Source organism: Macrosteles quadrilineatus, unplaced genomic scaffold, assembly GCF_028750875.1.
Source record: "Macrosteles quadrilineatus isolate MER2022 unplaced genomic scaffold, UCM_ALF_1.0 Scaffold_3__2_contigs__length_128488019, whole genome shotgun sequence".
In the NCBI taxonomy this organism is placed as follows: domain Eukaryota; kingdom Metazoa; phylum Arthropoda; class Insecta; order Hemiptera; family Cicadellidae; genus Macrosteles; species Macrosteles quadrilineatus.
The window spans coordinates 62,736,226-62,869,774 of NW_026542596.1; the positions used below are offsets into that span (position 1 = coordinate 62,736,226).

At 34.6% G+C, this 133,549-nt stretch overlaps 3 protein-coding genes across 6 annotated transcripts; all 3 read right to left on the reverse strand.

Moving 5' to 3' along the window:
* Nucleotides 1-27,583: 27,583 nt before the first annotated feature.
* On the reverse strand, nt 27,584-48,790 carry LOC128991136 (uncharacterized). Its single transcript, XM_054413897.1, has 5 exons — nt 48,692-48,790; nt 37,935-38,106; nt 35,447-35,589; nt 30,816-30,954; nt 27,584-27,851 (listed from the first exon to the last, which is right to left on the reverse strand). Exons 1-5 carry the CDS (start codon nt 48,726-48,728, stop codon nt 27,626-27,628), a joined length of 717 nt encoding a protein of 238 aa, XP_054269872.1. The 5' UTR covers nt 48,729-48,790; the 3' UTR covers nt 27,584-27,625.
* An 18,088-nt stretch (nt 48,791-66,878) lies between these two features.
* Nucleotides 66,879-77,692, reverse strand: LOC128990793 (uncharacterized). Of its 3 annotated transcripts, none has more exons than XR_008490565.1 (8): nt 77,504-77,692; nt 73,048-74,324; nt 72,705-72,900; nt 71,549-71,979; nt 69,783-70,012; nt 69,313-69,493; nt 68,789-68,888; nt 66,879-67,518 (listed from the first exon to the last, which is right to left on the reverse strand). XR_008490565.1 is itself a non-coding variant. In XM_054413372.1 (8 exons), the coding sequence occupies exons 4-8, from the start codon at nt 71,715-71,717 to the stop codon at nt 67,494-67,496; spliced, it is 705 nt and encodes a 234-aa protein (XP_054269347.1). In that variant the 5' UTR covers nt 71,718-71,979; nt 72,705-72,900; nt 73,048-75,233; nt 77,504-77,692; the 3' UTR covers nt 66,880-67,493. The 3 variants fall into 3 exon arrangements, 2 of the variants coding, with proteins under 2 accessions (XP_054269347.1, XP_054269348.1); XM_054413372.1 differs by having other exon boundaries at nt 66,880-67,518; nt 73,048-75,233; XM_054413373.1 differs by lacking the exon at nt 73,048-74,324 and having other exon boundaries at nt 66,880-67,518.
* A 7,678-nt stretch (nt 77,693-85,370) lies between these two features.
* LOC128991176 (uncharacterized) lies at nt 85,371-102,736 on the reverse strand. Of its 2 annotated transcripts, none has more exons than XM_054413956.1 (3): nt 102,656-102,736; nt 86,261-86,339; nt 85,371-85,669 (listed from the first exon to the last, which is right to left on the reverse strand). In XM_054413956.1, the coding sequence occupies exons 1-3, from the start codon at nt 102,698-102,700 to the stop codon at nt 85,446-85,448; spliced, it is 348 nt and encodes a 115-aa protein (XP_054269931.1). In that variant the 5' UTR covers nt 102,701-102,736; the 3' UTR covers nt 85,371-85,445. The 2 variants fall into 2 exon arrangements, with proteins under 2 accessions (XP_054269931.1, XP_054269932.1); XM_054413957.1 differs by lacking the exon at nt 102,656-102,736 and adding an exon at nt 93,166-93,270.
* Nucleotides 102,737-133,549: the final 30,813 nt, after the last annotated feature.

The following is a 133,549-nucleotide window of genomic DNA, read 5'->3' on the forward strand; positions in this document are numbered from 1 at the left end:
CCTCACGGGTGTTCAAAGTTGCCATGATATTATGATGTTCTGTGCCCATGCAAGAAGAGCGTTATAAATAAGAGTTATAAAGAATATAGCGTTATAAAGAAGAGCCCATACAAGAGCGTTATAGAAGAATAGTATGAGTATAATATTTAAAAGGAATTGAAGGATTTTGCTAGCTGTTTCAACTAAACAAGTTGGTTCTATGATGTTTATTAGTATTAATAAGTTACAATGTTTAACAACAGGGTGCACCAGAATTACTTACTTTGCATTTATGTCAACGGCTAGCAGCAAAAAAATCTGTGATACACAATAGCCCAGTCAATGAACGCACGAAAACGCCCGATGTCGCAACTTTTGGACGACAAGCTGAATTTTTCACAGGTATTAGTACACATTCAGAGGTACTTCCTCCAAAAAGTCCCCTAAAATCCGGCCGGTGCTTTTTTTTCTACAGCCCTTTAAACTCAAAAATGCAAGCTTTTACCGCAGCGCCTATATCTCCGTTATTTTTTATCGGATTGTTTCAAACTTTATACCATTTAGAAGGTAGATAAGTGATCTAAACAAAGTGTTCAGTTCGTATTTTTACTTATCCTAATAGTTTTCTTGTAATTGTAATGTAAAAAATGATTTGTTAAAATTTGAATGTTTTATTTTTCGTTTTTAAGTTGTACATTTGAAATAGCCAAATAATCAAAAAATGATTTCTTGAAAAGTTGTAGGACATGTTTTTCCGCACACATTGATATGTATAAGGATTAGTCCATGCTTGGGTTACACTGTTCAAATATGTGCGAACACTGCAATATCTTGCACTGCAAAGTCTTGTCATAACGTCGGAGTGATCGAAAGCATTGATAATGACGAAGAGTTATTGGAAGATGTGTAAAAATACAGTAGTATAGAAGACTAAGAACACCAAAGTTGAATATTAAATACAAATAAAATTATCGGTCAGTTCATAGCTACTGGTTTGCCAGTCCGGAACACGGCGGGTCCATAGGTGGTGGATAATGGAACAACCCTTATACATGGGTTCGGAGCTGTGCTCCCCCGAACCAAAACTGGCTTAATTTAGGCACAACAAACTCAAATTATTCATGCAAATCTATTTATTTGATAATATTATGCCAATACATAGATTTATTTATTATTTACAATTTATGTTTTCATTTTTGGAGAGCGTAGGAAGTCGCTCTGCATGTTGCGTTTGACACGTCTCTATGAGCAAATTAGAATATATACGTTGTTTACTGCAAAACCTTAGACATGTACATATTAAAATTTCCAGAAACACATCCTCTATATTAATTTTAAATTAAAGTAAGGCCGTAACAACCAATAATAAAAAAATATATATATGTATGTATATACAAAAGTTAACCAAAAGCATATTTTTTTAAATTATATTAAAAACTAAAAGGTTAACCAGAAATGAATACTAGACAAACCTTGTAGGCTTTCTAATACCGGAAATAATAAAATTAATAGCGAAAATTTACTATAAGTATTAACGGAGATATTGGCGTTGGAGCGAAGGATTGCATTTGCAATCCGAGCGCCGCGCGTCCACCATAGCTGTTTTAAAGTTACACCCGCGGCTTCATTTATGACTAATCCATGTACTTATACATATCAATGTGTGCAGAAAAACATGACCTACAACTTTTCAGGGAAACGTTTTTTTATTATTTGGCTATTTCAAATGTACAACGTAAAAACGAAAAATAAAACATTTAAATTTCAACAAATCATATTTTACATTGCAATTACAAGAAAACTATTAGAATAATCAAGAATACCTTCTAAATGGTATAAAGTTTTAAACAATCCGATAAAAAACAACGGAGATATAGGCGCTGCGGTAAAAGCTTGCATTTTTGACTTTAAAGGGCTGTAGAAAAAAAAGCACCGGCCGGATTTTAGGGGGGAAGTACTTTTTGGAGGAAGTACCTCTGAATGTGTACTAACACCTGTGAAAAATTCAGCTTGTCGTCCAAAAGTTGCAACATCCAACCTTTATTGACTGGGCTACAATGAGAATTGTCAAAGTAGGATTGTTTACTGTTATGTTTATTTTTTTTTTTTATTTAATAAGTATTTGTGATATTGTGCAAATGTTTGATAATTGACTTTTGTCTATTGTTTAGGTGCAGTGGTAGACCATTATGGCTGTGGTAGATGTGTTATACTAAAACATACCGTAAATTTAAAGAGCTAAACTTTCTCAAACCGTGTCCTTCCCTATTGCAAACTCAAAGCACGACTATAACTGTAATAAGTGCTTTATACTTATACGCCAACCCCGTAACGACAGGTACTCTGCTAGTTTGAAACAAATATATAAGTCTATTTAAATTTGTAATACTTGAAAATGCTTTCATACTGGTACTCATAAATGCTCACCCACATTTGTGCAATAGAGATGCTCTTGGTTCATATTCATCAGTCATTTACGTTCTAGATTCAGAATTGCAATTCTATATGTGTTTCAATCAGATATGTAGTTTCTCATATTACACGCTACATAAATGACCTGAGGTTCTTACTTGTAATTATAAATGGAATAATTACTGAGTAACTTACATTATAATTTCTAGTATTTAATAATACAATTCAAATAAGAATTACTACAAAAATAGACAATGTGCAATGGTTAGATTACAAAAGCACATTGATCATGAGACAAGCTTCTAGTCCTTATAATATTGGAAAATAGGTGACATCTAATAATTTAAAGTTATGTAGATAGAAATCGAGTATGTATTATAAATGAAAGTAAAATATCTCCAGTAATAAATTAGTATTTGAAAACTATGTAAGACCCTTATGTTTTTTGAACAATTCACTGCCAAAAATATTTAGTTTATAAAATCAAAACAGAAGAGTAAGAAAATACGATCGTATAGAAGTGCCAAAGAAAGTTTTGCCAAAAGAAATTGTCCCTTCTTTGAACACACTCCATTAGAAGATTGGAATACGGTATTTTTGTTATGAATGTTTTTTTTTTTTACTCACGAGAGGGTATATTTATTGTTGTATAGAAATCGTTGGTTTCATTTAGGAATGAATATTTCAGAATATTCACACTAAAACTGCGTAAATCATATTTAATTATCGATGTTTAATTATCGAACCAATGTAGTCGACTAACAAAAGATATACGATTACTCAAAATATGGATTGTTTCATATTAGTCATTAGAGTATTACACTCTATAATTATGATATTTATGTGTATTTTAACCATTAGGGCATGAGGGGTCTTGTACTCTATATTATAATGATTATTAGATTTCCTGAGTATTTGAAGCATGAACTAAAATTTCTTAAATTATTCGGTTTATTGATGCACTATTTAAAATTATGTTGTAAACTTGTTGACCTCGTTAACTCGTAGGTTTTGGAATTTTCGTATTTTTCAATGGTTCCAGCGACCTCATACGTATGCATTGTATCGCAAACTATTTTACTAAAATTATATAATACGCATATAAAAATATGAATCATCAATTTTAATAGGCCTAACAGGTTGTATGTATGTGTGTGTGTGTATTATGTAAGCATGCCAGCTTCCTAACACTGGTAAAAACAAGTCATCACATTTTTCGTATTGAAACTGAAGTTGAAAAAGTTTGGTTAAATCATATTGCTCAAGCAATATTCAGCCATTCCACATTAAATGTAAAACTGTTACACAATAAATAAATTATTTAAACAAGTAATTTTATAGGAAGTGAATTGGTAAAGCTGCCATTTTGTTTCTAAACTTGTTTGCAAGCTGACAGTTTCACATAATATTTTCTAAAACTAAAATAAATTGTATCATGTTTATAACTGTCGGTACATGGCTGATAGGCTAGTAATAAAAGTCAATCATTTAAACATTTTCATGGGGCACCCTGTACGTGGTGTAGGCCTACATTGTTGTTGTATAGAATAACTTTATAAATTGCCGTGAGTAGAGGGTTTGATATATTTTTAAGCCCATAAGTTATAGTCTTATAAAAATATGTTAGTTAAGCACTGCTGTACCAATCTTGGTCATCTTGTTAGAAATATAGAATAATGTAATTTTAAATACATTTTTATAACATTTACGAGATACGAAACCTTTCAATGATGGATAATTATTTAAACAACTTTGGCATTCAATATGTTTATGTATTAGTTTATGTAAATGCATTTGCTCCAACAACAATAAGGTAATTTACTAAAGAAAGAAACAGTATTACGAATAATTATAAATAAAATCTGTTTATACCACCATTCAATCTAACACTGTCTACTAAATCTTACAGGACACCTATTAGAGTAACGTATTTTCTGGCGACATGGGAACATGTCAAACAAAGTCTATCGAACGGACTTAATTGCTGTTCTCTTCATAGAGGCTGTCTTATTAAATAGAAAGACTTAATAAATCCAACCAATGTAGGTCACCTACAAGATAGACGAACTTCATTAATAGTTATTTGTGTAACTAGTGAGCAAAGGCATTTTGCACTCGTGTTACACATTATATTTGTCCTACAGTCACTATAAAGCATATAAATAATTAGTCTTTCAAACACTATACAACACGTTTTTAGGTTCAGCTGGCAACACAAATAGGTGCCCTAGAGAAAGTAGTACCCGGTCCGTATCACTCCGCTATTTTTCTTCGGCAAGAAATGTGCTCCGCGTTTTGAGAATATAGTTCCGTATGTTTTTGTAATTTAAAGTGGTTTCCGTTCCTAAAAAAAAATGCTTTAATGGTATTTTCTTGTTTATTAAGATCGTAGGAATGTTTTAAAAACGTTTAAAAGAAAAGTCCAGAAAGTTCAGAAATACCGAAACTATAAACACGAAATGACAGGTTAAATCGTAGTTATAATAGTCAATCAGCTACTCATAGTATTATTATCTTTAAGTGTTGCCAACCTATTTCCAAGCTTACACGGATTACGTGCATAATAGAACCACGCTGTTTTGTGTTGTTTCGTTAGAATCCTGATGTGCGCCAAAGTATAAACCGTACGACAAAGTATAATCCGTACGGCAAAGTATAAATATGCAGCAATTAGCAGCTTTCTGTACTATAAACAGTACAAGGAAGCCAACTTTGTCGGGTGACTTGTTTTATGCAGAAAATGTTTCAGTACCCAGTATACTCGCATAAGTCCAGCAATAACAATATATTATATAATATTGCTCGGTTTTATTTAATTGGGTTTAATCGTTAAAACAATTTCGTAAACAAACATATTTTATAATTTACGACACCACTTTTATTAAAACCCATAGACATTTGGTCGCTGAAATAATAACAACTCTGTAATGTAAAAGTATGCAAGTAAACAAAAATAAGATACACTTTTATGCTCTAGATTAAGTTTAAGTGCTACTTGCACAGAATCTTTCTCCCCTTTAGTCATTGAAACCCATGGTTCGACTTTTACGCTCACCAATGACAGCAGACGAAAATATGATATAAACAAAATCATATCAGTGTAGTTTCCAAATGGCTTGTGACAAAGATTTTCCACTTTTTCTCTACTACTTCTAAAGAAATTGAGATTTTTTCATTGGGATTTTAGTTTCATGCCAATTAATATCCCTAGATGTAATTAGTTTACTTGGATTGTCACAGTACTTCGAGGATTAAGTTTTGGTGGTACACATTAAGTAAAATAATCATTATTTAATCGACAATATTTTCCCCTATATCGAATAATCTTCAGTGTAATCTTTGCTCAATAGTTACAACTGATGTTTTTTTCTACTGTATTTTGTTATTTTGTTAGTGTACTGTGGATGGCTTGTATAAACACATGTGACAATTATTTTGTTTACTCTTGCCTTGCTATTTTTTTCAACCAACATAGTTACTTGGCAACCATAAGACCTATGTTATATTTTTTAATTTTCAAATGAGTTGTTACTCACTGACTGACTGACTGACTGATTCATCACTAATTCACTAACTCCAGAGTAGCTGGCTGAAATGTGGTATACTCACTATTCAGGTAAAAAAAGAAAAGTTAAACAGTTTTCATAATGATTTTAATAAAGGGATGAATGCTAAAAGCCCTGAAAGTTCCAATGTTATTCTTATGGAAATGTTTTGGTAATTTATCTTATATTAGGCAAGCATGTTTCTTGAAAACCTGTTATCTCAGCTCGTGTGCATCGCAGGGAAAATCTTCTTATACTGGTAGAAAGATGTTTTTCATCACTTATACATAAACAACAATAGTAACTATTTTGTATAACAGCTGATATCAGTGAAAGTAGTTGTTTCCTAAGCTCCAATTTAGGGCGAGGGAAAAACGATCAGCTGATTTCCCCTCGCTCTAAACTTACTTTCCCTCGCTCTCGATTAGTTCTCCATTTACTCACTACGCGAGCTAGTATTTTGTTACGGTCAAATTTAATGATTTGACTCAGCTGTTAAAAGTTGTTTTATTCTTTTATTTTTATGTTAAAAAATTGTTTGGAGAAGGCCTAGGTTTTCTTTAGACTATTTTCCTTTTTTATGTTTAAAAGATTTATCGAAAATATACGTTGGTTTCCTTTTAGAACATTTTATTTTATTTTGATGTTCAAACAAATTAATTGAGAAATAAAATAGTTGTAATTCTACTGAGGTCTGTTATTCTGTGTTTGTGTATTTTTGCTTCGTGATGAAAAGTATCGTTCATAACTCATACCGAAAGTTAATTTCCGGCACTTGCTCCATTATTCCCCATTGTATATCGGTCAGAGAGCTGTTGACCCCTGGTTTGAGCGACTTTTTTGTAGGGGGATGGTTGTGTTGCGGTAGCGATGAGGTCTCGTTAAGGGTCCCGATTCCGAACATAGATTTATTGTTATTGATGAATTAACTTTAAACAAATTGCCCGAGTGAAGAGCGGGCCAACAGCTAGTTATGTATATAAATACAGGACAGACACGTCACAGGAAAACAATTAGTGACGTGCGCAGCTTAAAAACTGGCGCAACTATATCCTAAATACTTATTAAAACCACATTTTGCCGAAAAGGTTACTAACAGAGTTGTGAGATAAAGTGTATTTGGAAGTATATCAGCTCAAGTTGATCGATATGACATTGACATGCTTATAACGGAAAACTGTTCTACAACGCTTCATCAAACAGTGTCTTTTGAAATTAGGATTGGGTAAAACCTGTAAAACCCACGTATTGACCTTCCATAGACATAATATTTAGCTCTGTTTATATTATCTTCATCTTTAGTAGCTCTATCTATATTATTTAAATAATTTTTTTTATTTTTGTAATCAACCGACCGTTGAAATTTTTTTCACCCTGTAGGCCTATATTGTAAAATAATAAAACAATTGTTTATGTTAATAGAACTTTAAATTTTAACAACTGATCTAATTAAAATAAGTATAACAACATTTACGCTATTTAAAGTTAATAATTCTTTGTAAAACACCTCAGAAGCTTTTTTTTATTCTTGTACTTTATTACCTATTTTTGTGATTTATGTAATTTTCCTCAATTAGAAATTCCGTGAAATATTTTACTTGGACTTCTTTATTGAGCTTTGCTTTAAAAGTGATCACGTCCGTTTTCGTGATTTCAAACAGCTGATTGACACACCAAAGGAAATGGCGTGTTTATAGTTTTTTGAAAAGGTCGTGTTTTGTATCAGTTTCTTAGTTAAGTACAACAAAGCGTCTCTTTAAAATTAAAAAATATCAACAAGAATCGACGCTAAAATGGCAAACGTCTGTTGGTTTTGGCTTGTCTAAGATTCAATGTTTGTAATAACAAGTACGGGTTCCGTCTCAAACGCTTGCGTAAAACCGTGGTTTCTAGGTATGTGAAATTCCCTACCAGCTCCCCCGCGCAAATGTAGCTTTAATCATTGACTTTATATCTCTGCTTTAATTCTCTCCACAGCATCTGGCGGAGTCTGAGGACGGCCCGAACTCTTCCCGGCACACAAACATAAAGTTGCCTTAAATTGCCTCATCCTGCTATGCAGTTCTGACGAGGAGCCTCCTTCATAAATTTGGCCAGTAAGTTACGCTGAACACTAACAAAAGGCATTAGTACAAGTAAGTTATTATAAAACATAAAATGCTTTTTTTGTTTTTTTTTTGTAGCCATTTGTTGGCAGGCTTCGTGGAACTCAACTAACCAACTGAGACTAAACATCAAAACACAACCTTGTAAAATCAAACGTATAAACACTCTTTTCCATTGGTGTAACGATAATCTTTTTGAAATAACGGAAACAGACAACCAATCGTTTAGTCTTACACAATTCTTTTTAATAACCCTGGATGACGTATTGTAGGATAATTCCTAGATACATTGTCAGACTATTAAATAAACAAGAAATACATTGGGATTTTGATGACTTGTGGGGCAAAGGCCGAAGACTTTTATTACAGGAATCGGTGAAAGGGGGCGTCTACACAAAAAATACTTAATGTACACATCGTTTGTACAAATCCGTCCATCTTTATCGGAGGAGTAGTGTTTCGTAGAAATTGCCTTCACGTATTATACATAAGGATGTTCATTTTGACTACATACTTAGTGTTAGATGACTTTAATCATAACCATTAGTTGATAAAGAAATTTACATGACTTGATAATCATATCAAACTGTATAGGTCACACATGCATACCTGTTGGTGTTATTTCATTGTACACAAGCTTGTTACAAAAAGTGTGCCAGAAAACACAAATAACTGGTGGTTGTGGCAGAACAAAGGTCAACTGAATTTACTCGTTTGGACAGACAATCATATTATGAAACTAGTACTGTTGATGTATTTTATTGGTGATAATATAGTGCAATTCAATATCAGTAGCTATAATATAACAGTAGTAATGATAAACTAATAAACCTTTCTGAGGTAGATTTTCAAAGCTCATCGCAAGTCTGCCTTGGGCAGCTGCTAGTAGCAGATGTTTAACTTTTGACAGCTTCAACCTGAAGAGTTAAGAATTTACTCACTTCTGGTTGAAATTGAAAAACCTCTTTATTATATATTATTATTTATTTAGATATTATTCTAATCTAGGAAAAAATATATCTTAAAATAAACAATGAAAACTGTTTTCTTATACTCTGGTGTAAATTTAAAATCAGCTTATTTTGGTTACACTATGGGTTACCCATAGTCATTATTTTCTTACCATGCTTATTTATACACGTTGTTCCAGTACATCAATTAATTGTTGTTATATTCAGAAAATTATATATTTTTACCAGATGGAGTGTACAAGCTTTGTTACACTAATAGGCGTATCCTATACACGTAAGTTACTACAGTCATCTTAATTAACCAGACCACTGAAGAGGTATTATATTGTGGTTCTAAAAGACGTTTAAATGTATTAATATTAGTTCCTGGCTCTTAAACTACTTTATAAAGTAGAAATAGTGGCTTTGACTCACTTGGATAAGCATTATCTAAATATATAAAAGGCAAAGCCCTCACTGACTGGCTGACTCACTCACTCACTCACTCACTCACTCATCACTAATTCTCTTACTTCCCATTTACCTAGGAGGATGAAATTTGGTACACTGATTCTTTAGGCATTAATTAGGAAAACTGAGTTGTTTTCATCCTGATAGGACGGAAAGTAAATAAAAGAAACGTCTTAAAACACTTAAAACATATATTTACGCTTATACTGTTACTCACAAGACGGTAAATATACAAAAAAGGTGGTAAGTGGTGATCGATTTCGATTGGACACTCCAATCATCATCAGACCCAATAGGCGAATGACAAGAATCTTGAATGGCGTCCCTACTTATACCCTATTGGCTATCGGAAGCACCGGCCAATACATTTTTATAAGTACAACTGGAATCAAAATGTATTTGTTCATTAATCAACTTATTTCTATCTTTACATTTTTCCTTATAAATATACAATTCTTCCCAAGCATTCATTACATATCCTTTCTTACAATTCTTTAAAATATCTAGACTATCCTCCATTTTTCCTAGTGAGTGCCCATTTTGTAACAGGTGTTGTGCGACATTTGATCTTTCCGGTTTGTTGTTCCTCCATGCAGATATGTGGTTTTTGAAGCGGTTAACGAAGTTCACAGTCTGTCCAATGTAGAAGCTGTCACAATCGTTACAATTGATTTTATATATGCCTGAAGTGTCGAATTTGTTACAATCTTCTATTTTTGGATGCAGTATTTTACTCATGGTGTTCTGAGTCCTGTAGGCTATTGAAACTCCGTATTTCTTGAATCTGTTAGCAGTCCTTTGTGTTGTAGTCCCCGTGTAGCTAAATGTGATATATCTAGTGTTTTCCTCTTTTATCTCTTCTAATGTTGTTCTGCTGTGAAGTGTATTCTGTCTATCGATTTTCCTCCTCGTCTTCCTTGCGATGTCCTCTATCGTCTTGGTCCGAAATCCATTCACTTGAGCGATCTTCTTAATGGTGTCCAGTTCTTTTTTCCTATTGGCTTGGCTAAGTGGGATCTTATAGGCTCGGTACAGCATAGATCTAAAGGCTGCGGTATTGTGGATTGTCGGATGGATTGACTTGTTGTTGATTGTAGTGTCCGTTTGCGTAGGTTTCCTGTAGATGTCAAACTCTATCTTGCTGTCTTTTCTCTCTAATGTGAGGTCCAGGAAGTTGATCTTTTTGTTTTCTTCAAACTCGTTGGTAAAGGTGAGGTTCGGGTGGTGGCTGTTTAGTGTCTGCATCATCGTTTCGTGCTCCTGCTCCTGGGCTTGTCTGAAGATAACAAGAATGTCGTCTACATATCTAACATACAGTTTTACATCATGATTTTTTCTTAAATTCGTTAACATTTCTTTTTCCTGATGCTGTAAAAATATTTCTGACAAAATTGCTGAAAGTGGACTTCCCATAGCTAAACCATCTGTTTGTTCGTAAAATCTATTGTTAAATCTAAAATAATTTTGCTTCAAAACAGTCACAAGTAATTTTACAATCTGATTGACATATTCATCGTCTAAACTATTCTGTAAAAGCCTACATTTAACAAGATCTACAGTTTCGGATACAGGTATGTTTGTGTACAGATTTGCGATATCAAATGAGACTAGCCTACTATTCGAATCTATATCTATGTTCTTGACACGTTCAACAAATTCATAACTATTCTTTACATTGTATACATATTCTAATTCTAAATCATTGCTGAGCTTACTTGCTAACAATTTTGAAACATTGTAGGTAGGAGCATATTTAAAGTTAACTAATGGTCTGATGGGTACATTCTTCTTGTGTATTTTTGGGATCCCTTTCATCACGGGCGCTTTAGAATTTAGGATGTTCATCTTCTGTCGATATTCTTCGGGAATCACTCTGGTGCATCTCTTCACGACGTCGGACAGCTCTCTTTGGTGTTTATACGATATTCTCTGGTGAAGAGATGCACCAGAGTGATTCCCGTAGAATATCGACAGAAGATGAACATCCTAAATTCTAAAGCGCCCGTGATGAAAGGGATCCCAAAAATACACAAGAAGAATGTACCCATCAGACCATTAGTTAACTTTAAATGTGCTCCTACCTACAATGTTTCAAAATTGTTAGCAAGTAAGCTCAGCAATGATTTAGAATAAGAATATGTATACAATGTAAAGAATAGTTATGAATTTGTTGAACGTGTCAAGAACATAGATATAGATTCGAATAGTAGGCTAGTCTCATTTGATATCGCAAATCTGTACACAAACATACCTGTATCCGAAACTGTAGATCTTGTTAAATGTAGGCTTTTACAGAATAGTTTAGACGATGAATATGCCAATCAGATTGTAAAATTACTTGTGACTGTTTTGAAGCAAAATTATTTTAGATTTAACAATAGATTTTACGAACAAACAGATGGTTTAGCTATGGGAAGTCCACTTTCAGCAATTTTGTCAGAAATATTTTTACAGCATCAGGAAAAAGAAATGTTAACGAATTTAAGAAAAAATCATGATGTAAAACTGTATGTTAGATATGTAGACGACATTCTTGTTATCTTCAGACAAGCCCAGGAGCAGGAGCACGAAACGATGATGCAGACACTAAACAGCCACCACCCGAACCTCACCTTTACCAACGAGTTTGAAGAAAACAAAAAGATCAACTTCCTGGACCTCACATTAGAGAGAAAAGACAGCAAGATAGAGTTTGACATCTACAGGAAACCTACGCAAACGGACACTACAATCAACAACAAGTCAATCCATCCGACAATCCACAATACCGCAGCCTTTAGATCTATGCTGTACCGAGCCTATAAGATCCCACTTAGCCAAGCCAATAGGAAAATACCCCCGCCGCAGCAAACCTGCAGACTAAGCGAATTTCCATTTGACTGATTGGATTTACACTGAACTGTCTACTTAAAAATATAGCATTTATTCCCGATTTAAATAGAATTAGTTTAACAAGTACTTAGGTTTGCTGCATCAGGGAGGGTAAAACTGTTTTTTTTTTGTAAAATGTTAATAGTTAGTAAGAAATAAAAACATTTTCCAAATTTGATCAAAATATGTTCATAAACAAGCAAACTACAATAGTTTACTCATTCTCCATAAGAATAACATGGGAATTTTAAATTTACAATTTTTTGGAATTTTCTCCGTAACCATTAGGCGCATAATAACGCTTCAATATACTAAATTATTTGTTTTTTTAAGCTCTAAAAAATGGTTTGGAAATAAATTGCTAAATTTTGTGTTTTTTGGGTCAAAAATGGGAAAAACCTATTTTTACCCCATAAAACCCCCCGTAAACACCCGTTCCCATGGTCCGATCATGCTGGATCGCGAACTCGTTCGAATAAACGTACGTTTACACGTTTGTACCAAATTTCATCAAAATCGGATCATTTTTGCTCGAGTTATCGTGCTGACGGACACATATATATATATATATATATATATATATAAATATATATATATATATATATATGAATTTGAACGGATGGTGTTTTTGGCCTCTAGGGACCTCAAAACGAAAAAAAAAATCGGTCCCGCGTCCAGGTCTTACCATGAGTACTACGGTAATAGCTTATTCCCTATATGGGAAATTCGCTAAAAGAACTGGACACCATTAAGAAGATCGCTCAAGTGAATGGATTTCGGACCAAGACGATAGAGGACATCGCAAGGAAGACGAGGAGGAAAATCGATAGACAGAATACACTTCACAGCAGAACAACTTTAGAAGAGATAAAAGAGGAAAACACTAGATATATCACATTTAGCTACACGGGGACTACAACACAAAGGACTGCTAACAGATTCAAGAAATACGGAGTTTCAATAGCCTACAGGACTCAGAACACCATGAGTAAAATACTGCATCCAAAAATAGAAGATTGTAACAAATTCGACACTTCAGGCATATATAAAATCAATTGTAACGATTGTGACAGCTTCTACATTGGACAGACTGAACTTCGTTAACCGCTTCAAAAACCACATATCTGCATGGAGGAACAACAAACCGGAAAGATCAAATGTCGCACAACACCTGTTACAAAATGGGCACTCACTAGGAAAAATGGAGGATAGTCTAGATATTTTAAAGAATTGTAAGAAAGGATATGTAATGAATGCTTGGGAAGAATTGTATATTTATAAGGAAAAATGTAAAGATAGAAATAAGTTGATTAATGAACAAATACATTTTGATTCCAGTTGTACTTATAAAAATGTATTGGCCGGTGCTTCCGATAGCCAATAGGGTATAAGTAGGGACGCCATTCAAGATTCTTGTCATTCGCCTATTGGGTCTGATGATGATTGGAGTGTCCAATCGAAATCGATCACCACTTACCACCTTTTTTGTATATTTACCGTCTTGTGAGTAACAGTATAAGCGTAAATATATGTTTTAAGTGTTTTAAGACGTTTCTTTTATTTACTTTCCGTAAATTTAATAACACGTACAATGCTGATCAAGAAGTTATTTCCTGATAGGACTCTCGGGCTCCGCCCCAGTGGCTCTGGAGTTTCCCATGTTAACCTTATGAGTACTCATATTTAAATGGAGTTAATGAATCTTAACAGCTGTGTCAATTAAACAAGTTGGTTCTGTTCTATGATGTTCAATAGCACTAGTAGTACGCTTATTCTGCACGTAACAGGATGAGTGAACATGAGCGCAATAATGAAAGAGTTTACCCACACCTAGCACACTTACCGGTGTCACTGGTGTACACAATAATGTTATTTGTATGGGCAAATCGACCCATGAGTCGGGGCAAATAATGGTGAGTCGGTGACTCAAGTCGGTAGCGTCACGCGAACTTCGGGCCCAAGGCAGCGATGTCGTGAGTTCGGATCCTGGTCACTGCCACTAAATTTTATCAGTACAGTTCACCTTTGTACTGTACCGGCTCACCAATTGCTTTGCTGTAAACGATCCACGCATGGGCGAAGTTAAAAGAGGCTGGACCAACCTCTTAAAAAAACCAAATCTCAGTCAACAACAATCTTAACTCTTCGTCCATTAATTAACCAAAGTCATTGGTAATATACGTAACGTATTTCCTGTTTCCCTCTCTTCTCATAGCATTTTATTATTGCAGATACGTTAATCTAACTGTCACAAAGAGTTCCCATACTCTGGACTGTTCACCTTGACTACTTCCTTTACCACTTCTACGTCGTGGACCTGTTTCCCTCTCTTCTCACAGCATTTTATTATTGCAGATACATTAATCTAACTGTCACAAAGGGTTCCCACACTCCGGACTCCTCGCCTCGACTACTCCCTTCACCACTTCCTACGTCGTGGACCTGTTTCCCTCCCTTCCTATAGCATTTTAGTATTGCAGGTATATTAATCTAACTGTCACAAAGGGTTTCTACTCTCCGGACTGCTCGCCTTGACTACTTCCATCACCGCTTCCTTCGTCGTGGACCTGTTTCCCTCCCTTCCCATAGCATTTTCGAATTGCAGTTACACTAATCTAACTGTCACAAAGGGTTTCTACACTCCAGAATGCTCACCTCGACTACTTCCATTACCACTTCCAACGTCGTGGACCTGTTTCCCTCCCTTCCTATAGCATTTTAGTATTGCAGGTATATTAATCTAACTGTCACAAAGGGTTCCTACACTCCGGACTGCTCGCCTTCACTACTTCCATCACCGCTTCCTACGTCGTGGACCTGTTTCCCTCCCTTCCTATAGCATTTTAGTATTGCAGGTATATTAATCTAACTGTCACAAAGGGTTTCTACACTCCGGACTGCTCGCCTTGACTACTTCCATCACCGCTTCCTACGTCGTGGACCTGTTTCCTTCCCTTCCTATAGCATTTTAGTATTGCAGGTATATTAATCTAACTGTCACAAAGGGTTTCTACACTCCGGACTGCTCGCCTTGACTACTTCCTTTACCGCTTCCTACGTCGTGGACCTGTTTCCCTCCCTTCCTATAGCATTTCATTATGGCAGATACATTAATCTAACTGCCACAAAGGGTTCCCACACTCCGGAATGCTCGCCTTGACTACTTCCTTCACTACTTCCTAAGTGTCGTGAACCTGTTTCCCTCCCTTCCCATAGCATTTTTAGAATTGCAGATACATTATTCTAATTGTCACAAAGGCTTCCGACACTCCGGACTGCTCACATTGACTACTTCCTTCACCACTTCCTACGTCGTGGACCTGTTTCCCTCCCTTCCTATAGCATTTTAGTATTGCAGGTATATTAATCTAACTGTCACAAAGGGTTTCTACTCTCCGGACTGCTCGCCTTGACTACTTCCATCACCGCTTCCTTCGTCGTGGACCTGTTTCCCTCCCTTCCCATAGCATTTTCGAATTGCAGTTACACTAATCTAACTGTCACAAAGGGTTTCTACACTCCAGAATGCTCACCTCGACTACTTCCATTACCACTTCCAACGTCGTGGACCTGTTTCCCTCCCTTCCTATAGCATTTTAGTATTGCAGGTATATTAATCTAACTGTCACAAAGGGTTCCTACACTCCGGACTGCTCGCCTTCACTACTTCCATCACCGCTTCCGACGTCGTGGACCTGTTTCCTTCCCTTCCTATTGGAATTTAGAATTGCAGTTATATTAATCTAACTGCCACAAAGGGTTTCTACACTCCGGACTGCTCGCCTTGACTACTTCCTTTACCGCTTCTTACGTCGTGGACCTGTTTTCCTCCCTTCCTATAGAATTTTATTATGGTAGATACATTAATCTAACTGCCACAAAGGGTTCCCACACTCCGGAATGCTCGCCTTGACTACTTCCTTCACCACTTCCTAAGTGTCGTGAACCTGTTTCCCTCCCTTCCCATAGCATTTTTAGAATTGCAGATACATTATTCTAATTGTCACAAAGGCTTCCCACACTCCGGACTGCTCACTTTGACTACTTCCTTCACCACTTCCTACATCGTGGACCTGTTTCTCTCCCTTCCCATAGCATTTTTAGAATTGCAGATACATTATTCTAACTGTCATAAAGTCCCCACACACTCCGCAGCGCTCGCCTTGACTACTTCCTTCACTATTTCCTTCACTACTTCCTACATCGTAGACCTGTTTCCCTATCTTTCCATAGCATTTAAGTATTACAGATACGTTAATTTAACAGTCATAAAGGGTTTCCGTACTCCTTTCTTTTCACTGCTCACCTTTCCGCTTTCTTTACTACTCTCTACGTCGGGGACCTGTCCCCCCCCCTTCGCATAGCATTTTAGTATAAAAATATACCAACATTTTTGAATATTTAATATTCAATGCCAACATAAATTGAATAATGTAAAAAGCTGCTTTGTTCTAAATACATACATACATATATACTTTTAATTAAAAGGCGAAATTTTAATACTGAACATAAACGGTATATAACTGCCGACTAATATTGTTAAGTTCAATTTATTATTATGAAAGTTGTGAGATTTAATTAGCTTAAATAATATTATTCTGAAAGCTGTGAAATTATAATGATATATATTCATAGACGCCAAACTGTTTACTCCATGAATGAAAGAGCTTAGAGTAAAAGTCGTTCTCTCTGTCTTAAGTAGACAACTAAATTGTTGGTCGAAAAACGTAAACAAATAAAAAGAAGAAGAAGGTAGCTCCTAATGTTATTCTTATGGGACAAATTTAAAAATGTTTTTTAAGTATTTTATAATTACTACTGAGCGGAATCGTCTAGAATTTTAATGGTGTCTTTACACTGGTGTCATAACTATTTGTGCAAAATTTGAACGCTATAAGTGCAACGGTTCTTGAGTTTTAGGTGCGAACACACACACACACATACTCCAGCGGACAACTTTTCTCCGACTCCGCTATACACGATACATAGATTCGTTCACTTCGTTCACTCATCTATTAAAGTTACAAGCATTACCAACAGGGTGCAGCACTATTATTTCTTTTACATTTAACAGCTAATTTGCAACCAAAAGAAGAGTGAGCGTAGCGAACGAACTTCAACCTGGAGGCGAGTTAGCGTAGCGAACGAGCTAACCTGAAGGCAAGTGAGCGCAGCGAGGACGTGATTGAGCCATGCGAACGAGCTCACTTATGAAGTTAAATGGGGCAAAGCCCGCGGGTACAGCTAGTCTATATATACAACTCACTGACTGACTCACTCACTTATCACTAATTCTCTTATTTCCCATTTACCTAGGAGGCTGAAATTTGGTACACTGATTCTTTAGGCATTAAATAGGAAAACTAAGCTGTTTTTATTCTGATCGGACTTTCAAGCTCCGCCCCAGTGGTTCTGGAGTTTCCCATGTTAACCTTATGAGTACTTATATTTAAATGGAATTAATGAATCTTAACAGCTGTTTCAATTAAACAAGTTGGTTCTGTTCTATGATGTTCAATAGCATTAAAGTTACAAGGATTACCAACAGGTTGTAGCACTATTATTTCTTTTACATTTATGACAACAGCTAATTTGCAACCAAAAGGTGAGTGAGCGTAGCGAACGAACTTCAACCAGGACGTGATTGAGCTATGCGAACGAGCTCACTTATGAAGTTAAACGGGGCAAAGCCCGCGGGTACAGCTAGTCATACAATTTGTTTCTATTTTAGGGTTAGTTTATCATTATTTGTGTCTCACTGTTTGGTAATATAGGTAGTTGACGAGTTATTGTTTATGATTAGATAGTTTTATTTGGTTAAACGAGGTTTTAAATTACTGAAATAACAAGAAACAAATTGTAAACAAAACACGACATCTACAGAAAACCGGACAGAACTAACAATAAAATATGGCTTCAGCTGTTCCATAGGATGGTAAATCTACTAAATGACTATGTGTTATCCATGGCATTACCCATATTATCAGAACAGATGTAAACTTAAAACTTATGGAAAATTATACCATAGACTAACCAACACAAGTAGACTTCTCTTCCCATTGTAAATTATGAAGCTTGTTTTTCGTGTCTAGTTCATGTTCGGTGACACTGATCGGTACTTTCCTGTTAAAGGGAACATTCATTATTATCGATGATTTTTCTCGATGTATCGATATTAACAAATTGAAACATATCAGCTGACAACTACAAAAAATATTGTTCAGTATCAACAAACATTAATGAAATGAAACTGTTCTAAAAAAATAACCTAACATAACTAACCAAACTTGCTGTAACATTTAAACATTCCGTGTTTAACTTGCATTTTCTGTTATCAAACGGAATTTTTAAATGGTACAGCAAGTTTGGTTGGTTATGTTAGGTTAGCTTAGAACAGTTTCATTTCTTAATCCATATATTAGACTATTTTAGCATAAACAAGATCAGTTGTCAATTTGTAATGGATCGGAAAACAAAAATAGGTATCGATATATCGAAAAAATCTTCGATAATAATGAATGTTCCCTTTAACAAGAAAGTACCCACTGATCGCTAGTGTAAACACAATTTTGTTTATATTATTATAGGGTTATTCAATGATTTGTGCTTTACTGCTTGGCTATGGTAACTAGGGAACGAGTTATTGTTTATGATTATATAGTTTTATTTGGTAAAACGATATTTTAAAATACTGAAATAACAAGAAACATATTGTTAACAAAACACGAACTCTACATTGCAACGTAGAGAACTAACAATAAAATTGGCTCCAGATGTTCCATAAGGATGAGAAATCTACTAAGTAAGTAGGCCTATGTTTTATCATAGATAAAACATGTTACCTATATAATATGATTATACCAAGTGTAAAACCAAACATTTTCTACTTCTTGTACATTAAACTGTGATTATGACATTATTACCATTTTGTAAACGTGAGTAAACATTTAGATAAGTAATTATATCCAATGGTTTTAAATTATTACCAACGAGTATAATGAGGTAACAGCAATACTCTATCAGGTGACGTAAACTCACTATGACTTGATAAACTCGCTCATGAATTGATTTTGAAGCACTATTTAAAACAGCAAACAAAACACTTGATGATTTTTCCCCTTTACAGCAAACAATAGATTATAAATAATAATTTTCATGGACTCTACTCTCTTGTTAGATGTAAAAAGGTATTTGCATAATGTAATGTGATATACTATTTCTATGACCTTGATGTCTAGAGAAAGGTGTAAGCCTAAAAATGTGTCGTTAAATGGAATATGTTTCCATTTGCATATTGTTGACGTTGGTATTAAAATATTCCACTTCACAAAAATATGCAGATTTCAAAGGTTTTGACATCATTACTTAGGGGCATGTACACGTTATAACTGATAAATATTTCCTATATGTAATAGTGCAAAATCTTAGTAGTGTTAAAACTGCATTTTTATTTTTTTTTTATTAAATGGGTCCATTAATTTAAGACCATATATCGACTTTTATCACTCAATTCAGGTGTACTTACCACCTGTTCGATTCTTAAAGTTCTAAAAGGAAAAGTTTCTAATCCAGAGCCTAAGAACAAAGTTGAACAATCACGCAAGGTTTAAGTTTTTAGCCCTTGTATAGGTTTGACATTCCGGATATAGATATTTTGAAGAAAGTGATTTCGAGATATGTTATAACGCGCAAGCTGTACTTTGGAGCAGCTCCAACAGACAATTTAAATTTCACATTAAAAAAATTAATATAAAAAAATAAAGCCATGATTTCTATTAGATGTTTTGTCTAAAACCTACTTTTGCTCTTATATTTATTGTCGTTATAGTGTGGGTAGGATACTGTACACAACTCATTACAAATTTAATGAAATTTATAATATTATCAATGTTTTAATGAACAGATGTCTTGAGCAAATAAATCTCTAGAAAACAGTATATTTCATCACTAGGGCCTAAAGTGACTCTTGACCAGAGGTCAAGATTTACGATCGGGGCGAAGCCAAAGTCGGAAAAAGAGTGAGAGTTAAAAAGTCACTTTTTGCCCGTGTGGTGAACTATATTTTTCGTCGTATTGCATCATTAATTAACAAAAACTAAGCTAGAAGAAATCATTTTTATGTAAAGATAATCTAAAAACGACTTCCAGCTTGTTTTCAATTCTGCCAATGCAAATTAGCAGCTGTTTAGTAAGTGATCAATCAATTCGTCTATTACTATTGTGTTTTTATACCATCGAAATGTCGAGCAATCGACAACAATAGGCTAAAAACTTCGGTATCTAATAGTCAATGCTAAAACCTTACCTAACAAATCAATTGATAAATAATTTCGATCGATACGATTGCCACAATTCATATTTACAACTGTTTAAAACAGCTGATTTTCACTCCCCGGAGATTAAAAATGATTTTTACTCCCTAGAGAGTAAAAATGTGACTTTAGACCCTCAACGCATGCATTAAAAACGGCTGTTTTTGCTGCAGTATGACGAAAAGATCTTTTTCTCATACTTTTTAAAACGTTTTTATTAGCTCGCTTTCTTGTCCGGTACAAATTTTGAAATCAATTTTATACTAACTTCCCGATGAGCTAGAGACTTGAAAAATGGGGCTAGGCCCCATGGGCTCGTTTTTATTAACTCGCTTTCTTGCAAACTTTGATACTTCCCGATTAGCTAGAGACTTGAAACTTGAAACATAGCTCACAAATGGATGATTTTTCCTTGGGATACGCCCCATTGGCTTGTTTTTATTAGCTCGCTTTCCTAAAAATTTTGATATCAATTTTAAACGAAGTTCCCGATGAGCTAGAGACTTGAAATTTGAAACATAGCTCACAAATGGATGACAATGCAATATTATATAATTTAATTTTCATATTTCTCTAGGGCTACGCCCCACGGGCTTACAAATTTTTCATGTTTACATTTTGAAAGAATGTAAATATATCAATTAGTTTACGTCAGCTGTAAATACTTAAATTTGACAGTTCGAAGAGCAGAGGTTAAGAGGAACAGGTTATGCTCCCAAGAGATTCTTTATACAAACAAACATTTCAAAATAAAGATAAATAATCTGATTGCAGATATAAAGGTGTTTGTTAATAATGTCAATTGTTATTTATTTATTATTCTATAAAGTAAACAATAAATTAAATAGATTTATTTATTTATTGTTAGTAGGTAGGCCATACATTCAACCTAATACATAATTATATGAAAAGAAACTCAAATAAAACTTAGATTTCCCACATGTCTCTGTCTTAATCTGATATAGATGCTTTAAATAGATTTTAAATCCACACAGATTAAGAACCAAAAAGTAGAAAATAATTTATAAATATGTGGAGAGTATAAATACTTCTTAGATTTAAAACGAAAAACGTGGGGTGCATGCAATAGATAATTTACAATTACCTTCGCCTATTGAACTAATGTATTATTATCAATTGCATGCACCCCACGTTTTTCGTTTTAAATCTAAGAAGTATTTATACTCTCCACATATTTATAAATTATTTTCTACTTTTTAGTGCGTTTAAAACGTTTTGTTTAAAAACAATGTTTTTTATTTATAAATTATTTGAACTTACACTTGACAGTTTTAAGGTGTTTACCTTACCTTGTGTATGAAATAAAAACAAGAGGGTAAAAAACCAGAAGTACCGATGCAACAAATCTGTTTCTTCAGTAAACAACAATGTGCTTTTTTTGAATACACTCCATTAGAATATTGGAATATTTAAATCTTGCTCATGTCTTCAAACAACGAAACAACAATGTTTATTTTTTATTAGAAAATGAATTCTTCTATATACCCTGAATTTTAAATAATAAAATATTTTTTTACGAAATGACCGATGGCAAAACTACGTACATCAAAACCCAATGACGAAATACGAAATAATTTACAATAATTGAGATGACAAGTTTTTATTTTGTGAGAACAAGGACTTACGTATAATCTTAACACGTCTAACATCTTAAAGATAAGATATGATTTATTATTTTCAATTTCACTAGCAGCCAGCTCACTTCGTGACTACAAAATCCGTGATATTTTTGAATAAATGTATCATAATAATCTCTATGTATAAATGCGTGCCCTATTATTTTCATTGCGTGCGCGATCTCTTCGTGGCATCTTAGAAAAGTGACACATACTAGTGAAACATACTATGAAAACACAAAATCTAACGTAAATCATTTTCTTCTTTAAATTTTATACAACTAACATCACAATATTTTACTTGAATTCACTAAAACATCACAAACTGTAACGATAACTCAATTTTCGTTTGGATGTAAACAAAATTGTATCATGGCCATCTGTGTAAACATATGTTACCTTGAAAAAGTTCAGATGATTGACAACAGAATTCAGCACAAACTATGAGGTTTTTAAACCCTATAAGACGAAGGGCTTTCACAGTATATCATCGAAACCCACAAAAGGAACATCTAGAGGATAACAGCTTTAAATTGGTACCCATTATGCCTACAAAAGTAAATATTTAGGGGCCAATATACTGCACACAAAAATACAACAAATTCTTTTAATAATATAGATTGTAAATTTTTTTTATTTCATTAGTTAGTTTGTCGTAACAGTTTTATACTGTACAATGATGCCAAAATTATTTAATAAACTATATCGTAAAACTACTACCATTGAAGAAGAAAATGAAGGAGAATTTCAGTTTGTCATATAAATCCCCAGATTTAAATACAATTTGTAAAATTCCTCTCAAAACAGATCCGTCCTTTTTTAAATAAATTATACAAAATTACTTATTTCATGATGAAAGCTGCTATGTTAAGCCTCTACTTTAGTAAAGCCTCTAGACTTCTGAAGAGGCAACAATTATTGGAGCCCATATTACTTGCAACAGAAAATGCTAAAACAAAACGAAGTGTATTTGTTTATCAAATGTAAACACGTGTATAAAGATTCATTGATATACATGACTTAATCATACCTTAAGACATCAGGTTTATATGGGACTTAAACGGGTATGATCTTAATTTGGATGTTTGATAAATACTACCCCATTTAGTTCAATTACTGTATATCCCAAATTCTACACTCTTGTTCTAGCCTAAAAAAAAACATTAAATTGACACTATTCATAATAATATGTTGTATTCTTATGGTTTGCTACATAAGAACTCTGTCGAGTAATCTATCCATGTATCTATAAAAGTGAGGTGATTTCTGTCTGTCTGTCTTGTTGCACGACTAAAATACGAAAACTGATATAGCCTAATTTAAGCGCATAGATAGTCCACATATCTAGGAATGTCTTAGGCCTATTCATTTCCCTGAGTTTAAGGCTACATCCCATGGATGTCCTAAGTTTTGAGGTGAGGTTTTCAAAAATATTGTTTGGTATGCATGGCAGGATGGGAATAATTTAAATAAATTATATCAAATGAAGTGATATAATTTATTTTCTAGAACGGTTGGCGGGTGTGTAACTATTTTATACAACGGATGGAAAGAAAAAAATATTCTTTTCAAGTCCTCTTCCCGTGCAAAGCTCTTGTATAGCAGCTAGTAAACTTTAAAATAAAATTACACGAGCCAGGAAATGGTTTAGGTGTTTTACTGTAGCCTAGATTACTAAACTATTTACTGTTCAGGAACAAAATAGTAACAACATTTACCAATCTGCTTGCTATAACAATTATTTCTAAGACAATACCAGATTTGTTTACTGTGTTGCTTTTGTTTAAAACTTATTGTTGAATAACTATTGTATGCTTGAGCCATGAAAAGATACATTGACTCTTTCAATTGCAGTTTTACTTAGGCCAAAGTTTGATGAATTACTTTTATGGTTGAAAGAGGGTCAAGTATTTTGCGTTTATATTGTTTTTGGTATCGTTGAAGACTTGTTAGAGATGAAGAAGCATGGAGAATTAGGCACAACGAAGAAATAAGATACATGCACCATTCCCTAGACATAGTAGAAGAAGCAAAGAGCAGAAGACTAAAATGGGCTGGCTATGTATTTAAGAGGGAAGATCGCAGACTAATTAAATAGTTTGGAGACAAAATCCAGCAGGAAATAGAAGACTCCGAGGAAGACCCAAGAGTCGATGAAAAGACCGGGTTGGGAAATATTTGCGAAAATTGAGAGCAACGGAAGAATATTTAGAGAACAGGGAGAGATGGAGGCAACTTGCCGAATACCACCTAGGGTATCCATGGCCGTAGGAGTAAGAGTAAGTAAGTAACGTTGAAGAAGCAATTATATGCAGCTATTTTTATATTTTACAAAACTTAAATCATCACAAAATATTTCCAAAACCAAATTTATAAACTGTACAACATTTAAAAGATTTCGGGGCATAAATGGGCCAAGAAAAAATCAAACTTCTAAACCTCTTCGCTTAACAGCCTGTATCTTCCAATGTATAGCTTTGTAAAACAATAACAAAAATAAAAACTGTATCCTTTTAAATATTTAATAAAGTTTTTTAATAAATCCTTCATTAATCAGAATTTATATTTATTAAAAATCCAGATTTTATCAAATAAAGGTTGTGTTTAGTATTGAATATATACATTTTTTTACTCAGAATTGATATATTACAGCAGTCCTGATGGACGAGGCACTGCATTTTATAACCATTATTCACTGTCCTCAGCTAAAGGGCACAAAGTAGAGTGAATTTCCGACTCTTTTGAATAACCCTTTTATGCAGAGTGATGGGTTCAGGAAAGTATATCACAAGACTTCCAACTAAAATAGATTACATTTCCAACAAAAATCAAATAAAAAAAATATATGGTGTTGTGGGGAAGATTCATATTTACATACAATTTTACAAAAATCTTTTAACGTAAACAGCTTAAACCTTTCAAGTGTCTGATTTGTTACAATAACGTTTCAAATAATAATTTATTCATAAGGTATTTTGTTTTTATAGTCTGTTCAATGTTTTGTATCTCGCAAGGATTTCGAAAAGTGTTTTGATTGACCTGTGGAAGGTGTTCGTTTGACTCTTAAACCTCATATAAAACGTCATAAAAACTAATAATTTCAAATGAAAATATTACCGAAATTCAAATGGTTTCAAAACATTTGAAGGGTCCTAAAACAAGAAAGCTAAAACATGACATTCTTTGGCATTACTTTATTATACCCGAGAGGAATATAAATATCCCTATAGCCAAATGGAGCATGTAGGCTACATAACGTAAATATTGTTTACTGAAAGACATCCTATGGGTGTTCGTCAATAAGAAGATGTAGATAATTCCTAAAAATAATTATTGTCAATAAATGTAAGTTGGTGCCCTATTATAAGACACTACTTAAGTATTTATTAATTATAAATACTGTTTTAATTATGGTTCTTAAAAAAATTGTGTTTATATTGCATTTACACGATAGATGATTATCCACCATTGTGGTAAGCTTTTAGTGTTCATTTAGAATTCGCAACCGATGTTAAGTGGCTAATCGTTTTACTCTCCTCTGTACTAACCTCTTCAACCATTAAAAACTTGTTTCACCAAGAGAGTCAAATTGCCGGTCGTGCATTAATTGCGCCAAAGAGTTCCTTGATTGCGCCAAGCCTTGCCAGGTAGGGATGAGTTGCCGGCAGAAGGAATGTCCTTGTTTACATGTCATCCTAACCTATCCTAACCTATCCTAACCTAACCTAACCCAACCTAACCAAACATAACCTAACCTAACCTACTCAATTATACAGTCAAAGAGGGCCGTCACTTGGTGCAGTTAATGAACGTATCGGGTGGCTCCCTGGAGTAGTTGGCGCAATTCAGGAATACCCGACTACCTGACTCAGGTCAGTTGGTGCAATAATTGACCGACCAAATTGACTTTTTATTATACAAAGATTGCTATGCAAAAGAACACAAGAGATATATCCGTAAAAAAATAATAATTGAAAATTTAAATGCAAATAATTTAAGTTATTGGGGAAAATGTCATGAGTAGAAAGTTGAGCTTTTTCATATTAGTCTATAGTTAAAATTAAGACTATTTTTAAACTAAGAAAAAATTTCAAAACTATTTTTTTATTTAACAATAAGGTATAAAATTAATATAAAAATGTTTTAGTTTTATATTATTTGTTAACTATAATTGATGTTTAGTGTAGGACAAATATTTGTAGAGTTTTCCATAAGATAAATTTACCAGTAAATTACAATTGAGTTATCAAATAAAGAGAAACGACGCTACCTGAATATTCCATTACAGGACAGACGATAACTATTTCGAACCATCTTCCTCTCCTGAAAGCTTTTAGTGGCAATTTAGAGTTTAGAGTTTGTTCCCAATGCTAAACGACTAATTGTTTTGCGTTCTTTCTTTAACCACCCGGGCAATTCTGTTTATCACAAAATCACTTATGAAGGGGGACCCAAACAATCAATCTGAATTTAAAGCCAGCATAAAATGTGAAAATAAATTACTAGATTAATCACAGATTTTATATTGTAAAGTAGTTTCAATACCATCTATTTCGTTAACAATGATATTAAAATGTTTCATACTACTAAAAATAAAGTTTAGTTAAAGTATTGTTTGTAAACTCATCTTAGTTTGTTCTTGGGTTTAAAATAATTTGATTTTTTCTAGAATTCATTATAATTCGATACAGATATTGCACACTGAATAAAACTTACATATTTTGCTTATAGCACATTATATTTACCAACGAATTTTACAAGCTCGCATCAAGGAAATGTTAAATACAATTATTTACTGTTCAAAATAATATTAACTGAGACTTTCCTGGCTACAAATAAAATTTGTGGTCATTGTTCTATTACAATATTCAAACGTTTCTGATTCACTCTATTTCTTTAGATTATTTTTTGAGTAATTTGATAGTGAAAAAATCATGCATGGAAAACTATTTATATAAACCATTTTGTGAACACAAACGAGCAATTACCAACCAGCTGATTGTCTCTTTGTGTCATTCCTCGCATTTAATATTGGGTTGACTCTAGACCCTTTCATCTTGGCTTTGATCTATTTCCCACAACCGTACCCTAAAATTATATTTGGGTCTAAAACCTGTGACATTGTATTGCAATGAAAGTGGGATTTTTTCTCGCTTGGAAACCAACCAGTGACTTTCAGATTTGAAGTCAAGCACCATAACAATTTGGCTACAATACAATAAAAGTGTTGGGTTAGCAAGAATAATCTAGGACAAAGAAAAGGTCATTAAAAGACAGTTTAAACTAATATATTTACCTTATCATAAGTTTTTACACAATTTACAATAGTATGTACATTTTCAATTACATCAGTGCAAGAATAAGTGTCCATATCAAAGCCCAAGTGCTGTTGAAGTAATTCAACTTTGTACAAGAGCTGCAAATAGTAACGTCAACGTTGCTACAATGTTTTGAGTACACACGCATGTTGGACAATGTGTCCGCGATCTTGTATATAAACAGAGCTTCTTCCTTTCTACACTTGAGGCGTGCCGCCACGTACACACAGTTGAGGAACCCGTGTCTAGCACTGGAACATACAACACAGAAAGTCAGTCAATAGGTTACCTTCCAGCGACTAGAAGATCCCAAGAGTAAGAACAGATCCCCCAGTTTTGAAAACAAAAGAAAGACGACTCCAAATTTTGTTGGCGGTGAATACTTTTAGTCCTTCCAAATTATTGCTGGCAGCAGCTTTCGACAGCTCATACATTTTTAATGGAAAAACTATACTCTTCTAAAGTTCTACGGGTTCATATGCATTTCCTTTTTCATACTTGAGGCAAAGGACATATTATACACAACAATATTACGAATGTGGTCCTCCCATGGTCTCACATAAACGAGAGTACCCGTGCATTGACGAGAAGAAATCAACCACTAAAGCACTAAGTAAATTGTTTGGTAAACAGAAAAACACTCGGACCACCGTTCTGAAGGAAATTCAAGGAGCCTTTGAAAATGTAGAGTTTCAATTCATTGAGACAGTGGTAGGATAGGAGCACACCTGGGAACGATCTGAAAGATAATCGTGCTTCTTAACAGCAGCAGCAGGTAAACAACTGTAGCTGTATGGGCTATTAATTAACAGCTGTGTCTAAGGAATGTCGGCCTTAGTCACTAACAAGACTACAAGATAGCGCCGCTCATCCTACACTCATCTCCATTCATACTTGGCTTAAAATACCTACTATGTATGGTCGCCATTTCATTGAACAGTATTAACAGTATTAACAGAACAGCGACTCAGTTTTAGTTCTTGTACAAAGGAGATGAGCATCCACGCAAGGAGCTGGGATTTGTGTTCCCACCCTTCCTGTTAGTCCAAGTGGTTGCCGATCTATTCTGCCGGTTTTCCTTGTGGACAGAGGAACACAAGCCACCAAGCTTTAGATTATAAACGATTTCTGATCGTTTGATGCATTTTGCTGGAATGACAATTTGGATAACATCTATAAAGATTGAAACTGATGCCCTTGGTACATGAAATAGAGTTTGGCAAAATATACAGCAACAGTCATCAGACTAATTTACATTGAACAAGTCGGTGACTCAAACATTTTTGTGGTAAGTTATCAAGCAAATGCAAAAGCTTGCATTCACCGGTTTCTTTGGGCTAATATCTTGTCTTTCGTTAGCAATGTATGGTGCTCAGTTAGGAAAAAAGATCGAATCAAGCTGAAAATCAGAAGGTAAATATCTCAGGAAAACAGCTGGTCACAAGTCTACCCTGAGAAAGCTCGTAAATAACAAGGAAAAGCAACTGATTTTCCATCATATGAAAGAAACGTCCGGCTTCAACAAGCATCACTGGATTAAAATTGGAGTGAGGAATTATTGACAGGAGATGAGTAAGGAAATTATGACTGAGCTCACACTTCAAAACATATGGTTTGCTGAAATACAGTGTGGTAGAAAAGTCCCAGAACGGTTTAATATTTTAAAAAATAATGCAGATAGAGCTAAAATACTTGGTACAAAGTTACAGGGCATAAAACTCTATTTTAACACATATTCAGTGATTCAATAACTCTTCAGGGGGACGTCCCTCAAGGAGTCAGAAGAAAATCTTAAATGGAAGCATAGGTCAGTATGCACATCAAATTAAAGGTCTTTTTTAGTAGAATACAATGCCGCAAACCGCACTTCAAAAGGTTGATCCTGCGCAAAATTACAGTTGTTCATATTGACCTATGTTTCCATTTAAGATTTTCTTCCGACTCCTTGTGGGCCGTCCCCCTGAAAAATTATTGGATCACTGAATATGTGTTAAAATAGAGTTTTCATCACTCCGTAACGAAAGTAACTATTTTCGATAACAGCTGACATCAATGAAAGTAGTCGTTTCCCAAGCTCTAATTTAGGGCGAGGGAAAATCGATCAGCTGATTTTCCCTCGCTCTAAATTTACTTTCCCTCGCTCTCAATTAGTTTACCATTTATTCACTACGCGCGCTAGTGTTTTGTTATGGTTTAATTTAATGATTTGAATCAGCTGTATGTATTGTTCAAAGTTGTTTTATTCTTTTATTTTGATATTTAAACAAAATGTATTGAGAAATATACGTAGGTTTCCTTTTAGAAAATTTTATTTTATTTTATTTTAATGTTCAATCAAATTAATTGAGAAATAAAATATTTGTAATATCAGAGGTCTGCTATTCTGTGTTTGTGTATTTTTGCGTCGTGATGAAAAGTATCGTTCATAACTCGTACAGAAAGTTATTATCCGGCACTTGCTCCATTATTCCCGTCCTCGGCTTCGCCTCGTACGTGAAAATAGTTCTCACATACTCGGCTTCGCCTCGCACGTGAAATCGATGTTCCCTGTGTTCGGCTTCGCCTCACACAAAAACTTGAGCGCGCGACGAAAAATGCCACTTTCGGTCCTAGTAATGAAATATACTATTTATGCCCTGTAACTTTGTACCAAGTATTTTATCTCTATCTGCATTATTTTTTTTAAATATTTAACCGTTCCGGGACTTTTCTACCACACTGTATTTAAGGTTGGCATTTCATTCAGGCTGCGTGCCCACGAACAAGAATTAGGGCTTTGTGTATGTGCGAGTCATTCTATCACATTATTTGTTATAGCTGATCAAAATAAATTTAGGATACTCACTCTACAGTTGATGATAGGTCAACATACTACACCATAAAAATTTGTACAAGGAAATTTTTAAACACACCTTAAAGCCATTATTTACAGCTAAAATTTTATTTAAGAAATATCTTTTGCAATGAAAGATACACCTCTACATTTTTTTATGCACATTAAAAAAAACCATGAAATGGTCTCGATTCAATACGGTTCAAATGTACTAAGATAACAATTCAAGTAAGAGCAGGCTAAAAGATCAAAATTAGTAAACCATTACTTTTCACGTCATTTAGTACATGGTAGTTCTGTTACTGATATAACCATGACAAACACAGCTATTATTTTATCAGTTATTGTATTACAAATGTGACCAATCGCTGGCACTACTAACCAACACAACTCAACCAGGCGCGCCTCCATCGTAGTGTTCTTCCTCGCCACCTCCTCTCTGACAAGACTGACGAATCTGTTGGCGCAGTTGTCCCAGTCCTTGCTTATGCCCTTGTAGCACGACGTGTACTGCAGATACTCTGCAACAAACGGTATTACTGGATAAAACCATTCTAACTAACACAACTCCACCAGATGCACCTCCATCGCAGTGTTCTTCCTTGCCACCTCCTCTCTGACAAGACTGACGAATCTGTTGGCGCAGTTGTCCCAGTCCTTGCTTATGCCCTTGTAGCACGACGTGTACTGCAGATACTCTGCAACAAACGGTATTACTGGATAAAACCATTCTAACTAACGCAACTCCACCAGGGCCCTGTTTCATAAAAATACTAGTCTAGTATTTACTAGTCCATGGACTAGTAATACTAGTGTATTTTACAAGTCTACGTTTCAAAAACCTACTAGTGTAAAATACTAGTTACTAGTGTAGGGACTAGTATTACTAGTGGTTTTTACTAGTGTAGACAGCAATGTGTTTCATAAAGATTTACTCTTGTAAATTACACTGGTAAATACTTGCCATTTTCTAACAACCTCTCTACACCCGTATTATTTGAAGTAGACTAGTATTTTTGGAAAGAGTGTTATTTCATTACACACATCATTAAAAAAAATTAATTATTGAATTCTTTTTTCAAGTGCGTATTGTCTCGAGTTTGCAATTTAAGATTAAAATACATCTGTGAGTGCTAAAATGATAATTATTAGATGCAAATTACAATCAATAAATGTGGCGAAGTACAAAATGAGTGAAATTGAATTTTATAATGTATGTAAAATCGCCCTATTAGAATAATTATAATTATAAGTTATCAATTTCTGTGAAATTTTAGTCTAAATTTACTTGAGTTAAATTTCATGGTTATATCAACTATTTAGTTATCACAGATAAAAGATTTTTAATCTTTGAGATAAACCAAATTAAAAAACCGCATACCATAGTGCATACAAAGATGTAAAAAAATGTATCCAACATTGCAACATTAATCAGATTATTTTACACCCAAGGCTCTCGGTTTTATTTAAAGACATTTTAATAGGAAATAATAGTAAGACAATTTTAAAGAGGAGTTGCATTGTATTTTTTGAGGTGCTTATTATTTGCTTCCCTAAATAGCTAAAACCCTGTGATGTACTAACAATTTTGTAGGCCTATATTTGATTTTTGGGCGTTGGACTGAACTGCTCATCATAAAAACATTACTTTTAATCCATTTTGGTATTCTGAATTTGTTATTCAAAGTAATAAAAAAATTAGATGTTGATTAGAGTTGTTTTTTAATGTAAAAACATGTAAAAGTTTAATTAATGGAACGAAAAGTATAGTGAGTGGTGCGGATTTGAACCCAGGGACTCACCACATGAGAAGCGAAAACTCCACCTCTGAGCTACGCCCTGCAATAGCGCCTATGCCATGTTATACTATACTTGAAAACCTACTTCTCCATTGCTTGTAACGGCGTTGCAATTATTCGTTGCATCAATAAACGATTAGGCTTATTATTCATGGTTTGTAGACTCAAAATTAGTATATCACCAAATGTTTTTTAACCCAAATATCCTTATGCATTCGAATATTTGAAAACATAGGTAAGGGTACTTGAAACCGTTCCAATAAACAAAATGTCCTTAGACGATTTAATTACATTCAAAATTTGAGCCTTCTTTTCTTTACTTATAGCAAGCTTAATTTTATATATCAGAATAAAACAAAAACTAACAAATCACAGCGAATGCGGCAGCAACAGATCAACTTCCACCCAACTGTTGAGCGCCGCAACTAGGCCTACAACCGGCTACTACAATCACCGTGTTGATTGCAGCGACGCGACGCCACGCCGCGCCGGCGCGTCGGCGGGCTCATTGATGAACATAAATAATAGCGGTTTGATAAATAATGTGTGATTGTTTTACTTATGTGTCTTTATAGTTATTAATTAAAAGAACACACTTCGTTTCTACAACTATTTACTTTTTGTATCAAATGAAAACAAAATTCAAACCCTTTATAAAGGGTTTGTAAACCCGTGATTGAGGTTAGAAATTTGTTTTGAAAGTTTACCTTGTAAAGTTGGTCACGTGACTAGTAGTTTTGGTCACGTGACTAGTAAAATACACTAGTATTTACTAGCGGTATAAAAACGTTTATGAAACACAAATTAGTAGGACAGGTAAATACGGGACTAGTATTTACTAGACTAGTAATTACTAGACTAGTATCTTTATGAAACAGGGCCCAGGCGTGCCTCCATCGTAGTGTTCTTCCTCGCCACCTCCTCTCTGACAAGACTGACGAATCTGTTGGCGCAGTTGTCCCAGTCCTTGCTTATGCCCTTGTAGCACGACGTGTACTGCAGATACTCTACAACAAACGGCATTGCTGGCTAAAACCATAGACTAACCAACACAAGAGGATGTTTCATCTATACTAAATAAAACCAATGCAAAATATGTTCATTGTTTTTCCTGTAGTTGGTTTTAAATCAACCGTATTAATAATGTACTAGGTGAACCTGTGCGAATTCGCACGAATAATAAATTAGGATATTATAGCAACGTCGATAGAAGTTACGTCGTTGTATCGACGTTGGTCTTGAGCTCGATCGTTGGCTAAATGCATTCTAAGTTCTTTTGCTGTTCATTAGGAGTAGTTTGCAGGACGGAATTAATCATGCTGAAAACTTGCGCGTATGGATTAAAATCAACCAAATGTTGAGTCAAAATGGGCATGAGTTTAGTGTTGCAAGAACCATTAGCTTTGTTTAGCACTCTTCCTTGAACAGCGGTTTTGACGTCCGTAGATATAAATTTGGGCATATGTTGGATGCTCCCCTTCTGACAGTTGAAAGGTGCCAATTGAGTGATAAATTGTGCACCTTATACATGAAAGGCCTTCCACTGTTATGTTCTTCAATTTTAGCTCGAGTGCGGACCATTGCGAGCGCAGAGTTGTACGATCTAACTATGTGTATTCTAATGTTCTCTTTGTAGTTTCTGCTCAAATGATTAGCTCCATTAAGTAGGCTCTGGATATAATAGATTTCTTGGTTAGTGGTAGATTCACTTTTCCTTTATGGCAGCAGAATAAAATCCTTCACCTCGTCCTCTTTGTTCTTCTTTAAAATGTAGCACACCACATTTCTGACATTTTAATGCCATCTCGTCAAGTGAATGCTGCTGAAATCTTGAATTTGTCAGTGTAATTTTGTAAGTACACGTTGTCACTAACTGTTCCAGCTCCTTACGTTTTGCATAGCTTGCCCTATGTTGACTCACCGTGTCCGGCCGACAATATTTCTTTGTCCTCGGGTCCTTGACTTGTTTCAACGAAAATATAATGTAAAACTTTTCTCCCGTCGTGTCGTATAGGTAACATTTCTTTTCCGGGTTTCTAATTATTTTTAAAAACACGAAAACTGTTTACATTTCAAAACCAAACAAAACAGCTGGAATTTAATTTTTGTTTAAACTAATGTATTGACATCTGTTTCAGAATATAATAACATTCAAATCAATCACAATGATATCCTTATGGAAGGAACTTTGAGGGCAGCCCACGCCATTAAAAAGACATATTTCGAAAATCTAAAGCCAGTTTGCACATCTACACACCTAGACGAACATTTTGGTATATAATATGTGGGGTTAAATCTTAAAACAAAAAAGCCTTATTGTTCACAAAGTTTCATGTCGCGTATTAAATATATAGATAGATTTTTGAAAGCTTTAAAATTACATAGTTACCAAATAGCAATCGTTCTTGCACAACATGTCCATAATGACTTATAATATTCACCCTCATATTAACCCTCATAACAGTTTCTTTTAATAGATAAACTAACAGAATTAATTTGCTATTTTCTAACAATAGTGGTCTTTGTACATTTTCAACTACCATATAACAGCATTGACTATGGATACCTATCACTAGACTATTCCTATCTTAATTCTGTAGCCGAGCCAGTTTAAAAGTAAATATCTAAGTGATTAAATTAAGCTACGGATAGTATGTGCTTTTGTTAATTAATTATTTGATTAAATATGCCAGACTTTTAACCATGCCAAAAAAAAACTTTCTTTATAACTTAAACATCTTTCATTGTGCATCAACGAACATAGTAACGAAAACGCCCTATTGAAAAGGGTCATTCAACTATCTTCTTTTTTAATAAAAGGATTAGTTATTTCATACACACGTTTAACTAACCGTCGTGCATTTGTTGCGCCAAAGAGTTCCTTAATTGCGCCAAGTCCTTAAAGGAAAAAATGTTCCTTGGTTGCGCCAAGCCCAAAACAGGTAAGCGTGAGTTGTCAGCAGAAGGAATGTCCTTGTTTACGTGTCATCCTAACCTATCCTTACCTAACCTAACTTAACCTAACCTAACCTAACCTACTCAATTATACAGTGAAAGAGGGCCGCCACTTGGCGGAGCTAGTATCAGAAGGCTCCCTGGAGTAGTTGGAGCAATTCAGGAATACCCGTCTACCTTACTCAGGTCAGTTGGCGCAATTAATGCCCACCCTAACTAACTACCTTTTATAGTGTAACCAAAATAAATTCCATGTTACCTGCTTGGAAGACAGGGTCATCGCAGAGGAATTTGAAAGTGTGTTTTGCTCCAACAACGTGAGCCTCTAGAGTCTGTCTGTCTTGGCTTGACAAACACCTTCTGGCGAAGTTGTCCATACACCCCATCCCGATCTTGAAAGCGCTGTAACAAACTCAATTGTCTAATTACTGATTTGGTTAACCGACATACAATTTGCTTTTGTTTTTTTATCTGCCCCATCCAGACTTAAATTTAGTATTTAATAGCTATATTTTCATTCACATACTTTTAATGCTTTTTTCAATACTTTTCATCTAAACGGTAACCATACAAAGTAGGTATTTTAAGCTAAGTATGGATGGAGATGAGTGTAGGTAGAGTGGCGCGATCTTGTAGTCTTGTTAGTGACTAAGTATTAAAATTCTTTGTAGTAGCCAAGGTACAGTAACTTGTAGTAACTAATGCCGACATATTTAGGACCTATAATAGGAAGTCTATACTGATTAAAGCGTTTATATAAAACTAAACTGTCATATTGGTGTTTTGGTGTGTAATAAGCCAACAAAAATATAGTTTTTATTGCGTCAATTTATTACTCATAGATCCAGTAGAACATTTTATACAGTTACAGTGTTATCAGCGTGGTTATCAGTGTTACAAACTTTTTTTAATGCAAATAAAAATTAAAGAAAGTGCGATGATGCATAAAAGAGGTTCCAAGAATAAAAATTAGCTTCCCAAAGAATTATTTTAAGTTTTTAAAAAATAACCTTTTTTTTAAACACAATACAGCAATTTCCCGTACATGGATGTGCGTAGATGATGTCATTTTCATGTTCTACTTTAAATTTTGAATAAGAATAATAAAAATGATGGAGGATCGATAGTAAAAGATTCATTGTAAGTGGTTCCAAAGATTAAAACTAAGGTTTATGATAAACATTAACAAACATTGGTCTATGTAACACCCTGTAGACAACATGGTAACAAAATATGTTGAAAACTGCGTGATTTTATAAGCTTTCCAACCATATGCTTGGTAAAAAGCATGGTAACAAGTTATTTAATCTCGTGTGTATTATATTTAGAACATAACATCTTGGATAATTTTTTTAACTAAAGTTAACCAAACCAGTCTTAACCAAATCTAACTACATAACTAATAACATAAAAATCAAACAACCGAACGCAATATACGAGTAAGTGTAATGTGAACAGTGAACACGACTGGTGTGAACTTTCATCTGGAATGCTTTGCTTTTGAACTTGAATGGAGAGTATTTAATCAAATATGGAGCAGAATTGTATTTCAATATATTAGGTTTTGTTAAACCAATATGATTGTGCTAGATGTCTAGAAAAGAGTTGAATTGTTAAATTTGTATGTGTTAGTAAATGTTAATTTGATGTATTGCTAAAAACGAAATAGTTTGTTAGCCTTTTTAGCAAATTTCCCATATAGGGAATAAGTTATTACCGTACGGATATGTCACATGGTAAGACCTAGACCCAGGACCGATTTACTTTTTTCATTTTTAGGTCCCCAGAGGCCTAAAACACCCTCCTTTCAAATTCATATATATATGAAGATTAAACATTAATAAACTTAGTAACCAAGTAAAAATTATTGATTAAAATATAGTTTCTATTGCGTCAATTAATAAATAATTTTTACTTGGGTACTAAGTTTAATAATGTTTAATTTTCATTTATATATAGTAGCCCTATTATTGTAATTTTCATATACTTATATGTATGAACTTACGTTAATTCGAACGAATTCGCGAACCAGCATGATTGGACGATGGGAACGGGGGTTTATGGAGGTTTTTAGGGGTAAAAATTGGGTTTTCCCATTTTTGACACTTAAACACAAAATTTCACAATTTCTTTCCAAATAATTTTGTAGAGCTTTGAATAAATTTGTTGATTGAAGTGTTGTTTCATGCCTAACGGTTATGGAGATAATTTAAAAACATTGTAAACTAAAAAACTCATGTTATTCTTATGGAGAATAAAAAAAAAACTGTCGTAGTTTGCTTGTTTATGGATATATTTTAATCAAATTTAGCAATTTTGTTTGTTTCGTTCTAAGCTATCAACATTTCATTAAAAAACACATCAATACTTAAGCAAACCTAAGTAGTCATTAAAATGTTATTTAAATAGGAAATAAATCTGACAATTTTTAGGGAATACTTAGAAATCAAGCCCGGTAAATGGAAATTCGCTTAGTCTGCAGGTTTGCTGGGGTGGGGATATTTTAAACATGGCGTATAATTACCGTGGCATTTTTAATTTTGGCAAGAAATTGCTAAGATGAATACATTTTACAGTATGTTCATCATATTTTGTTATGTGTGTAAAGTGCAGGGTAAATACGTTACCACTAACCAGTAGAATCTAACAAGTAGATGTATAAGCTTTTTTAAAGATCTTTTTAAGCCAGAGGTTATACTCCTTGTATAATGTATAAAGCTATATTTAACTACAGGCTTATGACGCACCTGCAGGAAGTATCAAGATCTTTCTTGGAGCTGGGGATTCCCTTCATCTCAGACTTTTCCAGAATCGGAGGCAGTTTCTTCAGACAGTTGTCTAGATAAGAGCGGTCCTTGCACTCGATAGTGTCTGTGGTGATGTTGGAGCCTGCATCTCCCTTCAGACTTGTGAATAACACTGAAATGTAACGTACATGGTTGGCATATTAAACATTTACATTGGTAACCTGACCTTGTAGAGCTATACATTACTTCATCTGTGATCCCCCTGAATAAAAGGAAGATGCTTCATCACGAAAAGGATTTGCCCATGACCTGTATTTTGAAGATGTGTTTTTTACAACACTAGAGTTCTCAATCAGCTGTGTTTATGTTCCCAAAATAGGTTACAGTTACGATTTAAGTACACTAGAGGTCGTCCAGTGGTCGAAAACTCGACAAAAAATAATTATGTAATGTACAGACTTCTCTATTTTCACCCTTTGCTGGAAAGAAAACATATGATTGGAATTTCTTTAATTTGTTTTCATTTTCTGTTTATATTTCGTTGCTATTTCGTCACCAGCATGGCAACCCAAACCAACATGAAAACATGGTCCATGTTAGTGTTATTTTGTATTAACTTTAAATTAATTTTTGTGCTTATTTTAATTTACAAAGGTATTCTGCACATCTACAGACAAATATCTTAATGTGCGTAGATTTTCCCTGCGATGCACACAAGCTGAGAAAAAAGGTTTGAAAGAAACATGATTGCATATTAATATATAGATTCTTTGTTTATGTGATGTGTCACTGTTTGGGTAAATAACCATTTAACGTTCATTTTTCTCTAGTTTGGATAGTTCAACAGGTACAAGCCCAAAGAAAATAGCCTAACCTTATAATTCATACATACTTGGATTTAAAAAAACCTATACCTAAATAAAATACAGATTTAGTGTTTACAGGCGCATTGTTTAGGTTTCGGTCAATGTAAGTTAGCGTTTAATGGTATAATGTATATCTTTAAAATGTATTTTATGCCAAATCTAGAGACAAATTTCTTTCATGTGTTTGCAGTATTTTCTATGCCCCGAGGGAATGAAAAGGTGAATTCTATCAGAATGGTAAGTGTTTGGAAACGTCGTTGGTTGACAGGTAGGTAAATGGCAATTACTTCAATAGGAAAAGGAAAAAGTGTGCCCCTCTACAGGTTTGAAAATTTTAATATATTTTTATAAAAGTTAAGATGTACTGTTTAGCTCCAATTTAACAACTTTCTTTCAAAACATGACGCAAAAAAGAATTTATTATGCACAAAAGTATACTTTTCTTATACAGTAAAGAATTTTTACAAGTAAATATACTTTGGATGATTTAACAGTAAAAATAATTGGTTGCTAAAGTATTTTACAGGGACTTATTTTTTTGTCAATATATCAAAAGGCCCAAGTTAAAGGTGATTAAAGCCCCCTTCAATAAGACATTATATTCACTGTAATGGCACTACTAGGTGGCGTTCGCAGAAGCATCCACAAAATTGAGCGGAGTCATCAAGAGTTCATAGTATATTGTTTTTGTCATACTCCAGTAAAAACAGTCGTTTTTAATGCATGCGGGTATAAAGTAGCATTTATACTCTTTATTGAGTAAAAATAGTTTTTAGCCTCTATCGAGTAAAAATCAGCTGCAGTCAACTCAGTTGTAAATTTCTATTGTAAAAGATTGCATGTATCGCAAATATGTATCGATTCATGCTTCGTAATCATTTTAACCTACAGTCTACAGTCTCTTCCCATAGCATTTTAGCATTGCAGATACATTAATCCATTCCTACACTCAACACTGCTCACCTTTACTACTTCCTTCACCATTTCCTACGTCAGAGACCTGTTTCCTTCCCTTCTCATAGCACTTAAGTATTAGATACATTTATCTAACTGCCCAAACGGTTCCCCCACTCTGCACTGCCAACCTTTACTACTTTCTTAACCACTTCCTACGTCGTGGGGCATATTTCCTTCCCTTCTTGTAGTACTTTAGGATTGAAGATACATTAATCTAACTGCCTCATACGGTTCTCACGCAATGCTCATACTTTACTACTTCCTAAGCCACTTCTTACATCGTGGACCTGTTTTCATCACTTTCCATAGCATTTTAGTATTTTTGATACGTTTATCTAATTGCCACAAACATTCCCCACACTCAGCACTGCTAGCCTTTACTACTTCTTTCACCATTTTCTATGTCGTGGGCATGCTTCCATCCCTTCTCACAGAATTTCAGCATTGCAGATACATTAATCTAACTGCTACAAACGGTTTCCAGTTCCCATACTCCACACTGCTCACCTTACTACTTCCTTCACCTCTTCTTATGTCGCAGACCTGTTTCCCTCCCTTACCATAGAATTTTAGGTTTGCAGATCCCTTATTCTAATCGTCATACACAGTTTCCACACTCCGGACTGCTTACATTTACTACTTCCTTCACCACTTCCTACGTCACGGACCTGTTTCCCTCCCTTCCCATAACATTTTAGGATTACAGATTCCTTAATCTAATCGTCATAAAAAGTTCCTACACTCCGGACCGCTCGCCTTTACTACTTCCTTTACCACTTCCTACGTCAAGGACCTGTTTACCTCCCTTCCCTTAGCATTATTGGATTGCAAATACCTTATCTAATCGTCATAAACAGTTCCCACAATCCGGACAGCTCGCCTTGACCACTTCCTTCACCACTCCCTACGTCGCGGACCTGTTTTCATCCCTTCCCATAGCATTTTATGATTGCAGATACCTTAATCTTAACGTCCCAAACAGTTCCCACAGTCCGGACTGCTCACCTTTACTACTTCCTTGACCACTTCCTACGTCGCAAACCTGTTTTCCTTCCTTCCCATAGCATTTTAGGATTGCTAATACCTTAATCTAATCGTTACAAACAGTTCCCACAGTCCGGACTGCTTGCCTTTACTACTTCCTTCACCACTTCCTACGTCACGGACCTGTTTTCCTCCCTTCCCATAGCATCATAGGATTGCAAATGCCTTAATCTAATGGTCATAAACAGATCCCATACCCCGAACAGCTGGCATTTACTACTTCCACCACTTCCTACGTCGCGGACCTGTTTTCCTCCCTTCCCATAGCATTTTAGGATTGCAGATACCTTAATCTCATCGTCACAAACAGTTCCCACAGTCCGGACTGCTTGCCTTTACTACTTCCTTCACTACTTCCTACGTCACGGACCTGTTTTCCTCCCTTCCCATAGAATTTTAGGAATGCAGATACCTAAATCTAATCGTCATAAACAGTTTCCACACTCCAGACTGCTCACCTTTACTACTTCCCTTACCACTTCCTACGTCACGGACCTCAAACTAGTATCATCATTTGATCATATTTACTATCCATACATTGTCTGTTCTAATATCTGTGGAATAATACTATCAGCTATTACTTTATTTACTGCATTCAAAAGCCAACAGCTGATCATATGTCTTTGTTTATGTGTCAAATACTGCTTCCATAAGGATTACATTGAAACTTTGAGACCCAGTGGGGCGGATTTCTGAGAGACTTTTTTAACACCATATAGATGTTGGCACTCACCGACATGGTCTTTATCACCATGCAAATTGTTAGGAGGAGTTTGCTTATTACGAAATACATAAGAGTCGACGTATAAGAGCTTCGCTCGCTCGGCTCAATAAAAGAAGAAACAATATTTGTATCCTATGTGGGAACTTAGATAGCCACAAAGATACTCGATATTAATTAGAATCCATACTGCTCAAAATCAATTCTGAAATAAAGAAACATTGTATAAGTGGAAGTTTTTCTGATTATATATTGTAATTACCGTATTGTAATAAACTAGTGTACATGTTGCTCGAAATCGAGCAATTTCAAATAAGTACATGAGTTGAGGAGTTACAAATAAATAAATGACTTGTTTAAAAACTAATAACAGTCATAATTTCCAATGATTTTAAGAGAGTCAACTATAAGATTATTAACTGATAAAAATACTCACAATTTACATAACAGTCCTATTCCAGTTCAAAGGGTTAATGTTTAACTATCAAACTGTCCATGGACGGGAAAAGGTAAGCTTACAATTTAAGTCAAAGTAAAAAGGCTGTCAGCTTTTATAATGTACCGTAGACCTACCTAAGTTATTTAGCCAATTTGTAGGTGAGGGTGTAGGCTACTTTAAACTCTACAGAACAGAGTTAGGCAAAAACTGCCAGAACTCTGAAACGAAATTATTTATCATAGATATACTCATATGCCAAATCCTTAAAATAAAAATTCAATGACTAATAACTTATATCATTAAACACAAACCAACATCCAAAACTATACACATTTTTAATACAACATATATAATTTACACATTGACTGTTTACAATTAACAACATGTGTTCTTCTTCAGGCATTTGACAGTTCTGGTTGTTCACATTTAAATGTCAAAGCAAATGTAATATTTAATTTCTGACAAAAGCTGGAGTTTCAAAACAATGTTTGTTTCCCATGTTAATCTTATGGAGAAATACAAAACTTTAAAGGGCCCCAGGGACTCACTCTCTAATTATTTACCTAAAAAGAAAGTTTCCTGCACAACTTCACGTTACGCTCTTTCCAATGACACAAAAAACATGTCAATCGGTTCAGTAGTTTCGGAGGAGTAATTGTCACAAAAATCCTGCTTGCGTATTAAATAAGTACTAGTGAACCTGTGCGGCTCAATGCCCCGCAAAAGAACATAGGAATTTAGAAAACAAATTCATCGTGTAATATATTGGCTCGACGTCGAAAATTAAATACAGTAATAATAAAGCCTTAGAAGGGAAGCAGTCCAGCCATTTTCTGACTTGATGTGTATTATATTTACTAAATTAAATAAATAATAGTAAATAATAGTAATAAATAATAGTAAATTAATCAGTGTTCAAGTTCAAGTATGTTATAGGCAGCGAGCAAGGTTATAGGGTAAACTTAGTTATTTTTTGAAGATTTTTAAAAGACATTACAAAAACATTTTATTGTATCCAACCAATAGGCCTATGTAGCATATTTTGAGGGTCATAAAAATGCTACTTGAAGAAAACACGCTTTTAAAAATAAACACTAAAAAAATATTTTTATCCCAAAAGCACTTCCATGATGAATACTACGATTTTAGTCTTAAAGTTACCTTCAGGAAGATTACCCTGTGGTCAGAGTTAATGTACCGAATATGCGTATCCTATTAAAAGATGTAGCTTTACTTAAAACAACATATAAGTTAATATAGTTGCTCATGACTGAAATTGGTCTGGGTAGAACCATGCTGCTCTTTAATTACAGCGCTTGTGCTGCAAATGCCAAAGATAGCAGAAATTAGCATCTTTCTATATTAAAAGGTACGTTTGTTTCAGACGGGCACATTTTTATCCTCGAAATCAAAATATGTCCCCACTCACTTGTTCCAGTTAAGACTTCACATTCTATTAAGTGGTTAACCGTTCTGGTCACATGAAGCCTTGTGCCATTTATGAGGCCCCTTTTTGATGTATTAATATTCCTCATCAATAAAACCACTGCCCCCTTTTATTATTCTAATCCGTGTCTTGGCAATCCACTGACCTCTATATTAAAAAAACTCAGTTGGATTTTCTAGAGGGGTGTCTCCGCCTTCGTCTGTTTTCGAGGACCCACTCTTCTTCCCCTTGGCATACTGACAATTAATTACCTAACTTGTCAAGTCCATGTAGTAATTCATTAATACTGTTTGTTTATAAAGAAAATTATATAAAAGTTACTTGGCTAGGTGCTTTCATAACTCTTTTATAAAAAAAATCAAATTATCAGTAAAAAAAACCTATTTTTGTGTAATATCAATATTTATATGAAGTAGATGATTTGTTTGATTTGTCGATCAGCTGTTTAGTTTCAAATGAATTAATAATGTCAAAGATTTGTGATTTTTAATACATAAATTATTATAGTGAAGTTTTCTAAATCATGGTATCTCAACTAAATTTTACTATTCCCAGCATTAAAATAAAGTAGTAAGATCCATTATGGGTAAACGTTAAGGTACACAATCCTTGATTGAAATGTAGTATACATTAAGAGTCATAATACCCAGCAATTATTATGTAGTAGACTTTGACTATTTTCAAGTAACAAACATATGTTTCTGTAAATAAAAATTATCTCCCATGTTATCCTTATGGAGAAATACAAAACTTTAAAGGGCCCTAGGGCCTCACTCTCTAATTATTTCCCTAAAAAGAAAGTTTCCTGCACAACTTCACGTTACGCTCTTTCCAATGACACCAAAAACATATCAATCAGTTCAGTAGTTTCGGAGGAGTAATTGTCACAAAAACCCTGCTTGCGTATTAAATAAGTATAGATTAATATATAGATAGATATATATACATTTTTCTACCGTTATTCATAAAATTCAAATAAATTACTATTTCAGTTCATTTAAAGACAAAATTGAACAAGATATGAGCCATACAATAAAAATCTTAGTAGGAAAAACAAAACTACACATTTTACTACTAGACAGTAACAAAATTTGCAAAGGCTACATTGTTTGAAAGAGTACGATAGGTCCCAATGTGAGAAACTGTGTTAAATAAATACATGATGTAATTTTTTAATTATTTTAAACCAGATAATCTTTGGTCTTTTTATAACTTCCTAATAGAGTAGAATAATTAGATTTCCGTTAAGCATTAAATATTTGAACTCTATATTCTGTTCCTTCCTCCGAGAATGTGTATTTTATGTTTTTAATTTATATTATGGGCCATTGTCCGTTTCATCAGAAGAATAACGACTGTAATAACTATTAACGAATTCAAATTAATCCACTCGTTTTCGGACACAGTTACGGTAACAAGGTTCGTTAAAAGCTTTTTGTAGAGTTGTTTGACGAACCGTGTATTGTTTTGGATGTCCTCCAAAACTCACATCAATGTGATTGGGTCTATTATACGGCGGCTGATTTTGATAGTTACAAATTAAAAAAACTTGAAAGACAAAAAGTTAAAGAAATCCAATTTATGCAAAAAGTAACACATTGTCAAAATACACATTGACAATTGTTGATCAAGAAGTTAAAAAGTAACAATAAAATATTAGTAGTGTAGATATATTGCAATATTCTTATAAACATTTTACCATTGACATCGTTTTACTGTTTAGAAATAAAAATTAAATTTTGTGTAAAACTTATAATGTTAGGCTCTAGTTGACAAATTACATTGTTTGAAAGTTAAACATGCGATTTCGGACGTTCGAGGCTATTAAAATTAACCAATATTTCGTTTGGTATTATAATATAATATCATGAAGGGCTTATGAGGCTATCTTACATTATTAATAGAATTTTCTTCTTTAAATTGGAAAAAAATTCCATAGGAGAATTTCAAACTTTAGTAATGTAAAATTGTATTCTACTAAACAAAAAGAAGAACTATTGTAACATACTGTATATTACAAAGAAAATATTTCTTATTAGAAAAACTCCTGTTTTGTCTTTAAGTCTCATAATAAAACAGGTTAAGGCGTAACTTGTCAATACATTTCTTTGTTTTAATTGATCATTTCTCAATGTCTTTGCCAATACTATTTTTGTAGTACTATTAAGTAGTTGTGATTTCCATTAAGTTCTAATTTTAAATACTTTTGTTTGCAACACTCAGGAGCTTGTTTGGCATTTTTTTCTGAGGAACAGTTGTTTAAACAGGACCAGACACGAAACTTACTAGGTGGCGTTCGCAGAGGCATCCACAAAATTGAGCGGAGTCATCAAGAGTTCATAGTATATTGTTTTTGTCAAACTGATTTAAAAACAGTCGTTTTTAATGCATGCGTTGCGGGTCTAAAGGAGCATTTTTACTCTTTAGGGAGTAAAAATCGTTTTTAGCCTATATGGAGTAAAAATCAGCTATTGTCAACTCAGTTATGTATCTAAAATGTATCGATTCGTGCTTCGTAATCATTGTAACCTGCAGTCTACAGTCTCTTTCCATAGCATTTTAGCATTGCAGATACTGTACATTAATCCATTTCCACACTCAACACTGCTCACCTTTACTACTTCCTTCACCATCCCCTACATCATAGACCTGTTTCCTTCCCTTCTCATAGCATTTAAGTATTATATACATTTATCTAACTGCCAAAACGGTTCCCCCACTCTGCACTGCCAGCCTTTAATTTTTAAGACATTATGAAATAAAACAGATTTTGATTTGATTTTATTTTATTTTGATTTAATATACTACTTCCTTCACCACCTCCTACGTCGTGGGGCCTGTTTCCTTCCCTTCTCATAACATTTTAGGATTGAAGATACATTAATCCAACTGCCACAGACGGTTCTCACACTATGCTCCTACTTTACTACTTCCTAAGCCACTTCCTCCATCGTGGACCTGTTTTCATCACTTTCCATACCATTATGGTATTTTAGATACGTTAATCTAATTGCCACAAACATTCCCCACACTCCGCACTGCTAGCATTTACTACATCATTCGCCATTTTCTATGTCGTGGGGATGCTTCCATCCCTTCTCGTGGCATTTCAGCATTGCAGATACATTAATTTAATTGCTACAAACGGTTTCCAGTTCCCACACTCCACACTGCTCACCTTACTACTTCCTTCCTTCACCTCTTTTTACGTCGCAGACCTGTTTCCCTCTCTTCCATAAAATTTTAAGATTTCAGATACCTTAATCTAATCGTTATAAACAGTTCCCACACTCCGGACTGCTCACGTTAACAACTTCCTTCACCGCTTTCTACGACACGGACCTGTTTCCCTCCCGTCTCATAGCATTTTAGGATTGCATATACCTTAAAATAATCGTCATAAAACGTTCTCACACTCCGGACTGCTCGCATTTACCACTTCCTTCACCATTGCCTACGTCACGAACCTGTTCACCTCCCTTCCCTTAGCATTATTGGATTGCAAATACCTTAATCTATTGGTCATAAACAGATCCCACACTCCATAGAGCTCGCCTTTACTACTTCCTTCGCCACTTCCTACGTCACGGACCTGTTTTGCTCCCTTTCCATAGCATTTTAGGATTGCAGATGCCTAAACGTAATCATCATGAACAGTTCCCACACTCCGGACAGCTCGTCTTGACTACTTCCTTCACCACTTCCTACATCGCGGACCTGTTTTCCTCCCTTCCCATAGCATCATAGGATTGCAAATGCCTTAATCTAATGGTCATAAACAGATCCCATACCCCGAACAGCTGGCATTTACTACTTCCACCACTTCCTACGTCGCGGACCTGTTTTCCTCCCTTCCCATAGCATTTTAGGATTGCAGATACCTTAATCTCATCGTCATAAACAGTTCCCACACTCCGGACAGTTTGCCTTTTCCACTTTCTTCGCCTCTTCCTACGTGACGGACCTGTTTTCCTCCCTTCCCATAGAATTTTAGGAATTCAGATACCTAAATCAAATCGTCATAAACAGTTTCCACACTCCAGACTGCTCACCTTTACTACTTCCTTCACCACTTCCTACGTCACGGACCTCAAACTAGTATCGTCATTTGATTATATTTACCATCCATACATTGTCTATTCTAATATCTGTGGAATAATGCTATCAGCTATTACTTTATGTACTGCATTCAAAAGCCAACAGCTGATCATATGTCTTTGTTTATGTGTCAAATACTGCTTCCATAAGGATTACATTGAAACTTTGAGACCCAGTGGGGCGGATTCCTGAGAGACGTTTTTAACACCATATAGATGTTGGCACTCACCGACATGGTCTTTTCTTTATCACCATGCAAAATTTGAAAACGATTGATTCAGCCGTCTAGGAGGAGTTTTGTATTACGAAATACATAAGAGTCGACGTATAAGAGCTTCGCTCGCTTCGCTCGCTCCGCTCAAAAATTCAAGCAGTACTTGTTTGGGTTTGTCTGGGGAATGAATAAAAGTGTTAAAATTTATGCGTTATATGTTTATCAACTCGATGCCATCAATAACCCGTGAGTGCATCTTAACTTTTACATAAAAAGATATAGGTGAATTATTAAAACACTACACTTTCAAACTGGTGTTTGGGGGGGAGGGGGGGGTTTAAGGGGAAGCAAGGGGGGGAAATACGGGGAACTTTCAGAAAACACCCTTCCTTTTATATACTATCACCACGCAAAAAATCAGCTTTACATCTTTCATGTCTAGGTTCTTACCTAAACTGACTGGGCTATTAGCAACGGCTGTTAATGTTTAGCATCATATTACACGCAAGGATGGTGATGTAGCATATATTGATTATTTTAAAATTACTTGTAATAGTAAACTATATTACTAACATTTTAAAATATTAAAATTTTAATATTTTAGGTTAAGTATTTAAAAAAAGTTAAACAAAAAGTGATGAATTTTTATGTTGTAATTAAATATTAGAGTATTCCTAATCTCAATACTGAAATAATTTTAATTTAAATGGTGACCATACAAAGGTAGGTATTTTAAGCCAAGTATGAATGGAGATGAGTGGCGCGATCTTGTAGTCTTGTTATTTTATTTGTACAGTATTAATATTACGTATAGTAAAACAATTGTTTATTAAATTTTGCATTTGTTTAATACTATTAATTCCGTATTATTAAACATACAAAAGCATTTTTTAGGATGTTAATGTAAAAAAAATTTTAATATTGCTATCAAACCTTGAGGTATTTATTTGTACCTTATCTTGTATACTTACACAACAAAAGCACATAAGCCACATATATGCACTGCATATTTGATCACGTGATAGTCCGACTGGGAAGTAGATCTAGGTGGCACTTCATGTCGAAGCAAACGACGGACACTAACTGACTTGGTTAACTTTCCCGCACTCCCTCCCCCATTCACCCTCACTCCCACAACAAATGTAAACCCAACCTACCCTCTTGCACCATTGCATATTGTTTTGTTATTTTACTCCTAACAAGATATTGTTTGCTGTTCTACGAAATCATAAATACATTTGTTTGTTTACATTCATACATTTCTAAAACAGTGTTATTAAGAAAAAAGGAATTATTGACTATTTTTGCCATTCAATGAGTAAAAATAAGGAATTGTCCCAGTGAATCTTGATAAATAAGACCACAGTTAAAAGGTATTTTTTCAAGCACCTTAATCTGAAGATTGAGTTTGATTAAAAGAGTGGTAAACAATTTCGACTGGTGTTATTCTGGACTCTAAAACAATGCCTCAGTGGTTGAAATAAGTTTTATTTTATTGTTGGGGAAAATACGAATCAAAACTGTTTTAACACGTGAGAATGTTCACATGTATGCTATGAGTATTTGCATTGAAATATTGAAATACCTTGCTAAAAGAAAGAAATGTTTTGGGAAAGAAATATTTTTTTCAACCAACCTCTCAAAGAATAATATTAATTGTTACATTTAAAAGCATACGGACCATAATCTCTGGGTAAGTTTTGTATTAAAAAATAATATGGTATGCTTAAACGTTTGTATAACTTTTTATTTTATCATTTACTTATCAAACACTGTTTTGTCATAGTAGTTAACGCAAGGATCACGTAAAGGTAGAATTTGACTTCTTTTCTCCCATTCCTTGAACCTTATTGGTCCATTACTCGTCTTGTTAAGTAAAACAATGCTTTTAAATGGATATTTTCAATTCTAAGAACTGAACTGAAACGGCTAGTTAAAAAAAAAAACCCCACCGCACTGTAATTTTCTGGTGTAACTCTATCGTCAGCGACATTCTCTTAACTTAAATTTCTCTTTTGATACAAATTTCGGGTTCAGTAGCACCTAGGCTGGGGCTACACTTGTAATTTTTAGGCTAACCAACGAGACTGATAGAACATGCCACACTAGCAATAAAAATCGTCCGTGTCCGTGATCCGCACTCCCCCCCTCCTCGCTCACTGAACAGTGAATCATTTGTTGGTGTGCAGAGATGGATGTTAGACAAAGGAAAAAGTTGGCGGTATTATATTATTTGTATAAAAAACCAAGACGAGAAGGTTAAACGAAGACATTGGTTACACCCCTCCTTTCCTTTACCAATCCTTTCGGGCTCCGCCACAGTGGCTCTGCAGATCCCCATGTTAACCTTATGATTATTCATATTTAATGGGAATTAAAGAATTTAGCCAGCTTTTTCAACTAAAAGAGTTGGTTCTATGATATGCAAAAGCATTAAAAATTTATAAGATTTACCAACAGGGTGCACCACTATTATTTTGTTCATTATTTATGAAAAGGGCTCTCCACACTTGCGCCATTCCCTGTTTCGTTCCAAACACTCCACTAGTGCGCCACAAGCTTCCACCGTTTAATCCCACTCCCCACTTGCGCCACCTATTCAACTCTAGAACCACTCAGGCAGAAACTTTCTACACTTACTACTTACTAGTACTTACTAGAACATGTAAATCCAATAAGTAGGCAATCACTTTAACACTGCATAATTTGTTTTTAATTACACACCACCATACCATGGTTTAAATCCATGTGTGAAGCCCCTGAGCTGTTGGACATAATGTAAAACTAAATTACTTACGTAATTCCCGTCACAGCTCAATAAAAGAAGCTTTTATTGAGCTGTGACGGGAATTACGTAAGTAATTTAGTCTTACATTATACCATGGTTCCTGGCATAAATATGTATTTGTAATATCGTGTGACTAATATTGTGATACGACTTTACCGAGCAACGCCACCGTTCTTCATGTGTTGTTTAAGTTTCGTCATGAGATGGAAGGTAAAACCGTTCTTAATTAAAATTGTAAATCCACGTAACAAACGTTTCTCCATAACAAAACTGACACTATAAACACCCCCGCACTGTTTTGATGGTTACTAGAGAGATACTGACAAATGTGAGGGTAGGTTTGTACTTAAAAATATAGGAGAGATTAAATTCAAACGAATTATGGATTTACTGCTGCCTCAAAACTTAGCACCACATATCAACTGCAGTACATCAGCCTAAAACGAGGAATTGTATTAGGTACCTATTTAAAACAAAATCATGACATAACCGACAGCTTCCAAGAGACGTGTATGTTGTAGTAATTCAAAGTTGTGATTAGAAATTTGTACAGCAAAGCCAAATGTTTGTAAACATTAGTTCTCCTGAAATTTGAACACATGTATATTATAAAATCTCTTTATTTTGCAAACATCTATTTTAGGCCTATATATATAAATACAATTTGAGTTTTGTCTGTACATTGCTCAGAATCATAAATTTGTAGGTTATTTTTACGTTTTATACATTAAAGAAGCCGAAACAAGTCTCATCTAAATTTCTGTCTGTCTGTCTGTCTGTCTTTCTGTAACACTCAAGATGGCATTTTACGCAATCTTCTCCAGGAAAACGAGAGTACATATCAAGATCCAAGTCATTTTAATGTATTCACTGGATTGGCGAGAGTGTCTTTAGCCATTAAAATATGGCCTCACTACTTAGTAAATAAAATTACGGACGTTCAAAAATGCAGTTTTGTGCGATGTTTGTCAAGTTTTCGTCCAATTTTTATCACATAATGATCTATGAAATAACGAACAGCTGTTCGGATCAAGATTATTTTTTCTAGCTGTCACTGATATGTTTACAAATGTTGTTTACAAATACCGCAACCATTTCCGATCACGTTTTGAAGGTAAATCCCATCCAAGTGACATTAAAAACGTTGTCTTACATAACGGATTTAATTAATCGCAAGTGGAATAATATAGTGTAACCGTAAATGAAATAATTAATAACTAGGCATCATCCAGGTCAGGAACCAGAGATTCTTTGTGTGTAAAATTGTTCTTGAGTTTTGATAACCAGAAAGAAGACCTTGAATCAGTTTTGTATTAGGGCTCATATTAATGATCGTCGCCAATAGCCAATAGCTTACTATAGTTCGGCCGCTTAGAAAGCGACCTCCTCCAGCATTGGTTTAGCATTAGCGCGCAGGTCGTTTTCTGCGGCCGAACTATAACAAGGATTCCACTGATTGACGGCGCTTCAATGGTGGTTGTGTAAAGTAAAAAATCACAACTGCAGTGGGTGATTGTAACAGAGGTTTACGGTTTATGGATGATGCTAAACTCGCTTTTCCAATGTGTCACTTTCTGGTTCTTTTCCTTAGAACCGTTGGTAGCAGCAAGAATCATTTTTAAGTACCAACACATCAATGTAATTTACAAATTAGTTATCGTTGGTGTTCACCTTATTTATACAGTCGTATTATAGCCGTACTCAATTTAATTGATGTCTTAACTGTATAAGTTTTGCTTTTTCTGTCTGGGTTCAAAATTTTAGTTTATGCTAAGAAAATGATAACTCATTTAAGTAAAATATTTGTTTAACAAACCATCATAAATTGTTTATGATTTACGTTGTTCATGTATCAATAGTTTGTGGCCTATTTTGGTAATTTTTATTATGAATTACCAATCTAAATTGTCTATAGTACTTCATTTCATATATTAAGACGCCATTTCGACAGCATTTCGGGTCATCTTCGGTCCAAGCAAATATAGATTAATATGATAAAATTTGATGACAATACAAATTTCAAATACTAATTTTATATGTACTTTGTTCTGCTTAAAACGTAGCAAATTTCCTAATTAAGTTCTGTATTTTTGTGTGTATGTCTGTTGGTAACGCATTTATGTCCGTATTTCTCAGTGTCACGAAAAGGACAAGAGCACCTTGATAATTAAAATGTCAACCCAAATAAAGTGTTAAATGGTGAGGTTGAGGTAGTACTTTAAATACTTTGAACCATTGTAGGGAGTAACTTTCAACTATAGGCCTAACTTAGGGCTATGCCTCATAGATCTAGGCCTGTAAAGCTTTTTAGCGAATTTCCCATATAGGGAATAAGCTATTACCGTAGGTCTCATGGTAAGACCTAGACTCGGGACCGATTTACTTTTTCGTTTTGAGGTCCCCAGAAGCCAAAAACACCATCCGTTCAAATTCATATATATATATATATATATATTTATATATTTGTCCGTTAGCGCGATAACTCGAGCAAATATGATCCGATTTTGATGAAATTTGGTACAAACGCGTAAACCTACGTTTATTCGAACGAGTTCGCGAACCAGCATAATCGGACCATGGGAACAGGGGGTTATGGGGGGTTTTATGGGGTAAAAATGGGTTTCCCCAATAAAAAAAAATTTTGCAATTTCTTTCTCAAACCATTTTGTAGAGCTTAAAAAAGAAATAATTTAGTATATTTAAGCGCTGTTTTATGCCTAACAGTCACGGAGAAAATTTAAAAAAAGTGTAATTTAAAATTCCCATGTTGTTTTTATGGAGAAAATGAAAACTGTTGTAGTTTACTTGTTTATGTGTATATGTTGATAAAATTTGGCAAATTTATTTATTTCATTTTATACTATTGACAAATGGTCAAAAAACACTTTTTACCTTCCCCGTAGCAGCAAACCTAAGCTCTGGTTAAATCTAATGTTATTTAAATTGTGAATAACAATTTCTCATTTATAGAAATATTTTAGTAAAAATGTAATCAGACAAGTTGAAATTCGCTTAGTCTGCAGGTTTGCTGCGGCGGGGGTATTTAGTTTTATCATCGGATTTAACATATGGACTAACACGATCCAGGTGACATTTAATTGCGAAGCATGTGTTTTGGCTTGAAACTGTCAGATACTGTATTTGCGAAGGTTTATATATAACTAGTGTCCCTGTTGCTCGAATTCGAGCAATTGCAAAGTATTACAGGCGTTATTTTAAAACGAATATCAACCAAGTCAGCAAATATTTGTAGGAAACTGTTAAATTAACAATCTTATTGACTGTTTACAATTAACATATGCTATTCTTCTCACTTTTGATTTCTGACAACAGCTGGAGTTTCATAACAATTTTTGTTTCCAATGTTAATCTTATGGAGAAATACGAAACTTTAAAGGGCTCCAGGGCCTCACTCTCTGATTATTTCCCTAAAAAGAAAGTTTCCTGCACAACTTCAAGTTACGCTCTTTCCAATGACACTAAAAACATGACAATCGGTTCAGTAGTTTCGGAGGAGTAATTGTCACAAAAAATCTGCTTGCGTATTAAATAAGTACTATAGTTCGGCCGCTTAGAAAGCGACCTCCTCCAGCATTGGTTTAGCATTAGCGCGCAGGTCGTTTTCTAAGCGGCCGAACTATAGTGTACCGGTTGCTTGAATTCGAGCAGTTGCTAAGTATTACAGGCGTTATTTTTAAACGAATAACAGTCATAATTTCTGATGACTTTAACTCAAAGATTATGGAAATACTCAAGATGTAGATAACAGATAATCAACATTTCTTGTAAATATCTTATCATTTTTCAAAAGCTGATCTTGTTTTTTAGTGTTTTCTACAAATAGCCATACCCATCATAGCCGCATTAGGTTGTCCATAATAACGATTATAATTTCCAAAAAAAAACATCATTTTTATATCTTCTCCTTGGTGGTGTTCTATGACTTTCCTATGTTTCCATAGTTTGCTAATTGGCTCTTTCAATGATTACTAAAAAATACAGAACAGTGTTAATTCAGTTTACTTTTTAGTAGGCCTATATAAAATTATCCAGGCTCTCTCGCTTTTTTCCATTGTAATATTTACGCCAACCCAAATTCAAATGGTTAATATTTCATTTCAACCAAGTCAGTAAATGTTTGTAGCAAACTGTTAAAATTAGCAAACTTGTTGACTGTTTACAATCATGTTCTTCTTCTCACTTTTAATTTATGACAACAGCTGGAGTTTCATAAAAATTTTTGTTTCCCATGTTAATCTTATGGAGAAATATGAAACTTTAAAGGGCCCCAGAGCCTCAATCTCTAATTATTTTCCTAAAAAGAAAGTTTCCTGCATAACTTCACGTTACGCTCTTTCCAATGACACCAAAAACATGTCAATCGGTTCAGTAGTTTCGGAGGAGTAATTGTCACAAAAAACCTGTTTGCGTATTAAATAAGTACTAGTTATGTACGGTTACTTTCAAGTCTTGCGCTAATTCATCTAACTGCAATAAATTGAGTGAAATTATACATATTTTGAGCATTTAGCATTGTTTAAAGATTAATAAGTGTAAAAACAATAATGATATTAATTGTGTTAGTTACCAAATATGGATTATTCAATGAATAACATATTTTCCATACCGTACGTCATTGGAGATAGTATGTTATCTGGTACCTCTTCCATTGGAAGCACCTTTAAATAGTATTAAAATCGTATTGGTGGATCTTTTGTAGTTAAACACTTCCGTGGTTTCATCAGTGTAATGCAGATTAATCTATGATTTTATTTGAAAAAAAATTATCTGTTTTTTGGGAAGACACGTTCTAACTTCAAAGGGAGGTATATCCGTTACAGTGTAAGTGTGATTTTTCCTTCATCACGTCGCGTCAGTTCATATCAATCAATCAATCAATCTTTATTTGCCATAAGGACACATTTACATATCATTGACAAAGTCTATTTGCAGTTTTCAAACCAAGTCATAACATAAACAACAAAATACTCTTACAGGCCAAATATTACTATCAACATTCAACTCATTCACATTCTTAACTGAAATTAAAGGACAATTTCTCCCAGTTTAAAATAATCATCCAGACTATAAACTGTATAAATAATCATCCAGACTATAGTACTTCTGTGCCAATGAATAACCCCCTAGCACAGTTTTGAGAAATTGGTTGTGGGGTTACTGTTAAAGCTGGAATTCCTTGACATGGGGGATGTCATTTAGTTGTTTCAGCGTTATCAATTACATAAAGTTGTCAATATAATCTCTCTACGGAATGTTATGTGTAGTAGAATATACTTGAAATGAAGTTGGCTTTTATTCTTGAACTGTTAGAGGCCTTATCATTTATGTGGACGTGCAGATTCATTGGCAACAAATAATGCAAATGACATAGCAACTAGAACTAGTAGAATAATAGTAACTAGTAGAGGTTGAAGATACCCAACGTCAGTCTGAAGAAAAGTCTGAAGACAAGAAGCAGCTAAGTCATCAAATCCACCCTCACCATAGACGGGAAATGTCGATGTATGCTCACAGGCACAACAACACTATCCTATACTGTCGCTAACAACGTGAAGATCACACAAATCGGTTTCACAACACAGAAGAATAATATGTAGTGTAGGCGGCACGAGTTTGAAACACGTTCACTTTGTCCACTGCAGCACGAGAGTACTAATCACCCTTACATCGGAGCCAAACAATAATACATCCATTCATCTGCGGTGGTATACCTCGACTGACTTCCCTTGTGCCCGCTCAACGCTACCTGCTACACCTAACCCCTATGGTTCGAGCTCTCCCATTGGCTGCCGAACTCACCCTCGGCTCCCGAACCTCCCCGAAGATATACGAGACGGTTTTGCGTCATCGCATTGGCGCCATCTATACAAGCCTGTCCCAACAGGAAAATTATAGATACTCCTAGACTACATTTTGTCACGTAGGCCAAGTAAATTAATCGAATTATTTTTTATATTAAATATTATCAAATTACCCGTCACAGGTTTGGACTGGTACGGTACAGCAGGGGCCTGTTTCATAAAACTACTAGTCTAGTATTTACTAGTCCATGGACTAGTAATACTAGTGTATTTTACAAGTCTACGTTTCAAAAACCTACTAGTGTAAAATACTAGTTACTAGTGTAGGGACTAGTATTACTAGTGTTTTTTTTTTTTTTTAAGAGGTTGGCGGCCTCTTTTAACCTTGCATTTGCCCGTCCACATAGACTACAGGTCTGTGCGTGGAACGTAACCAGCAAAGCAAGGGGTGAGCCGGTACAGTTCAAAGGTGAACTGTACTGATAAAAGTTAGTGGCAGTGACCAGGATCCGAACCCACGGCACTTCTGCCTTGGGCCCGAAGTCCGCGACGCTACCGACTGATTAGACCGTCTTCTAGTCCAGCCGCCACCGACTCACTAAAAGCTTTTACTAGTGGTTTTATCGAATTTCCCATATAGGGAATAAGCTATTACCGTAGTACTCACGGTAAGACCTGGACGCGGGACAGATTTTTTTTTTCGTTTTGAGGTCCCTAGAGGCCAAAAACACCATCCGTTCAAATTCCTTTATATATATATATATATATATATATATATATATATGTGTGTGTGTGTGTGTGTGTCCGTCAGCACGATAACTCGAGCAAAAATGATCCGATTTTGATGAAATTTGGTACAAACGTGTAAACGTACGTTTATTCGAACGAGTTCGCGATCCAGCATGAAAGGACCATGGGAACGGGGGTTTACGGGGGGTTTTATGGGGTAAAAATAGGTTTTTCCCATTTTTGACCCAAAAAACATAAAATTTAGCAATTTTTTCCCAAACTATTTTGTAGAGCTTAAAAAAACAAATAATTTAGTATATTGAAGCGTTATTATGCGCCTAATGGTTACGGAGAAAATTCCAAAAAATTGTAAATTTAAAATTCCCATGTTATTCTTGTGGAGAATAAGTAAACTGTTGTAGTTTGCTTGTTTGTGAACATATTTTGATCAAATTTGGAAAATGTTTTTATTTCTTACTAACTATTCACATTTTACAAAAAAAAAAAAAAAAAAACAGTTTTACCCTCCCTGATGCAGCAAACCTAAGTACTTGTTAAAGTAATTCTATTTAATTAAATCAAGAATAAATGTTATATTTTTAAGTAGACATTTCAGTGTAAATCCAATCAGTCAAATGGAAATTCGCTTAGTCTGCAGGTTTGCTGCGGCGGGGGTATTTACTAGTGTAGACAGCAATGTGTTTCATAAAGTTTTACTCTTGTAAATTACACTGGTTAATACTTGCCATTTTCTAACAACCTCTCTACACCCGTATTATTTGAAGTAGACTAGTATTTTTGGAAAGAGAGTTATTTAATTACTCACATCATTTAAAAAAAAAATGAATTATTAAGTTCTTTTTGTAAGTGTGAATTGGCTCACGTTTGCAATTTAAGATAAAAATAGATCTGTGAGTGCCAAAATGATAATTATTATTAGATATAAATTACATTCAATAAACGTGGCGTAGTACAAAATGAGTGAAATTGAATTTTACAATGTGTGTACAATCTATTAAAATTAATTATAACTAGTGTACATGTTGCTCGAATTCGAGCAATTGGAAAGTATTACAGGAGTTATTTCAAAACGAATAACATTCATATTTACAATGAGTTTAAAAGAGTCAACTCTAAGATTACCGGTGTGTTACTCAGACCATGTTTATCTTCGTTATTGATAAACTTAAAGCATTCCGGCCGGTTTTCTCCTTCTCAAAATGCCTCGCTGTACAGGCAACACAGGTAATCGATAGAGGGCCAAAGAACGAAAAGTCGTTTTGGGGTAGGGTTAGGGCGCATTTGTAACCTAATAGTTGAGGTTGACCAGGGTCAAGTGCTGACTATGATGAGTTAAGCCTATTACGCGCCACTGTTCTGTAGCTGCGGTCGTTATCACGATTACGCCTCCTGTCTATGTTTCGTTTTCGTCGCGTCGGAGGCATTTAAAAGAAAAAACAACAAATAAACAAATTATAGCTTCACAAAACAATTAACGATAAACCCACAAATTTAAGTTACAACCATGCTAACACGATCCGTCATAGTGACACAAAACAACGATAAATACATACATTTAAGATACAACCATACTAACACGATCCGTCTTGGGGGTTATGTTTACACAAACTCAAATAGTAAATAAAATGTACTCAATGCGTTTCATTGAATTGAAAAATAAATAACAGCAATTAAATTACAGCTGATCAAAATGTAAACAATTATGATATCCATAAGGATAACATGGGAACTTTCAAAGCCACTGGGGCAGAGCCCAAGGGACGTTTTCAAAAATGTAAGGCCAGTTTGCAAATCTACGCAAAACGCTCTTTCCAATGAGACGTCAATGGATAAAATCGGTTAAGAAATGGCGGAGGAGTTCAACCGCCAAAGTTTCATGTAGCGTATTAATAATTATATGGATAACAAGTTATCAATTTTTTTTTAATTTTAGTCTAATTTTACTCGAGTTAAATTTTATGGTTATATCAACTATTTAGCTATCACAGAGAAAAGATTTTTAAGCTTTGAGAGAAACCAAATTAAAACCGCATACCGTATTGCATACAAAGATGTACAAAAATGTATCCTAAGATTGCAACATTAATCAGATTATTTTACAACCAAGGCTCTCGGTTTTGTTTAAAGACATTTTAATAGGAAATATTAGGGGAGTATTTCATTTGGTCCAAAATCGTTTGGTCCAACAGTTGTAAAACTGTTCGTTTGGTCCAAAATCGTTTGGTCCAACAGTTGCAAAACAGTTCGTTTGGTCCAAAATCGTTTTATCATCCAGTTGGGGAGTATTTCATTTGGTCCAAAATCATTTGGTCCAACAGTTGTAAAACAGTTCGTTTGGTCCAAAATCGTTTGGTCCAACAGTTGTAAAACAGTTCGTTTGGTCCAAAAGTACAGGCAAAACCAGAAGTACAATTTTGCATTGTGGAGTAAACTTATGAAATAGACTGTACGTAGGGAGTATTTCATTTGGTCCAACAGTTGTAAAACAGTTGGTTTGGTCCAAAAACGTTTGGTCCAACACTCTAATACGAGTTCGTTTGGTCCAAAAGTATGAACTATTGCGTCCCTCACATTGAAGGCGTTCAAATAATCACCGTCACGTCGTCAACCCAACCGCCTGCCTTCCGAGGCCTATTTGCTGTTTTGTGTTATGTTTCTAAATAATTGATATGTTTGCATTTATACACACGTACATATACATATATTTATTTATATATAATGTGCTTGTGTCCTGTTTACTTTGTATCCCCAGTCAATCTTAAAACAACGCGTTTTAATTCCCTAGATTTGTGGATAAACATTGACTTTCCTTTGAGTTTGCATTTGATGTTAAACAGATGGTTTATTTAATTTATCTATATATTAAATTCAATCTATGTTTGTCGTGGATTTGTCATGGTATTTGTAACAATCATGTAGTTAATAATACAAATATATAAAGTGAATTTCTCAGTGAAGATATATCCTATTTGCAAAACTTCCCAAAATGTTATGTTTACTCCCCATGAGAATCGTGAATAAATTATTGAAAAAAAAGAGTTTGAATTTGTTGTTCCTTATTGGCGATGGTATTATCTTCACCATTAACTCTATCTATACAGTGTGGTCAAAAAATGTGGGGACATATTTTACCTAGTGATTCCTTGGTTCAAAATAAAGAGAAAATCAAGTATAAAAGCTGGGTTTTCCTAGGCGCGGAGTCGGCGAGCGGAGAGAGGAACGCGGAGAGCGGAATTGAAATTAACATGGCATTCCGCTCCGCTTCTAGGTAACAGTAACATTAAATTGCCTAAGACAAGTGGAGTCCGCTCTTCGCGTTCCTCTCTCCGCTCGCCGACTCCGCGCCTAGGAAAACCCGGCTTAACATTTTTTTCAAAAATCGCTTCGATAACCAGATATCCGCCATTTTGTATTTTTTACATAAACATTCTTATCTTTTAGTATTTTATACAGATCTTTCTGAAACTTGGTATATATGTTAAGGTAGAAGATACACGTATTAAAAAAGTTCATCTTGATTCAACCTAAAATTTCAAAATGGTGGCTTATTTAAAATTTTTAAACTTAAATTCCTTGAAAATGGCTGGTTTTATGAAAAAATGTTAAGTACACTTTTATTTATCATTTTTATTTATCTATCAAACGGTACCAAGTTCAAAAAGATCAAATGAGAAAAAGCTGAAATATTACGATTTTTATTTGTTAAATGGGGCAAACCTGACAAGCTTAGCCTTTTCTACCTACCCCATTTTACAACTAAAAACCGTAATATTTAAGCTATTTCTTATTCGATTTTTTTGAACTTGGTATCGTTTGATAGATGAATACAAATGCAAAATAAAAGTGTTCTTGACATTTTTTCATAAAACCAGCCATTTTCGAGTAATTTAAGTTTAAAAATTTAAATGGCCACCATTTTGAAATTTTAGGTTGAATCAAAATGAACTTTTTTCTAACACGGGTCTTTTATACCTTAACATACATACCAAGTTTCATAAAGATCGGTTGAAAATATTAAAAGATAAAAATGTTTATGTAAAAAATACAAAATGGCGGAAAGATAATTTTGGGAACTAGGGAATGTCGAAGCCATAATTTTAGTTTAGGGTCCCGGTTTTTTAGAAATTAACTTTTAATTTGTTTAAAGTCTAGCAGCCGACGCTAAAATTCTAAACTAGCATTTGGTATGATATAATTTGCTTAACATAACAGCTGTAAACATTCAGCGTTTGTGACACAAATTCAGCATTTGGATAAAAATGAAAAGACATACTAAGGGTTGACTTTTATACTATGTGTAATGGTGATCATTGATACGTTCAATTCTTCGGAAAGAGGATGACAGATTAATTAAATATGAATAAAGTAAGGCAATCTTTGAATTGTTTTAGTGCAATATAATTTGTTTTAACTAACAGCTGGTTGAATATAAAAATATTCTATAGAACTATTAGGTTATTTTATTTACTCTGATTTGGTCATTGATTATAGGAAATAAGTAAGACTAGTAGATATAATTAGACCACAGAGATAAGTAAAACCATTGCTGTATACAAATCGAGGCTCTGTACACGAGTCTTAAAAGAAAAGGATATGCAAATCATTTTACTGCTCCACTTTTTTAGGAAAGAGTTAGAAAATAACAATATTTACATGTATTAATTCGTCTTGGTAGCTTTTTGTTTACAATAAATGTTAGTCTGCTTACAATTTGTTTGGATTAGGCTCATAGAAAAGGAGATAAAGAATAATCGGGAATAACGATTTTGAATTACCACCATAACCTCAGCCGGGTTTTATCCAAAGATAAACTGATGGATTACATAGATTGAACACAGCGGCATCTTTGACTTAGGATACTGCAATTAATTAGACAAACCATCCTTTTATGAATTAAAAAAAAAGATTGTGTTTTAGTTGTGGTTGCGTGTGGGGGCGCTGATGTAGGCAAAATATCACTTTTATTTCAACTTTAAATATATTATACTTTTAATAAATCAATATGGGAAATTACGATGTAGGTTAATACAATAGGTGGGTAATTATTACAGATATTAGAACTGATAACGGTATGGATTATTAACATAGATAATTACGTCACTAGCTTTACTAGCGTGTTTGATTTTTAAATTCCTTCAACGTGTGACCAGTTCTTTTTTCAAATGAATGTTATTTTAACCAAACAGCAAATTCAAAACAAACTACAGTATATGTTATTGTTTTTACTTTTCTTAGTTTACTCTTATTTATTTAGCAATTGATTCAGCGAAATTGATACGTTTAATGATGTTAGGATACCAAAGTTATATTATGTGTAGCCCTACTGTGAATTTTATTGGATAATATCGTTTTATTTTAGGTAGTTTTTATTCAGACCTACTGGAAACTGTGTATAGAATGAGTAATTGAATTGTGGTGATAATAATTATGGAAGAGGCAGGTATGCGATGGAAGGTGTATTTTTCTAGGATTCGTGGAAAGTGGTATTGTTGACTAGGTCTATACACTTCTATTACTATTACCATTGACTATTGGATACTCAATTATTATATTAATAGTCAAAGCTATTACTCTCTACAGTAGGCTACTCATAATCAGTGTGCGAATCGGCCGCAAATCTGACTTCAACGCTTTTCACATCGTCACAATTGCTGTTTTATTGTAAAATTATCGGGTTTAAAATGCATATCGTATAGGCCTATGACGGAATAAAACATATTTGGCCACGCAACATTTGTTTACAAGAGGATTTTTTACAACAGCATGAAAATATTTTGTCTTTATACGTGTTAAAAAACTAGCTGTTCTCAAATGTACACAGTTTTAACTGACTATTCAATTACCTTTTACCTTTTACCTAGGTCCTCTTCTCCATAGTCGTTGAGACCAGGGAATCGTCAAAAATTCTTGTTTTTTCTTTTTCTTTCTTCTTTGGATATTGTTATGTATTGTTGTAGGGTGTGTGGTCTTCGAAATATTCATTTAGACTATAGTAAGGTTTGTTGATTAAGTATTGTTTCAGTTTTTTTTAAGAAAAGAGTATTTGAATCTATTGATTTCAGGTTGTTTGGCAGTGTGTTAAATATTTTAGTTCCTATTATTTTTTGATTTCTGCTAGTTTTAGTGAGTCTGTGTGGTTGTAGATTGTAGTTTGTCTGTAAATTTCTGAGGTTGTAGTTATGGCAATTGTTTCTGGTTTGGGGGGGTCATTTTTTAGGAATTTCATTATTTCTAGGATGTACAAGGAGGGTAAAGTTAGGATTTGGTTGGTTGTGAAAAAAGGTTTGCAGTGTTCCCTATATTGCAGTTGTTCAATTGATCTCACAGCTCTTTTTTGAAGTATTAGTAGCTTTTGTAGATGGTAGTCTGCTGCTGAGCCCCAGGCTATGATGCCATACCTCAAGTGACTTTCGAATAGGGCAAAATATGCTATTTTGGCTGTACTCTTATCAGTCACTGACCAAATCCTTCTTATTGCAAAGAGTGTTGTTGACAATTTCTTTTCCAGGTTTTCTATATGTAGGTGCCAGGACAAGTTTTTGTCCAGGGTGATACCGAGGAATTTGGTTTCTGTTGCCATTGTGATCGAGGTGCAGTTTGCAGGTGGGTTATGGTCAGGTTGATTCGATGCTGTAAAGTTTATGTTGACAGTTTTTGATGTGTTGATTTTGAGGTTTAGTGAAGAACATATTTCTGATGCCAGTTTTAGGGTTTTTTCTGTTTCAGCATGGTTTGTAGATGATGTTGGATAAATGATGGTGGTGTCGTCAGCAAACATTATGCAAGTTTTATCTGGTGTTAGATAATTTGGGAAGCTATTGATGTATATCAAGAAGTAGAGGGGTCCGAGTACAGATCCTTGAGGAATTCCTCGTTTAGTTAGTTGAGTGGGTGATTTAGTTTTTGTTTGTATTTTATTTATCTGGTAAATTATTTCAACCTGTTGTTGCCTATCTTTGAAATAGTCTTTAATCCAATTTAGTGCGTTTCCTTTTATATTAATTTGGTATAGTTTGTCAAACAGTATATCTCTAGTAAAAGTTTAATTAACGGAACTAAGATATAGTGAGTGGTGCGGATTTGAACCAGAGACCCATCACATGAGAAGCGAAAACTCTACCTCTGAACTACGCCCTGCAATAGCGCATATGCCATGTTTTGGGAACGCGTCAAGGACTCCCGACTGCAAAGACTCCCGACTGCAAACCCTACCGAACGGTGACGTCACGGCCGACTACCCCTCTCTCTATCTGAGTGGAGCGGGAGAGAGTCGCTGCGGCAACACCCCCCCCCCCCCAGTCCAGCCGATGGCTTACCCTCAAACGTAATTCTCTGTTGCAACCCCCCTAGGTCCAGCCGACGGCTTAACCTCCACACGCAATTCCCTGCGGCAACGTCCCCGGTCCAGACAACGGCTTATCCTCCACACGTAATTACCACTAAATTAGCAATTTATTTTGAATCAGTTTTTACGCATACCAAGCCTTACACATATATTTCCGCGTTGAAAGATTAGAATAACTTATTAGAATTATTAAACTATTCACCCGAAATCTTTTTGTTGTTCATTGCAAAATATTGATGAACTGGGGACAATATATGATATCAACATATAATTTATATAAAATAAATAGATAAAGTATTATGACATAGCTGTATAAAAAAACGTTTAATTGACCTTAACTGATATGAAATAAAGTTTACTCCTAGTAAATAATAAAAACTGATTATTGGGAACGTGTTGAAGTTTGTCAGTTAGTATGACAAACACGTGTAAACTAAAAACAAAGATTGAGTTGCTGTTTAGGCTTTTGAATAAGACACTATGAATAAGCATGCTTGTTGTTTTAATGTAAACAGGCCGGAGCTCCAACAGCACACTGGATGTAGCCTACAACGTTACGCAGCTTATTTGTAGCATACCGGTACTAGTAAAATATTTAGAATAAATGGTTTGCTTAAGTGGTGAGTTTATTGATTATAATACCGTGTAGATTATGGTAGGAAATGTAGATTCTATTATCTTTGGTAAAATTAACTAATGTAACTTATGCCTTATGCCCTAGATCGCCTAGGCCTACGGAGTTTTCACGCCTACCAGAATAAAAGAAAGATAATTTTCTAAACGAAGCGGTAGGCCTGCAACTGATTTTTCTTTCTGTAGGCTACTATTCACTTCAGTAGTTTAAACGTTTTAAACAATCGTAACGGTTATTTATAGAATTTATAATTGCAGGCTTAAGAATACGTAAGCTAGTAAGCCAGTTGAATTCACGAACAAACATGGTTCGTTAGTATTTTAAAGTCATTCAATACGAATAAAACTCATGAAAAGTCCTTTAAAATGTTTAGGGTCATATCAAAGAAGAGTAGATATAATATAGCAATATGACCTCACTTTCGGCGTTTTAGAGGCACTTTTAGGGCACTTTTTATAGGGGAAAAATGAGAAAAATGAGTGGCTCATTTTTTTGGCCACTTTTTTAAAGACCCAGCTCTCGACCTATACACCTCTATATAAATTTTCTACTTTTTCAATACTGAAAAAACAAGCCTGGAAAATGGCTCATTTTTTTGGCCACTTTTTTAAAGACCCGGCTCTCGGCACGCGAACTCGGGTGCGCTCCCCCAGTAGCAAATTATAAGTAACTAAATGTTTTTTTAAAGTTTTTGAAATCTTTTAAATACCTTTCAAAATAATTTAAAAATACTTTTAGTTGACAAATGAAAACGTTTTAAAAACTTTTTAAAAATCATTTTAAATGTTTAAAATAATTTTTAAAATGATTTTTAAAATCATTTTGAAAGTTTAAAAAATCATTTTAAAAGTATCAAAATACAATTTATAACATTTTAAAAACGTTTCAAAAATTATTTTCAAAGTAGTTTTAAAATGATTTTTTTTGATAATTTTAAATGTTTTCAAAACTAGTTTAAATGTAATAAAATCATTTTAAAAAGTCACAAAACAGTCAATTTTATTAAAATAATAGATTTGAGACATTAAATTTGCTAAAAAAATATACTTTTAATATATTTTAAAACGGTTTTTTTAATAAAAATTTCAAAGATTTAGTAGGCCTTAGAAAATTCAATACCTACATTTTGTAAAGAAATTAATCGCCGTTGATATAGTCATCTTGTAGTGAAATATTATTTATACATCAAAATTAGCCTGTGTTGTTATGTAAAAATATCAGTAAAGAACTTGGGTTGCATAAACAAAATGCATCTTAAAATACTCTCTTTAGTAACAGTGTCGGTAGGTAAAACGTTTCTTATTTTTGAAGAATATAATTGTAACAGGATACTTAAAAAAGTAACAAACGGTTTGATTATGTTTAATATCAATAATAAAATTTATACACTCCAGCTACAAGAAAGATCTTACAAACATAATTAATACAATGCAAGTAAAAAATCAAAATCATACATATTACAAAATTTTAAAATTTAAGAATATTTAACACCAAAGTTAAGACAAAAACGTAATTATTTATATATAGGTATAACAAAATTTACTTCTACCACAAATATAATGAAAAAAAGAAAATATATCAACAAAATCACGTGGTTAATTTGTTAACAAAATTTAATTTAGCATGTACATCAAAATTTGCCTGTGCTGTTATGTAAAAATAACAGTAAAGAACCTGGGTTGCATGAAATGCATCTTAAAATACTCTCTTTAATAACAGTGTCGGTAGGTAAAATGTTTCTTATTTGAAAAATATAATATTTACAGAATATTTTAAAAAGTACAAAATGGTTTGATTATGTTTTAATATTAATAATATAATATATATATATACTCCAGCTACAAGAAAGATCCTACAGCAAATATAAACATACATAACATACAAATATAACATGCATGTAAAAAAACAAAATCCCTTGACAAAATCTTAAAATTAAACAAGTTGAAAGACAATCGTTAAGGCAAAGAGAACATAAAAAAACATAATTAATCATAATATATATGACACAATTTTAAAAACCAAAGATTACGTTTTCCACAAATATTAAGAACAGACAAATCATATATCAAGATTATCACCTGATGTTTAATTAATCAATTTATTGTGTTTAAAAGTGATATTAAATATGTTACTGTAAATGGCCTAAAGGTCAAAACATGTAGTGTTTAAAAAATAATAAAATCTATTCAGGTGGCTGATTTAGTAAACTATGTTTACTTTAAGATTTATTATTTTAATAGTAGCTTTTTATCCGAACAATTCTACATTAATAAAATGTATACAGGAATGAGACATGTAGTACCGGTATTAAATAAAAATCCTACAAATTACATACAAGTACAGTTGACTATGAACTTGTATTTATAGCTCTTAACTTGATGTAAACAACAACTATTCCATCCGAATGTTGTTTTGTCCCATATCCAGCCGGTTGTTAGGCAGCGGGATTAATTTCAAGGCTGAAAATTAAAAATTAAGTTACATAAAATAAATGAAATAGTTATATTCCTAACCCTCTATATAATAACACCAGGCATCAGTTTTTTGGAACACCTAAAAAGTAATTTCATGGACATTTAATTTATATGAAATAACTCCCTAATCGGGTTAACAGTAGTGAAATAGCCTACTGAAGCATGTGGCAATTAGAGCAACAGAGGTTGGGGGGTGAGCTTCAACTGCATGAACCAGGAACGTCGTCCTAAGGCAAGGGTCAACAAAGATTTACCCAGAGACGTCATAGCTCAGCTGAGCCAGCTATGTTCAAGTAGCAAGAGCAAAAACGTACAAAAAAGCTGCATAGATTAGGTTTAATATTCTTCTATTCCTTAGTGTAAAAAGATACATGCAGCGTAACGTAGCTTAGCGCAGCACATGTTTTAAATCAAAAACATGCATTGAAATGATATATGACGAACTAGTAGCGTATTTCGGTTTAGCGTAGCACAGCGCAGCGCAGCATACGACCAAGGAACAAACTATTTTGTCCTTATCAGAGCGTTTTGGAGCACATTCAACTGCAGACACGCTTATAGTTAATACCAGTTTATTTTCTGCACCAATTGGCCTCCTCCAATTAGTTAACAGCTTCTACCAATCATCCTTCACCAAACTAAATATGTAATTGAACGTTATAGTCAACATTCTTGTTAAATCCATAAACCGAGACTGGTGTTTCCTAAGGGTTGGAAATAAGGGATGATATTCACTACATTTTGTCCCTGCATTTAAACACTTCATGCACCCCGACACTTCTCCTACTGATCAAAAACTGTCACCTTAAGGCATTTTCAACAAGACTAATACGAGCCGCCTTCGACAGAGCCATCCTCTATACTGATGTTCTTTATTAAGACCGTATAAAACCTTTAATGCGCTACACTACGCTGAGCTCTATGTGTGTATTGGACTACCCTGCGCTCGGCTACGCTGTCTGTATGTTTCTACACTTAGAAAGTTGCATCTCTGAACGTTTCGTCTCCTGACGGATGTGATTGTATTAAATCAATCGTTATCACCTTGGCTGACTCAGTTCCGGAGCACAGCTTTAGCAAAGACACATGAGAGAAGCTTTAGCAAAGACACATAAGAACCCCTCATATTAGCTGTAGGTATTAAAGAAATGGTCATATAATTAAATAACCTATATATTAGAAAAAATAATTAAGTGTCTGCTAGGAATTGCAGTTTACCCTGTAAAAAAAAACTGGAAAATATAAAAAGACTCACCTGACATTTTTTAATTTTGTTTTTGTTTGTGACAAAAACCCACTGATGGTTTTCTCCATTACAGTTTCGTTCAACCCTTTCCAAATATTTCTGGTTGCATCTAAACAATCATTGAAAAATATTAAAAAAGTATAATATAAGAAAAGCTTAGTCTACTACTGCATCTTTAATACTTCTGCTAATATTCAATGTAAAAAAAAAAATTTTAAGTCAACATTTTAAGAAGTATAATGTCCACCCCATAAAACAGGCATCAGTTTAATATGTAGTACCATTTAAGAAATATGTAGGCTAACAGTGTTGTAAAGATAATTTATAGTGCTAAGCCCATGATTTATTGGCAAAACAACTTCTGAAGACACTTACATCTGATTACTTAGTACAGCACTTTACTTGGTATACTGTACAGTATAAGCACAAGTCCGACATAATGCTAGCCTCAAAACAACAGCAATTTTTCTACATGTTTTGACCTATAACAGTGCTAGAAGCTTTGACAGCCAGTTTAAGTTTTAACAACTTACTCATCAACGCTTCACACAAAGGTGAGCCAGAAAAGCTCTCCTTGCGTACACCGCCTCTTTGATGGCCCTTCCAACTCAATCTGCCGCTGCCGAGAATTTCAGCCCCAACAATTTTTCTGAGGGCTGATGTGATAAATCTTGATGGGCTTGACTTTTTACCCAAGTGTAAGAGTGCTGAAACCTGGAAATGAAATTAACAAAAGTGTTAGACTAACTGCAGTAAAATTACCTCTTCCTTGAGTATTCTGGGTCTGAACTAAAAAAGTGCTGTTTTAGAACCTTTAAACATCATCGTGAATGTGCCTTGTGTAACTCGTAGGATAACTGAAGGGGAACGACAGTTTATGCACACGCCCATACAGCACTAGACTGCAGCAAGTGCCGGCGTATTAAAAAGTTTGCGGGCTAACATTCTAAGCCAAAACAAATTTTCATGAAATCTGCATTTTCCATAAGCTATTGACACTCACCACATTTTTTTTGTAGTCAGTTGATAAGTGGATGTCATCGTTAAATTTTTGAAGTTCGTCTAGATCACGGATTGGAAATCTTGTCAAAATTTCGGTAACATCTTGGCCCATTTCTTCCTCATTTTTTTCATTGCCAGCATCTTTCAACGGGGTTTTTGTTTTAGCCAAGAGTAGGCTACTTACTTCCTCGCTATGTGCTTGGAATGCATTTTTCAGCAATGTTACACTTCCTGAAATAAAGAGAAAATTATTACCAATACCAATGTAAATTACACACCTCTTAAGCCTTTGAGGGTTAAGCGTCACAATAGCGACGCATAAACACCGATGTCTATTTCCCAACGATTTTCATTTTTAGTGCCAAACATATTGTACAGTAGCTGAAAGATGACGTGCATATTTTTCTAAACAACTTGGTTAACCTCACATTGTTGGCTGATGTGTTTTATTACGTTTATTGTTGGTTTTAGTAATAATTAACAGTGTGGTGCATTTAAAAAAAAAATTAAATAATTTGTTGATGATCCTGGAGAAGTAGGTAGTGATATTGATGTAAATTATTCTTTAAATTCCTAGCTATGGTTAGGCTATTCATTCTTAGCTCTAATGCAAAATGTGTTTTTCACCCGCAATTTATTCATTTGCAAATTTAGCCTACGTCCTTATGTTTATATTTTTGGAATCCTCATAACATTTCAAAGAAAGTGGCTATTTAAAAATATTTATAGGCCTTTAATTTATACAATTTTATTGAGCGCAAACCTATTTATTTTAGGTTTTTCATCATTTTTAAGAAATGTTAATCCCACACACATTTTTGATAACGTTTTTTGTAATGTTTTATTATATTGAGGCCACCAAACAAAATGTTATATAAAACAGTATAGCATACTTTAGAATGTTTTCCATTTTTTTAAAAGTTACATTTTAATTTAACACGTTGGCTGCTGAAAACCTTTACAGGCACTCCTAAACTGCAGCGAGGCCTGGGCTTAGCCCCGGCACGCTACTGAATCAGCGGTTGCTATTGGCATTAATATATCTCAGTAGGACGAATCAAAAAAGAGCAGTGGTGGTTGTTCTGAGTTACCCCAAAAGTGGACACAGTTCACAGAAACACCCAAAAGAAAAAAACAAGACAAAAGCATTGCCAGACGGGATTTTACGGGAATGTTTAGTACCAACCTACACCAAAATAAAGCTCGTATTCTAAGCTACAGCCTGGCAACAATTCACATTGTCGCTGGCCGAGTGTTGGGCTCAGACAGACGCAATATTTGGCAGGCAAGCACACTACTGATATAGCATTAGGCCGCAGCGAACGTGTTTATAAACCCCTGCGATTGCGCAATAACTGGGCTAACTTTATGACCTTTACTATGGACACTTGGAAGGCTAACTTGTAACATATAGATACCAAAAAGCCTTGGATAGACCTAAAACCCAACTAAATGTGATTTTAAATGAATATAAATCTAAAAGTAGGGTAGCCTAAAAGAAAATAAAAAATTAACCGATATAGGCTATAAAAAATAAAATAAAGAACATAAAAATATAAGTGTAACAAAAATTAACGTAAAAAAAGTAACAATGGGTCATTAAATATTGTCGACCAATCGTGCTTGAAAAATATCACACTTTAAAGATATGGTCTCAAATATGTAAATGACTCACTTTCTACTCTTGTTATGAAATATACTTCTATGTTTATCATTATGTGAATGCATGATATAATGTTTGATGTTAATAAATAGTTAGATACTTACTAGACAGATAGCAAAACTTTTTGGCCATACTCTCCAATGTGACTTCCTTGTTTTCCGGGCAAAAACAAATATGTTTGGTTTTTATTTTGCAAGAAGACGCAGAAGGAGTACTGGTAGGCCTATTCCAAGAAGACGATGTAGAAGTACCGGGCAAATGAACTGGTTTCATGCTGCTATGTGTTGGTGGAGGAGGCGGCACTGCGACTGGTGGAGGGCTAGGTTTTTTTTTTTTTGGACTACATGTTCTTTTCTAAACTTGGTTTGTGGTAACGGCTCAGAATCCTCTGAATCATCTGAAGAGTCAGACGATTCAATTTTCCTTCTTTTCGGCTGTCTAAGTCCCTTTCCCCTCAACTCGTTTTCAGATTCTGTTTTTGTACTTTTACCCTTGCTTAACCTTATAGCATTACCCAGAGCTCTGTCATAGTTATCTAAAAAAAATCATGAAATTAAAAATAACAAAATTGTAAAACCAACTTAGTTCAAAGGAATCATGAATAGCATATGTTATTCAAATAAAATATTGATGTAGGTTATTGTTTAAGATAGCATTTCAATTGTAACACCAATGGTTTTAAAATAATGCTTTATTCAAAGACATAGTTCTATAGTGAACAAATGTGGAAAAGGAAAATTAACATTGCAAGATTATAAAAAGATAACATGACCTATAATTGCAACTATTTCCAGTATCCAAAAGTAAATGAGTATTTCCACCCTGAAAATGTAATGTGTTCAATGAATATTACATAGATGAACATGGTCTTATAGAATCAAGCATTGTTTAAAATCTGCTATGAAATTATAAAACATATTAAATATAATCTAAAAACTATTTAAGCAACAATAGAAAATGCTACGAGTGAAAAAAAAGAAAAGAAGAAAGCACATTTAAAAACATATCTACAACACAGAAATGAGTAGGCCTACAGTTTTTGGAAATGAAACTACACTAATGCCACTAACTTATATACCTTTTTTACTTTCATTCTTCTACTAAACAAAAGGAATATTTTTAGCGTTTAAATAATAATTTCATATGTTTTTTGAGAGTTATAAACAAACTGAGGAAAAATTGAAATTTTAAAAATCTTTTCTTGGAATAACTTAGGTCTCATTTCCCTAATTTAGTTTATATAAAATACTGTAAACTTACCAATGTCCCTTTTTTTTATTTCTATGTTCAAATCATCCCACGTTTCCTCACTGGGTCTCTGTTCTTTCACCCATTTGGCAACGGTTTGCACTCCTTTATCAGGATATTTGCATACATTTGTGCTAACCAACCATGAGTTGGGAACGACATCGTACTCATGTTCAATAAGTTTATATATAACAGTCCACATTTTTGCCTGGAAAACAGAGGGCCTATTTTAAAATAATAATCTTACAGAGCGCCTAAATTTATAATCACATGCTTTTAAACCTTTTGAAAAAAAAATTATCTCCTAAGAATTGTGGTGAATTATTGTCTAACGTTGATTAACTAGTATCCTTACCTACTCTTCACAATGAAGTAATGGAAATACAACAAGCTTCTCATCAAACATGATCTTGAAACATTTACAGCTGATTTTGCTCACTGGCCAAGCCTTTAAATGACTGAGTTTTTTAACTTGATATATGTTCAAATTAGAGCTTGGATATTCTGGTTGGCTACAGATTTTATAGAAGTCGTGTTTGGCTAAAAACTTTCTACCAATTACAACATTGGTATTTAACTCTGTCGAAAAAGCAAAATTTTCTACCTCCACTACTTCTTTGCTTTCTAGCATACAACAGTTATTTGGTGGAGTTATTGTAATTTCATAGGAACTCAAACTTAACACTCTGTGTTGTGGGTCTGTGCAAAATGCAAGAAGAGGCCCATTATTATGTTGTTTGTTTAGCTTCAGAGGGTTTTGTACTGAAATTTGAAATTTGTTCAATGAAAAGGTCTCTGCTAATCTCTTGGCTATTTGTTGGAGAGGTTTGGAGGTACTTCTTACTCTTTTTTTTATGAACTGTAAATAATTTTCAAACTGGAAAGCTGAGACGGAATGGAGTGTGAAATTCGGAATATAAGTGGAGAAATAATCTACGTCGTCAACAATATGTATAAGGTAATGGAAATTTTGAGTAATGTATTCATCGCCATATAATCGTCTTGTTGTAGTTACAAAATGCACCAATAATTGTTTTGCATACGCTCTTAGATCCAGCATCGCAGAAGTCTTTGGACACAACAATATTGTAAAAGCAACATGTAAATACAAAAAATGCTGATATTTCTCGGTAGACAGTACGTTTTTAAGGGCCACAGGGCCCAAGTATAGGAGAAAAGTTCGAAGCTCTGTTGCTTTCCACGATTTTAAATCATTGAGGTCACGTGGTTTCCTTGCAAAATCTGATGGAGTGCAAATAGCAAATGTCAAGAGATAATTGGAGACTATACGCCGTTGAGAGGGAGACATCCTATTATGCAACGGCCCTTTAGTCCATAGGAAAAGAAGGGTGCGCATAACCCCTAAGCAAACCAGATGCATGTAATCAATTACAAAAGACTTAACTAAGTTCATCCCAGGAATTTTTGTCAACGGAGTGGATCTAATTTGGTAGCTTTTGTCTACTCGGTTTATAAATTCTTCATGGGTACGTTGATCTTCGTCCATCTCTAAAAACACTCTCTTATGCTCCAAAGTTATCCCATGAACTTTACACCTTGTACATGAATTATAGCCACAATGGGAGGTTGTTCCAAGCATAAAGCTTTTGGCAGGGATGTCACAGCAAAATCCTAAGGCAAACACATGAACATGTTTTCCATTAGTGGTAGTCAGTCCTGTTTCTGCAATATTATTCAACTCATCTAAAAAATCTTGTAAGAAGACGTCCAAGCAATCCGGTTTTTTAGGACCATAGTAAAGGCCTATTGGAAACACTTTACCTTTCAACACTGAAAGAGCTGGAATAGAAAATAGAATAGGGTACACTTCAAAAGATTTGCTTTTAAATAATGGTAACCCATCAACATTAAAAAGAAGGCCTAGTTTTTCAACATCCAAACCTAAACCTTCTAGGTTGTTTATTACAGTGTCGAGATGTTTTTTCAAGCCTATGTGAATATATTGTCCTGGGGGAACATCCTTTATATTTAATTTTGTAGGTGTTTTTAAAATTGTCCTCCCATCTGATGGCAATTCTTTTAGGTCAGGGATATGACTTTTTAACCCTACACACAATGAAGATAAAGCTGATTGTGTAATATTTTTCTCAATGGCCCATTCCTTAAGGAAATTCTGTAGAGGCAGGACAGTTTGGCTGTCTGGGGGGGGATCTTGATTTCCATCATCAGAGGAATCTTCATCACTATCGGAGCCTCTACCACAGTCAAAACTACTATCAGAGAAAATAAATTGAGCATCTAAACTATCATCTGAAGACACTGGTTCACTTATAGATGTTTTGTCGCCATCACTGTCACTTTCATCTTCAAAATTCTCACTGGAAGAAGTAGGCATAGGTGTTCTAGACACTGATTCATGAACATCAACAAAAGGTATGGGGTTGATATTGGCAGAACTGGATGATTCACTGGACAAATCATCTTCATTTAGCCTACTAAGTTTCAAACGCTTTCGCTTTCCTTCCCGTGTTAGTGTGTGGAATGGTTTACGATATGCCATGGATGGTAGCTATACCATACCTAAAAAAAAAGTTTAGGCTATGTATTACTTAGACTACAGGGAGTAGGCTATATTACCACACAAGCGCAGCCTGACAATTATTTTCCCACAATATCGCAGCAGAAAAATACCCTTGCCGCAGCAAACCTGCAGACTAAGCAAATTTTCATTTGCCTGTAAATTAATGTAACGTCGCGCAAAAATAGAACCCGGCCTATTATCACACTACATTTTGCAGCTAGCAGGTGGCTCCAATAGCTAGGTGACGTCGTTCTCTACTCTCAGTCTGATGTAGCAATTCAATAATTAATTACATCCTTAGTTATACTATTACTTTTTTTTAACCTATTCAAAGTTTAAGCAAAAATAAATAATAGGCCTATCCCCCTCTGGTAGAAATAAGCTACTAAGTATATCTTAGTCATGTGTATGTAATTAATTATTTATGGAGCAATTAATTTGTTAGGTTAGCAGAAGTACCACATTGTAGGTGTATTGGTGTTATTATTTAATAACAACATATTGAAAGGCCTTTAACTTAGTTTTAATTAAAAAAATAAATAAACAAAGTGTCGTCTGCTTAAGTAAGTAGGCCTAACTTACAACCATGGACAGAATGACAGTGACAGTGTATTATCAATGAATACAAATTTATTCTGTTTCTGCACCGGACAGACAACAAATTCCTCACAACTTACTTATTCTTACTCTCCTTCACATTGTTTTTCCCCTACTGTCAATTTAGGCGATATTGTGAAAAAGTGATTGTCAGGCTGCAGACATTTGTATTTTACTACCAAGATTTGAAATATTATCTCTAAAAGAACAAGCAATGAGGGCTGAATTTAAAAATCCAGTTTACTTCATTCCATTTAATACCTTTCATAACATAGCCTAACTTATATGGCATTAACAAAATATTTGTTTAAGTATCCTGATCCCTTTAGCACGACGAACTGAGTCGTTTTAAAATGTTAATCACAATGAGTTAGGGCTACGGTAGTTAAGATTTATGAAGCTAGCCTACCTAACTTCTAGAGATAAGTTAGATGTTTTTGCTTGTGTAGGCCCTACAACTAATGAATTTAATTTGTTGTAGGCCTAACTAAAATTTTTAGTACCGGTAATAAGTTATTGATTATTTGATTGTTTAAGTTAATTCAATACCAATATCGTTTGGTTAGTTAGGTTAGGTTAACCTTACGGGTACACTTCCATATCTGTTGGCACAAACAACCGAATGAAAATATCGATTATTTGATATAACTTATCGTTTGGTTAGTTAGGTAAGGTTAACCTTTAACCAACCCAACGATATCGAATTAAACAATCAAATAATCAACATTAAGTTACTCATTCGGTTGTTTGTGCCAACAGATATGGAAGTGTACCCAACCTTACCCAACTAACCAAACGATAGGCTACCTTACCTATATCGAACAATCGATATACCTATATCAATCGATATTTTCATTGGTTGTTTGTTCCAACAGTTATGGAAGTGTACCCCCTAACATAAGTAGCCTATCTTAAAATCTTTGAAATAATAGGCTAGACCTACTGGTTTTATTTCACTGTTCTGCATAAAGGTATTATGGCTGCACTTTACTTTACGTCCTACACTCATTCGAATGAAAATATCGATCGATATATTGATTGTTCGATATATCATTTGGTTATTTAGGTAAGGTTAACCTAACCTAACTAACCAAACGATATATCGAATGAAACGCTCGATAAACCGATATGTTCATTCGGTTGTTTCATTCGAATGAGTGTAGGACGTAAAGTAAAGTGCAGCCGGTATTATTTTACTGCATGGTGTGCTAAGTTACTTGGTGCTGCTTTTTTTATTACAATTGCTAGTGCATGGTGTTTGTGACTTAGGTACCAGGACTATTTTTGTGAGGCTAAAAGACTGCAGTACCTAGGTTTGTTTTGCAAGGCCTAGACATAAGTCAAATAAGTTACAGTAACAGGTTAATCTTAACCTAAGTAACCTATAATATTGTGTGTTGCATAAAGAACTCCTTTTATCACAGGTAGACTAGCCTATAGAGGTGAATAAGTCTAACTTAAGTGGTTAAATTAAGCAACCTTAGTGATGGACTTAAACAGAAAATAGACATTTGGGATGGGACTAGGCCTACCTTAAATTAGGTGATTTAGTTATTTTTTGTCATTTCGCAATAAGTTACATATTAAATAACTAACAATGTAGGCTACTATCTCACTAATAAGGCACAGTCGTTTAAAGATTATCAAAACTTACTTAAACATCATTACTTACCTCTATCAAGGATACTTCAATAAACAAACGGAAGCAACCACCAGTATATGAAGTAGGGTATAAAACTATTAAATAACTAATTAGGCTACAACATTTAATTGAGTAGTCTGATCATCCACGACACAAAACGATTTAAAGATGATTAAACTTAAAGAATTAAGTTAATGATTTGGTCTAACTCAAACGTAAACAAACATCTACCACCATTTTGTTCATTTCTTTTCTTGGTTCTGGATGATGGGTGCTGGGAATGCTGGGATTGCTCGCTAGCCAGCCAGAGTCAACGCCATGCTTATTTCATATCTACAAATCCTTGTACTAGGCTATATTAAATGAGACAAATGTTTTTAGCCATTTCTTACATTATTAGTTCAAGCTGACCTTAAATTTACAAGCAATGGCATTTCTGTTACTTTTAATATTGAATAACAATTGTATCTCCAATGTGTAGTCAGTACGGGAAGCTCTTGATCCCTTGAGTGCCTTTTGGGGATTTGGAACATATTCAACAACAATGCCACACCATATTGGCTCTTTGATCTGTCAAATTAATTAATTGAGGGATTCTTATTTGATATTTATAACGAAGTACATCAGCTGATGGCTCATAATTGCATTGCCATATTATTATGTATTAAAATGTTTGATTGCCAGAAAATTGGATTATTTGCATGTTTTTGTACTGTATACTTTTAGGAGGAATCGTAACAAAAGTAACTAATAATTACAACAGTGCAGACCTTTAACATTTATAATATTTAAATATAATTAATAAATAAATATAATAATAAATAGGGCCTACACTGTTTTACTGATAGTTAATTAGGTAGTTACTTTAGTTACGATTCCTCCTAAAAGAATACTACACATGCAAATCCAATTTTCTGGAAATCAAAAAGTTTTTTGTAAATTTGGAATATTTAAAAAAAATTGGTTAAAAATATATTTAAAATTTTGTTTAAACCCTTTTAAGTAAAAAAAAATAAAATGTTTTAAATTAGTTCAAAAATTATTTAAAAAACATTTATTAAATAATTTTAAAATCATTTTTAAAATTATTTTAAAAAATATTTTGAAATGTTTTTTTAAGTTTTTAAAATGATTTCAATCGTAATTTAATCTAAAAATTTTTAAAAGGATATAAGTGATGAAGAAAATATTTTTAAAACATTTTTTTCTTAAAAAACATAAATGTTTTTAAAATTATGTCAAACTATTGTTTAAAACATTAAAAACACATTTTCCTCTAAAAATTTCTTTTTAAAAGGTTTTTTTCGTAAAAAATGTTTTTAACAAGATATTGTTGCTACTTGGGATCCTAACCCATAGGCACACTTCTGATCCCCAGCGATGACAAACTAAAAGTCTTATGAAAAAATTTTTGAAACAAAATTTGAGGAACATCTAATCATCTATACTTCTTCCACTGAAAGTTTTTCTCTGATTGAAAAATAAAAAAAAATCCTCGCTTACTCACTTTTTCATGTTTACTCAAAGTAACCTTTTTATATTTTCCATAATTAATAATTACACACTGGCACAAATTAAATTATATTTATATTGTATTAAACAGTAGTTCATGTAGAATTTTAATACATAAATTTCATGCTATAAATATTTTTATTAGAAACTAGACAAACATGTAAGTGATAGGAGGCGCATCACTTTGAACATCGTCACGCCTCCGACAGCGAAATGTATAGAGAGTAAGCACGATTTTTAAATGTGGCTTAAAATCTCCCCATGTTATTCTCATAGGGTTTAAATTTTGTTTTCATTTGATACAAAAAGTAAATAGTTGTAGAAACGCGCAGTGTTTTCTTTTAATTAATAACTATATCTAATATATAAAATTCTCGTGTCACAGTGTTTGTCTGCAAACTCCTCCGGAACGATTTCACCGATCGTTATGAAATTTGGTGTGTAAATTCTGTAGGTAGGCCCTAGTAGGTTAAAACCTACTTCTCCATTGCTTGTAACGGCGTTGCAATTATTTGTTACATCAATAAACGTTTAGGCTTATTATTCATGGTTTGTAGACTCAAAATTAGAATATCACAGAATGGTTTTTAACCCAAATATTCTTATCAATTCGAATATTTGAAAACATAGGTTAGGGTACTTGAAAACGTTCCTAACAAAATGTTCTTAGACGATACATTCAAAATTTGAGCCTTCTTTTCTTTAGCCTACTCATAGCAAGCTTAATTTTATATGTCAGAATAAAACAAAAACTTTACAAATCACGGCGAATGCGGCAGCAACAGATGAATTTCCACCCAACTGTTGAGCGCCGCAACTAGGCCTACAACCGGCTACTACCACAAAAAACATACTACTATAAGGTATAGTAGTATGTTTTCTGTGCTACTACGTACACTCACCGTGTTGATTGCAGCGACGCGACGCCGCGCCGCGCCGGCGCGTCGGCGGGCTCATTGATGAACATAAATAATAGCGTTTTGATAAATAATATGTGATTGTTTTACTTATGTGTCTACTAGCTGACCCGGCGAACTTCGTATCGCCTAAGTTATAGGTTTCCCCTAAGACAGACCGATGGAAAGAAAGTACCGTTACGTTTAATTTTCAAGATGATCTCGTTCGCATCGCTCAATCACGTCCTGGTTGAAGTTCGTTCGCTACGCTCACTCACCTTTGGGTTGGAGCTCGTTCGCTACGCTCACTCACCTTTAGGTTGGAGCTCGTTCGCTGCGCTCACTTGCCTTCAGGTTAGCTCGTTCGCTACGCTAACTCGCCTCCAGGTTGAAGTTCGTTCGCTACGCTCACTCACCTTTTGGTTGCAAATTAGCTGTTGTCATAAATGTAAAAGAAATAATAGTGCTGCACCCTGTTGGTAATCCTTGTAACTTTAATGCTATTGAACATCATAGAACAGAACCAACTTGTTTAATTGAAACAGCTGTTAAGATTCATTAATTCCATTTCTCATAAGGTTAACATGGGAAACTCCAGAGCCCTTTTAAGAATTTCGAAACGGGAAATAGTTTACGTCCGATTCGCATAGGGCCTACCTACAGAATTTACACACCAAATTTCATAACGATCGGTGAAATCGCCACCGCTAACTAAACTACTAACCGCTTTATAAAGCGCCAGAAAACCCGTGATTGAGGTTAGAAATTAGTGTTGACAGTTCACTTGTAAAGTTGGTCACGTGACTAGTATTTTTGGTCACGTGACTAGTAAAATACACTAGTATTTACTAGCGGTATAAAAACGTTTATGAAACACAAATTAGTAGGACAGGTAAATACGGGACTAGTATTTACTAGACTAGTAATTACTAGACTAGTATCTTTATGAAACAGGGCCTACAACAACCGGCTACTACGTACAATCACCGTGTTGATTGCAGCGACTTCTTTTAGTATTATTGTAGTATTCTTTTAAAACATACAGAGCCCAGTAAGCCCATTATGTTTGTCTGATTACACAATAATCACGCCTGACTGGAGATGGCGCACTAGTGGAGTGGGATTAGGTGACATTTTATGACCCTCTTACTAATGACATGTGGAGTGGCGCACTTTGGATATGCCCTATGAAAACAGCTAATTTGAACTAAGCAGCAACAAAAAACTGTGATACGCAATGTGAGAACTGCCAAAGTAGGATTGTTTACAGTTATTTTTATGTTTTTAATTTCACGAATAATTTGTGATATTTTGCGAATTTTTAATAATCTATCTTTCTCTATTGTACACTTCACAGTGGTAGAACATTATGGCTTTGGTAGATGTGTAATACTATTGCATACCGGTACCGTAAATTTGAGGAAGCTAATTTTCTAAAACCGTGTCTTCTCACATTGCAAACGCAAATATGGAGTATACTTATTTGCCAACCCCGTACGAAGGACGGATACTCTGCTAGTGCAATATAATTATATTAGGTTTTATGCTCACAATAACAAATGTGTGATAAAATAAACAGACTGATGTTTACTTTCCAGGTAGCAAAAATATAAAAATGTGTTATCTCACAAACAAATTAATCTATACTTCTATACTATTATATAAAAATCTAATGGTGTCTGTCTGTATGTGTGTTACTAATAGGTGCAAAAACTACTGAACCAACTGGGCTTAAATTTTACAAAAATATAACTACTATACCAAGGACCATTATAGGACTATTCACATTTCGATACTGACCGTAGGCTTTGCCCCTTTGGCTTTAAAGGTTCTGAGGCACAGAAAACATACTATAGTAATACCAGAAACAAAAGAACCCTGGGCCGTTTCGAGCCGCGCAGGTTTGAATGGTACGCCACACCTACCGGCGCGAACCACGTGATCTTTTCGCTTCTGCGCAGGTTGTTTTGTTCGTGGTATTACTATACTACTGAGGCGAACATTTTAAAAGTAAATATTGATTGGTCTCCATAGCTGTGATGAGAACACTAACAATGTTTGTTTACATTTGCTATGATATTTAAATGTAAACAAGAAGAACTGCTAAACTGCAAATTTCACAATTTCAGACAGCTGATACAAAGAAATTAAAACTATGAGGTAGGTTTATTTTAATATAACCTCTTATCATAGATTATTTATTCTAAAACTATGTCAATGATTTAAAAAAAATAACCGTTTCTGTAACAACTCCGGCTTTGCTTTGGATTTTTTAAAGCGTCTAAGTTATGAAAATAATGTTATTGATATGTTTTCATGGATACAGTATGAAAATTTCAATGTATACTATAGATGTTTTGTATGAATTTGGAGGTTACTTTAAATAAATTCTAACTTCTTAACATGTGTTAGATTAACTTAACATAACTTGCACATCACATTGTTTTTTATATTTATATTTAGGTAAATTAAGTTATTGTGTACCTATGCTAAACCTATGCTTAAATTAAACTAAAGAATATCATCAATAACTAAATTGTACGTCGTTGATTTTTGTTTTCTAAAATCTGTTGTATATGTGTAACTATATTTAATTATCAAATGCTAATACAAAATACTCTTATTTTATCTTTACATAGCCTTTAGTTCACATTTACTTTATTTGATACATTTATTATTTGTGTTTTGCCATACCACTGATTGAATTAAACCAAGGAAAATATCATAAAACTAAGCAGTATATTTAATTAGTGTTCTTTTGTTTCTAAAATCAATTAAATATCTGTTACTATGTTAACTTAATGGTAAGTGTGAAAATGTAAAGGCAATGGACGATGGAACTGATTAAAAGAACTGGTTTGTATATTAAGTTGTTGATATTTATGTAGAGTAGAATCAGAGATGCAATGAAATATATACCGTATTTGCTATTACATTTTTTAGTCCTCGATGCTTTGATAGGCTATTCATATTAGTTTTGTCTGCTGTCTTTAATGCTAAATTATTTGTTTAAATTTTTTTATGGTATGGATATAGTTTCTTTATATTTTAAAAGACTGTATTGATAAGGCACAACAATATTTCTAATGTTTATAACAGCTGACTTAGTTTTGCCAATGATTTATTGTGAGTGAAGAAAATAACTGAAGATGGAAGGATTTGTGATTTTACCTAACCCGCCATGTTAAACTTCCCTATCCCAAGCGTGGTGTTTATAACTTCGTTACTTCTCGAGTGATATGTAATGAAGCCCATTTAAATAACATTGAGTGCTTAACTTAAAAAATATACCTCTATGGAGCCAACGACGTTCAAAGCTAGAAATCAGCTGTGCGATTGAATTTTATTGTTATGTTTTGAAGAATTTTCCTAACCTAGTTTTTGTTTGTAAATGAACGTTACTGTTAGAAGATGAGTGAAATGGATAATGAAAAATATTGTTCGTAACCTCCTGTATATTGTCGGGTCAGGTAAAATCTTGTACGTTACACGTTACGCAAGAGCGTGTTTAAATCACTTCGGTAAATTATGCAACTCGCTTCCGCTCGTTGCACAACATTCACCTGCGTGATGTAAAAACGCTCTTACTACACTTGTAAGGTAAATAGCTATAATATAAAGATAAAGAAGAGTGAGATTTATAAAAATGTCCATTTAAAATTAATAATTAGTATTTTTGCAATTTCAAAATTAAAAATTTAAAATGACAATGATAAATTAAAAGATATGTTATTAAGGGAGATTAAGGTAAATAATCTATGTCAAAGTTTTATTCGAAGATTTGGTCAGTTTGTCTCATATCAGCCTACACAAGATTTAAAATCAATCAAAATCAAAATGGTGGTATCCACTACTTACCAGATTTAAAATGCATAACTTAAACGTTTCTATTAAGGCCATAAAAGTTGAATTTTGTTTCTAAAAGCGTTGGCGGATGTGTAACTATTATATGCAACAGATATAAAGATTAACACTTTCTATTTTGTGTCCTCTTCCCGTTGCAAAGCACGGGTACAACAGCTAGTACATTATAAATAAAGTAAGTTTGACTTCTTTAAAATGCTGTCAAATCAAACAATATCACATTGATTAAACAATAATTGCACTTTCTGTATATAGTTGAACGCCATAATATTACCAAAAACTATCCCTACAACAGAGGTTAAAACTAAAACGTGCGTGGAAAAAATTCAGCGAGATAGGATGAGTGTGTTCACTCCCATAAGCCGCAATGCCCCTCGACTAGTTTTACGTGCAACGCCCATGGAATGTTAGTGGAGAATACACGTGCAAATCTGTTTGTCAGTCTCACTGGTAAAACCAGCGAAACTGACCAACGCGTTCACGGACGTTTTTACTCTAGTGTGGCCTGCCCCATATACCGTAATGTATCTCTCAAACCCACGGGTAACGTCCGTGGAAAAAATTCAGCGAGATAAGATAGGCCGGGCCACACTCATGTTCTTAGCAGTCTTGTGTCTCTTTTACCTCTTACCTTTCAAATATAGCCAAGTGAGTGTAACTTAACTTCAGGGAAGGCGTGGGACTCGCAGTGCATAGAAAGGATATAATTAGAGTGATAAGGCTATGTCAGCCCCAGTTATATCATCACAATCACATCAAGTTGGTTGGGAAAGCAATGGAAGCTCTTAACATAATCCAGACCATGCGGCACACCTGAAAATACTGTATACTAATGTGCAACTGAAAACACTGTATATTGATGTGCATCTGAAAATACTGTATACTGATGTGCAACTGAAAACACTGTATATTGATGTGCATCTGAAAATACTGTAAACTAATGTGCAACTGAAAACACTGTATATTGATGTGCATCTGAAAATACTGTAAACTAATGTGCAACTGAAAACACTGTATATTGATGTGCATCTGAAAATACTGTAAACTAATGTGCAACTGAAAACACTGTATATTGATGTGCATCTGAAAATACTGTAAACTAATGTGCAACTGAAAACACTGTATATTGATGTGCATCTGAAAATACTGTATACTGATATGCAACTGAAAACACTGTATATTGATGTGCATCTGAAAATACTGTAAACTAATGTGCAACTGAAAACACTGTATATTGAGGTGCATCTGAAAATACTGTAAACTAATGTGCAACTGAAAACACTGTATATTGATGTGCATCTGAAAATACTCTAAACTAATGTGCAACTGAAAACACTGTATATTGATGTGCATCTGAAAATACTGTATACTGATGTGCAACTGAAAACACTGTATATTGATGTGCATCTGAAAATACTGTAAACTAATGTGCAACTGAAAACACTGTATATTGATGTGCATCTGAAAATACTGTAAACTAATGTGCAACTGAAAACACTGTATATTGATGTGCATCTGAAAATACTGTATACTGATGTGCAACTGAAAATACTGAATACTGATGTGCAACTGAAAATACTGTATACTGATGTGCAATAAATACAGGGACTGAAATAATGAGTACATTTAATTGGTTAAACAAACTTTAATGCCATAGGGTTTTCACACTAACAGGCAATATTCAATTCATCTGCTTGTTTTTACGAAAATGCCTTGCGCATTTCACCTTCGACTGCGTTGTGGACAGCCTCATGAGCTTTTTGTACTGCGTAATCTGTAGCTTTACCTGCTCCGTACTGCAGAGTTTTGTACCCTACCCATCCCACAAGGCTTGGTATAGCAACCGCGGTAGCAAACGTTGCCATCAAGGTAGCCTGCGCAGCAGTTTTCGCAGCTTCAGCAAGAGTTTCCTCTGCTTTTCCTTCTGAAACCACAACACAATATAAAATTTAATGGCATCAATATCACTTCCACTGATAAATTCATGCGCTAAATATATGTTGTTTTATAAAGGCCGCACGAGCTGAGCCCTCACATTTTTACTTTCTCCCCATTTACATATGGAGAAAGTATTGTTTTTTTTAGAAATTTTTGAGTTTTAGTTTTGGGTGCAAATATACGTTTTGAGTAGCCCTGAATCCAAGATTTGTTGTGTGTGTGTGTTTGTTGGTGTGCGGGCGATTGCAGACACTAGGGATTGTATAATCTTCTTTTTTTAGGAGATGTTCGATTAATTAACATATTGTTTATATATATTTTTTAGCTTTATTGTACTTTAGCTAATGGTTTTTAATGGGTCGTGTCGAGAATCGTGAGGGAATCAAGAAAAGTTATCGTTATACTGTAGTTGGGTTTTGCTTTAGGTGTTTGGCTACCTTTGATGTTATTCACTGTAAATGCCTGATGATCTTGCGCTATTCTTCCGGCCACAGTGATGAAAATTCTTAATAGGAAAATCATATGCTCAAATATTCTTTTATGGTAGAGTTATGTCTAAAATAGTTTGGTTACTTACCAATTGATCGATAGGTAGGATGTGTCTCGTCATTCTTGAGTGGAAGGTAATTTGGTGCATTCTTGGCTTCGTAGGAACCCTGAAAAATTAGAATGTCTCTAGTATACAAAATGTTTAAGTACCGGTTCTGTACGAATGTTGTACTCTTTGTAAATTTATTACATACCATGACTCTAATAGATGTGCATCACGTGTGCAGTATCATAAGAAATTAGCATTATTTAAGTCCTATATTTTTTCTCCAGATGTGGGCTACTCTCTCTAATGCTGAAGCACCCTGACGGTTATAATATGGTATCAGTAAAAATGCTAGAGAAAACAAATAAGAAAACAACACATTTGTGCATTTTACCATGTTTATTTTGTTTGCATGTCCATCTCAATTACGTACCTAAATAAAAACTAATAAATCATTCAAATCTATATTTACTGGGTAAATAGTGTTCTTGCGTTTGCTGATGATGTGGTGATTTTTGCAGAGAACAGAAATGGTTTAGTGACCATATATCCTGATAAAGAAGCAGGACAAGCAAGATAAGCCACTTTAGGCGTTTTCCCCATAAGAATAACATGGAGATCATTTTTAGCCACTTTAAAAAATCCGAATCTTTGCCTATACATCCCTATACAAATGTCCAACTCCATAAATTATTTCCAACTAGTGGCCTATAGGGGCCATAGCCCCTAATTTAGACTACAATAAAAAAAACATATATAAAATGACAAATATTCGAAATAGGCCTATATTTTTAAAATTACCAATTTTATGTTACTTAAAATTAACAGTGTTTTTTGTTTTATATCTTGGTTTTCCTTCCGTTGGAGTCGTATATTAGTTGCTTCTGATGTGTCAATGAAATACAATTGTAAAATAATGATTAAATCAATAACATAACATATTAAGAAATGGAAACGTGCACACGGTTTGACCTGAGCCCAGAGAACGACGAATCAGAGCTGAAATCATACAGCCAAACATTGCACATCTTTTCTAGTGTAAAATTTAAGATTTGTTTTGTAATCTTACGAATTCTGATATAGTTTCCATTTGGAGAACCACATGTAAAGGTCAAAATTATTAATAATTATTATGAAGGCAACTCCCCTGTTCGCCGTAGTAAGTCAGAAATATATCTATGAATTTGTCCCTGAATTTTAAGAAAGTAAGGCCCATTTCCCGAAATCTCATTTTGTGTAGTGGAAAGCGACGCAAAAGCCATTGCACTGTTGTATTGCCTTATGTTTTTTATGAACTTCGAATCAAGTAAAAACAGTTCTTTTAGTTCGTCATTTACTTGTGGTTGTGGCATGTCCATTGTGGCAACATGCGTTGAAATGTCCATTTGTGGCCTCCTCTGCGAAGTGAAATGCGTCACAGTGCATGCAAGTGCTTTAAGAGGACCTATATTGCGAGAAAGAACACTCAACTCATTTTCCAGCGTTCTTCTAAAGACAGGTTGTAAAACAGATTCTGGATTTCTTTCACAGGTAGGCCCTACATGACGTTCTCGTTTGCATTTCTTTGGACACTCTTCCACGTCTTGCAGGTCTTCCCCTACCCTGTCTAGTTACTCCACTCAATAAAAAAAACGGAAAACAAAAAATTTAACACAATTCATTTTGAAACATTATTTACCAACATTGACTTTCGGAATAAATGTAAACATTGCAAATAAATAAGTAACAGCTGATAGAATACAGACGTTTTTCATTCCCCATGCATTTCTTATGGTGGATATTTTACGTTATATCTCGTTTTCTGGTAACTTTATGGGAATTCTGCTATTTTTCCCGAGTCCCTTGGGCCAAGACCTTTAATTTAAGACCCTTCCCACTTTTCTGCGACTTACCAGACGTCCACAATTTTCTGGTAAAAATTTGGTCTTACAGAATTATATATATAGATAATCCCCATATATGTTCTAAAACCAACCTTTTTGCATCACTCACCTACATACCCATATAAAATAATGTTACACATTTTTTCGTTTTCTTTTATTTTTTCTATGTTTAATATTGTTTATAATTAAAAGTTGATACCCACGTAGTGTGCCGGAACTTAAAAAGTTTTGCCGTATCTCAATCCATTTTCGAGATACAGTTAAGGCCTAAATCAATAAAGCAGTGCCACACCGCAGTGCATGGAGTTTGTAGCCTTTGCCAACACCGACATTACATTACAATGCATTGACATACAAATAATGAAACTGTTGAACTAATTTAATAAATGGTATCTATATAAAATAATGTTTAAAAATTGGCAAGATTAAAGACAAATTAGATGGTTATATTATGTGTGAATATTGTAGTTTAAGGCCAAAGTTGTATTCTTATATTCCTTTAAAATTTTTAGAAGAAGAAGACAAGTAAGCCTTAGAGGTTAAGAAAGTGAATGGAGTAGACTAGGGATCTTAAACATTAGATCTTTGTTAAACATTAGACACTAACATTATTTAAACTGTCTTGCAACTGGGCAAGATTACTATGATGCTGTCACAAGAATTAAATCTACAAACCACCACCTTAAAACCTTAACTATGAATAAAAAAGTACTATCTTAAAATGATGAGAAGAGGTTTATTCTTGAAGATGGCATCAATTCAATACTCTTGCTCTTGATCATTATAAAATCGAATAAACAATAATCTATATTTGCCATTTTTCTTTAGGACTTCCTTGTTTATTATGAAAAAGTCATATTTAGTTTTATCCCAACATCAGAGGAAGATATTTCTAAATTAGTTAAATGTAACGTCATTACCAACATGATTGTTATACTTATGTTTTAAAATTTAAATCGTCCTGTTTGGATAATATTAGGAAATTTATATTATCACGTAAATATTTGTGTACTTTGCTGCAAGATTGACACAAGTAAAATCAGTAAATATATTTATGTCGACCCATTGAAAAAATTGTGTAATATTTGGAATATTCATGTCGTCAAATACAACAACTGCCTGCGACTGTGATGTGAATTTGTGTGTACTACATCACATAATTTTCACCAATTTCACACTAATTGTAAATTTCACTATGACTGTGATTAAATTTGTGTGTACTTCGTTCGTCACACACATTTTTACAAATTTTTTATAAATTTCACACAATTTGTGCAAAGATTGTAAACAATGATACCACAACTTTTGATTATAAACAATAATACAAACATGAAAAATTTTAAAATTGAAAAATTTATAACAATATTTTAATACTAGCAACAGAGCCCGTTGTGGTTTTTAAATACAACGGTCTCTAGTAAAATAATGGTTATGAAATCCATACACCACTTTACTCACTAATATTATGGTACAGTTTAAGCACATAACATTAGAATCACATACTTAACATAATGAACACACTTTAAATACAAATGCAAAATGTGAACAACATTTAATCAAAGAAAAATTAATTAAATAACAATATAACAATAAGCTGTTGAATTATTAACACACGTTTCGTATGATTAGATTATGCATGGCCTACTGGTAAACCAATTATTACAATCTATAAAAAAATTGGTTTTTCTTTTCCGAGTCGAGTTAGCTCTTCTACCCGACCGATTTTCATAATTTTGGCCTTAAACTAAAGGTATGGACGTACCGAAGATTTGCCATCAAGCATAGGCATTCTGACGTATATTTCGAGTTATGCACAAACTGCCTCCCTGTACATTTCTTATCGGAGTTAAATTTGGGTTTTTCGAGTTTAATGTTTCGTAGGCGGGCGATAGTTTACAGGAGGGCTCTTCTACCCGCTCAATTTTCATAATTTTGGTCTTAAAATAAAGATATGCAAGCACATATTTGTCATCAAGCGTCGTCATTAATTTATCTATTGTATTACTCGACAAAAGAATTTTTTTTCCTTCAATTAAAGATGTATCCAAGCAGTTCTAATTACATTATACATTTTGGTCTAAAGACCTTAAGTGAAATACCAGCTTTCATTTGAGCTATTGATTATTAAGATCGGACTACCTAAAGCACACTGCTGAAACACGAATCAACAATAATTGCAATCGTTTCAGTACCTATCTGCAATCAATGATACGTAACTCTATTTTAATTTAAGTTATTTTATATGTTTTGGTCTTAAAATACTTCAAAAGCTTTTACTTGAGATATTGATAGTTTTAATCAGTTAGGTTCAAGATACTGTATCGCTCAATCAGAAAATATAAATTTGATTACATCTTGGATATGGAATTTAGTTTTAGATATATTTACTTAATTCTAATTACGTTATTCTATTTTTTGTTTTGACCTAAGAACCTTCATTGAAATACCAACTTCCATTTCATTAAAGCACACAGCTAAATCACGACCAACACAAATTGTTCAAAAAATTGAGTTATTTATCATCGATTTATAGCCAAACGATCTTGCTTACAACCTCAACAGTACTTTCATAATTATTTGCAAATCTTCACAAATTAGGCTATCCAATGACCTATTAATTATTAAATTGGTTCAGTAGAACTGTAGATTTAATTGTACAAAGCTTAACAACAACATCTTTAATTCAGTATTTTTTTCACTACTATAAATTTGGAGGTTGCTTAACGTTTTTGCAAATAACTTTGAAATGGTGAGAAAATCGACCAAAGTGGATGGTGATATTCTGAAAGAGAATAACATTTCCTACAAATTACAATTATGTATTTCTTGAAAATACTCAATAAAGGCAACCTAAAGTTGGCTACAAATATACAACTGTAAATATAAACTTTAAAAAAGTAGTTTTAAATTTATTATTTTTTATTTTTATTTTTTTAACCTCAAATATTTAATAAAATCAAACTTTCATAATTATTTGCAAATCTTCACAAATTAGGCTTTCCAACGACCCATTAAATAACAAAATCAGTCCGGTAGAAGTCTAGATTTAGTTGTACAAAGTTTAACAAAAATATATCCAAATTAGTATTTTCTCACCACTATAAATTTGGAGATCACTTAGATTATTGCCAATATCTTTTAAATGGAGGGGAAATCGACCAAAGTGAATGTAATATTCTGAATGAGAATAACATTTACTACAAATAACTTCTATGCATTTATTGAAAATACTTAATAAAGACAGCCAAAAGCTGTCTACAAATAGAAACTTGAAAAACAGTTTTTAATGTATTTTTGTTATTTTTACTTTTTCACCACAAATATTTAATAAAACCACAATTTTATAATTATTTGCAAATCTACATGAGTTAGGCATTCTAATGACCAAACAAAATCTAGTTCTAGTTAACAAAATCGGTCCAGTAGAAGTCTAGATTGAGTTGTACAAAGTTTAACAAAAATATCCAAAACTCAATATTTTCTCATTACTATAAATTGTGAGGTTACTTAGCTTTTTTGCAAATAACTTTTAAATGGTGAGGAAATCGACCAAAGTGGAGGGTGATATTCTGAAAGAGAATAAAATTTCCTACAAATTGATACCACGCACTTCTTGTAAATATAAAAAAATGGCAACTAAAAATCGCACCCAAATAAAAAGTGTGAAAAACGCCGTTTTCAATGTATTTCTTATGGAAAACGTGTTTTTTTTTTTATTGTTCACCATAAATCATAAAAAAAACTTTCATAATTATTTGCAAATCTACACGAACTAAGCTTTCCAACGACCCATTAATTAATAAAATCGGTCCAGTAGAACTCTAGATTTAGTTGTACAAAGATTTTTAAAACTGAATTATATATAGAATAGATGGGTAGGCTACAAAATAAATAACAGTTACCACGAACATTTTCAAAGTCCAGACTTTTTTTTACATTTTTCCACACCTCGTCCATAATATTGTTTTATAATGCTTATATCTCGAAAACGGCTTGAGATACGGCAAAACAGTTAATATTCTGGCATACTACGTGTGTATCAACGTTTGATTATAAACAATATTACAACATAAACATTCTAAAAATCTAAAAAAATGTTAATATGATTTTATATGGGTTTGTAGGTGAGTGATGCAAAAAAGTTGGTTTTAATAATTTATGGAGTTGGACATTTGTGTAGGGATGTATAGGCAAAGATCAGGATTTTTTTAGAAGTGGCTAAAAATAATCATCATGTTATTCATATGGGAAAATATGCCTAAAGTTGCTTATCTTTCTTGTATAACCACTTCTAGAAGCTAACATAAGGTCAGACAAAAAAACCGAAAAAAAACTGAATACATGAAGGTCTTCCAAACAGGATGAAATTTTAGTTTTGAGTTTGAACTTTGATGATGAGTTAAACTAGCTTGGTGAAATAATTAGACACGCCACAGTACGGAAGATAATGAAATTTGAAAAAAAAATCGTTTGGGGTTTACATTTTACAGGTCCATACTTAAGCTACTTTAGTCAAAACTACCAATATAAATGCTAATATAAATTATACCATCCAATAATTCACCCCGTACAACTGTATGGACCATAAATTTGAGGATGCAGGTAGCATACTACTTCCATTATTAAAATATAGACAAAAATTGCAGAAAGCAGTATATCGCTTGGCACTCCGAGGATGAGATAAGAACTAAAGAGCTAAATTATATTGAAACACTTTAACAACACCTGAAATAGCCAAGAATATAAAAGAAAGAAGGGTCGCCGTTGGCGGGGTTAAAACTCTGCTTAGGTTTCATCTGATGTTAGGCAAGGTAAGCCATAATCTATCTAAATCGGTATTAAAATTTAAACTACAAGATTATGGAATGTTTAAAAAATATTAATTCAGTACACATAAATCAATGACAAAAGAAAAATTATGGATAGGTAGAAATTATTTCAATTAATCTCAAGCTATTTCATTAACAGTAAAATGTTTTCCTTTTTCACTTTTAATCTACTATGAACAAGATTTTTCTCTTTGTCTAACTATAGGAAACTTAAATATATGAAAGTAATATTTACCAAGATCAAAATGAAAGAAGCAACTAGAACCAAACGAATCATTTTGGTTGGTGGCTCCAAGACTTGTACACTAGTAAATGTTTTAAATTTTAGGTCGGGCGTTTTAACCAATTTGCGCACACTTGTGTGCTCCTATTGGTTGTTAGAGAATATCAATCAATCAAACTGTCATGTTGATTGCTGTTCTGGCATTTTCAAGCAACATGGCAGTTTAAACTGTCTGACTATCAACGTTTCGACTTCTCATAAGGAAAAAATTTAAAAAAAATAAAGATGTAAAAACATATTTGTTGATTTCACTTTAATTTTACTAATAAAATTTACAAAAGTAAATGAAAATACTAATAAATAGTAGATAATAGTAAATAATAAAGTTTACAGTTTGTCCAATATAAACATTATCACAATCGTTACAATTTCACTTTATTAAACGATTCAAAAACCACACATCTGCATGGAGAAACAACGAACCGGAAAGATCAAATGTCGCACAGCACTTGTTACAAAATGGCCACTCGTTAGGAAAAATTGAAGACAATGTATGTATTTTAAAGAATTGTAAGAAAGGAAATGTGATGAATGCTCGGGAAGAATTGTATGTTTATAAGGAAAAATGTAAACATAGAAATAAGCTCATTGATGAACAAGTAAATTTTGACTCCAGTTGTACTTATAGAAACTTATTGGCCATTTTACTATAAATCCCTAGTTTTATAAGTACCAAGTTGTACTTATAGAAACTTAGGGAACGCCATTTTGATTCTTGTCATTCGCCTATTGGGTCTGATGATGATTGGAGTGTCCAATCGAAATCGATCACCACTTACCAACTTTTACATGTATTTACCGTCTTGTAAGTCAACAGTATAAGTGTAAATATATTATTGCAAGTGTCATTAGACGTATATATATTTTCTGTATTTTTCAGGTAATATAATAACACGTACGATGCTAATAAAGAAGTTTTTGATGTTTAAAGGCAAATTTGACTCGGGTCATTACAGTGTTATACAACTTTATCATAATCCCCAGGGTGTGAAAAGTACAAAAAGAACAAGAAAAGGTGGAAACTGTGCGTAAAGAGACAACCAGAACGAAAAAACCTGGAGAACCATGGAACTAAAAAGTAAATAACAGTGATGGTGTTAAATGTGCTCTGGAAGTTCCTAAAAAAACACCAACTCTTTTGAATTGGGGTCGTTAGATTGGATTTGTTACTACTGCAAATCTATGAATTTAGAGTCAGAACAGACTAACAGGGACACGACACAAGTATTTTCTCCTTATGTTGTCACAAGGGGAAGGTAAAATTAGCTCCTTATCGACATTCTGAGTTCATAGAAAATCTTATCAACATGGACTACATAGGCTATGTTGGATATTTAAGTACAATATGTAAGGTTTAAAAGGTTTTTATTTGCACATTGCAGGGTATTTTATTTTACATTTCTGTAACCAAACAAATTATAGATTTTTTAGTTTTTACTAGAGTTATTAGAATCAAGGTAAAGATTTTATTTTATTGTAAGCAATCCAATCCTTTGAGTTTTCATTTTCAATACGCTCACCTGTAGAATTGAACTTTGATCGGGATGTTCCCCTCCCCCGACCGGCTAGATAGTGAGCAGCGTCGGGTTAGATGTGCCTTGGACATGGTAGTGACCACGTCTTTCTCTGAACGCTCTAATATTTTCCTTTTAACTCTTTTACTCTTTTATAGTTTATTCCTCTAAATTCAGTGTAATTATTGTGATCATCTCAACACCTCGTCCGCCACGCCATGAAGACTACCAGACTGATTGAGGGCCCTCACTTCGCAGCAACGTCTCAGCATGGAACTCTCTACTCACAATATAATTGTACAGGTATTTTTAAATGGTCCTTCGGTTGCTAAAAATTACTCACAAACATTTAACATTTGGTCCTACGTGCCGGAAGATATTTTTATTTTGAACCAAAGCTTGGAAAAATAGACATTTTTATTTTGCTATCGTGTGTAAAATACGTTCAATAAGTTTTTATTACAGTGAACAGTAATTATTTTACTTCTCAAATTTTTCCGAGAAAGTTGTTTGCCAGCCATTTTAGTGTGATCGTTAAAAAGGTCATTTTTATTTCGATCGTAGAAGTGAAAATTACTACTCTAGAATATTCACGAAACATTCAGGACTGTACAAGTTGCTGATAAGGGGAAATTCCCAGACTGTTTTGTATTGTTCTTGTTCATGTTGGAACGGAAACCAGCTGTCTTCCCTCTCACTCACTCCAGTACAAACATTTTTCGCCGTTGCGAGCGCTGGTGTAGTCTGCAATCTAAGATGGCTGCAACTGTGCAATTTTGACTCTGTCGTCGTCGTCACTCTGTCAGTTTGTCAATGTCATCGAGTTATAAACAATAACATAACCTCACTCATGAATGTTGGTGTAAAGGATTGGATTGTAGTTTTTATTCTAGGATTTATAGTTTGTTGTTGAATCTCATACACTGAAAATAATATCCTTAATTTGATATTTCTCAATTAATTTGTAAAATAATTTTGTTATTGAAAATCATCTTCAACTTGTCTTTGAAATAATTTGTTTGGCTCTTTTGAATAATTTTGGTACGTAAATAGTGTTTTACCAACAAAAACCTAGAGCTGGAAAAATATTGATTATTTTCTCAATTTATTGTTTAAAAAGGAACTCTGAGATTCTTTGATATTTTTTTAATTCATTTTTTAACAAAAGAAACTTATAATTATTGTTGTTGATGTTTTAAGCAGGCATAGGCCTAACTCAACGTATCCCAAGTGGTATTTAACTATCAATTTTCTGCACTATAAGGATATTTTGAGACTTCATTCATTTTAAACAGAATTTTCTTTAGGTTTGAGAGTGTTATTGAGATAGTCCTATTGGAGATAGCCTAAGCTAAGCTAATTAATTGTTTAAGCTCTGTAGTCTTGGGTACAAATTTGAAATTTTTTTGATTTTAATATCTATAATATTATACTGTATTTGATATTTTGACTCATATAGCCTACAATATTTGATTTATTCACCCATTTTTGCTAAAAATTGAAATAATAATTCAGTTTAAAGATTTTTTGGCGCTAATTATTGAGAGTAAAAGATTAATATATCCAAGTGTACATAGGTATTGTAGTGGGTAGCCTACACTTTGATGGAAACTGAAATATAGCCTACTGGATATTGAATAGGTCAGAGCATTTTTTGATTTATAGGTTTGTTTTTAAAAAAGGGTTATTTATATTGTACTTTTTTCCTCTTCTGCTTACAAAGTATTTGTTTTGATATTAATTTCCTTATTAGAAATATTTGAATTATTTACTGGTTTGTAATTGGATTTTATCTCTTAATTAAGATTCAGGGTAACCTGCAAGATGAAGTTCACTACCTTTGAACGACAGAGCAAATTAATTCTGAATCGCCTTAAGAAAATTAAGGATCGTGTCTCCACTTTGGTATCTGATGAGATAGGGAGTGATGCTCTTGAGGAATTGGAGCAATATGCTGAAGAAGCAAGCATCAGGTACTCAGAGTTTGATAAATATTTTACTCGCTTGACTTCTACTGATTCTATACCTGACTTTGATGCTGAGGCAGTAGAGAAAGTTCAGGATGATATCAGTGACTTATTTATTCAGATTAAAGTGATTGTGAAACCATATCAGAAGGAGTCCACTTCTACTCCTGCTCATGCAAATACTTCACCTTCTAAGACTCTAAAGTTACCTCCGCTCACTTTAAAAGCGTTTAGTGGGTTACCCGACCAATGGTTGTCATTTCAAGGTTTGTTTGAAGCTTCTATTCACAAAAATGATAAATTAAATGATACTGAAAAGTTCCAGTATTTGATTACCTCTCTTGAAGGGGAACCATTGAATTTGATTAAAAATCTGCCAATTACAGCAGAGAATTACATGGTCGCCTGGGAGTTGCTAAAAAATAGGTATCAAAATAACAGGAGAATGATCATTCATTATGTTAATAACCTAATTGACCTCTCTAACATAACTAGTGGTAATAGTAAAGCCATCAGAACCTTTTTATCTAAGTTTCAGGAAAACACTCGGGCTTTGGAAGCTCTTAAACATGAGGTAAGAAAAAACAATATAATCTTGTCTACTATGTTGTTGCGTAAGCTAGATGGAGAGCTACGCAAAAAAATTGAGGATGGTAGAGAAGACAGTCAGAAAATCCCCTCAGTAGAAGAAATCATGTCATTTTTAGAAGATGAATGTACTCATATGGAAGCTGCTAATCTTTCTAGTCTAAGGATATCCTCTGCCTCCCACTCTAATGTCAAATCAAACTCTGATTATTCTAAGGTAACTAATAAGCCTCGTACAGTTCTGCTATCTGCCCCCGGGTTACCTCAGAATCCCAGGTGTGCTTTTTGTAACAAAAGTGGTCATGTGATCTATAGGTGTACTGACTTTCAAGCTATGACTCCCTCCTCTAAATTTGAGTTCATAAAAAAGAAACACTTCTGTTTCAATTGTCTTGGCACAGCTCACAGCTCAAATGATTGTAAATCAAAACGTTCATGCTTTCATTGCGGTAAGAAACACCACTCATGGCTGCATTTATCAAATCGCTCCACACCAACCAGTACGCTAACCTCCCTTCCATCTCAGCAAGTGAAAAGGAATGTAGTTGACACAAATCGCTCAGTGTCAGCCTCAGATAAGGAAAAACATCCAGTGGTTGTGTTTTCTCAAAGTAATGTTGTCAAGTCTTCAACAGTACTATTAGGCACTACCCTTGTGTATGTTAGTAATAAAGATGGCCATTCTCTGGTTTTAAGAGCTCTACTAGACTCGGGCTCTATGATTTCATGTTTGACTGAAAATGCAGCTAATCTCTTGTCCTTAAATAGATGGCATAATGGACATAGTGATGTAGATGGCCTCTCTTCCTCTCACATCAGTACCAAAGGTGCTTCAAAGGTAAATATCTCTTCTCTCAATGGTACAGACATAGTGATGAACCATCCTGTGGTTATATTGGATAGGATAACTTCGGATCTTCCTCAAGCTCGAATATCAGCAGCGTTCAAGAATAAGTTGAAACACCTAGTTCTAGCAGACCCTACTTTTGACCTACCAAGCTCTGTGGATATGTTGTTAGGAGCTGACTTGTTTTGTAGGATTGTAACGGAGGATCACGTGACATTTGGAGACAACTTGCCTATGGCAATGAACTCTGTGTTTGGTTATCTAATTGTAGGACCCGCTCCCCTAGAAAGAACCCCATGTAAGGAGGGGACTGTATCTTTACTCACCACTCATGAAGTTGATCTGCATCGTTCCCTACAACGATTTTGGCTGTTAGAAGAACCTCCGCTAAAAATAAAACCCTCTCCTGAAGATGATCTATGTGAACAGTTGTTTTTAGCTCACCATTCCAGATACTCTAAAGGTCGCTACACGGTCTGACTACCCTTCAAGGAGGCACCCGCTCCCCTAGGCAACTCCTCAGAAAATGCAAAACGTAGATTTCTTTCACTGGAAAAACGCTTGAACGCAAATCCTGAACTAAAAACAGATTATGTGAAATGTATGAATGATTATATAGAATCTGGTCACATGGAGATAGTGACCCAGGACAGACTTGATGAATCTCAACATTTTTTCTTGCCCCATCATGCTGTAGTTAAAAATGAATCATCCTCTACAAAGCTCAGAGTTGTCTTTGATGCTAGCGCCCCCTCCTCTACAGGGATTTCTCTCAACCAGACGTTATTATCTGGCCCAAAGCTGCAAAATAAAATTTGTGACATTATTATTAATTTTAGACTACATCCTATTGTAATGTCCTGTGACATCAAGCAAATGTTTAGACAGATTAAAATGCACCCTGAAGATCAACACTTTCAGCTTCTCTACTGGAGGAAGGATTCATCGCTCCCCATGAGTATCTATCGATTAACAACTGTTGTTTTCGGCTTTGTGAGCTCCCCATTTTTGGCAATACGAACATTGAAACAACTTGTCCTAGATGAAGGTCAAAACTATCCATTGGCATCCAAAGTGATGGAAAAACAGGTTTACGTTGATGATTTAATATTTGGAGCCAACTCACCAGATGAAGCTCGAACTACGCAGAAAGAAATTATTGATCTTCTGTCAAAAGGTGGTTTTGATTTGAGAAAGTGGGTTTGTAACCGACCCGAACTAATAAGCGACATACCTGAATCTTACAAGGAAAAGCCTATGTATTTCCAAGGTCCAGATAATCCTTTCTACAGTATCCTAGGCATAAAATGGGAGTCAGAGAATGATCACTTTTCTTACAGGCTTGATATCCCGGAGAAACCCCTTACCAAGCGAAACATCCTCTCAGCCGTTGCTCAAATTTTTGACCCTTGTGGATATCTTGATCCTACCATCTTCTGGACCAAAGCCCTCTTACAACTTCTTTGGACTCTAGGACTGAAATGGGATGAACCCATTCCTACTGATGTTGCAGAAAAATGGAACAAGTTTTATGACCAACTCCCTCAACTGAGAAATATTTTCATACCTCGATATGTACACCTGCATGATGCCGTAGATGTACAGTTACACGGTTTCTCAGATGGTTCCGAAGCAGGTTATAGTGCTGTTGTCTACATCCGAACTGTCTCAGCAGATAATGATATCAGAGTGTCCTTGCTTATCGCCAAATCACGTGTAGCTCCTCTCAAAAGGATATCCATTCCGCGCCTGGAGCTTTGTGGAGCACATCTGCTGGCGGAATTGTTGAACTACTCGTCCAACCTAATCTCTCAAAGATGTGAAATCAACTCAATTTTCGCTTGGACAGACTCAACGGTCGTATTATCTTGGATACACTCCCCCCCTTTTAGGTTAAAGGTCTATGTAGCTAACCGGATATCTCAAATCCAAGATTTGGTTCCACCACACATGTGGTCTCACATTTCTACACACTACAATCCCGCAGACTGCGCTAGTCGAGGCCTCTTACCGTCCTGTCTAGTAAACCACAAATTGTGGTGGTATGGACCGCCATGGCTGTCAAATCCTACAACTGAATGGCCAGTCTCCTCATTTAAAATTATGAAGAATGAAGAGTTGCCTGAACTCAGGTCTGAACCTTTGAATGTTTTGATAGCTGTCAATGAATTGGACATTTTCTCCAAGTTCTCCTCATGGAGCAAATTGTTGAGAGTGTTATCTTATGTTTTTAGATTCATCAAAAATACTCGCCTGAAGAAGAAAGAATCAAGATCCCTACAGTTAGAAGAACTGAATAATGCGTCCGTCCAAATATGCAAGATACTTCAATTGTCAGTGTTTCAAGAAGACATTGCACGTCTCAAGTCAGGAAAACTAGTAACATCCCGTCTAAAGCATCTCTCACCCTTCATTGATGATTCTGGACTCCTCAGGGTTGGAGGTCGCATTCAACACTCAACATTATCATATGCAGCAAAGTACCCAATCATCCTGCCTAAGTCGCACCATATAACTAACATTATTATTGATTATTATCACTTGAAATATTTGCATGCTGGACCACAATTTCTCCAGGGCATAATCTCTCAAAGGTTTTGGATCCTTTCAGCAAGAAGTGTGATCAAGAGTAGAATATTTAAATGTGTACGTTGCTTCCGTTGTCGACCTACTCCAGCTTCGCAGAAGATGGGCGATCTCCCTCCAGTTAGAGTTACTCCTTCTAAAGTTTTCTTTAACTGTGGAACTGACTTCATGGGGCCGTTTTTGGTTAAGCCAAACAATTTGCGCAAAACTAGCCCTGTAAAGATGTACTTGTGTATCTTCATATGCCTAGCTGTCAAAGCTGTTCATCTTGAGGTAGTTAGCAGCTTGACTTCAGAAGCCTTTATTGCAGCCTTGACTCGTTTTGTATCACGAAGAGGTCTTTGCTCAAATATTTTTTCAGACTGTGGAACGAATTATGTCGGGGCAGCAGCAGAACTACAACACATTCAGTCATTTCTACAACAGGATGAGACAAAGAAAGCATTAAATAAGTTTGGAAATGAAAATCATATAAAGTTTAACTTTATACCTCCAGCAGCACCTCACCAGGGAGGAATATGGGAGAGAACCGTACGTAGCGTCAAATACCACTTACGACGTGTTATTGGAGAACAACTCCTCAACTTTGAAGAATTTCTCACCTTATCTACAAAGATAGAAGCAATACTCAACTCTAGGCCCATCACTGCCCTCTCCTCAGACCCTGCGGAAGTTGATTACCTCACACCAGGACACTTCCTCATTGGAAGCCCTCTACTTGCACTTCCTGAGCCCACATGGGAAGAAGTTCGAAGCAATAGACTCTCAAGATGGCAGCTTGTCCAAGCTATGTCTCAACATTTCTGGAAGAGGTGGCAGAAAGACTATCTCCATACCCTGCAGAGAAGAGGAAAATGGACACTTCCCCAAGTAAATATAAAGGAAGGTGATCTTGTATTAATCCACGAAGAAAATTCTCCTCCCCTCTCCTGGAGGACAGGCCGTGTCACCGCAACTTCCCCTGGACCTGACGGACTCGTTCGGGTTGTACTTCTTCATACCAACAAAGGACCTCTAACAAGGGCTGTCACTAAGGTGTCTCCCTTCCCAATTGAAGAATAGTTTCAAGTCTTCATCATCCTCCACCTCTTGTAAAATGTTAAGTTTTTTGTTCTTTTGTGAACCCCATTGTGGTTCACGGGTGGGGGTATGTTGGATATTTAAGTACAATATGTAAGGTTTAAAAGGTTTTTATTTGCACATTGCAGGGTATTTTATTTTACATTTCTGTAACCAAACAAATTATAGATTTTTTTAGTTTTTACTAGAGTTATTAGAATCAAGGTAAAGATTTTATTTTATTGTAAGCAATCCAATCCTTTGAGTTTTCATTTTCAATACGCTCACCTGTAGAATTGAACTTTGATCGGGATGTTCCCCTCCCCCGACCGGCTAGATAGTGAGCAGCGTCGGGTTAGATGTGCCTTGGACATGGTTGTGACCACGTCTTTCTCTGAACGCTCTAATATTCTCCTTTTAACTCTTTTACTCTTTTATAGTTTATTCCTCTAAATTCAGTGTAATTATTGTGATCATCTCAACACCTCGTCCGCCACGCCATGAAGACTACCAGACTGATTGAGGGCCCTCACTTCGCAGCAACGTCTCAGCATGGAACTCTCTACTCACAATATAATTGTACAGGTATTTTTAAATGGTCCTTCGGTTGCTAAAAATTACTCACAAACATTTAACAGGCTATAAATAAAGTAAAAGAAACAAAAAAAACTATTTGAATAATATAAGATCTTACAACTCTGCATTTGCAATGGTGAGTTTATAAGTCTCACTTAGATGAATCATCATTCTGGTAGTCTATATAATTTTAAGATCCGGGGCTCCGTTTACCATCGGATTCGTTAATACCCTCTAAATTGAACCAAAGTATGCCCAACTTTATATTATAGCCTATACGACGTATACGCAGCTGTATAACTCACAGAATGGGTCAAAGATCCGTGTAATGCGGCCAACTGCTGATGCATGATTTAAATTACTATCTTTATTCCGCACGACGAATGAACAAGAAAACAACGAATGTAGGAATATACATTAACAAATTATCTCCATAGCATAAGTAGTTTATTAGGTTATCAGCATTGTAGAGTTCATACACCATTTATTTTTCAAATGTAACTCGAATTAATTTAAAACATTCATTTGGTTAAACTAATATATTGGTTTGATTAACATAAATAGTTTATACAGACCCAACTATCCGTTCTACTTCATATAAAAAAAATCAGTCCCTATATAAAATACAAAGATAAACAGTATTTGTTAATTATTAAGTCTTTAATTTTATCTATTTTTACTTTCTCCCCCTATACCATAGTATATGGAGAAAGTATTGTTTTCGTCAAAATTTTCGAGTTTGAGTTTTGAGTGGATATATTCGTTTTGGGTCCCCCTGGACCCAAAAAAGTGGTTTTCAAAGTGATGTCTGTGTGTGTTTGTGTGTGTCTGTGTGTCCGTGTGTCTGTGTGTCTGTGTGTCTGTGTGTCTGGATGTGTACAGAGCTAGAGACTACACCTGTGGTCCGATTTCGATGAAATTCGGTATGTAGGTTCTAATTCATGGTATCTCCAGGCGTTTTTTTCATTTTTTTGAAATTTTGATTTTTAATGGGGATTTTCCCATAAAAACCCATAAAAAACCGGAAAAATCAGATTTTCTCGAAAATGGCCCGAACGATTTTGATAAAAATTTAGTATGTTGTAGCCCTTTAAATTCTGAACAAAATGGTACAAATCCCATTTCTGTAAAAATTACGGTTCAAAAGTTATGGTAAATTATGTTATTTTCCCATAAAAACCCCATAAAATAACGAAAAATAGGATTTTAGACAAAAATCCAGTTTTTATTTGACATAGTATGTTATGGTCCTTACAATTATGATATTTTTTTTAATTTTTTAGAAATTCTTATTTTTAATGGGTATTTTCCCATAAAACCCCATAAAATAACGGAAAAATAAGATTTTCCCAAAAATGGCCCGAACGATTTTGATAAAAATTTAGTATGTTATAGTCCTTTATATTCTGAACAAAATTGTACAAATCCCATCTCTGTAAAAATTACGGTTCAAAAGTTATTGTAAATTATGTTATTTTCCCATTAAAACCCCACAAAATAACGGAAAATCACATTTTCCCAAAATTGGCTCGAACGATTTTGATAAAAATGTAGTATGTTATAGTCCTTTAAATTCTGAAGAAAATCTTACAAATCCCATTTCCGTATATTTACTCTCACCGCTTACACATGATAAAGGTTGTTGACAAACTTATGGGAGAAAGTATGTGTCAGAATGCTGATACCGTTTATTTTTCAATTTCTAATATTATTTCCTGATAGCGGAAAACACTCACGCACGGGCAGTAGCCTATGTGAGAGGCATTTCATATTTAATGATTATGTTAGTATATTATTTTATTTATTTATATCATTGCATAACTATGAAATTTTTACTGGCAAAGTATTGTAACAATGTATTTAAGTAGTTAGGGCCGGTACGTTGGGTCTAACATGGGCTCTTATGGGGAGTAGGATCCGCGGAGATATGGAACCAAGATGGCAGCCGTAATTAGGCCGTAATCTAACCACAGCTGTTTATCTCAGCTGACGTCAGTAGTTGTTTATTTAATTCTAAAATAATTATGGATACAAAGTGTTGGCTTGATCGGGGATGGAACTCGGTTCTTTTGAATGGTTGTCGGGGTCGATAGCTACTGAGCTACGAGAGCAGTTATAGGTATTGAGTTTATAGTGGTAAATGACACCTTAACTTATATATACAGGGTGTGTAAATATTAGAGGTTTGATTTTAACCTGGTTTAGAGGTTCACGGGTTCAATTCTAACTCTATTGAGTTAATTTTAGAGGTTCAAGGGTTCAATTCTAACTAACCACAAAATATATCATTTCCGGTTGGAGGTTCACGGTATCGTTTCTAACCAACCAAAAAACATGTCATTTCTGGTTATCGGGTTCGATCCTAACATATGCTAGAGGTTCATGGGTTCGACTCTAACCAACTATAAAACATGTTATTTCCGGTTATCGGGTTCGATCCTAACATATGCTATGGGTTTATGGGTTCAATGCTAACTAACCTAAAAAAATGTTATTTCCGGTTATCGGGTTTGATCCTAACATATGCTAGAGGTTTGTGGGTTCGACTCTAACCAACCACAAAACGTGTTATTTCTGGTTATCAGGTTCGATCCTGTATTGGTTTAAAGGTTCACGGGTTCGATTCTAACCAATTACCAATTGTTATGTATTATAGCGGGAGGTTCAAGGGTTTGGTTCGTGTTAAACTTAATGTGTAGTAGTGTTGTAGGTTCACGGGTTCGACTCTAACCAACCACTAATGGCACTGTATTATAGCGGGAGGTTCATGGGTTCAATCCTTTGTAAAAAAAAACATTTTATTTTATGTTATAAATACTGTAGTCCATAACAAATGTGAAACAAATGATAATTCATGTATCCGCAGTTAAAAACAGCTAAAAGAAGGCTTAACCGGAACTTTACCGTCGAGTATAAAAAGCTACCTTTGTAAAGGCCAACAAATGTTGGATGTTAAATTTACATTTCACAGATATTATGTATATTTGGTATGATGAGTGATCTGAATAATGTTGTTTCCTAGTAGTTGGCTGTTTATCCTAGTAGTTGTTATATGTTTTTTATGAGTTAGAGGTCTGCGGGTTCGATCCTTATCGATCACCTAAGATTTTATTTCCGATTGGGGTATGTTAATTTTGGGTGATTTGGGGTATGTTTATGTTGATTTTTGGTATGGTATTGTATATGTATTGGTTGACCGTTTGTATATGAACCTATGGTCCTAGAGGTTCACAGGTTCGATTCTTACCAATTAACAAACTCTTATTTCTGGTTGGGGTGATATGTTAATTTTTGGTATAGTGTTGTATTGTAGTGAGAGTATTGAGGGTCCTTGATCTCAGAGGTATGCGGGTTCGATTCATGCTGAACGTTTTATTTCTGGTTGGGGTGATATATTGATTTTTGGTAAGGTGTTGTATTGTGGGCAGTAGGAGTTGGCATCTGGAGCAGACCCGAAATAAAATGTCAACAGCTTGATTGTGAGGTGATGGAGGGAGTATGTGAGTTGGTCGCAGTGTCACTGAACTTAGAAAACAATGGGAAAATGCTAATTATTGCAGGTTATAGACCACCTAACAAAGAGTATGACAAGTTTTTTGACACGATTTCAGCTTGTCTAAATCAATATGTTCATAAACACAGCTCAACTGTTGTTTTGGGAGATTTCAATATTGACCTTTCCAAAAACAATTTTATAAGTCAACGTTTTGTGTCACTGATGTCAACTTTTAACCTTTACAATGTGATAACATCTTTTACAAGGGAGTTTAAGGGTTCTAAATCTCTTATAGATCCAATCTTCACAAATGAACGAAATAATAAAGGTTCAGTCACAGTAACTGGATTATCAGACCACCACGCTACGTCGATAATAGTGGAAACAATTCCTGCCACCCATAACCGTATAAAGTCTAAGGAAGTTAGAAAGATTGACGATGCTAATTTGAATGTATTTAGATATTATCTTACCTATGAGAAATGGCTTGATGTCTTTAATTCTGACGAAATGAATCTAAAATACAACACGTTCATTGACAAGTTAAAATACTATCTTGACTTATCTTTTCCTAAGACCATAAAAAAGACTAAACAGAGGAAAGTACAGAAGATAACTCTTAGTCCACAAGCTTTACAGCTTAAGACTGAACTGAATGATCTCTACTTGAAAACAAAAGACTTGGAGTCCACCCACTTTATGCGGGAATATTATAAGCGACTAAAATATAAATACCGTGCAGTCATTAAAGAAGAGAGGTCCAATGAGATATTTAAAAGAATTCAGTCGTCTGATAACAAAGCGAAAGAAATCTGGCAAATCATCAATAGCAGAAGACCAAAGAAATCAAACGATTTTAAAGAAATGTGTATCAGAGATGATAACGGTGAGCCGACTTACGATCCCTTGCACATTGCCTCCAGATTCAATGATAATTTTGTCAAAGACAATGTTAATAACTCAGAGAATGGATTGAAAACAAGCGTGGCATTGGTAGGACGACCTAATGGCTCACTCTTCCTCCATCCAACATCAAAGGAAGAAGTAAAAGAAGTCATTGCCTCTCTGAAAAACAAAAATTCTGCTGGTTCAGATGAAATTTCAGTACAAATCTTAAAGAGTATGTCAGATCTACTAGCTGGACCAATTAGCCACCTGATTAATTTCTCTTTTGTCTCGGGTTGTTTTCCAGATGCCTTAAAACTTTCGATAGTCAGACCAGTACATAAAAAGGGTGATGAAAAAGACCTCAATAACTATCGGCCTATATCCATTTTGACTGCTATCTCGAAGATTTTTGAAAAGATTGTTTCAATTCGTCTGACAAATTTTTTAAAACAACATAATATAATATGTGAAAACCAACACGGATTTGTGAAAGATAGATCTACGACGAGTGCAATGTTTGCCCTCATTGATGACATAGTCTGCTCTCTTGATAAAGGAAACTGTTCCACGGGACTGCTTTTTGACTTGAGTAGAGCTTTTGACTCTGTTAATCATGACCTTCTACTAGAAAAATTACATAACTATGGGATAAGAGGTTTGGCGTTAGAATGGTTCAGGTCATACCTGAGGGACCGGAGGCAGTGTGTGCGGGTATCGTCAGTCGATGAGCATGGATTTCTGCGGAAATTCAATTCACCTGAGCTCCCTGTCTCGAGAGGTGTGCCCCAGGGCTCCATCTTAGGCCCTACACTTTTTCTCCTGTTCATTAACGACCTTCCCTTGGGTGTTGAATCGGCCAGGACCATTCTTTATGCCGACGATACATCTCTTTCCTTGTCCAGCCCTGATGTAGAGACTCTTGAGCAATTGACCTTCTCTGAAGCCAACAAGCTAGTTCAGTGGTTTGAGAATAATCTGCTTTCGATAAACTCTCAAAAGACTCAACTTCTCAATTTTCATATCTCTGATCGATCTTCTAAGTATTTTAGTTTTCACTTGGATGAAGTTCCAGTACACCCAATAGAGAAGACACCGTTTCTTGGGCTGATCTTAGATGAGAAGATTAATTTCCATGACCACATTCAATACGTCATCAATAGGGTAAGTTCAGGGATATTTGCCATCCGCACCCTTGCAAAGCTATCTAAGCCCGATGTCCTTCTTTCTGCTTATTACGGTCTCATCTTCCCTCATCTCGTGTACGCCTTGCCTATCTGGGGGTGTGAGAACAAAAGAACTCTATTTTTATTCCGCCTTCAAAAGAGGGCAATCAGAGCCATCTTTTCAATGAATAGACGTCAGACTTGTAAACCAGTTTTTTTATCATCCGAAATATTAACGTTCCCATGTCTCTACATCTACAAGACATTATCCTTTCTGCACCAAAACACTGGCAAGTTTAACTCTCCAACAGACCATCATTATAGTTTGAGATCCACTAATACCCTCCCAGTTCCTAGACACCACACTTCCTTCTTTCAAAACCATCTCCGATATAATGCAATAAAAATGTTCAACCATCTTCCCTCTCACCTCAAAGCAGTATCAAACCATCTGAAATTTAAAAAAACCCTAAAATCTTTTCTTTTAAAAAAAGCTTATTACAGCGTCCGTAAGTTCCTGGCTGACGGCTAAAATAAACTATCAAACTTGTTTGATCATAGGTATCCTTAGTGTAAAAAAAAAAGAACAGTTATTATTTCTTATTTAAGTCAAGAAACTGTATGTTTTGCTAAATGACATGACCAATGCATGTAATTGTTATTTTTGGTTAAATAAATGAGTTATTGAGTTATTGAGTTATTGTAGTGGTAGTCCTTGATCCCAGAGGTTGTGGGTTTGAATTTTATTAGTTACTGATTGTTTTATTTCCGCTTGTGGTAATATCTTGTGTTTTAGTATGTAGGAGTAGTTAAATGTAGGAGCGTGATACTTCATTCCCTGAGGTTATGGGTTTGAATCCTAACAGTCGCTAATGGTTTTATATTTGTCACTCTGAGTTTTAGTATGGGGGAGTAGTTAACTGTTTGAATGTGATCCCAGATGTTTGCGGGCTTGAAACCGTTGAGCATTAAATTTGCTGGCTGGGGTTAGCGCTGTAGGTTTACGGGATTAATTTTAACCCGATTGAGTTCAATTCTAACCCAATTGAGTTTAATTCTAACACATTTGAGTTCAATTATAAACCATTCGAGTTCAATTTTAACCCAATTGAGTTCAATTCTAACATGTTTGAGTTCAATTCTAACACATTTGAGTTTAATTTTAACCCAATTGAGTTTAATTCTAACACGTTTGAGTTCAATTCTAACCCGATTGAGTTCAATTCTAACCCAATTGAGTTTAATTCTAACACGATTGAGTTCAATTTTAACACGTTTAAGTTCAATTCTAACCCAATTGAGTTTAATTCTAACACGATTAAGTTTAATTCTAACACGATTGAGTTCAATTTTAACACGTTTAAGTTCAATTCTAACCCAATTGAGTTTAATTCTAACACGATTGAGTTTAATTCTAACACGATTGAGTTCAATTCTAACACATTTGAGTTAAATTCTGTTCAACCCAACTGTTTTATATCTGGTATTTCCTGTGTAATATGTTCCGCTAAATTGTGATATAACCTTAACTTTGGACCTTAATTTAATATATAGTCCAAAACAAGTCTTTTTTTGGAGTTAACTTAGTGTCGATGAAGTTTTATTTAGCGCTTATTTTTATTGATGTGTTGAATAACAAGAAATAAATCGGGTAGTTTATCGAGTTTATAGTAATGAATGTAACTGATTTCAATGACTTACCTGTATCTTTGGTATTTGAAACCGGTATAGTATTACACATCTACTGCATTGTATTAAACTTGTACTATACTGTACCTATTACATTTGTACTACACCTGTACTGTACTGTATTATACATGTACTGCACTGTATTATACTTGTAATACATTGTATTACACTTGTACTGTATTGTATTATACTTGTACTGTTCTAATATGTCATTACTTTTATAGAGATGTATATCTGACAGCTAATACTGATACGTGTTGACCTTATCACCACCGATTGCGGTTTCTGGTGTGAATTTCTGTTGACATCTACTTTTAATGGATTAACAAACACATTTATGCAACACCACAAGTGTTTACTGTATATCTTGTTGCTACCTACATTAAAACCTTTTCTAACCATTGTGTATTAACAGTTTTTGTTTAGCTAACCACATTATATCAAGGTTTTGTTAACTGTTTAAATTTTAATGTCTATTTCTTTTTTTGCTGTAACTGTAAACATGCCTCTGTAACTACCTGATGAGTTATCTGTGTATTTCTATTTACCATGTTTCTTCATCTTGTCATATCCTAACAATGGAGAGCTTAGAATGTATGTTGACTTAAGTTTCTGATTCTAATGTACTGATAATAGATCTATGTTTAGATTTTTCTGCATACAACCTCTAATGTATCCTTTTTATACTGATGTGTGTATTATTTCTGGTTAATAGTGTATACATATAGTTATTTCTGTATGGTGCTAATGATTATTTTCCATGGATACAGTCTACAGTCCTGATTACCTATTGTCAATGTCTATGCTTAATTGTTTATATGAATGCTATAGTCAAAGGATAGAGTATAGATGAGGATTAGTTTATATGGTTGTTTAAATTTACAGTAAAAATATTATATACCTACTAAGGATTATATAGGAACAATTTATTTGTACTGCTTTTTTTAATGAATTTATCTTTTACCAGCTGTAACCCGCGGGCTTTGCCCCGTTTAACTTCTTAATTTTCAAGATTATCTCATTCGCATGGCTCAATCACGTCCTGGTTGAAGTTTGTTCGCTACGCTCACTCACCTTTTGGTTGCAAATTAGCTGTTGTCATAAATGTAAAAGAAATAATAGTGCTGCACCCTGTTGGTAATCCTTGTAACTTTAATGCTATTGAACATCATAGAACAGAACCAACTTGTTTAATTGAAACAGCTGTTAAGATTCAATAATTCCATTTCTCATAAGGTTAACATGGGAAACTCCAGAGCCACTGGGGCGGAGCCCGAAAGGACTTTTGAAATAAGAATATGCCTATATGTTAATCGGGAATGTGAGCTATCATCATGCCAAATTTCAGCCCAATCCGACCAGTATTTTTCGAGTTTACTTTTCCCATACACACATACACACATACAGCAACCACCTCTTTTTTATAATAGTATAGATTGTAATTAGTTTTTTAACAATGAAAACTATAACTTTATTGACAACATAGAACGCCTATGATAAGGATAAATAAATATTAGAGGAGAAAAACCAAAACAGTTGCATACTTGTGACGTACTTTTCAACACTGAAACATATAACACTAGTTTACATGCCAGGTTTAAGTACCACGTGCTATACAGCACATTTAGTTTCCGGATAGGCCTCAGTACGGAGATTTGGGTTGGCCTTCCAGGGTTCGCGACAAGATGTTTTTTCACGCTCAGCCGTGCCGTCGCCTTGGCTGAGGTTTACCGCGTCGGAGATCTCGACCATCTGGTTCATCACACAGATGTCGCCGTAGTCCGGATTAATCCTCACGGACCGGTCACTGCCCCTTCCACCGCAGTGAGACGTGGTGGCCTTCCATAGAAGCTAGTCACCACCCCCGAAATCGTTTTCGTGTTCAGCACACGACATCCAGCCAGGCACTTGGGTTCTGCACACCAAGTATGGGTTGACTCCGGCTGCCGTTGTAGCCTGGGGTCCACTGTCGCCCTCCTGTCGTCACAGCCACAGGCTGAGGCTCATTCCACCCCCCCACTCGTCGTAGTAGGCTGGGGCTCATCCGGCCTCACCTAGCCGTCGTTGCAGGCTGGGTCTGTTGTGACCACCGTCGATGCTACCGCAGACTCGGGTCATACTTCCCATCCGTCGCCGCTGTCGTCTGGGCATCTGGTTTCTCACACAGATCCCTGTCGGTGCTGTCGTATGGGAATCCGGCTTATCGCACGGACCCTTGTCTCTGCCGTCGAATAGGTATCCTGCTCGTTGTAGGAATACCTTTAGTTGCCGTCGTTTGTTCGGGCGCCATAAATGTGACGTACTACGTGGGGGCATTGGTACCCTGCCCGTCGCTCCTGCTCATCGTCGTATGGGAATCCGGCTCATCGCACGGACCCCTGTCGTTGTCGTCGTCGTATGGGAATCCGGCTCACCGCACGGACCCCTGTCACTGCCCCTTCCACCGCAGTGAGACGTGATGACCTTCCATTGTCGTTAGTCGTCATCCCCGAATCGTCTACATGTCCACATGTAGCCCCAGGAGAATCTGGTTCACCACACAGATCCCAGCGTCGTAGCGGTACCTGGGGAGCTCCACCTGCCACTGTAGTCGGGGTTCGGATCACCCACCTAACGTCGCAGCTACTACGCCTTCACTGCAGGCTGGGCGTCCATTGTGGCCCCAATCGAGACTACAGCCGGTAGTCCTCGGTCCCGTCGGTCTTCGCCTCCGTCCTGGGTGTCTCCGTCCTGGGTGTCTGTCTGGTTCTGCACACAGACCCGTGATGTCGCGGTACCTTGAGCTTAGCCGACTCAACCCGCCACTGTAGCATAGGGTTCGAGCTCACCCGTCGACCACGGCTACAGGCTGAGGTGCGTTCCACCCCCCCCCCCCCACTCGTCGTCGTAGGCTGGGGCTCTGCCATCCTCACCTGGTCTTCACCGCGGCCTGGGTTTTCCAGCCCGCGCGCCCTATATCGGCACTACAGCCAGGGAGCCTACTCGTACGTTTTCGTCGCTGACGTCCTGAGTGTCCAGTTTTTCACACGGACATGTATCACTGCCCCGTCCGCCGCAGTGTGCTGCGTGGTGGCCGTCCGTTCGTAGCTGTCGTTTGCCACCCCCGATGCGAGCTACTTGCACCCTTCGCATGTAGTCCTCGGGGATCCGGTTTATCACACGGTCCCGTGTCACTGCCCCGTCCGCCGCAGTGAGTCCCGTGGTGGCCGTCCGTTCGTAGTTGTCGTTTGCCACCCCCAATGCGGATAGTCCTTGGGTTTACACCACGCCAAGATCCACCACAACGGTTCAACACTCGTTGGGTACACGTTGACCAAGCCCCGGTTGTCTCGCTGACCGTTGTTCTCCGTTGCAATGGTTGGTTTATCACGCAACCACTGCCGCTGGATAATCAATCGAAGAACACCGAAACTGGCCAACAGCGTGATGTGAGTTCCTCTGGTTGGTTTATCACACAACCCCAGCCGTTCGAGAATCGTAGTAGGCTAGCTGACTGTTCTACGTCAATCTTCCGTCTGCTAACGAGTCGATGGTCCCAGCGTCATGAGTTGCTCGTCACTCCAGGTAGGTTTAACACGCTACCGCAGCTGCTGAAGCGCCGATGAACTCCATGGTCGTCACCAAAGGTAGGTTCAACACGCTACCACAGCTGCCGAAGACACGCTGAGTCCACGCCGACTCGCCAGTCCCAGACCATAGGCCAACGTTATCCAATTCGCACCAAAACAATCTCATCACCTGTCGTAAACTCATAACACAAAATATTAAAACACAGATAAATCGTTAAACATGAAATAATACTCAAAGGGTTAGTCACGGATTATCTCACATGACACTAACCAAACATCGTTAAATAATCAGAGATTAAATTACCAGACAGAAGGAATATAAAATGCCTTGTTACTTAAAACGAAAATTAAAATAAGTAACCAAGGCCGGAACGAATTATCCACCTTCTGGTTTCCATTAATCTCTAAATTCGTTATGGCAAACACGTTGTTTGAAACCATAAAACATCGTAACACAAGGCCCAAGGCCACTACTACCAACACGCCATGCGTGCCGATCGGGACGTGCTAAACTAGCACAACTAATCTTAGTAGTCACTGGCTACTACTAATCAATTCGTATATGATGAGATTAATTCGTTTTGGGGTTACTAAAAATGAATTAAAAATACACTGGCCTCGTAATATTGTATTCATTACGTTATGGGTTTAACACACCATCATGATCAAGTCAAAGTAGCCTAAGTCCATTGGTTTAACAGGAGTGAAAATATAAAATCTAGTATAATTTATTTTTTGTAAAAAAATACAACCGACTTCAAACGCTCTAAAAATAATGAAATAATTTCAATAAAGTAAACTTTTGTATTAGGCAAGCTCACGTATTTTAAGTCGACGCGGCTCTATGATGATTTTTGTTACAAAATTGAAAGAGGGTGTCCATATTGCAGGTGACTGTCTATAACTAAAGGTGTTAATCTGCATGTCTTTTTCATAGTTATGCGTTAAGTGTTATTTTATTACCGTAATCAGAGATCGGCATTATAGTGGTATTAACGAGTATCTTTAAAAAGATTATAACGCATTTAAATGTTTCTAACTTGGAAAAGTAACGTTTTAATACTAAACTAGCTTCTTTTCCCTATCATAATATCAAACTAAATCATTTTCCTATTCATATAGAACATTTGTGTGTGTTATTTTCATAATGCATTTACTCTGAAGTAAACATAAAATACAAGAAAATATTTCCTTTAATATATAAACAAAACAGTTCAGTATGTTTTTTATACTAATAGCTACAATTTATTGATTTTCAAAATACACACACAATATTTAATTTCAATCATATTTGCAGTTTGAGCCGCGCCGACTTAAAATACGTGAGCTTGCCTAATACAAAAGTTTACTTTATTGAAATTATTTCATTATTTTTAGAGCGTTTGAAGTCGGTTGTATTTTTTTACAAAAAATAAATTATTTCATGATTTTTAGTGACTGTATAATTTTTTATGTATTAATTACTTGAGGTTTTTTGATAAGCAAAACTGTTTGAAACAATCAAAAGTTCCACAGAACAATCATTATTTTAAAACTGCTTGAGTCACCTGTTCAGGTTACATAATCAATGGGTATGAAAATAAACATTTTTAGATATTCCTTAAGAAAGAAAGAGTTGTCCATTACATAAGGCCAAATTAAAAACTAATTGTCTTTTCTAGATACATTGAAATGTCAGACATCATCGTTTCCTGCAATCGGTGTACTTCTACATTATAAAAAGAAATACAGTAACGTCTCAAGCCTTTTGGAACAATATGAAGGTTATTCCTCAGCTACCAGCACTAAAAAATCTCTCAAAAGTGGAAAATTGGTCGTTAACACGTATAGTACCTTTGGAAAATATATTAAAGATTGGTTCAGCTAAAAGGGGTGTAAGTCATGTAGGGGGTTTTGTTTGCTCAAGATATAGCCTAGTCGAAATTGCAAATCATCTTCCTCTAGGACTTTCCGAAGCAGGCATAATAGTATTGATATGATATTGTAACTGGGTAGAGAATATCAATAAACATTCCACATCTGCAAATGCATGTTTAGTAATTAAAATATTTAACACTTTCAAGACAATTGACGATTATGCACTGTCACACTTCTTAGGTCGTGTAAGGAATAATTGCATTTCATTTATATTTAGACCTGTTTTACGAATGCTTTGGTTTTCACAATACACCTTTATTTGTCAATATCATACAGCTATTCACTGAAACATATATGTTTTTGTAAGTCAGAATATTCAATACTAAAAACAGAATTACTGTATACATAAATCAGGTCAAACGTTAAAATACATTTTTTATAGTAACCAAAACAAAATGCATTTTTCTCAATGTAATTCATTTAGGCTCCATGGCAAGAAATAGTTTATTGATCAATATGAAGCAACTGTTTCATGAAGAATTGTCTGTAGCTTCATTTAAATGGTTTCAACTAACAGCTGTAGGAATGTTATGATTATTTATTGCCTTCTCTTTACAAATGTAAACAATCTGCATAAATGTAAACAAAATAAATGTTGAATATTTAAGGTTTTCAGAATTTTTCACCGAAACAAATATTATACTTAAACATAATATATAAGGTACCAAATAGAAACTCTACTGGTTATTTTGGTGGTGGAACCACACTGATCGGTAAAAGAATCACAGAGAAATTGGTGAACATACATAGAAAAAAAAAAAAAAACATCGCCACAAACAAATTGAGAACCTCCTCCTTTTGTTGGTAGTGGGGAAGTCGGTTAAAAACTGATTTTAAAAACTAGTATTTTACACCCTGGCAATAATTAACTCGGTTTACCTTATATCTAATGAAATATAAGACTTACAAGTTGTATTGGAGTGTCACACGAGTTAATTATGCTTCACCAATTAAACTATGTCGGCACTTGAAGACCTCTCGAACTAGTCGTCGTAGTAGCTGGTGAGGAACTCACTTTCTTGCTTGCCGTCTGAGGGTTCCTCGGTTCATCCCTCTCGCTCCCCTCTCTAGCAAAGTAGGGGGCTCAGCTGATCTGGAACGGTTGCTGTTTGCTAACCCGAAAAAAAAGCTAGCCGGCCGCCGTCGTCTGCAGCCGCTAAATCGTCAGTCGCTCGAGCTTTTTGTTGTTGTTGACTGTAGGTTATGTTGTGTTTGTTTCACACGACAATGAGTTTTAACTTCAAGTTGTCGGTTTATATTACTCACACCGCATTTCCTCACGTCTTTGAGACGGATTATTGGCCTAAGGCTATGATCTGCGGGTTTACTAAGTGTAGAAAGTTTCTTCAAAGTACCAAGCCGGGTTGAGCCCTAGCTTGCGAAACACATAGCTGGTGAGTCAATAAGCTATAAAACACTGTATAAGGTTTATGCCACGCTCATACAGTATTAATAACTCTCGTTCTACACTTATTTAATACCAAACACAACAGTGTATCATGCCTATACTTTACTGAAGATGTTATAACTAAGGTTAGCCTTCTAACCTATAACCTTAGTTAGGGCTGGTAGGCTATGCCTAGGGATAGGCTAGACATAGGAATAGGCTAGTTTGACCCCCCCTCCAAAATAGGCACGTTACATACTTAATAACTAAACATGTATTTAAATATACTTTACTTGGAGGAGCAGAGGAGCAGGAGGATGAAAAGGAGGAGGAGCAGGAGGAGAAAGAAGAGGACGAGAGGAAGAAGGAAGGAGGAGGAGTATGCTACCTAAACATATAATCAAACTATAGTTGCAACCTTTTTAATTTAATTTCAACTGTATGTAACTGTCTATTTTTAAAAGTGCTTAGATGACCCAAATTTGCACACCACGGTAAGCCTTTAGGCTTGGCCGTACGGGTCTTAGCGTGTTTTTTTTTATTTAAGTGAGTTTCCCCTGGAGGCCTATTCTCACTATTATGGTAGTAGTTATTCTATAACAGATTTACTACCACCCATATTTTATGTTAACCTGTTTATCTTTAAAATGATATTTATTAGGTGTCCTGTTTTATTTTAGTACATTTCATTCTTGTTGTGTTTATTTTAAAATTCATGAAGCTGATTACAGGGTGTATTGCTTATTTTAGTTAATGATTTATTAGGAATGAAGGAACATTGTTATCAGATTAAGGTCCTGAAGGAAAGGGGTTAGGGTTGGTGACATGGAGGGTAACACAACATGGTTTTATGGTTTTTTAGGCCAACCCCCAGACTGTGGACCAAAAGCCTGATGGCAAACATACTCATGGAGGGTAACACAGGTGCGATACCAGGGGCTCCCGACGACGCAGACTCCCGACGACACAGACTTCCGAACTGTGACGTCACGGCCGACCACCCCTCTCTCTATCTGAGTGGAGTGGGAGAGAGTCGTTGCGGCAACACCCTCGATCCAGCCGATGGCTTGTACTCCACACGAAAAACCCCTACAACACTATGACGTCACGGCCGTCTATCCCTCTCTCCGGGTAAAGTGGGGAAATGTGAGTTTTCGTCCGCGATTTTGATGTTGTTGATTTCCACTAAATTAACGATACAATTGTTTTAAATCAGATTTGTAAAGCATGGCATAGACATATATTTTTGATATTGTTCATTCCCACTAAATTAGCAATATATTTTAATCAGATTTGAACATAATTTTTACGCAATTTGGACATTATTGGGAAAGTGTTGAGGTTTGTGAGTAAGTATGACATCCACATAAATCACTAAACTGATTAAAGTGAATGTTGGCTTTTGAATGTAATTATTGTATATTATTAAAGCAATAAGAAGACATGTGCTGAATTTACTCTGACTTTTAATGTAAACCTGTAGAAGTTTTAACAGCACATTGGGATATACAACGTCACACAGCTGATGTAAACCAATAATTTAATTCAGAATAATCGTTTCGTTTGTTTAAACCATCGATCTCTACTACTTAGAGATCGATGGTTTAAACTAATTGGTGGGTTTATTAAGTATAATACTGTGTTATTTACTGTAGGACATGGGGATTCTATAATGGTAGGTAAAACAGACCAATGTTGTATTATTCAAGAGTATTTATGTTTAATAAATTATCATTATGCCACACTACAATGTTTTAACGAACTTCCCAAGCAAGGATTAAGGCCTAGTCCAGAAAACAGCTGTTTGCCGCCAGCTTTAGTCAAATGTAGTATCATTCCTTCCAATGTATCGTAATGAGTTTTTACCGGACAACAACCAGCTGGATGATTACGTTAGGCAATGAGTGGTTATAAACAAAATCATAACCTCTCTTATGACGAATACAGTACTTATTTTCGCCCCTCCTCCTACTTTAGAACGAATCATATAGTTTTTCAATATAAGCACAACCCACTTTACCCTAAAGCCACTTAAAGGTTTAGTTGATGTTTAAAGGAGAGTGATCGGGAAGTAGAACGGCGTGTGGTGGATATCGGGATGCATCGAAGTCACTGTCGTGGACAGGGCATATCTGAACAAGGAAAAGGCTACCTACCTACCTCGGCTATTGTGGGGTGGCCCGCCTGGCCGACCCTAATTAATTTCGCTTGACTGCACTCAACAAAAACAACTACTATACCCAATATCAAAAAGTAGGTTATCTATACAAAATATTAACATTCATTATCATATTATATTTTGTTTTTTCATGTCGATTATTTTGTCACTAAATTTGATGTACTGTAATGAATAATAACATAGTTTAACCATATCCTGTTGTTGTAATATTTTGCTAAATCTATTATGTTGAAACACAGTGTTGAAAAAATACAATAAATCGCAAATAAATCATTGCATTTAGATTGCAGCATATAGATTTTTAAAACTGTGTGAAACCCCCTCCTTTGCACATAATAGCCCTTGGCAATTCCCTTAGAAAAGCCTTTAATTCCAGGAGTATTTTTAAGATAAAGACAAATAAAATAACTGAAATAAAAATGAATTACGTATCATTGATTTCAGATAAGTCCTAAAACAATTATAATGAATTATTTGTTGATTCTGCATCGTGCTTCAGGTACGTCCGATCTAATCAATAGCTCATTTTAGAATTAGCAGATTTTAGAACACAAAAATCAACGACGTACAACTTAGTGATTGATGATATTCTTTAGTTTAATTTATGCATAGGTTTAGCAAAACACAGTAACTAAATATACAACCTTAATATACATATTAAAAAAACAATGTGACGTGCAAGTTATGTTAAGTTAATCCAACACATGTTAAGCAGTTCGAATTTATTTTAAGTACCGGTAGCCTCCAAATTCATACAAAACATCTATACATACAATCGTCTAAACCTACTTTGTACGTACATTGTACATTTTTTTTACGTTTATTCGAACGAGTTAGCGAACCAACATGATCGGATCATGGGAACGGGCCTTTGTTTTATGGGGGGATATATGAGGGAAAATTTCACAAATTTTCTATAGACAATTTTAAAGAGCTTAAAAAACAATATAGTATATTGAAGTGTTTCTGTATGATTATTGGTTACGGAGAAAATTGTAAGTAAAAAATTCCCATTATATTCTTATGGAAAATAAGTAAACAGTTGTAGGTTGCTTCTTTATGGATATATATTTGGATCAAACCTCTCATATCTATAAATTGTATATTAATCTATTGAAATTTTATTAAAAACACACTTTATAACCCTCCCTGTAGGCAGCAAAACTTAGATATTCGTTAAACCTAATTATATTTGAAAAGATTTAATTGAAAATCACATCAGGCAAATGGAAATTCGCTTAGTCTGCAGGTTTGCTGTAGCGGGGGTATATTAATTTGTTTGTTTGATATATTAACGGACATTTCCAATTTTTTAACTTTTATAACTTATGGTTCAGCGTTTACAAATTACAATACTGTAATAAATTATACTAGCGAGCTTAAGGCAATCAATAGTTTTTAATGACCCGAGACCACAGGGTAGTGAACAGAATGTTGTGCAATTTGCACCAATACGTGAGCATGGTAAGAAGTTATTATGGAAAATCTGTGAAGGAATTAGTCCAATATCGCACAAAAACTGTGTTACCTTCTAATATCCAGTAGTGCATGCGATGGGTCGTTGTCGCGTTTAACATTATCTATCTTCCAAATTCAATAACAATCATAGCATGTTAAAATCAAGCCACGACCTAAACACAGTACAAAAGGAAAAATACAAATTATGATTACTGATCAAATAATACAGAGAAAGTCTTAAGTTGACATTTAAATCACAATTTGGAAACGACCACTGATTGAATGGGTACAGTATTTTACGGATTTGAATAACGTCGTTTTTGTATGAGATAGTTCCCTATGGAATAAGACATATTTAAATTGAATATCACATGGCCAATATAATCGAGTTTTGGCAATGAACAACATAAAGATTTCGGGCGACTATTTTAATAATTCTAATAATTTGTTCTAATCTTTTTAAGCGGAAATATATGTGTAAGGCATTGTATGTGTCAAAACTGATTAAAAATATATTGCTAATTCAGTGGTAATTACGTGCCATCGGCTGGACCGGGGGCGTTGCCGCAGGGAATTACGTGTGGAGGTTAAGCCGTCGGCTGGACCGGGGGGGTTGCTACAGAGAATTACGTTTGAGGGTAAGCCTTCGGCTGGACCGGGGGGAGTTGCCACAACGACTCTCTCCCACTCCACTCAGATAGAGAGAGGGGTGGTCGGCCGTGACGTCACAGTTCGGAAGTCTGTGTCGTCGGGAGTCTGCGTCGTCGGGAGCCCGTGGCGCGTTCCCGTAACACAACATGGTTTTATGGTTTTTTAGGCCAACCCCCAGCCGGTTGAGTATATACACACACACACATTCACACAAGTACAAGGAGTAGCACAGGTTCTTTCCAATCTGAACGCCTCAATGTACAAACACATTCACACACACACACACACACACACACACACACACACACACAGGGGAATGGACCCTTAGTCTGTTTATGTATTATTATATATTTTATTGTCCCAATTTACTTTACTTTGATACATATTCTAACATTTTAATTGGTAGCTATTGTCTGGAGAAAAAGTTAGAGGAATGTTTTATCTTTATAGAAGGATTATTTTCATTTTTAGGTTAAACGAATAAGGGTTTTATGTATCAACGATACATACTTGCTTAGTATGGAAGCCGTTGTCACTTCAATTTTTAAAACACCAGTCATTGATTCTATTTTGGCAAATATACTGTCAAAGTAATTAGAGAATGATGAAAGTGTAAGTGTTGTGATAGGAATAAATGGTATATTACCAGATGTGTCTTTATATGTTAATAACAACCCAATAGAAGAACACGAGGGAAGTGTGTTTTCTGTAATTGTTTCTATAATGTACTCTGAAAAAGCCTTAGGCCAGTCCAACACATCTATTGAATCAGTAAGAAAAAACTGAAACTCTGAAGTTTTAATACCAAACCTCTTGTTTTCAATTATATCGTTTTTAGACAGAAATCTGATAAATACAGCCATTACAAGTGAGGAGAGCACCAGTGATATGTCTGTTCTCGTTGACTGTTAACGGTAAAGTGATTTAAAAAATACCATGACATCCACCTATATAAGGGTTAATGCTTTTGTCTTTTGTATCCATAGGGTAGAGTGTCATGATCTCCTTCGTACTGAACCGCGCCCTCGTACCTGCACCCAGGCCAACGACTTGGAAGCGTGAATCCATGTGCAGGCCCGAGGAGCGGCTCACCAAAAAAAAACAACAAAGTGAGAACCATGGATGGAGGTTTAAGAACAACGCACCATTTGAGAGAAACGAGCTGTAATTAACCAAATTTAAATACACAACAACAACATTAACAATAATACATGAAACTCTAAAAGAAGTTTTTAAATAATTTTGCTACCCATCTAGCCTACTAACTTACAGTAATTTCTTTAATCATCAATCAAATAGTAGAACAATCTAAACACGACTGTTCACCAACTGACTACTTAGGGTTTACTCTTACCTCTTACCTCTTCTATTAATTTGAAATCTAAAGAACCTGAGTATGTTGTTCCACAACTAGCCTCCGAGGTTACAGCTGATTCATTATGGGCTATTTTTGGGGGTATCATTCAAAGTAACTCAGAGTCAATTACTAGTAGTGATACGTTTACAGTAAGTGTTTCTAGAGTTAATGTTCCTGTAGGCAGGGGTAGAGTGCGTTCGGGAATGTACAATTAATTTAATGAAGAATGTAAAGCAAGAAAGGGGACAGTAGTTATAAATAACACTGACAACTTATGTCTAGCTAGAGCAATAGTAGTAGGTAAAGCATATGTAATAAACGGTATCAGCATTCTGACACATACTTTCTCCCATAAGTTTGTCGACAACCTTTATCATGTGTAAGTGGTGAGAGTAAATAGACGGAAATGGGATTTGTACAATTTTGTTCAGAATTTAAGGACTATAACATATTAAATTGTTATCAAAATTGTTCAGGCCATTTTTGGGAAATCCAATTTTCCGTTATTTTATGGGGTTTTTATGGGGAAAATAACATAATTTACAATAACATTTGAACCATAATTTTTTCAGGAATGGTATTTACACCATTTTGTTCAGAATATAAAGGACTATAACATTCTAAATTTTTATCAAAATCGTTCGGGCCATTTTTGGAAAAATCCTATTTTCCATTATTTTATGGGGTTTTATGGTAAAATCCCCATTAAAAATCAAAATTTATAAAAAAAATGAAAAACTATCAAAATTGTAAGGACCATAACATACTATGTTGAATAAAAACCGGATTTTTTTCTAAAATCCAATTTTTCGTTATTTTATGGGGTTTTATAGGAAAATAACATAATTTAACATAACTTTTGAACCGTAATTTTTAGAGAAATGGACTTTATACCAGTTTGTTCAGAATTAAAAGGGCTACAACATACTAAAGTTTTATCAAAATCGTTCAGGCCATTTTTGAGAAAATTCTATTTTTCCGGTTTTTTATGGGTTTTTATGAAAAAATCCCCATTAAAAATCAAAATTTCTAAAAAATAAAAAAAAAACACCTGGAGATACCATGGATTTGAACCGACATACCAAATTTCATCAAAATCGGACCACAGGTGTAGTCTCTAGTTCTGTACACATCCAGACACACACACACACACACACATGCCGACATCACTTCGAAACCACTTTTTTGGGTCTAGGGGGGCCCAAAACGTATATATCCACTCAAAACTCAAACTCGAAAATTTTGACGAAAACAATACTTTCTCCATATACTATGGTATAGGGGGAAAGTAAAAATGGATCCTCAGATTGCTGGAATTCGTAAAGAGAAGTGCTTGCGTCAGACAATTAGGGCAAAGAAACTTATAGCTAAAGCAAGAGTTGAAATGCCTGAAGAGGGAGCAGGTATCCCTGAACTTGAAAAGTTCCAGGCACACTTAAAGAAATATAAAATAACTGTGTATAATTACGATAGCAAGGGTCGGGATGTATATTTCTCTGGTGGGAATAGTGATGCAGAATTTAAAATCAACTTATTGTACCATGAGAACCACTATAATGTTATTACAAACTTAACAGCCGCTTTTGCTTGTAGTTACTTTTGTGACGCATGTCACATACCCTATGAGCATAAAGGTGAGCACCGCTGTTCAAATATCTGTCCATCTTGTCACACTTTCTCACCTCCTTGTGTAGAGGAAGATGGCGGCATATCTTGCCGTTATTGTAACCGATTTTTCAAAAATGAACGGTGCTTTATTGCCCATCTGAGACAGATTTGTAAAACAATTAAGTTCTGTCGAGGGTGTGAAAAAATTATATTCCCAACTAAACGTAAAACGACTCATGTATGTGGAGAAGTATATTGTCACCCTTGTGGTGCAGTTAAAGATCCCAATCATAGATGTTACATTCAGATAGACAAGAGAATTCCAAAATCTAAAGACTACCTATTTATTTTCTTTGACTTGGAAACTCGCCAGGATGAATCCCTACCTTCAGATCCCGAGACTAAGTTACATAAAGTGAATTTGTGTGTTTCCAAACAGTTCTGTTTCAAATGCATTAATGGAAGTGAGTGTGAATTTTGTTCAGAACGTTATAAAATATTTGATAGCAATCCTGTTAAGCAGTTCATGAACTATGTAATGGAGACCCGCAAACAATTCAAAAACGTCTGTGTAATTGCACACAACGGACAGGGGTTTGACTTTCAATTTATACTTAGGTATATCCTCGAAGAAACTAATTTCACACCAAACATCATCCCAAGAGGAACTAAAATTATTTTGATGGAGGTTGCTAACGTTAGATTTATTGACTCCCTTAGCTACTTTCCAATGTCCTTATCTGCCTTACCAAAAGCTTTTGAAATACCACCTGAAAAGAAGAAAGGTTACTTTCCACATTTGTTCAACCCATTGGTAAACCAAAATTATGTGGGCCCTATGCCTGATAAAAGTACTACTGTCCCAAATCCATGTTTGAGAAATCCCACAACGACTTTGACAAATGGTACAGTGAGCAGGTTGCAAACAAGTATGAATTTAATTTAAAAAAGGAATTATTAGAATATTGTATGTCAGACGATGCCATTTTAGCCCAAGCGTGTATCAAATTTAGATCGTTACTACTTGAACAATGTAATGTTGATCCATACGATGTAAATGCTCTTCGATGGTGGTTTACCAACAACTTCATGGTAATTAGCCCAAAAACTAAATATGTAATTTTTAATCTATCAAAGAACATAAGTTTTATTACTCCGATAAAATACCACCAAACAAACTGCCAATCTACAAATTGTGATTGTCCTGTTGTTGAGCAAGTAGAGGAAATTAAATATCTGGGATTACACTTAGACTCAAAGATAAATTGGAAACGCCATATAGATTATGTTAAGAATAAACTAATACAATACGTCAGGATATTTTATATGTTAAAAAATATGTGTAATCAACGCCTACTCAGAAATATTTATTATGCGATGATAAATTCTAAATTGGAGTATGGTTTAGCTATCTATGGAGGAGCTTACATTTCGTCAATTAAGCCATTAATTGTCTTGCAAAAAACCTTTATAAGGATAATTTGTAACAAATGTAGAACAGAACATGCAGCACCACTATTTAAAAAGTTTGAAATTTTGCCTTTGAGAAATCTATATATGTATAAAGTTTTACGAATATTTTATAAAAGAAGTGGAGATGAGGTTGAATCTATGTCTGAAAGGAGAATAACATTAAGAAATAGGTATAATGCAATAGTTCCAAAACCAAATTTAACAGCTTTCAAGAAATTTTATTTATACCTTGCACCTAAAATGTTTAATGCTCTACCATCCAATCTCAAAACCATCTCAGAAGCAAATTTTTCTAGGCAGCTGTGGCCTTATTTATTATGTTTGGAAAATGCTGAAATGTACTTTTATGGAATTTAGTATATATACAGTAGTATAGAAGTGACTAATATAGATAATAAGTAATATAAATACTTACTCTGTTGTATCATTTTTGTTTGTAAGTGTATTGACTTTTACTCTGTACTGAAGAAAGAAGATCACTGTGTAGAACTCACTCTCACTGTAAATATTATAACCAAGTGATATAAGTGACCGGACAAAACCGCCTCTTCGATTTTTAGAACATAAGATAGTGTATAAATCCACCAACATAGGTTTTTAACCTAAGGTGGTTATTGTTTTTTTTCTTTTTTCATGTGTAAATGTATTTTGTGTTGTGTATGGAAAAAACAATAAAGATTTCTAAAAAAAAAAAAAAAAATTTCTTGAGTCAGTAACAATTGCTAGCGCTTGCAATCTAGCCTTTCGCCGTAACTTTCTAAAACCAAATACAGTCGGTCTGATCCCTAAAAATGGTTACCGGTCTTCTGCCCAGTCAGTTGTTGCACTACAGTGGCTTACCTGCAGAAACCGCAATCGGTGGTGATAAGGTCAACACTTATCAGTATTAGCTGTCAGATATACATCTCTATAAAAGTAATGACATATTAGAACAGTACAAGCATAATACAATACAGTACAAGTGAAATACAATGTAGTACAAGTATAATACAGTGCAGTAGAAGTATAATATAGTACAGTACAAGTGTAGTTCAAATGTAATAGGTACAGTAAAGTACAAGTTTAATACAATGCAGTAGATGTGTAATACTATACCGGTTTCAAATACCAAAGATACAGGTAAGTAATTAAAATCAGTTACATTCATTACTATAAACTTGATAAACTACCCGATTTATTTCTTTTTATTCAACTCATCAATAAAAATAAGCGCTAAATAAAACTTCATCGACACTAAGTTAACTCCAAAAAAAGACTTGTTTTGGACTATATATATAACTAAGGTCCAAAGTTAAGGTTATATCACAATTTAGCGGAACATATTACACAGGAAATACCAGATATAAAACAGTTGGGTTGAACAGAATTTAACTCAAATGTGTTAGAATTGAACTCAATCGTGTTAGAATTAAACTCAATCGTGTTAGAATTAAACTCAATTGGGTTAGAATTGAACTTAAACGTGTTAAAATTGAACTCAATCGTGTTAGAATTAAACTCAATTGGGTTAAAATTAAACTCAAATGTGTTAGAATTGAACTCAAACATGTTAGAATTGAACTCAAATGTGTTAGATTTAAACTCAATTGGGTTAGAATTGAACTCAATCGGGTTAAAATTAATCCCGTAAACCTTCAGCGCTAACCCCAGCCAGCAAATTTAATGCTCAACGGTTTCAAGCCCGCAAACATCTGGGATCACATTCAAACAGTTAACTACTCCCACGTTCTAAAACTCAAGAGTGACAAATATAAAACCACTAGCTGGCCCGACAGACGTCGTCCTGTCCTAATGTGGTTTAATGTCAAATGCTCGTTCATTTTCAAGATGAACTCGTTCGCATGGCTCAATCACGTCCTGGTTGAAGTTCGTTCGCTATGCTCACTCACCTTTGGGTTGGAGCTCGTTCGCTACGCTCACTCACCTTTAGGTTGGAGCTCGTTCGCTGCGCTCACTTGCCTTGCCTTCAGGTTAGTTCGTTCGCTACGCTAACTCACCTCCAGGTTGAAGTTCGTTCGCTACGCTCACTCACCTTTCATGAATTAAAACAAAAAATTACAGTGCTGTACCCTGTTGGTAAACCTATTACCTTTTTAATGCTATTTAACATCACAGAATCAAATTGTTTGGTTGAACCAGCTGTTAAGAATCTTTAATTCCATTTAAATATGAGTACTCATAAGGTTAACATGGGAAACTCCAGAGCCACTGGGGCGGAGCCCTTTTGACGGATCTGCAACAAACTTCCTACAAACCATCCTTGAATAATGATAAATAATGCCTGAAAGTTTTATTACAATCTGTCGAGCGGTTTCGGAGTCCATAAAGTACAAACATACAAACATACATTGGATTTTATATATATAGATTAGCGACTGTTAGGATTCAAACCCATAACCTCAGGGAATGAAGTATCACGCTCCTAGATTTAACTACTCATACATACTAAAACACAAGATATTACCACAAGCGGAAATAAAACAATCAGTAACTAATAAAATTCAAACCCACAACCTCTTGGATCAAGGACTACCACTACAATACAACACCTTACCAAAAATCAATATATCACCCCAACCGGAAATAAAACGTTCAGTATGAATCGAACCCGCATACCTCTGAGATCAAGGACTCACGCTACTCTCACTACAATACAACACTATACAAAAAATCAACATATCACCCCAACCAGATATAAACGTTTGTTAATTGGTAAGAATCGAACTTGTGAACCTCTAGGACCATAGGTTCATATACAAACGGTTAACTATAATACAATACCATACCAAAAGTCAACATATCACCCCAATCGGAAATAAAATCTTAGGTGATCGATAAGGATCGAACCCGCAGACCTCTAACTCATAAAAAAACATATAACAACTACTAGGATAAACAGCCAACTACTAGGAAAAAACATTATTCAGATCACTCATCATACCAAATATACATAATATCTATGAAATGTAAATTTAACACACAACATTTGTCGGCCTTTACAAAGGCCGTTTTTATACTTGACGGTAAAGTTCCGGTTAAGCCTTCTTTTAGCTGTTTTTAACTGCGGATACATGAATTATCATTTGTTTCGAATTTGTTATGGACTACAGCATTTTTAAAATAAAATAAAATGTGTTTTTTTACAAAGGATTGAACCCATGAACCTCCCACTATAATACAGTGCCATTAGTGGTTGGTTAGAGTCGAACCCGTGAACCTACAACACTACTACACATTAAGTTTAACACGAATCAAACCCTTGAACCTCCCGCTATAATACATAACAATTGGTAATTGGTTAGAATCGAACCCGTGAACCTCTAAACCAAGACAGGATCGAACTCGATAACCAGAAATAACGTGTTTTGTGGTTGGTTAGAATCGAACCCGCGAACCTCTAGCACATGTTAGGATCAAACCCAATAACCGGAAATAACATGTTTTGTGGTTGGTTAGGTTCGAACCCCTAAACCTCTAAACCAAGACAGGATCAAACCCGTGAACCTCCAATAACATGTTTTTAGGTTAGTTAGCATTGAACCCATAAACCCATAGCATATGTTAGGATCGAACCCGATAACCGGAAATAACATGTTTTATAGTTGGTTAGAGTCGGACCCATGAACCTCTAGCATATGTTAGGATCGAACCCGATAACCAGAAATGACATGTTTTTTGGTTGGTTAGAAACGAACCCGTGAACCTCCAACCGGAAATGATATATTTTGTGGTTAGTTAGAATTGAACCCATGAACCTCTAAAACTAACTCAATGAGTTAGAATTGAACCCGTGAACCTCTAAACTAGGTTAAAATCAAACCTCCAATATTTACACACCCTGTATATATAAGTTAAGGTGTCATTTACCACTATAAACTCAATACCTTTAACTGCTCTCGTAGCTCAGTAGCTAACGACCCCGACAACCATTCAAAAGAACCGAGTTCCATCCCCGGTCAAGCCAACACTCTTTATCCATAATTAATTTAGAATAATTATGAACACCTACTGACGTCAGCTGAGATAAACAGCTGTGGTTAGATTACGGCTGCCATCTTGGTTCCTTATCTCCGCGGATCCTACTTATTTACTTACTGAAATAAACATGATTTTGATTTGATTTTATGTGATTTGACAATATTCCCGTGGCGGAGCACGGGCGGCTAACTAGTCTATATATCTATATCTATATATATCTATTTACTTATTTAATACGCAAGCAGGTTTTTTGTGACAATTACTCCTCCAAAACTACTGAACCGATTGACATGTTTTTGGTGTCATTGGAAAGAGCGTAACGTGAAGTTGTGCAGGAAACTTTCTTTTTAGGGAAATAATTAGAGAGTTAGGCCCTGGGGCCCTTTAAAGTTTCATATTTCTCCATAAGGATAACATGGGAGATGATTTTATTTACAGAAACATATGTTTGTTACTTGAAAATAGTCAAAGTCTATTACATAATAACTAGTGGCTTGTAGGGGCAATAGCCCCTATATATATATTCTAGTAATTATTTTGTACAAATTATTAGTCTCATGAGTTACCCTACCTTGAATTATTGTTTAACATTTATATATATATATATATATATATATATATATGTTAGGATAGTTATTATATAGCTGCATAAAGAATTTTATGTCTGCTCTGTTAAAAATAAAAATTCCAAAGGACTGTTAATGCAGTGTGTTTATAATATAAACTTTCTAATCATAATACAACTAAGGAACATTTTCAATAGTAATCTTCATGACTATTAATAAAAGATATGTACATTTCTTTGAATATAGACAAATTCACTTCGAAAAACACATAGAGATAATGTCATCTTCCAACTTGTAAAATGGAAAATCTCTCTGTTTTACAGTACCGTATCCATATTGGTTAGTTCCTTGGTCTGTATTTAGTTCTAGTAGTATTTTAACATCATCTGGCCGCTTTACCCAGCTAAAAGCAACATAAAGTTGACCACTGGGTAGGCCTAAACACTGGGGTTTTCAAATAAATGCCAACTTTTGTGAAGCTTTGGCCTTGCGCTTTATTTATAGTAATAGCGAAAGCTAATCTCAATGGGAATTGAATCCTTGTAAACTTAAACGGCATATTAGGGTCTTATGATATTAGTTTTATTTTTGGCATGAAAAATATGCCGTAATTACTTCTAACTTTACACTTTTTCAGACATACCTAACACAACCAATCGTGCTCCATTAACTAATCCAGAACCTTAAAATTGGGAAAAAAGTCTATTTCAGCTTTATTACAGTAGGCCTACATATTACATATTACCATATGCTTTAAATCGAAAATTTAAACCACATGTTTTAAAGTAAACAAAGCAGACATGACATAGATTCCCATGCTATTTAAATGTGAATTATTTTATTCCGTAACAACCTTTTGGTAAATAATTAAGAAAAAATGAATAATTTTCCCCAAAAATTCATGCCAAGACCTTTAAAATGAGTCCTCTTCCAGCTTTCTACGGCCTCCCGTTCGCTCACAATTTCATTGTAAAATTTTGGGCTTACGGAATTAGATATATAGATTGCTTTGCGTTATGACTGTTAATGTATACTACATTTCAATCAAGGATTGTGTGCCTTAAAGTTTACCCATAATGTATCTTAATACTTTATTTTAATGCTGGGAATAGTAAAATTTAGTTTTGAATAAGTTACCATGATTTAGAAAACTTTACTATAATAAATTATGTATTTAAAATCACAAATCTTTGACATTATTAAATCATTTTAAACAAAACAGCTGATTGACAACCCTTGATGTGATTGGAGAAGAAATAGAAGTATATTTTTTTTTAATGCGGCTACCTACTTCATACCTAATGCGGCTATGAGTAAGGCTATTTGTATAAAATCTAAAAAACAAGATCAGTTTTTGAAAAATGATAAGATATTTACAAGAAATGTTGATTATATCGATCTGTTATGTACATCTTGAGTATTCCATAATCTTTGAGTCGAATCTTTTAAAGTAAGAAATTATGACTGTTATTTGTTTTAAAATAACACCTGTAGTAGGTCTACTTAGCAATTGCTCGATTTCGAGCAACAGGGACACTAGTACTTATTTAATACGCAAGCAGATTTTTTGTGACAATTACTCCTCCGAAACTACAGAACCGATTGACATGTTTTTGGTGTCATTGGAAAGAGCGTAACGTGAAGTTGTGCAGGAAACTTTTTTATAGGGAAATAATTAGAGAGTGAGGCCCTGGGGCCCTTTAAAGTTTTGTATTTTTCCATAAGATTAACATGGGAAACAAACATTGTTATGAAACTCCAGCTGTTGTCAGAAATGCTGTTCTGCTATTTAATTTAATCTGTTTACAAGGAGAATTGTTTCTTTGTGCCTTGTGGTCAATGAGTTATACTTTTGCATATATTTTAAATTTTGTGCCTTGTGGTCAATGAGTTATACTTTTGCATATATTTTAAATTATATACACTATATAAAATGATGGTACTGTAATACATTAAGAGATTTTCATTTAAATAATCAATAGGTACGATTGAGCCTTTGCCTATATGTTTCCTGGTAAGTGTGTTGTAACTGTACCTTATAGTATATTAAAGTAAAACCAAATGATTCTTTTCTGCATCCTCACCCCGTAGCGAAGCACGGGCAGAGCAACTAGTTTGTTTAATTAAAGTCATTCAATTTTTACTAATTGAAACAATTATGTTTCAATCATAATTGTTATTCTCATATTAAGTTTTCCTAATTCGTATATCAAGAAACGTTAACTTTAATTATATTGCACAAAAGTAATTGAATTCTCATATGCCGTTGTTATGGCATAGCAATAACAACGTGATCGCATCCACATTTGGTCCCTGCAATACCGTGAGCGGTCAACTTATTCTCCTGATGTTATTGTTATGTTACCCTAGTGGACAGATAGGAAAGGAGGGAAGTGCTAAATAACTGCGTTTTACAATACTTATTTACATTTATTTAACAATTCAAGACTGCAATCTTGTTATACGTTATATTACTTATTTCATACACTGAACACAATATATGAAATTACAAATGTCTTATTACTTAAGAATAATCAACTCTAAAACCTTACTATCCTTTTTACTCTTCCCTCATTTGAACACTTTCGTCATTTACATCCTACCAATATTTCGTACCAAAGTAATTTGTTCTATTTATTTTTAACACAAGAACTGTCCCAACACTTTGATTAAGTGTAGAACATTATCACTTTCGAGTCTTGGCTATTTTTTATTTTATTCGTACTAGAGTATCGCATAAAACATAAAATGTTGATTTTGATATTAAAAGTAAATACACTAGGTTTAAGTATGGATCTCTTTTTAGTTTTAAAACTAAAAAAAATTGCAACAACCATGCTTAAGCAAGTATAGAATCAGTTTTCTTGTGTTCAGGGGGTTTAAGCTGATAAATGGACAATCTTAAAACATTTAATTGTTCACAAAACTCAAGAAAAAACATATAGATGACGTTTCTCAGAGAAATATATCCTCAAAAGGTAATGATTGTATGCTTCGTAATTGTGCAGTATTTCAAGCAACAGTAATGACAGTGGAAGGTAAGGCAATACACACGAACTTTGATCGTAACTGAGACGTTATGCTGCAAGTTGAAGAACCAACTTTGGTTCTGTGTTACAATACACAAATTGTGTTTGAACTCAAGTGCTATCGAAGTTATGAGACAGAGGCAATCTTAGGTATTAATCATTGCTTCCGTCTTGGAGAGTGCTTCAGAGGTATACAAAATTTAAAACCTCTGTCAAAGTGATATATAATTTGTTGTACAAATTTACAGATTTACCAAAATTTTTTTGGCATTATACTGTTTCTTGTAGTAATACAAAACAGCAAAAAAAAACCCACCACAGCAAATCTGCAGTGGTTTTTTCCGTATACCTGGTTAGATTTTTACTAAAGGTCCCTTAAAATTTTCATATTTATTTCCTATTTGAAAAACAATAATTTTAATGAGTACTTAGGTTTCCTACTACAGAGAAGGTAATGAGGTGTGTTTTATTATTGAAATGTTGATAGCTTAGTATGAAATAAACAAAATTGCCCAGCCCAACCAAAATATATCCATAATAAAACAAATTACAACGGTGTATTGTCCATAAGAAGAAGATGGGAAATTTTAATTTACATTTTTTTATTTTCTCTGTGACCGTCAGGCATACAACAACGCTTTAATTTACAAAATTATTTGTATTTTTAAGCTCTACAAAATAGTTTTAAAAGAAATTGTAAAATTCTATGTTTTAGGGTAAAAATTGGGGATAACGGATATTTACCCCACTGAACCCCCCATAAAACCTCATTTCCCATCGCTCATGCTGGT

Excerpts from the sequence above, each read along its gene's own strand:
- LOC128991176 (XM_054413956.1), bottom strand. The coding sequence starts at position 102,700 with ATGCATCAGCAGTTGGCCGCATTACACGGATCTTTGACCCATTCT. Across the intron at positions 86,340-102,655 it reads ACGGATCTTTGACCCATTCT|GGTTCCTACGAAGCCAAGAA; the intron begins GTGAGTTATACA and ends CTAATTTTTCAG. Across the intron at positions 85,670-86,260 it reads TCCTACCTATCGATCAATTG|AAGGAAAAGCAGAGGAAACT; the intron begins GTAAGTAACCAA and ends TTGTGGTTTCAG.
- LOC128991136 (XM_054413897.1), bottom strand. The coding sequence starts at position 48,728 with ATGCAGTGCATATATGTGGCTTATGTGCTTTTGTTGT. Across the intron at positions 35,590-37,934 it reads GATCTTGATACTTCCTGCAG|CGCTTTCAAGATCGGGATGG; the intron begins GTGCGTCATAAG and ends AGTTTGTTACAG. Across the intron at positions 27,852-30,815 it reads CGCCTGGTTGAGTTGTGTTG|TGCTAGACACGGGTTCCTCA; the intron begins GTTAGTAGTGCC and ends TGTATGTTCCAG.
- LOC128990793 (XM_054413373.1), bottom strand. The coding sequence starts at position 71,717 with ATGAAACCAGTTCATTTGCCCGGTACTTCTACATCGTCTTCTTGGAAT. Across the intron at positions 69,494-69,782 it reads CTGACTACAAAAAAAATGTG|GTTTCAGCACTCTTACACTT; the intron begins GTGAGTGTCAAT and ends TTTCATTTCCAG. Across the intron at positions 67,519-68,788 it reads ACAAAATTAAAAAATGTCAG|CCTTGAAATTAATCCCGCTG; the intron begins GTGAGTCTTTTT and ends TTTAATTTTCAG.